Source organism: Kogia breviceps, chromosome 11, assembly GCF_026419965.1.
Source record: "Kogia breviceps isolate mKogBre1 chromosome 11, mKogBre1 haplotype 1, whole genome shotgun sequence".
Taxonomy (NCBI): Eukaryota; Metazoa; Chordata; class Mammalia; order Artiodactyla; family Physeteridae; genus Kogia; species Kogia breviceps.
In genome coordinates this window covers 73,427,052-73,571,230 of record NC_081320.1, presented here as the reverse complement: position 1 = coordinate 73,571,230, position 144,179 = coordinate 73,427,052, and the positions used below count along the sequence as shown (strand labels likewise).

Sequence of the window (144,179 nt, the reverse complement as noted above, 5' to 3'; positions counted from 1 at the left end):
AATACCACTGTTTAAGTGGCTTTTATCTCATGCCCCCTCTCTAACCCCGCGTCTCTATTTGTCTGCAGGACAATGTTATTTGAATGTCTTTACACATTATATTTAATTTAATAAATAAATTCAGATAGTTCTAACAGTCACCTTTCAGAGATTTTTTTCATTACTGTCAAGAGATCCACTTAGCTTTTCCTGGTACCCTAAATAAAAACGTAGAGACTTTTTGACATTGAATCCCTTATTAATTTTGCTAGTACTTTTTTACGTAAAGTCCTACACATTTACCCCCATTCAGACCTTCGTTACCCCTAATTAGACTTTAATAAAAACCTTGATCATTTTTATGTTTTCTGTCTCAGCTTTATGTATTACATATTACAGTCAGCCACTAGAGGAATCTTCTTCAAACATGATTTTCCAATTTCATCCACATACCTCTGGCTTCAGTTCATTCATTCGTTCAGACTTTTCCCCCAAATACTGTTTATTTACTTTATGCCAGCATAGTCACTTGTAAATAAAGAAATACAGTCCCTTGTAACAACACATATCTGTAATGAAAGTTAACTTATATATGAATGGTAAATAGAAGAATGATATCAGAATTAATGCAGAATTCATGTTGGTTTATGTGTTTTCCATATATTAATATTTTGTTCCACTAAATAATAGTACTGAACACTCGGAACACAAAGGACATCATCATAGCTGAATGTGACAAGCCGGTATAGTGCACAATGCCCAGTCACTGCGTGTTTGCTCTTCCCATATTTGGCTACATGCTCTGACTTGGAAGGGCTTATCTGGGAAGGTAAATATTGGAAGGGTCCTTGATCTTTGTGTATTTGCTTTTTTTTTTTTTAACATGCAATTTTAGAGATAATACAGAGAGGTTCCTTGTGCCATTTACCTAGTTTCCCCCAGTGGTAATACCTTGCAAAAACTATAGTACAATATCTCAGCTGGGATTTTGATGTTAACAGAGTGAAGATACATAGCATTTCCATCACCACAAGGATCCCTCATGTGGCCCTTTTATAGTCACACCCACTTCCTTCCTCACTCCCCCCTTAATCCTTGTAAATACTAATCTCTATTGATCTGTTCTCTATTTCTGTATTTTTATCATTATAAGAACCTTACACAGGGATTTCCCTGGTGGTGCAGTGGTTAAGAATCTGCCTGCCAATGCAGGGGACACAGGTTTGAGCCCTGGTCCAGGAAGATCCCAAATGCTGGGGAGCAACTGAGCCTGTGTGCCTAGAGTCCATGCTCCATAACAAGAGAAGCCACTGCAATGAGAAGCCCGTGCATTGCAACGAAGAGTAATGAAGACCCAACGCAGCCAAAAATAAATTAATTAATTAATTTAAAAAAAAACAGTGACTATTTTTTTTAAAAAAAGAACGTTACACAGATGGACACATACAGTATGCAACCTTTTGGGATTGACTTTTTTCATACAACATAATTTTCTGGATATTTATCCAAGTTGTATGTATGATACTAGTTCACTCCTTTAATTTCTGAATCCATGGTATGGGTGTACCACAGTTTGTTTAACCAGTCAGCTGTTGAAAGACACCTAGGTTGTTTCCAGTTTTTGACTATTTTGACTGAAGCTGCTGTAAACAGTTGTGTGAACATAAGTCTTCATTTCTCTGGGATAAATGTCCAGGACTGCAATTGCTGGCTTGTATGAGGGTCGCATGTTTGGTTAAAAAAAAGAAAAAACCAAAAAACTGCCAAATAGTTTCAGAGTGGTTTTACCATTTCATATTCCCATCAGCAATCCAGTTTTGCTGCATCCTTGCTGATATTTTGTGTTGTCACTATTTTTTATTTCAGTCATTCTGATAGGTGTCCACTGGTATCTCATTAAGGTTTTAATTTGAATTTCCCTAATGTCTAATGATATTGAACATCTTTTCATCTGCTTATTTGCCATAAGTATGTCTTCAGTGAAATTACTCTTCACGTCTTTTGCCCATTTTCTAATTGGGTTGGTTTTTATTTTTATCCAGATCTGTAGTTTGTAGTTTTTTCCATCTCTCAACAGTCTTTTGTAGAGAGAACATTTTTAATTTTGACGAATTTCAATAAGTCAGTGTTTTCTTTTCTGGATTGTGTTTTGGAGTCCTAGAACTCTTTTCCTAGCCCTAGATCCCAGAAATTTTCTATGTTTTTTGAAATAGAAGTTTTATGGTTTTACATTTGACATTTAGGTCTGTGATCCATTTTGAGTTAATTTTTGTATAAGGTATGAGGTTTATGTCAAGTTTCATTTTTTTAACCAATGGAAGACCAAGTGCTCTAGCACCATTTGTTGAAAAGGCTGTCTTTCCTCCACTGAATTGTTTTTACACTTTCATCAAAAATCAGCTGGGCATATTTGTGTGAGTCCATTACTGTGTTCCATTTACCTGTGTGTCTGTCCCTTTACCAATACCACACAGTCTTGGTTACTGTGGCTATGATTACATAGCTTGAAATTAGGTGGACTGATTCCTCCCCTTATTTTCTGTTTCAAGACTATTTTAGCTATTCTAGTTGCTTTATCTTTCTACATAAATTTTATAATAATCTTATATATATCTACAAAGAAAACTTGCTGGGATGGTGTTAGAAATTGTGTTAAACCTGTATATCAACTTGGGAACAACTGACATCTGTGCTGCATGGAAAATTCCAATCCATGAACAGGGTATGTCTTTTCATTTATTTAGATCTTGTTTGATTCATTTCATTTTGTAGTTTTCAGCATACAAGTGCTATACATGTTTTGCTATATTTATACCATAGTGTTTCACTTTTTGGAACAATCGTAAGTAGTATTATATTTTAAATTTCTGTCTTCTGAGGCTTTTCCTTTCCTGATCCTTTGGCTGAAAAGAGCAGGCTTTTGTTTGATGTTTTTTTTTTTTTTTTTGCCTACACTCATTGGCATTTCTGGGACTGCTGGCTTCTTCAGCTCCACATCTGGGATATATGAAGTAAAAAGAAAACCCAAACCCAGGGAACTCACTTCTGTGTCATTCCTTGGGTCCCAAGTTCCCTAGCTGGTCCCATAATCCCTGTTATGTTTTTTGTTCAGAATTTGGGTATACCTCAGGTTTTTCAGCTATATATTTGTTGCATTATAGCAGAATTACCTGCATATTAAACCTGAATGTTGCCCTTTAAGAACTTACAGTTTTTAGAGGATTCTAAATTTCTCCCATATCTTACCTAATATTACATGGCAAAGGCAAGTTTTTTGGTTGCTAAATATCTCCACTATCTGCCTGTAGTTGAAACTTAAAGCTTTACTATCTGCATTGCATTCCAGTGGACTCTGTTCTTTTTTCCAATAAAATATAATTACTACCATGTCCCAGGAGGATTCAAACACAAAACTGGGATTGAGAATTAATAAGATAGTGTGAATGAATTATTAGACCCTTTCCTGACACTTTGCTGCAAGCAGGGTATTTTTGATAGGAAGGAAGCTGGAAAGATAGACACAGAGTGCAAGGAGGTGGGAATGGTCCACCCCTCTGCCTATTACCACGTGACTTTGGGCAAATTATTTAATCTTCTCATTAACTTAATCTCCTCATCTATAATATGAGGATAAAAATAGAACCCATCTGTTTTAGTTTTCTAGAACTGCTGTAACAAATTACCACAAACTTGGCTTAAAACAACAGAAATGTATTCTCTCACAGTTCTGGAGACCAGAGGTCTGAAATCAAGGTGTCAGCAAGGCTGTGCTTCCTCCAGAGCCTCGAGAAGAGATTCCACTTTTGCCTCTCCCAGCTTCTGGTGGCTGGCAGCATTCTTTGACTTGTGACTGCTCACTCCGACCCCTGCCTTTGTTCTTCTGATCTAGCTCGTATAGCTGAGGTCACTTAGCCACTTCATTCATCTGGAGGCTCGACCATCCTTCCAAAATGGTGTTTTGTCTTCCAGGTCTCTCTCCACATGGCCTCTCTTCATTCAATGATGAAGCCTGAGGGGTTTTTTTTGTGTGTGACATAGTTGTTGGCTTCCAAGAAAAAAAGCAGAAGCTTCCAGGCCTCTGCTGGGAGTAGCCCAATATCACTTCCACCAGATTCTATTCATCAAACCAAGTGACAAAGCTATACTGGATTTCAAAGGATAGGGGAATAGTCTCTGCTTCATAACAGGAGGAAGAACAGTCTCCCACCCCCACCCCAGGGAAAGAAGGGAGGAAGGAATTGATCTGGAGATTCTCTATGACAGTTGGCCCTAAAGACTAATTTTGGCTTCATAGATTTATTTTGTGCAGGTCTTGCACGCTGAGTGCCCATTCCCATAACCTAGTTCAGATCCTGTAGTTCCATCAGGGAAATGGGATTGCTGTTTTCTCAATAGACCTTTTATCTTCTTTCTTTTGCTCATGTCATTTCTTTAACCTGAAATAGTATTTCTTTTTTTTTTTTTAAGTCGTTCATGTTCACTGAGTCTTTACATTAAAGACAAACCTTACCTTCTGCAGCTGGTTCTCATTAAATTCACACAGTTCTTATCTTTTTTCTCTCCAGGTTCTCTAGACATTTAGGTATTCAGTTTGCATTTTATTAATTTACATTTGCTGAAAGGTTTTTTACAAAAATTATGTATTGCCAAATATTGAAGATGCATATAGTCAGATCAGATTGTAAATTCATGGGGACCTGAGCTGTCCTACTTTTGCCTCTTCCCAGATCACCTCTACCAGTTATTTTGCACAAGCTAGATACGGTGGTTCACAAGAGAGCGTGCTTCTGAGTGAAACTGAATTTGAGGCATTTCAAGAAGTTACAGCATATCTAAATTGCAGAGAGGTTGAGAAGGCTAGGTAAATAGGATATAAATATTTAGTAGGTGTTCTATTGTTGAATGAGTAAACGAATGCCTACATGCATGAAGGCCACTGGGGGTTGGCAAATCCATTTTCAGTGGAAATTATTTTGGTGCATCAAATATTTATTAAGCACCTAATATGTTCCTGTCACTTTGCTAGACACACAGATGGAAATGTTAAAAAAAAAAAAAAAAGTAAAAATTCAGTCTCTGACCTCCAGGTAAATAGATACAGAAGAAAGATGCAAACATACTCATATTATTAATACAAACCAAGCAGAGGAGGCTGGGAGAGCACAGGGAGGGTGACTGAGCTTGGCATGATCACACGAGAAATGGTTCCTGGGTAAGATGACACCAATCAAAGCTTAGTGTGTAAGAGACAACCAGGCAAAGAATGGAGTAGAGTAAGGAAAGGCATTTCAGATGAGGGAACTGCATGAAAAAAAAGCACAGGATTATTTCAGCATGATGAGTGCAGTGAAAGACAAGTTGCTTAAAGCCTAGAGTGGGAGACAGCAATTTGGAGAAGATAAGAATGGAGAGGTGGGTAGGGACAGATCAAGGAGAGCCTGTTTTTCTGAGAGAGAGCTCAGCCAGGCTTGGGAGAGTCCATGAACTAGTACAGGCAGAGGAATAACATGGTCAACTCGAGATCCCTCTGGCACAGGTGGAGGACGGTCCTGGGTAAATTAAATGGGTGTGACCATCTTGGCAGGAGATGACTGAGGCCTTATACTAGACTTCAACAATAGAAACACAGAAGAGGAATGGGTTGAGAACTATTTAGCAGGAAAAATTATCAGGGCTTGGTGAGTGATAGAATGTAGAAGGTGAAAGAGAAAGATGAGTCTAGGTGAGCTGCCAGATTCCTGGCTTGGGTGACTGGGTAACTTCTGTGTCATTTTGTCATGGAGGCAGAGGAAGAGAATGGATGATATGGGGAAGAGGACAGGTTCCGTTCTGTCCTTGTTGAGTTTGAGGTACCCGTTGAGATATTCAAGTGGATATGGGAACTTCTTCCATTGGAGAAGGCTACTTGGGAGAGTCACGTCCTCAAGGGAGAGCCCAGTTTCAGTTGTCGGGAAATGAAGGGAGCACCTGTGAAGAGGCTGAAAACCTAAGGTGGTTGGACTATCGTGAGACAGAGTTTCAGAGGGCACAGTGATAGCTGCGGGATGGGAGGCAGAAAGGAGTGGTTGGTCAGAGACCAGAGGCTTAGAATCCTATCAGACGAGAGGAGCATGTGGAAGGGTCAGGGGAGTATGGATGGCATTTTGCTTGTTGACCAGAGATGATATAGCTTTCAGGCTCGGTGTGGTTAGCTGGCCTTGAGAATTCCCCATGGAATTTAGGATTTAACGCAGGGCAGGGTTTGCCTTTGGCTTTGGGCAGCTTGGGTGGGTAGTGGTTAGTATTAGTGGTGGTTCTGGCTTCATGTGTCAATGGTGTCCATGGAGTCTGTGATGGTGACCTCCAAGCAATGGCCCCATGAGATTTATGAGCCCTGTGGTGAGTGGAAGCTGGGCTGGCAAAAAATGACTCTTAGATAGTTGTGTATATAATTTTATCTAAAAGTATACATCAACTAGGAAGTTAGCCAGAAGATATTTAATTAGTCAGAATATTTCAAATTTTCTTCTACATTAGTAACGGAGACAAAGCAGGGGAAAAATAGAGAGGTCAAGAAAACAAATGCTAACAAGCACATAAGTGAAACTAATTTGACTCCCACTTTGTTGCCCAGAAATGATTTCTGAAGTCATTTGCAGGAGTAAAATGAGTTTCTAGGAGAGAAACTCATACACTTCCTCATACATTTCAACTTCTAATGACCTCTCAAACCTTCTGATTTTTGCTGGAGTGCTTCTTGATGTTGGATATTGCAGCTGGGCATTTGACTAATTAAAAAGTTCAACAACAGATAAATGCTCCAAAATAGAAAGCCATTTTAGCACAGTAGGAATGTGTTAGGAAGATCCAAGGCATCAGGCATTTAAGGGGTGAATCTTCTTACAAAGCTTCTCCCACGCTTACCTCTCACAATGACCTCCTATAGCCCTTCCGTCAAAGTCTCAGAGTTTCTTCCTGTCTTTCAGGGACTTCAACAATCTGACTTCAACCTCATCTGTCAAATGGGAATAATAACCATTGCTCTATTTATCCCACAGGTTTTTGGTCAAGACAAAGGAAACCATACATGTGAAAATGATTTGAAAGATGTAAAAGCTATATATGTTTAAAAAGTAGTTCTTTTATGGCTATGTTTTTGCTTAATCCTCCTTCCTTTAGTGCCAGGATTTCCTGTCCCTAAATCCCAGGCTTTCTAATACCAGGTGCTAGATTTCTCTAACCCCCAACTGCCTAATCAACCTCTACTGACGACCAGTTTTACCTCTGCTTGAATATTTACCTTGCATCTTAGACTTCAAAACAGTGATTCTTACTGACTGGCATAGACTTGCCTTTATGGACTGGCTTGTCCACTTCAGACCCATCTTCAATCTCCTCTCCCATGTTTCTGAGCCTAGAGTGACAAACCCACAGCCTCCTTCTGAAAAACAAAAAAACACAAAAATATAAACCAGTGATCTCTATTGGCCTCTCCTGAACTGAATTATTCTACTTTCACACAATTTGTGTATCTAAATCATTCTCTCCTGTCAAACAGCCTTGCTTGTGTGGGTCCTGGGGACCTGAGTCTAACAGAGAAACCATCTCAGCCAAAGCTACCAGGATACTGTCATCAAGTCCTATGCAAGAGTGGAAGTCTAGGAGGAAGCAGGGACTAGAGAAAGGTATCCAGGTCAATCTCCAAAATGAAGACAGACAAGGCAGCTATTGAAAGCTGGAGGGAGGGACTTCCCTGGTGGCGCAGTGGTTAAGAATCCACCTGCCAATGCAGGGGACAAGGGTTCGATCCCTGGTCCAGGAAGATCCTACATGCCGCAGAGTAACTAAGCCCAAGCGCCACAACTGCTGAGCCTGTGCTCTAGGGCCTGCAAGCCACAACTACTGAAGGCCACGTGCCTAGAGCCCGTGCTCTGCAACAAGAGAAGCCACTGCAATGAGAAGCCCACGCACCGCAATGTAGAGTAGCCCCACTTGCCCCGACTAGAGAAGGCCCGTGTGCAGCCACAAACACCCAATGCTGCCAAAAATAAATAAATTTATTTTAAAAAAGATATCTATAGAGCTATAGTATGAGAAAATTTTAAAAAAGAAAGCTGGAGTATGGGGACTAGATTCAGAAGGCCTGGTAGGCCACGGTGAAGAATAAAGGTTAGACTACCACCTGGAACAGGCATTGTTGGCCAGCTAGTTTCAACACATTCTTCTGCATGGTACTTGGGTACATGGCTGGCTGCATGGAAAGGGCCAGGGATGGGGCAGAAATCCTGGTTTGAGAGTCATTCTCCTCTACTCGAAAAAATCTTCATCATCTTCCACTGTCTATGGAGAAAGTTCAAACTCCGTTGTGTTCAGCCCTTACTAGCTTGGGCATGGAAATGGTCACATTTCCATTAATGAGTGATTATGATGATACTCTTAATGGCACGCAGTTCTGCTTGCTTCTGGGTCCTCTGCTTCCTGGATCCAAGCCCTTCATCTCTCAGTCTCAAGCCTGCTCTTCAAATCCTCATTTTCTGTCTCTGCCTCTTTTCAGAATGAAGGAGTGAATCATGAGCTGATCTCCCTGTGCTATGAGGCTGCTTCCCACTAGCTATCTATTTTACATTTGGTAGTATATATATGTCCATGCCACTCTCTCATTTTGTCCCACCTTACCCTTCCCATGCCTCATGTGCTCAAGTCCATTCTCTATGTCTGCATCTTTATTCTTCTCCTGCCCCTAGGTTCTTCAGAACCATTTTCCTTTTTTATTTTATTTTATTTTATTTTATTTTATTTTATTTTATTTTATTTTATTTTATTTTATTTTATTTTTTTGCGATACGTGGGCCTCTCACTGTTGTGGCCTCTCCCGTTCCGGAGCACAGGCTCCGGACGCGCAGGCTCAGCGGCCATGGCTCACGGGCCCAGCCGCTCCGCGGCATGTGGGATCTTCCTGGACCAGGGCACGAACCCGTGTCTCCTGCATCGGCAGGCGGATTCTCAACCACTGCACCACCAGGGAAGCCCCCATTTTCTTTTTTTGATTCCGTATATATGTGTTAGCATACAGTATTTGTTTTTCTCTTTCTGACTTCACTCTGTATGACAGTCTCTAGGTTCATCCACCTCGCTACAAATAACTCAATTTCTTTTCTTTTTATGGCTGAGTAATATTCCATTGTATATATGTGCCACATCTTCTTTATCCATTCACCTGTTGATGGACGCTTACATTGCTTCCATGTCCTCGCTATTGTAAATAGAGCTGCAATGAACATTTTGGTACATGACTCTTTTTTTTTTTAATATTGAAAATGTAGAGGTTGTTTATTCTTTATAATTATTTCTTTTTAAAAAAAATATCTTTATTGGAGTATAATTGCTTTACAATGGGGTGTTAGTTTCTGCTTTACAACAAAGTGAATCAGTTATACATATACATATGTTCCCATATCTCTTCTCTCTTGTGTCTCCCTCCTTCCCACCCTCCCTATCCCACCCCTCTAGGTGGTCACAAACCACCTAGCTGATCTCCCTGTGCCATACGGCTGCTTCCCACTAGCTATCCACCCTACGTTTGGTAGTGTATATATGTCCATGGCACTCTCTCACTTTGTCACAGCTTACCCTTCCCCCTTCCCATATCCTCAAATCCATGCTCTAGTAGGTCTGTGTTTTATTCCCATCCTACCCCTAGTCTCTTCATGACATTTTTTTTTCTTAGATTCCATATATATGTGTTAGCATACAGTATTTGTTTTTCTCCTTCTGACTTACTTCACTCTGTATGACAGACTCCAGGTCCATCCACCTCACTACAAATAACTCAGTTTCATTTCTTTTTATGGCTGAGTAGTATTCCATTGTATATATGTGCCACATCTTCGTAATCCATTCACCTGTCGATGGACACTTAAGTTGCTTCCATGTCCTGGCTATTGTAAATAGAGCTGCAATGAACATTTTGGTACATGACTCTTTTTGAATTATGGTTTTCTCAGGGTCTAAGCCCAGTAGTGGGATTGCTGGATCGTATGGTAGTTCTATTTGTAGTTTTTTGAGGAACCTCCATACTGTTCTCCATAGTGGCTGTATCAATTTACATTCCCACCAACAGTGCAAGAGGGTTCCCTTTTCTCCACACTGTCTCCAACATTTATTGCTTGTAGATTTTTTGATGATGGCCATTCTGACCAGTGTGAGGTGATACCTCACTGTAGTTTTGATTTGCATTTCTCTAATGATTAGTGATGTTGAACATCCTATCATGTGTTTGCTGGCAATCTGTATACCTTCTTTGGAGAAATGTCTATTTACGTCTTCTGCCCATTTTTGGATTGGGTTGTTTGTTTTTTTGATATTGAGCTGCATGAACTGCTTGTAAATTTTGGAGATTAACCTTTTGTCAGTTGTTTCGTTTGCAAATATTTTCTCCCATTCTGAGGGTTGTCTTTTTGTCTTGTTTATGGTTTCCTCTGCTGTGCAAAAGCTTTTAAGTTTCATTAGGTCCCATTTGTTTATTTTTGTTTTTATTTCCATTTCTCTAGGAGGTGGGTCAAAAAGGACCTTGCTGTGATTTATGTCATAAAGTGTTCTGCCTATGTTTTCCTCTAAGAGTTTTATAGTGTCTGGCCTTACATTTAGGTCTTTAACCCATTTTGAGTTTATTTTTGTGTATGGTGTTAGGGAGTGTTCTAATTTCAGTCTTTTACATGTAGCTGTCCAGTGTTCTGTGCAGCACTTATTGAAGAGGCTGTTTTTTCTCCATTGTATATTCTTGCCTCCTTTATCACGATAAGATGACCATATGTGCGTGAGCTTATCTCTGAGCTTTCTATCCTGTTTCATTGATCTATATTTCTGTTTGTGTGCCAGTACCATACTGTCTTGATTACTGTAGCTTTGTAGTATAGTCTGAAGTCTGGAAGCCTGATTCCTCCAGCTCTGTTTTTCTTTCTCAAGACTGCTTTGGCTATTTGGGGTATCTTGTGTTTCCATACAAATTGTGAAATTTTTTGTTCTAGTTCTGTGAAAAATGCCTTTGGTAGCTTGATAGGGATTGCATTGAATCTGTAGATTGCTCTGGGTAGTATAGTCATTTTCACAATATTCGTTCTTCCAATCCAAGAACATGGTATATCTCTCCATCTGTTTTACCATCTTTAATTTCTTTCATCAGTGTCTTATAGTTTTCTGCATATGGGTCTTTTGTCTCCTTAGGTAGGTTTATTCCTAGGTATTTTATTCTTTTTGTTGCAATGGTACATGGGAGTGTTTCCTTGATTTCTCTTTCAGATTTTTCATCATTAGTGTATAGGAATGCGAGAGATTTCTGTGCATTAATTTTGTATCCTGCAACTTTACCAAATTCATTGATTAGCTCTAGTAGTTTTCTGGTGGCAATTTTTTTCTTTTTCTTTCTTTTTTTCTAACATCTTTATTGGAGTATAATCGCTTTACAATGGTGTGTTAGTTTCTGCTTTATAACAAAGTGAATCAGTTATACATATACATATGTTCCCATATTTCTTCCCTCTTGCGTCTCCCTCCCTCCCACCCTCCCTATCCCACCCCTCTAGGTGGTCACAAAGCACTGAGCTGATCTTCCCATGCTATGTGGCTGCTTCCTACTATCTATTTATTTTATGTTTGGTACTGTATATATGTCCATGCCACTCTTTCACTTTGTCACAACTTACCCTTCCCCTCTGGTTGTGTTTTTAGATTCTCTATGTATAGTATCATGCCATCTGCAAACAGTGACAGTTTTACTTCTTCTTTTCCAATTTGGATCTTTTTATTTCTTTTTCTTCTCTGATTGCTGGGGCTAAAACTTCCAAAACTATGTTGAATAACAGTGGTGAGAGTGGGCAACCTTGTCTTGTTCCGGATCTTAGTGGAAATGGTTTCAGTTTTTCACCATTGAGAACAATGTTGGCTGTGGGTTTGTCATATATGCCCTTTATTATGTTGAGCTAAGTTCCCTCTATGTCTATATTCTGGAGGGTTTTTATCATAAATGGGTGTTGAATTTTGTCGAAAGGTTTTTCTGCATCTATTGAGATGATCATATGGTTTTTCTCCTTCAGTTTGTTAATACGGTTTATCACATTGATTGATTTGCATATATTGAGGAATCCTTGCATTCCTGGGATAAACCCCACCTGATCCTGTTGTATAATCCTTTTAATGTGCTTCATACCAATTTCTTTTAACCCCCTAGTAACCAGAGACTGTTGGACTGAACAGCACCTTAGAAATCATTGAGTCAAACTTCTTGATATTTTAAAATAGATAGAAAAGTTAAGTGATTTTCCTAAATTACAATCACTAAGGAATAGAGTTAGTATTTGTGTCCAGGTTTCCTGTTGTCCAGTTCAAAATTCTTCCCCATATACCACCCAGTGTCTTATAAAGTAGGTAACAGGTAATTTAAAGGAATTTATTTATAAATGAAAGATCCAATTTTATGAAGTGAATAATTATTCCTTTACTTATGTTTTGTAAGATTTAATTTTTACATATTAGGTTCCTAATAACAAGATACCCCTCTATCTGATGGAGATAAAATGTATCATTTTTGAATTAGCTTGGCTTCTCTCTCAACCTCCCACTTGTGTGAATCTCAGAGGCTCTGAAAACGGACTTTAGAGTTAACCCAGAGGAGAATTGTGGGGTCACAGGCTGGGAGGGGCAGGTGTGAGTGAGAAGGTTTACTTTTTTGCACATGTCTCCCCCACTGATGTAAGGGTCACATGAAGCAGGGCCTATGCTCTAGTAACCCCTGTGTTGCCAAAGGCTCACACAGTGCACAGCTCAGAGTAAGGACTTGAAAAGAACGTTTCCTTTTCCTCAGATAGAAATGATGGTACAAGGACTTCCCTGGTGGTCCAGTGGTTAAGAATCTGCCTTCCAATGCAGGGGACACAGGTTCGATCGCTGGTCAGGGAGCTAAGATGCCACATGCTGTGGGGCAACTAAGCCCGCACACTCTAGAGCCCGTGCCCCACAACTAGAGAGAGAGAAAAGCCCGCACACCACAACAAAAGATCCCGCATGCCGCAACTGAGACCCAATGCAGCCAAATAAATAAATATTAAAAAAAAAAAAAAATGATGGTAGAGAAAACAAGCATAAGAGTAGGTCAGGGATGTACTAAGTTGGTCAGGGGGAGGCAGGGGGTGAAAAAAGAGCATGTTTCATGTTTTACTTCTCTATTGCTGTATAACAAACTACCTCAAAACTCAGTATCTTAAAACAACAATAATTTATTATTTCTCTTTATCCCGTGGGTTGATTGGGCTCAGTTGGGTGGTCCTACTGCTACATATGATGTTGGTTGGGGTCACTGACACGTCTGCACTCAGTGGGAGCTCCATCCAAGGTGGCCTGACATCCTCCGGGACTTCTCTTGACGGGGTTTCAATCATTCAATACTCTAGTCTGAGTTTCTTAAACAGTGGCTGGAACCAAGAGGCCAAAGATAGAACGGCCAGCTCCTGAGGCCAAAGCCTGGAACTGGCAAGGTATCACTTCTATCACATTCTATTGATCAAAGCAAGTCACAAAACCAGCCCAGCTCAAAGGGAGGGAAAATAGATTCCACCTCTAGATGGAAGTGACAGCGGTGTGCAGGTGCAGGAATGGGAGGGGTTGTTGTAGTTAGGTTTGCAGACAAGCTACCACAGGGAGAAGAAAGGCTATACTCAGTGCCTTGACTGACTAAGGCACCAGAAGATACATGTAATGCAGACAGCTAGGCATGTGTCTATCTAGAAGGTAAATGTAGCTGTCAGAGACTATTAAGGAGGCAAATAAACTGAAATATGACTTATTCGGATTATCAGTAAGGCTGCTACATACTTTGTCAGCTTAAGTCTCTGAATCAAGAAACGCCTTCCTTGAACACTGTTGTCTGCACCCAATAGGCTTTTTCAAGACATTAGCTCTGAGGGCAAGAGTATAATAAAGATGTTTGGCTACTGCAGCTTTTCTTTAGAGAGTGCTCAGACTTTAAATGAAAGCCGTAAATGTTCCTCTTCTGCAGTAATGAGAAACGCGCAAACCATTTATGTGGCATAATTCAGAAGTTATAGGACAGTTTACAATGAAACATTTTTATGAGCGATCAAATGCAGCAGTCAAAAGATTTTTCCTTATTTCAGCTTGAAAAACGCTAAGACTTCCAGTCACACTGTGAACCAAAGACAAAAGGAAAGAAGCACACAGGGAAAGGATCGGAAGGCCTGGGTTCTTTTGTAAACTCGGCTGCTCTTCGTCTCATGACCAGGACTCGTTGCCTGGTTCTGCTCCCTGCCTCTGCTGCTTCATTCTTCAAGTGGGGATAATAAAATGGGGTCCACCTTGCCAGGCCCTGCCTATTTCAGAGGGCTCTTGGGAGGCAGCTATACAATAATAAATGTAAACACTCTGAACACTGAGAAGTGCTCTGAATGTTGTTGTTATTTGATCTCAGTGAATGAATAGGTGCTTATATAATAGAATATCTCTCAATATCTAGTATTGAATGTTACTGATTTCTTTGTAGGGCCTTTATTATTATTATCACCATTATTATTTTAAATTACAAATGTCATACATGAGTGTAAGCTAATTGTAAAAAGTTCAGTCATATATAAGACAAAAAAATAAAAACTTTTCACATCCCAATTCTCATCCCATCTCCCTCTCTCTCCAGAAATACCCACAGTTATACCTGGTGTGTATCCTTCCAGATCGTTTCCATACTTTTAAAGCACATTCAAACATAGATTACGTACCATTTTTACATAAATGGTGTCTATTAATATGGACTCCCATACAATTTGTAGACAGTTTCTTTAGAAGTCAGTGAAATATTTTCCATATTTCCAAATTAAAGTAATGGCTAAAGGCTTATAACTTTACTGCAGAGACTCTTTGCAAATCTCATTCATATACAATGTTTTCCTCATTTATTTGAGTATATTTTATTTCACTGTATTGTATGCATCTTTGTAAGAGTTCTTTAAGACCTTTGGGAGTAAGATTTGAAATACGTGAAAAACTTATCACATGTTGGTTGCTTCTGCTTCCCCTTCCCTTAATTGCTTTGCTTCTCCAAACAAACTCTTATGCTGATAGCAGCCAAAGACTTCCCCCTCCCCCTGCCTTCAATATTTTCCTGGGTCATTCCAAGTTCAGGGAGTGACTTTCACCTCAGATAACCTCTACACAAATCCAAATCTACCTTTGAATTCCTCTAACATTCTTTCATAGTTACCTCAGGGAAATCTTCACTCTTCGACCACCCCAATTCACTCACAGGGCTAAAAACCACAGCCCTGTGTTTGACTTGCTAGTGATAAATCTGCGTCAGTGAAGAAGTTTGTTTGCTTACTTCCTTGTGCTAAAATATTTCTTACATGTCTCCTCTATGCCAGACACTGTGGACCACCGGGCGATGTGAGCATGTCAGGAATCCTGACCAGTTTAGGGGATCATGGAAGGCTTCTCGGAGGAAGCGTTGATCTGAACTGATGTCAGAGAGATGAGGAGGAGGTGAAGGTAGTTAGGTGAACCGTGTGTGTGTGTGTGTGTGTGTGTGTGTGTGTGTGTGTGTGTGTGTGAGAGAGAGAGAGAGAGAGAGAGAGAGAGAGAGAGAGAGATGGGATGGGAGGGAAGATCAGATCAGATTTGCATTTTGAAACAATAACTCTGACTTCAGAATAAAACACATTGGTGGAATGCAAACATGTTATAGGGAGATCAATATCAAAAGATTCAAGTAAAAATAATATTTTATGAGGATGAACAACCTCTGATAATCTTGAAACGACAGACATTCCTTTTAAAATCTTAAAAATGTTCATTTATTACCCAGTCCTCTGATGATTTAGTCTATTTCAAGCAATGAAGTAGTATTTAAGATCAAAATCTTAAGAACCTATTTCTCAATTATGATGATTCATAATAAACCGTTTCTACTATTTTTGACACAAACCTATGGTGGTCCTGCTCTGGTCCTTGGCCTGGAAGGTGGAGAGGAGGCAGGTCCAAGTGAGGTGAGGCTGGGGGTAAGGGGGGCAGGAGGTCCCCGTCAGACACCAGGGGGTACTCAGCAGGGCTTATGTTGGTGTACTTACCTGGTACAGGATAACATCTTGGGCTTTAAGTCCCAACACCTGATTCATTACCTTCCTGCCTCTCCTGCTCTGCTTTTCCCAACTTCATTTGAAATCATTCATAATCCAGATTTTAAAATGGTCATGCTTATCAATAAATACTCAGGAACCTCTTGTTGAGAAAGCAGTAATAAAAAAAAATCTATACAGTATGAGCCAGAATCCCCAAAGCACACGATTTGGCAATGTCAGAGGCATATAAAAATTAGGAACATATTTCATTCTTGTCCTCAACAAGAGGCTCAACAGAGCAATATTAACTATCATGGAGACAGACTCACAAACAGATCGCTATTGCCATTTAAGGATTATCTCTGAGAAAGGGATTCTGTCTTCTAAAAATTTAATGATTCTGATTTAATATGCACATTAAAATATTTAACAATAAACCTCACTGAAGAGTACTGAGAATGGGTGCTGTCCAGGTGATATTGTTAAAATAAATCTTCATTCACTTTTGTTTCATGGAATACTGATTTCTATTTTATTTTATTTTTAAACCATGGTTTGATGTATTTATACTTTTCAGCTCCTACTTTTGTTTCCTTTGTTGTGATATTTCCAGATTTCACTTTTCAGGATGTTTGAATAATTTGTGATGGGTTATTTGGAGACACAGATTCCAAAAATGAAGGTAAGATTTTAGGTTGGTGAATGGTTCTGCTTGGAAAGGCATCCTATGTTGAGGTTGAGAACAATAAAGAAAAGTGAAAACCCTGAAGAAGGTAAAGCAAGAAAAGAAACAAGACACTATGGATAAGCAAAAAAACAGTTTTATTTACAGGGAGAAATAGATAATTTTTTGTGCTTTCTGTAGATGCAGGCAACTGGGAATTAAACCATTCCTAGTCTTCCCAACCATAAATGTGGTTAGTCCTAACTAGAGAAAAAAAAAATTAGGTTGAAGCTATTCCACACAAGAATTCATAGTCTGAGTTTCTTGTTGAAACATGGACCAGAAATGGGAGACAGTGAGGTAAAGAGCACTGGTTTTGGAGATTTAGACTGATAGATGATTACATATATATCTACACACACATATAGATGATTATATATATATATATACACATATATAATAATTTATCAATCTAATACATATATATCTATATAAAATTATCTCTATCCCTATCTCTATATCTGTGTTTATATCACATGGTAAGCACTCAATGGCTGATGCTTTTGTTATTATTGTCAGATTGGCTTAGAGTTATTGGGGTAGGCTGAATGATGATCCTCTAAAGATGTCCACATTCTAATCCTTGGAACCTGTGAATGTTACCTTATACGGCAAAAGCGGCTTTGCAGATGTGATCGAGTTAAGGATTTTGAGATGGGGAGATTATCCTGCGTTACCAAGGGGCTTGATGCAAACACATGGGTCTTTATAAGCCGTGTGCAGAAGGAGTCAAAGTCAGAGAGAAGGTGATGTGATGACAGAAGCAGAGGGACAGAGAAAAAGAGATTTGAAGATGCTAGCTTTTTTGTTTTTAATTTATTTTAGGCTGCACTGGGTCTTCGTTGCTGTGCGCGGGCTTTCTCTAGTTGCGGAGAGCGGTGGCTCTTCTTTGTTGCAGTGCGCGGGCTTCTCATTGCGGTGGCCTCTCTTGTTGCGGAGCTGGGGCTCTAGAGCGCAGGCTCAGTAGTTGTGGCGCACGGGCTTAGTTACTCCGCGGCATGTGGGGTCTTCCCGGACCAGGGCTCGAACCCGTGTCCCCTGCATTGGCAGGTGGATTCTTAACCACCGCGCCACCAGGGAAGCCCCAAAGATGCTAACTTTGAAGATGGAGGAAGGTGGCCATGAACCAAAAAACGTAGGCTGCCTTTGAAAGCTGAAAGGACAAGGAAACGGGGTCTCCGCTGGAGCCTCCAGAAGGAATGCAGCCCCATGGATTCACTTTAGACTTGTGACCTCCAGAACTGTAGACAACAAATTGACGTTGTTTTAAGCCTCTGAGTTTGAGGTAATTTGTCATAGCAGCAATAGGAAACTAATACAGCTGTGGTTGGAAGGGACGGGTTGGAGCTTCCGCCACAGCCACCTCTCTCTGGGCGGCCCATCTGTGGAGAGTCACACCCACAGTCCTAATGGAGCTTTTGAAGGGAGATCTGAAGGCACTCAGTGGCAGACTCCCCAGTGCTGTCCGTAGAGACTTTCAGGCAGGTGCCTTGTCCTCTACATCACCAGCAAGCAAATTGTACCTGGCCCTGCACCTCCTTTGGAGAAGACCTGGGATTTGGTGGGGGCTCGGGGATGGCAGGGAAGAGAGGGAAAAGCAGGAGCCCACCCACACACATGGCAAGTGGTGGATTGCCGGCTGTGGCTTTCCTGGAAGGCTCTTAAATGGCTTTCAGAACATTCTTTCTTGGGGCCCTACATTCTTTGGCAGGGCTGTCATGACCCAAGAGGAGTGGCCAGCAAGCCACATCCTCTGGGGTGTTTTGTGGGCTGCTCTGCAGCGTGGCATAGGCACCCTGGCTCTAGAGAGCTGCTTTCCTCTAGCCCTAGTATTCAGGAAGTGTTTGGCCCTTTTCTGTTTATCCTCAAGATGAAGAAGTCTCTCCATTGTCCCCCTGCAAAAAGGAGTTTGCTCCTACGGTTTAGGGAACTGTTATTTTGAGTCCTTACACCTGCTAAGATATCACCCCAAGTCCCAAAGGCCAAAAATAAAAGGCAACATCTCACTCTCTCAAGCAATGATTCAGTCACCATGATCAGGCAAGAGACCCTTCTCCTATTCTGTAATATCTTCTCACTCCTCTCTACCCTCATATACAGCCCTAATCAATGGCTGTATTAAAGCACTTGTTCCAACATATTGAATTGTTTGACTCTCCCCCCCGACCCCAAATCCATGCATTCTTCAGTGCTGGAATCATGTCTAATAGACCCTGATATTCCCAGAGGTTAGCATGGAGCTTGGCACATAATAAGTTATTGGTGATATTTGTTGGATGAACGAACTTTACCCTATGCAGTTATTTATGTAGTTGATACCCACCCGATGTAGTTGTTTTTTAAAAATTGAGGTATAATTTATGTATAACCCATCAAAAAGTATTAAATATTTGGTTCAATTTTTTTTTTTTTTTTTTTTTTGGCTGTGTTGGGTCTTCGTTGCTGTGCAAGGCTTTCTCTCTAATTGCAGTGAGGGGGCTGTTATTCGCTGTGGTGCACGGGCTTCTCACTGCGGTGGCTTTTCTTGTTGCGGAGCATGGGCTCTAGGCGTGTGGGCTTCAGTAGTTGCAGTGCAAAGGCTCTAGAGCGCATGGGCTGTGCAGGCTCAGTAGTTGTGGCACATGGGCTTAGTTTCTCCGCGGCATGTGGGATCTTCCCCAGCCAGGAATCGAATCCATGTCCCCTGCATTGGCAGGTGGATTCTTAACCACTGCACCACCAGGGAAGTCCCTTTGTTCAATGATTTTGACAATTGAATACATGATGACAATTGAATGCACCAAACAAGCAATAACTGCTATTCATGTATTTTTTTCACCATGGATGAATTTTGCCCATTTTTAGACTTCATATAAATAGAATCATACAGTGTATACTTTTTGGTTAGCTTCTTTCACTTAGCATAACTGGAAGTCTTAAGATTCATCCATGTTGTTGCATAATCAGTAATTTTTCCCCTTTATTTCTGATTATTATTCCAATTTATGAATATACCACAATATGTTTATTCATTTTCCTGTTGATCAACATTTGGCCTATTTCTAGTTTGGGGCTGTTATGAATAAAGCTCCTCTGAAGATTCTTGTACAAATCTCTTTGTAGATATATGTTTTCATTTCTTTTGAGAAATACTGAGTATGAGACTTCTGAGTCATAAGATAGATGTAGAAGTTAATTTTGTAAAAAACTGACAAACTGTTCTACAAATTGGTTGTACCATTCTCCTTTTCTAACAGCAATGTTTGAGAGTTCCAGTTTCTCCACATCCCCATCAACTTTTGGTATTGTCATACTTTAAATTTTAGACATTTTAATGAGTGTAAACATTGCAGTTGTAATTTGCATATCATGATGACTAATGATGTTGAAAAACATTTCATGTGCTTGTAGGTTATATAGGTACCTTCTTTTGTGAAATGGCTGCTCCAATCTCTTGCCCATTCTAAAAAATTAGATCCTTTGTCTTGTTATTGATTTGGAGGAGTTCTTTATATATACTGGAAAGAACCCTTTGTCAAATATATGTAACTGGCATTCCTATTTATTTTCTTAATTGTGTGTTTTGATATGCAAAACATTTTTATTTGGCAAAAGCTAATTATCATTTTTAATAGTTGATGCTTTTTGCATCCTTTCAAAGTATTTTTTACCTACCTCAACATTGCAAAGATATTATTTCATGTTTTCTATTAGAAACTTTATTGTTTTAGGTTATACTTTGTTTTATGATCCATCTCAAACTGATCTTATTGTATGGAGTGAGATAGAAGTCAAATTTATTTTTATTTTCATATAGTTATCCTGTTATTCCAGGTCCATTTGTTAAGTCTTCCTTTATTAATTGAATTATCTTGTCACTTGGTCAAAAATCAATTAACTCGTTATGTGTGGGTCTATTTCTGGATTCTGTTCTATTGCTATTTTCCTATTTTCATGTCAATACCACAGTGTCTTGATTCATCTAGCATTATTTTTAGTTTTGAAACCAGAAATTATGTCTTCTAATTTTATTCTTTTTAAAAATTATTTTGGCATTCTCATATCAGTTTTAGACTCAGCTTGTCAATTTCTCTAAAAAAACCTGCTGGAATTTTAATAAGGATTATATTAAATCCATAAATAAATCTGGGGAGAACTAATGTCTTAACAACATTTAGTCTTCAAATTCATAAACATATTGTGTCTCTCCATTTTGTTTGGTCTTCTTTAATATATCATAACAATGTTTTATAGTTTTTATTGTACAGGAATTGTATATCTTTTATTAGATTTTTTCTCAGTATTTGACATTTTTGATATTATTGCAAATTGTATTTTAAAATTTTTGTTTCCTAATTGTTTATTGCTAGTGTATAGAAATAGAATTAATTTTTGTACATTGACCCTGTTAAATTTACTCTTTAGTTCTATAGTTGTTTTCTCTATTCCATAAAGTTTTCTACATAAACAATCATGTCATCTGCAAAGAATGACAATTTTACTTTCTTTCTTTGTGCCTTTTACCTGTATATCTTTAATTTCTTTCTTTTTTTTTTTTTTCATCTTATTACATTGGCTAGAACCTCCAGTAAAATGGTGAAAGTGGATGTCTTTGACTTGTTTCTGATCTTAGGAAGAAATATCATTAAGTAGTATATTGGTTATAGATTTTCAGAGAATCCTTTGAGCAGTTTGAGGAAGTTCCTTCTATTCCTAATTTTCTCAGTTTTTTCATGAATGGGTGTTGACTTTTGTCAAAAACTTTTTATGCATCTACTGAGATGATCATATAGTTTTCTCCCTTTATTCTTTAATTTCACTGAATAACTTTCCAGTGTTAAACCAACCTTGCATTTCTTGAAAACCTCACTTAGTCATGATGTATTTTCTTTTAAAATGTATAACTGGATTATTTTTCTAATGTTTTGTTAAGAATTTTAAATCTATCTCATGAGAAATATTGTCTGTAGTTTGCTTTTATTATGTCTTTGTCAGTATTTGGTATTGGGATTATGCTTGCTTTATAAAATGAGTTGGGAAAAATGATCCTCTTCTATTTTTGAAAGAATTTGTGTTGAATTGGTAGTATTTCTTCCTTAAATCATGATGTCTAGTGGGAAGCAGCTGCATAGCACAGGGAGATTAGCTCGGTGCTTTGTGACCACCTAGAGGGGTGGGATAGGGAGGGTGGGAGATGCATGAGGGAGGGGATATGGGGATATATGTATATGTATAGCTGATTCACTTTGTTATACAGCAGAAACTAACACAACATTATAAAGCAATTATGCTCCAATAAAGATATTTTTAAAAATTCATGATAGATTTCATTAGTAAAATCACCTGGGTCTCAAGTTTTCTTTGTACAAAGATTTTTGAAAATAAATTCAGCTATTTGAGTAGACGTAAAAATATTTATTATGTATGTATCTATTTTGGTAAGTTATGTTTTTCAAATTATGTTTCTATTTCATCTAAATTGTTTAATTTATCAACACAAAGTTGTTTGTAATGTTTCCTTACTATCTTTTGCTTGATTGTAGGACTTGTAGACATGCTCCCTTTTTTCATTCCTAATGCTGATAAAAGTATTTTCTCTGTTTTACTTGATCAATCTTGCAATCTTTTATTAACCTTTTGAGGAAAACTTTTTGACTTTATTATTTGTCAGTTTTCTATTTCATCGATTGCCATTCTCACCTTCGTTATTTTTCTTTCTTCTACTTTGGGTTTAATTTGTTCTTTTCCTAGCTTCTTAATGTGGAGCTTTAGATCGTATTCCCTACCCTACTTTTTTACCTGAAAAATGTAAAACTATACATTTGCCTCTAAATACTTCTTCAGGTATATTGCACAAATGTTGGTAGGCGTTCCTAAACTATGTGTTCCTGTGTTCCTGAACTATGAAACTATGAACTATGACTATCTGGGCTAAAAAACAGTTTCTCTTGATAAATAAACAATTAACAAATACTGTGGAAAAAAATCATTCCGTTCAAAATACTCGCTTTTTGTGAAACACATGCCCTCAAAGTTGGATACTTTTCCCCCTCCCATGTACTTTACTTCCAGTGTTCTTCTTTGGCGTCTTTCCATCCCGAAGCCTGACCCATCTCTAAAATGGGACACTGGGAATACATCAGGAACCCACTGATGACCTATAGTGTGTTCTAAAAAATCATGCCTGGCTTTAACTAAATAATGTATAGTTCTCACTCCACAGTGGAGGCTGAGGCATTGTCTACTAACCCTTTCCATTGCTTTCATAAATCCCACTTCAAGGTCTTTCCATGTCATGATGTACACAGGTGTTTGGGTTTAGGGTGCCCTGGCATGACCCTTGCTGGCAACAGTCTTGCCCGAAGATGGAAAAACACATGAAAAGTAGAGCCCTTACAAGAAGCTGCTTTAACAAGGCTTTCCTCTGTCAGGGTGTGGTGCTCATAAGACTTTTGCACCCCTCCTGCCCAAACATTCCCTCATTTCCTGTTGCAAAGCAGTGCAACAGCCCCTATGGTAGATGCGTTAATAATAGTGCTGCCTCCAAAAAAGAAGATCACAACTCACTCCAGATCCACAGTAGCCATAGGGTCCTCTACAGAGGCGTGTGTTATCTCGAAGCCCTGGGCAGAGCTCCCCAAAGCTTGAAGAGCCCATTGCTGAGCAAGAGGAGGTCACAGGCCACATGCAGACACCAAGCTGCAGGGCCGGCAAAGCAGTGGCAGGAGAGCCGGAGGGGAGCCGTATCTTACCTTTGATCATGTCTTTCAAACCAGCAACAAAAGTCTTCCCTCAGTGACAAATACCAAAACCTGGAAAAACCAATTCTCTTCTGGACTGGCAATCCCTGGACTGTGATCTCCTCTGGACTGGCGATCCCTTGCAACAAGGTAATTGTAGGAAAGATGGCCTGAGTAAGGGCTGATCTCAATGTCACAGGCTGCAAGTCACAGAGAGAATTGTTTCCCCCAGGAATGACTGATATTTTCTTTCCTGGTCTGTTTGGTTTCCTCTTTTTCTCATTAGCTTTTACATTCAAGAAATATTCATTGGAATAATTAAAAAATTAAAGTTTTCCCAATGCTTTGCAGAAATCAGGTAATGTTATTTGGGCCGTACCAGCCAGTTGCATAATCCTAAGGCCCTGGGGTGTATGAAGAGATAGTGTCCATTGGGAAAGAACAATTCTTGCCCACACCTTGTGTTTCCACACTGGAAACACATTGTTTCTCTGTTAGGAAACAATCTGGTCCATCCTCCCACTTAGGGCACAGCAGAATCAGGCATATGTGACACTGCTGCGTCTATGTTCTCTTGTTTTAGAGCTGCCTTCCTGCAGGAAGTCTGCTGTTTGCTTTCTGGGCCATAGACTAAGCAGGGTAGGGCAGGCTGTAGCCCTGGTATGGAGGTGGCGGTTGTCCAGGGCTGGCTGTGACCCAGTAGTTACAACACAGCAGGAGGTCTGCTTAATTCAGGGGAAGTGGCTCATTTACCAAGCTCGTGTTCTGTGCCTAAATTGCATCCTCCAAGCAACATTATCGCTGGGGATGCTGCTGTGTTGTTATTTCTTATCTGATTCCTGTATCTATTTCTTAGTTGGTTCTGAACTCAGGAAAGGGATTAAATGATGATATTTATTGACTCATACCTTAAATGCCAAAATTCCTTTAGGCCTGAATCCAGCAAGATTATGGGAATAATGATCAGACTGGGCTTGAGACTTCTTTTTTAAAAAAATTTATTAATTTATTTTTGGCTGCGTTGGGTCTTTGTGGCTGTGCATGGGCTTTTCTCTAGTTGCGGTGAGTGGGGGCTACTCTTCATTGCGGTGTGCAGGCTTCTCATTGCAGTGGCTTCTCTTGTTGCGGAGCACGGACTCTAGACGCACGGGCTTCAGTTGTGTGACACGTGGGCTCAGTAGTTGTGACTCGTGGGGCTCTAGAGCACAGGCTTAGTTGCTCTGTGGCCTGTGGGATCTTCCCGGACGAGGGATCGAACCCGTGTCCTCTGCGTTGGCAGGGGGATTCTTAACCACTGCACCACCAGGGAAATCCCCTGAGCCTTCTTGACAAAACCTCCCATGGAAGGAATTCTTCCCCCTCTGCTCCCACTACTTCCCAGCAAACAGCATTTCCTGAAGATGGCAAACCTGGCCCACCCTGCAAGAAGGGCAGCTGGGACAACATGTCTGAGTCTGTGACCTTGGGATACTTGCTTAACTGGAATGTTTACAATTTAGTGTGGTCCTTAGTTGTTAAGCTCTTGATTTGTTTTGTTGTTGTTGTTTGCTTAGAAGAGAGAATGTCAGTACTGGCATTGGTTAGTGAGTATTCTACTGACAAATCATGCTATGTCTCATAATTCATCTCAGATATAGCAGGTAAGGGACTCTGAAATGCTGATGTTTTTAAGTAAAAATTTTCATTCAACAAATAGTTACTGCATGCTGCATCAGGAAGTTTTCTAGAGCTAGGACTATAGTTATGAGCAAAACCAGATATAAACTCTGACCTCATGGAACTTTTAATTTAGAGAAGGAGAGTGGCCTTAGCAGTCACCAGAAATGAATGTGAAAATGCCTGCCTTTCTTTTCTCAATGTTCCTGGCCAGATTGAGCTAATTTGTTATTCTATGGATCTCATATGAGGCCCTAAAGATGATTTATTCTGTTGCCATTTTAAAGATTAAGCACTGCAATCTTACGTATGTGTTCTCTAGAACTAGTATTGGGCTACATTTTTTAAACATTTCATTGCTATGCTTTATAATGTAGAGTCAAATCTATAACAGGAGGCTTAATTAGATTTCATTTAATGTAAGATACTGTCAATTGGAAAACCATTATTTTGTATACTACCATGAAATAAAAAATTTGTAAGTTGAACTGACATGTCAACAAATTTAAGACATAGCCTTATATCAGAGATATTGAAACATGAAAAAATATAGTTTAGCACTCTCTAAAGAGTGGTCTCTGGACCAAAATCATCAGTAGACTGGACCAAAATCAGCATCACCTGGAAACTTGTTGGGAATGCAAATTACCCAGCTTTACCAAAGACTTCTGGGGATAGGACCCATGCGATCTGGGTTTAACAAGGCCTCCAAGTGATTCTGATTCATGATAAAGTTTCAGAACCACTGAAACAGTGCACTTTAATATCTCTGGAATTTGATATTTCCAAGACATTTTCATAGATTTAATCATTTCAGCAAACATCTTGAAAATCTATTACTTGTAAGACATCATGCTGGATGCACAATACATAGAGTTGAACAGGACTTATTGCCAACCAGGAATTTATAGTCTAGAGGCAGATTTGTAATTTAAGAACTAAAAGATCAGACCCAATGTGATGAGTTCTGTGAGTGAGCTACCCTCAAAAAGCCGCGGAAGCCCTGGGGAGAAAGAGGTAACTTCTGACTTTAATATTGGTGAAGAGTTCATAATGGAGGTGGAATTTAACACTATGCCTTGAAGGATGTGCCGCATTTTATTTTTCAGAATGAAAATAAATGAGAAATAATATTCCACAGAAGCCTTTTTCTTCCCAAAGCTGTTCTTTTTATGCAAATTCCTGAAAAAGCTGGAAACTAATTAGAAAGGCATATGATGAAAAAATAAGTGTGATGGCGATCATGACAATCTTCCCCTTGGACTCCCTGGAGATACATTCACCATCAGCACATTGGTGCCAACAGAAATTCCAGTGGGTGCCAGGGAAAAAGGCAAGCCTGAGCACTTCTTTTTATCAGCTTGTAATACTCACGATGGAAATATTGTTGATGAGAAGCAGAGTGTCCCAGCGCAGTTTTTCTGGAAGGACAAAGTGAGAGAACCCAGAGCCCAAGAAGCCTTGGTATGGTATACTTCTTTTTAAATATAAAAAACCACTAGCATCTTTATTTGTCAACAATAGCCACTTAGAAAATGTAGTAGACAAAGAGCATCTTATCATGATAACAGCAAAACACTAACCCAATAGTAAATGTGCTAAAGGACTCAATATTTTGTATGTAATAATTCTCTCCAAATTAATATATATGGTAAAATAATCTGAATAAACTTGACATACTGATTGTAAAGTTCATATAAAAGAAAAATGTTTTTAAAATATCCAAGAAAATGTATGGAAAAATTAAAATGTGAACTTGCATGACCAAATATTAAATATACTATTATATGTAGTTATGTTAATTAAAATTGGGTGGTATTCTTCCTCCAGATACAGAAAAGAGCAAAGAGAGAGGAGTAAAAATGCCTTCTATATGTGTGAATTTAATACCTAAAGTCAATCAGGCATTTTAATCAGTGGAGAAAGGGGAGAATATATGAAATAAAGAGCACTGGGAAAATTATTCTAGCACTTCGGAAGAAAACTCAAATTGCTACATCATTCCATATACAAAAATAAATTCCAATGCGATTTAAGCACTAAACACCAAAAAATATAAGTATAGTGGAAGAAAATATGGGAGAATTCTTTTATAATCTTGTGATTAGGAATAGGTATGGTATATTTTGGGTCCGAGCTGTGGAACAGACGTATCAGCGGATTTCACTGTCCTGGAGGGTCTCAAGTTAACCTCATTGACACTGTAGTCACCAACTTTTGGACACATGAAATTTAGAAGCACAGAACATTTGAGCTTAAAAGAACAAGGATAACGAGAAAAAAGCTTAAAGGAATAAGCTTAAAGGAACAAGGATAAAAGGAAAAAAGATTTTTTTAAACCCCAGAAGCAATGCAGTGGCCCACTTGGACTACATTCCAATCTATAAATTAATTTAATTCTTTACATTGTCTTCAGAAGCAGAGCACTGTGCATCAAGTTTGTGCTGCTTACACCTTTATGTGGGAGGGGTACAGCCTTCCCATTTGTTGCAGACAGCAAAGAGACCAAAGCCATGCAGCTACTCACCCAAGAAGTGTTTCAGCCACTTCTCTTCAACAAGAAGAGGTGTTGTTAACGTGAGAACTGTGAAAGGTCTTTGGAGTTAGAGCCATTCCCAGGGGTTCTGAGAATGGTCACAGCCTGCTTCTAACTCCCGAATTTGGGAGACAAAAGGAAAGCAGAGAAAAGAAAAAAAAAAAAAAAACAGGAAAGCAGAGCTCTGACAAAAGGCAGTAAGGGGATCCTTGCCAAGTCATCTGGATGCTTCTCTTAGCCACAAACACTTCTTTTCCATTTTGATTGGACATTAGCCCCTGACTCTCCACCTCTCATCTCCCTTCCCCCAGTGCGATGGAATTACGTTCGTGGTATACTCTTTACCTGACAGGCATGGGGTACAGGCTCTTAGCACCTCTGAAGGCTTTTGGAGGAGCAGTCTCCATCATGTGTGTCTTGCTAAATCCTCCTGCACGTCCATGGATCGCGGCCAGCCTCTCCCACCCACAGTTCCATCACCTCAGGAACCCCAAGGAGTCCTTCTGTTAGATAATGATGCCATAAAAGACCCAAAGAGACATCAGTTGTAAACCAAGCACAGAAACTTTGTGTTTGAAATAAGACAAATTTTGAAAAGTCACGGATTCTGTGTTCTTCTGCTTCATTCTCAACTCACTAGGAAAAACTCTCCAAAGGCTTATTTAAGACACCACTTGATGTTTTTGAGCTGTATGCTCCATACCACATGAGATAATCTGAGGCTCTCATGCTACTTGCTCTGCTTGTTAAAATGCAGTAGATAAGAGAACATAAGATTTCAACATGGTCATACGATTTTTATGTTTGGGGAAAGTGGAAGCAAGCAGGGATCTGCAGTCTTGGTTTTGGATATTCAATGAAAAATGTACATTCAGAAAATATCCCAGCCAGCAGGACAGGAATAAAGACGCAGATGTAGAGAATGAGCTTGAGGACACGGGGAGGGGGAAGGGTAAGCTGGGATGAAGTGAGAGAGTGGCATGGACATATATGCACTACCAAATGTAAAATCGATAGCTAGTGGGAAGCAGCTGCATAGCACAGGGAGATCAGCTGCCTGACCTTTGTGCCTTGTGTCCACCTAGAGGGGTGGGATAGGGAGGGTGGGAGGGAGATGCAAGAGGGAGGAGATATGGGGATATATGTATACGTATAGCAGATTCACTTTGTTATACAGCAGAAACTAACACACCATTGTGGAGCAATTATGCTCCAATAAAGATGCTAAAAAAAGAGAAAATATCCCAGCCAAACTGAATATATTGCTTTTTCAGATGCAGTGATATTCACAATGAAGAAATTAAATGTCTTACAAGGAAGGCATTATTAACAAGTATTATTTTGATTCAGAACTGGACTGGGGCCTTACAAGTCTTCTCTAGGTATCTGTGGGATAGTAGAGGAGGCCTGTAATAATAGGTAAGAGCCTGGCATTTGAATTTAGAGAGACTTGGGTTTGAATCCCAGCTCTTCTATTTACTGGGACCTGGAAATTTTGCTCAGCTGATCTGTGAAATGGAGATAATAATATCCATCTTGTAGGGTTATTAGAATTGTTTCTGAGGAGCAAATACACTAATGTTTGTAAGCATAGCACGTGGTATGTGGTACATTCTCACTGAGTGGTATTTAAACAATTACCCATACATGCATCGTGGGCTCCACACTCTCTTAAAAACAGCAGACCTCTTCTCCTACTTAGCAGAGACCAGGGGACAGAACCATCCTCTATGGGAGGCTTACAGCAGGGAAAGCAGAGGGAAAGGTAGGGTAGAGAGTGGAAAACAGAGCAGACAGCACAGGGCATTCTCTGAGCGCCTGTCAAAGGAGGTCTTTCTCCATCATGTTGATGCAGGAAGTTGGGGCAAAGTGGCCATCAGGGGCATGTGCTTGACCATCACGGATAAGCTCCCAGTCATGAATTCCTGCCTGTAACAAAAGTGGTGTTACGTGGATGCTCTGTGAGGAAGCACTTAAGTAAATGATACTTTTGTAGGCAAGGCAAAAAGAAAGTTGAACCATTGGTCACTGTGACTAGGAGTTGAGGGAGTGATGCCATTTTCTTGCAAAGTAACGATGAGCACAAACTTTCCAAACCAGTCATCTGTTTTGCATGTGTAAAACTGGCATCTGAGCACGTCATATGGCACAAAATTGTGCGGCATTAACGTTTTCATATGGATCATGAAAGTATGTAAAAAACTAATTGCCACATGGGAAACCAATACTGGCTTTGGCTAGCTGATCATTAATTGTTCTTTACAAGGATGACAGCCGTGCTGAGGATGGTGCCTACTCTGTCCTTATTTGCAATTTTCTAAGAGGGGATCATCACCAGTCATTTCTCTGCCCTGCGAAGCAACATTCTGAGCATCTGTATCCTTTAAAATCACAAAACTTGGCATGGTCTTCAACCACCTTGTTCCTTTAGGCTCACAACTGGGTCACTGAGACCTGTGAGCCAACACATTCTTTTCAGGTGAGAGCCCAGAGTTAAGAACGCAAGCAAATACACAGAAATAAGCCAACCATGTGTCTCCTTTGGGCATCTGATTTGGCCTATAAGTGTGGACTCAAAAATAACTAGAGGTTTAATTGCACATCTAAATTTAGTGCATGAATTTGCATGTGTAAGTAATCAGGGAAGTATTTGCTTAGAAATGTGTTCCATTTCCTCTGTTTGCTCTAAATCAAATTGCCAAGCAGCAGATCAGATTCTGAAAGACTTTTTAAAAATGTGTTCTAGAGCCCCACCGCTTTAGCCTGCAATCCTGTGGGACCTCAGGACCCAACTGGGATAGACACAATGAGAGCTGTTTTCAAGGAGGCTGCCAATGGCAATCAAGGACATGGGCCAAAGTTGGTCAAGTGACTTTAGTTGGGAGTCCCTTTCCCTCACTCTCCACCCCAACAGGATCCAGATCCTATCCATACTGATTTTGCTCTCCTTTTGGTAACAATAGTAAGAACGTTCAGTGGGCACATGGGAGGGGTATTATGAAGGGCCAGAGATAGAGCCTGGTATAGTATTGACTATCACCATTCATTCATTCACTCAGATGTTTTTCAAGTGCCTATTATATACCATATTATCAATACAAAGATGAAAAAACCATAATTCCTGCTTTTAAGAAGGTAACAGTCTAGAGGGAGACTTCACACAGATAATGATAACATGCTGTAGTAGGTGCTATTAATATTGGTGCGGCAGGTTGAATGGTTGGTTCCAGTTCCTCACTTCCCTGTAGCAGTAGTATTAGCTACCCACCCTTTCCGTGGCTTCATAGGTAGAGTGGACTTCCCTGGCCCTTGGCTCTGGGCTTGGCCATGTGCCTTGTTTTTGGCTTGGAGTGGGCTTGCTTGGTTGGGCTTGAGTTCATGCATGACCATGAGGAAAATAGGTCCTGGTAAACCACTGCACATCAGAAGGAGACATGGAGCAAGGGCCGTTCCAGCCGTCCTGCAGATGAATGAGAATATGTGCTTTTTTTTTTTGTATTCCACTGAGGTTTTGTGACTGCTTATGTGTGCAGTAAAAGCTGACTGATATACCAGGTTTTGTACAGGCAAATCTATGAGGGGCTCCAAGACCAGGCTTGAGGGTTCTCAGGAGGCTCCTGAGACATGAGGATGACTAAGCTGAGACCTGGAGAATGAGTGGGCTGTGTGCATAGGGAAGGGGAGGGCTGGGGGTGGGAGTTAGCGGTGAGAGGTAGAAGGAAGGGCAGACAGAAGGGATGGAGGTCCCAAAGAGCTCAGCTTGTTCTCTGAGCTACAGGTAGTGAGTGTTTCTTGGCTGGAGCAGGTAGAAGCACGAGTGACCTTGCACAGGGCCATCATCCTGAAGAGAGGGGAGGCCCAAATCCAGCAGTCTTCTTCTTCTTTTTTTTTTTTTGCGGTATGCGGGCGTCTCACTGTTGTGGCCTCTCCCGTTGCGGAGCACAGGCTCCGGACACGCAGGCCTAGCGGCCATGGCTCACGGGCCCAGCCGCTCCGCGGCATGTGGGATCTTCCCGGACCAGGGCACGAACCCGTGTCTCCTGCATTGGCAGGCGGATTCTCAACCACTGCGCCACCAGGGAAGCCCCCAGCAGTCTTCTTGAGGGCACTTTCACTATACACTGACTGCTATACATCACTGAGGATTTCTTTGCCAGGAGTTTCTTATAGAGAGAAGTGACTTGAGGGAAAGCTTCAGGTTATTTTGACCTGTATTCATTTCCTATTATCCATTTTGAAAGTAAGGGTCAAATTGACCCGGAGTCTGGTTAAAGACTAAAGTCCATTGAGTGTGATACATATAATTCTGGTAGATGGTACACTATGTCATGTACAATATTCCAACTGTATTTTGGGGCAGCACCTTCTATTTATAAGATGGCTTTTCTTAAAGACTGATCATTTTTGTTTTCAGGATATATATTCCAGAATCATAGAATTGTAGAATTTGTAGAGACTTAAAATTTTCTTGTGCAACTTTCCTGAAGGGCACCAGAGAGGGAAGTGGATAGCTAGAGATCCACTAGCTCTCTTGGTAGGGCTGGAAAAGGCAAGGTTTTTTTACTTTAGTCTGTGGCTCACTATGCCTTACCCACCTACCTTTCTTATTTCCCTTCCTTCCTTCCTTCCCCTCCCTCCTGTTTTCTTTCTTTGTTTCTTTGCTTCTTTCTTTCTTTCTTCCTCCCTCTCTCTCTCTCTCTCTCTTCCACTATGCTAGGCCTTACCTGGAATATTTTCCTTTTTGTTTCTCTTCATGCTAGAAATTCCACTTTTTACTACTGGATCAGAGCCATGATCGACTAGCCCAGGCACCTGTCTTATGGGAGGCCCCACACATGGAGGGCCCAGCTTCACACACACACACACACACACACACACACAGATCCCAGTAGCAATTCTGTCTCTTCTCTCTATTTTACACTGCACCTAGGATTCTAAATATTGTTAAATATTTTTTTTCTTTTCCTTTGGTTAAAAAGGTCTTCAATATAATAACCCATGTTTATTTGAAATGAAGGGGATTTTTTAATTGTTCAAAAGTTCAAAATACTCAATCCATTTCTTTAAAAGAACAATAATATATTGGACTACTCAGGATTTAGCATTTTCTTTGAATAATGCCATGTTAGAGAAGCATTATAGACTTAACAGGATTAGTTGACCTCACATTTGTGTTTCTGTCCTCTATCTGAAACCTACATCATATTAAATGATAATAATGAGCCAGTTCCATCTATAACTCATACTGAAAGTTGACTTCGTCATGACTCACAAGCACACCATTAATACGTAGTTAAGTATGTATGCTTTTTCCTTCTTTCTTTTCCTCTTCTTTCTTTCTTTTTGGTTTAGAACAATTTTAACTTCATGTGGCACATACTTTTCTGAAATTTGACTGATGCCTTGGTGACATACTCCTTTAATGAGATCTACAGTCAAAGTTCAGAAGATTTTATTTTTCTAACAAGTACAAAATTGTCAAGATGATCTTAAAAGCCTATGACTCAGCTATGTATTCTTGAGTCAGTAATTAAATGGAGAAACCATTCAGTTATTTGCCAAGGAATTTTACCTCTTGAGAGTGTCCCGGTGTTAGAAGCTATCCAGACCATATAACTGGGAAGTTAAAATTAACAACCAGAAAAATAACTGCCTTTGCCTTCAGCATTTCTCTCTGATGAAATCTGGCTTTGAGGAAGCTTATAATCTGGGTTTTAGTCCCCTCTCTGCCACAATTCCACACGTGACCTTGGGCAAATCACATAAGCCTCTGTGGTCTCAAGACTCCTCATTTGTCAAATTAGAGGGTTGAATCAAGTTAGCTTGAAACGCCTGCCTATTTCTATGTCTAGCTCTTAAAGTTATTATTCCAAGAATGTTTGGTTGTTATTTATTCTCCAAATCCACTTAGATGAGAACCAATAAGAAGGAGGCTGAAACTGCAGCAAGTGGCACACAGGTTGAATTTAAATAACTTTACCATAGAAAGAAATATTAACTACAAAGCCAGATTATACAGTTAATCTGGCTGCTCTTAGAGGTCCTTAAGAAGGGCTTGCAGATAGGAAGCCTGATTTGGTTTACATGTAGTTCTCCCTGAGCCTAGCATCGATTGCAAAGGAGGGCAGATTCTTCTACAAACAAGGCCCGATTTTATAAGTGACTATTTTATTTAGTATCTTTATTGGGACTCTTAAATTATAGAAACAACCATCAACTTAAGTGAATTTTGGTATCACTTTTTGTTTTAAGGATGTAGATACCTCGTGGAGCCCAAAAACAGAAATGCAGGTGAACCTCAGGATAGGTCTGTAGCCAGGAGTAGAGAAGTTGTCGGGAGCCTCCAGAGGCCCCTCTCTCTATCTCTTGCTGCTACTTCTAGTTATTGCCTTCATTCTTTGCTCTCTGCAGAATATGCAGCCTCAGATAGAAGAGTACCCCCTTCCCAACCACCATGCAACACATATACACACACAGTTCCAGCAGGCTAAAGTTTACTTTGTCTTCATACAAGGAAACTGATTTGTTGCAAATGTCTCAATTCAGATACAATTCAGATTCCAAATTCCTAAAAGAAAGAATCCAGGAATTCCCTGGTGGTCCAACGGTTAGGACTCAGTGCTTTCATTGCTGGGGCCCAGGTTCAATCCCTGGTCGGGGAACTAAGATCCTGCGAGTTGCATGGCACAGCCTAAATAAATAAATAAATTAAATAAAAACCAAATAAACAAACAAAAACTAAAATAAAGAATCTGATTGCCTTGACTGGCTCAGCATGGCCAAGCATTCATTCATCCCTGGTGCAGTCAACTGCAGCCAAGGAGGCAGGGTCATGCATTACAGACAGGGCTGTGGAGCAGGGATTCTGCACTGCACAACTCTAGGGGGCACTTTACACATTGTGTTGTGTGTGTGTGTGTGATGCCCAATGGTGTTGTGCAATGAGAGGTCCTCAGCTATAATAAAAAGGCACTTACTATAAAGATCCAACCAACTGCAGTTGCTAGAAAATCAAACTCTTCTCCAGTACAACTCCCTCCCACATTCTAGACCTTAGTAATTTTCCTCTACTCGGGGCCAGAAATTCCACCAATCTGTCAGATCCATGACACATGTCTGATTCTTTACGGTTCTGTATCCTTTTGCCTGAGATGAGCATCCAGTAATAGATCTCCTGTGTTTCCTTTCTAAAAGCCACTAGAATGTGACAATGGCTCTCAAGAAATCTATGAGACCTGTTCCCTCCTCCTCACTTAGAGGCAAGGATTCCAAGTGGTTGATCTTCTGAAATGCTGTCTTCTGGAATCCAGCATTTTCTTGGTTTCACCTCCACAATCAAAATCAATGTGCACTGAGAAGAGACAGTTCTCACAGTAACACCAAAACACACAGATCCATTGGGCATGAACCAGTATTACACACTTTTAATTTATTTTCTTTGTTTCGCAACTTCTTCATGCAGATTTATGAAGACTAGACATGGAGATCAATTTAGCCCTAGTTCTGCCTTATTTAACTTGGCCATTCAGGGACTGAGCCTTTACTCAAGTGGCTAGAGTTATGATATCAAGTCTTTGAAAAGCTGAGCTGCTTTGTTTGGTGCTTGGCATCTGGTGCATGTAAAACAGCTTGGATCTGATATTTCCTTTCCTCTAAGTAAGAACACATCTCTTGAAAAGGTTTGATATAGTCTTGCCAAAGAAGGAAGTAGGAAACTCAAGCCAGCCTAGAGTTTTGTGAGCCACGGAAAACTGGCTAAATTCACCATGAAAATAATTTGGAAACATGAAGTGAGTACAGAATGGCCTCTCCCTAGCCTAGTTCTTCATTCCGGTCTTGGGAATACTATGCATTAATGCATATTTGCTGAAAAACAACATGATGTTTAAATGTTAACAATTTATGTGAACCTAGTTCAGAATTGTGATCATCTGACCAAGTATCATGAAGTTTCCCTTTGACCTATCTTTGAAAAATAATGCTTGTAGTGGAATTGGTGACACAAACAAATACTAAACTTTTCTTAAGTGATTAACAATATACTTTGCATGTGATGAATACATACATTTGAAATGAACCTGTGCTTTTATTAAATTAAGTCTAAAGTGTTAAAAAAGCAATTACTCTGAAAATATCTTATGACACAGAATTTCATTAATTCAAACAGTTATCCCACCCTTTGATCTGAATTAGTGAGGCTCAACTGTATGTAAAATGAAGGGAAAAATGTTAGTCTTATCCTTCAAAAACAGCTCACCCTGGTGCCTACAAGTTCCTAGGAGTTTCCACATATGCACAAACAGCAGATCTTTGCAAAATTCAGAACTCAGTTAATCAGCTGTGATTCTTGGTTTTGTTCAGTCACCCCACATTCTTCCCCCTCTTCAAAGGTTCTTTTCTTTTTCTAGTACAGTCAGTCCCCTACATACGAATGAGTTCTGTTCTGAGAACACGTTGGTAAGTCCAGCAAAGTTAGTTCGCATCTTTAAAAGTTCACAACTTGAAGGTTCGTATGTAGGGGATGTTTTACGTATTATAAGTGGATATTTTTGTTTATTTGATTATTTGCCTTTAAAGGTTGAATTTAGAAGTTCTCATACACAGGCCTTAATAAAATTGATGGGAAAAGATTTGGTTTTACACAGCATGAGGGCATTAATTAACTGGAGAATGCCCACTGTGTGCCAAGAAAGCTGAGGTCAGTGGGACACGGTGCAAGGAAGAGAGACAAAATAACAGTGCAGCGTAGAAGATGATGATGATAAAAGGATCATAATACTGCGCGGGAGCATGAAGAAGGGAAAAATTATCTAGGGAAGTTGAGGAAGATTCGATGAGGAAGTAACAAATGAGCAGTATCTTCAAGATTGCGTACAAGTCCTTTGTGGGGAAGATAAGTTAAAAGGTCATTCCAACAAGGGGTGTGGGAACCCTGATATGTTAGAGGTTATGCCCTTGATGAGGGCTTAGAGCTGAGGTTATTGGGAGAAATGGCAGGAGCTGAGGCTCCTGGAAAGGATGGGGCTGTCCTTGGAGGACCTTCTAATGCTGTGAAAAGGAATTAGGGGTTTATCTTGTGATCAGTGGTGTGTGGGGTTTTTTTGGTTTGTTTGTTTAAGGAACATGCTTCCTTTTCGATGAAATCTTTCATCCAAACTGCATAAGACAAAAGAGGGAGATGAGGAGCAGCTCCTGTGTTGTGGAGGGAGGGAGGTTTGGGGCTTAGTCTACTCAGCCCTTAGTGCTCCCTACAAAGAACAATTGGTCATTGAAAGCTCTATGCACAGAAGGGATCCAGTGCTGTTCGCAGGTCTGAGAGGTGCGTCTGCCGACACCATTGGGAATGAAGAGAGACAGAGAGCAGGGAAACCCACCCAGGACCTGTATTCACACAAGTGATGATAGGGCCTGAAGAAAGCAGGTGCCCGTGGGAATGAATGAGCACGGGATAGGGCTAAGGTAGGACTGTTGGCTGGTGAATGTAGGAGGAAGGGAAGTGTACATTTAGAGCAATCCTGAAGTTTCCTTCCAGCAGCTGTGAGACAGAAGTAATATTTGAGCTCCCAGATCCATTTGACAAGAATGTTTCCTTTAGATTTTAGGATGAGTGGTTTCATTCTAATAAAGAACTCTGCAGTTAAGTTTGGAATGTGCTGGATTCTCATGAAGAAAGGAAATGCCATGATTAGAGGATTTGTTTTTAAGATCTTTCCTGTTTTGGGATTTGGGAAGATCCAGAATAGGAGTGAACGGTTGTTTAAACTATCCCCTGGGCCCTCTTTTTTGTTCCTCACATCTAATCCGTGGCAAGTGGGAGACGCAACTCTAGTACTGCCAGCTAAATCTGAGCTACCTCTTTCTGCTGCAAGTGTTTCTTGAGGAGTGCGTAGAAAAACATAGGTTACCATTCTTTAAAAACAAAATCTGAGGGGCTTCCCTGGAGGCGCAGTGATTGAGAGTCCGCCTGCCGATGCAGGGGACACGGGTTCGTGCCCCGGTCCGGGAAGATCCCACATGACGCGGAGCGGCTGGGCCCGAGAGCCATGGCCTCTGAGCCTGCGCGTCCGGAGCCTGTGCTCCGCAATGCGAGAGGCCACAGCAGTGAGAGGCCCGCATACCGCAAAAGAAAAAAAAAAAAAAAAAAAAAAAAACCGAGAAACTTCAAAATAGGGCTTATTATGTGGAAGACTTGTTGGCAGTTTGAGTTTTACAGCCTCCAAAATAAAGTTCTTTGGTGGAAAACATTTTCTTAATTTTCATCCGTGAACTCTTGGAATTCACATTTACCAGGAAATAAGAACATTTTATTTCCAGAAACAAATGCTGTGACCACCCTTGTCTCCCACTTCTTGTACCCTCTGAGTTAGACCAAGGAGAAAAGTAGCATAAAGCAGCTTTGTTTCTTCCTTGAGGAAGCAATTTCGTATCTATAAAGAGGATATTCTAGCACCAAGGAATAAAGTATTTTCTGTTCGCCCTCTGTTAGTTGGCCAGAATGCACGCCAACACTGGGGTATCGTAGCGTGAACAAGAATGCTATTTTGGTCTGTTATAAAGAACTGTGGAATGCAGATTTTGGACTGTTTCATCACATCCGTCAGCAACCACAAGACAAATTTTATTTCAGAATGAAGACTATGGATGTAGAAATACAAAAAACTAAATAAAATGAAGATTATAGAGACTTTTTATAGTTTAATGAGTATGCTTACTACCAAAGCTTTGTCTTTTTTTTAAAAAAAACCAAATGTTTCTACACAGTGTTGGCTGTTTGTTAAGTTTGATGAGGGCCAGGTGCAGAGTAAGAATTGAAGAATTCCACTGCTTCTCTCTCCAAACCGTGGTGGGAGCGGGGAGGATAGAACAGTCCATAATGAATAATACCAAACAATCTTCCTTAAAATGAAATAAAGACTCTGTTACCTAGAGAATTCAATAATTTCAAGATAATTAGATTTCTTCCTTGAGACTTTCTCTGGGGAATATTGTCATTTTCAAAGAAACAATAATAAGTGCTTTTAACGGTGGCAGCACAGTCTCCAGAGAGGGCAGGACTTCACAAAGTGACCGAAGTGGCCAGCTGATGCCGCTCCTCTCGCCTAGCACACCCTGCGTGTGTATGTGTGCACTTAATCTTTGTGTCTTCCTCTGGACTTTAAGTAGGAAATTTTTGTCAAGAATCTCTAGGGTTCTCTTTGTTTACAGAATTAAGTGCTTTTCTATGATTTATAGTAGGCATTAAATGTTACCACCATTTCACAGAACTATTAATTTTAATGAGTTAACAATTTTACTTTCCTTAAATAAACAAATAGAAATAATCTAATGGTAAAGAGTATAGGACTAATTCCCCTGGTGCTGGCATATCCCTCTACTTGGTACCCTATTGCCTGAAACTTCATGCTTAGAGATTCATTCCTTTAGAGTAAACATGTCCTCTCTCATTTAAACTTTAGATTCCTTGTAAGAAGAATCACATTAAATCTCTTATGTGAACTAATTTAATCCTTAAAATAATTAGAAAGTCTGAAAATATCAAGAGTTCATGAGGATGTAGAACAACAGCAATGCCTATACAATGTGGTTATGAGTGTAGATTGCTTCTGTTTTCTAAAACAGTTCAGGAATTTCTACTTCTGACCAAGATGGAGCAATAATGACTGAAATTACCTGCCTGCCTGAAAAAAACTTGAAAAAATCTGATAAGGTAAATGAAATAATGTTTTTTAAGACACTGAATATCAGACAGTGAAGGATGGTGACCCCTAAGAAATGTGAAACAAACTAGGTGGGCCTTACAATTGTCCCAGCAATTGCCTTGAGGGAGTTTCCAGACCACAGTTCAGGGAGGGGGAGCCCAGGAGGAGCCCAATGGACTCCCTGAGTGAAGGAGACAGAGTTGAGGGTCTGAGGAGACTCAGGTTCATAGGGCAGAGTGCTGGAGAGCCATGGAATGACTAGGAAAGCTGTTTCTTATGAACTCCCATGGGATACGGAGAGGTGAAGGCATCAGCAGCTCTGATGGCAACAACTACAGAGACCCCTTTGTGTCCCACCACCTCAGTGCCCTAGGCTCAGCCACCCATACTTAGGCTCCGGCTTTGGCACTGACGCTGCAATGATGGCAGACAGAGCCATGGGGCCCTTGCTAAGCAGAAGCAACTGAGGTGGTGGCCTTAATTTGACATCAAGGGATAGAACTGATGTTTTGCTTCCTCAGCAATGACCAGAAATATTGCCACAGCCAAAGGGGTGGGCAGGGCTGACACTACATGGGGCCTGTAAGAACCAGTTCTCAGAGTTCAGGAGAGACATCTGGGGACACCCAGAATTATTTTCAAGGAATTTGAGAGGTGGCTAGAATTCTCCCAGAGCAGGTGGGGGCGGGGCCAGAGCAGCCCGCTCCATGGCTGTCCTTACATCCAAGCTGGAGCAGCCTAGGAAGCCTAAACACCCACCCTGGTTCTCAGACTAGAGTCCACAGATGTATTCCTGAGGATTTCTGTATTCTGCCCAGGAATTTATTTTAGGAGTTATCATTTTGACGGTAATCTTAAAAGAAAAAAATCAAGTCTCTACTTAATCATCTAAATGACCACTGTCTTAGTCAGTTCAGGCTACCATAACAAACTACCATAGACTGGGTGTCTTAAACAACAGGAATTTATTTCTTACAGTTCTGGAGACTGGGAAGTTCAAGATCAAGGTGCTGCTCAATTTAGTTCCCAGTGAGAGCTCTTCTATAGGCTTGAAGGCAGCAACTCCTCTCTGTGTTCTTACTTGGTGGAAGAGAGAGAGAGCTAGCAAGCTCTGGGCTTTCCTCTTCCTAAAAGGACACTAATCCTATCATAGAGGCCCCACCCTCATCACCTCAAGGCACCAGCTCCAAATAGCATCAGATTGGGGGTTAGAGTTTAAATGTATGAATTTTATGGAAGACACAAACATTTAGTCCATAACAACTTCACATAAATGATATGCTGTTATTGCTACATTCAGTGCTTACATTTGCAATTTTGTTTTCTGTTCATATTTGCATCACACAGAGGACAATGACATGGCACACTATTTGAAAGTTTTGCAATAGAAAAAAAAGGGTGGTTTGGGGGAAATGAGTTAGCACATGCCCGTGTTGATATAGGCTTGCTGAAGCAGCACTGCACTGAGAGTAGTGTATTCACATAGGTAGTGAGCAAATGTATTATCCAGAGAGCCTCTTTGTTTACACCAGCTTGCAGTCAGCGAGGATGAAATGCACAATGGAAAAATGTTCTGTTTGATTCACACCATAGTTGTATTAGATTCTCAAGAAATGCAGGCTTCAAAAATGCCACAAATATAGCCTCATCTTTGAGCATATAAGGCAGCTTTATGTGGTTATCAAGTGGTAGATCATCAAAATTGGCCTTTGAGGATTGCTCATTGGCAGAATTTATTATTATTATTATTAAGATGGAGGTCTGCTTATCCTGAAGGAGAAAACAAAGCTTTAGAACTTTGTAATTTTTTTTAACATCTTTATTGGAGTATAACTGTTTTACAATAGTGTGTTAGTTTCTCCTTTACAACAAAATGAACCAGTTATACATATACATATATTCCCATATCTCTTCCCTCTTGCATCACCCTCTCTCCCACCCTCCCTATCCCACCCCTCTAGGTGGTCACAAAGCACAGAGGTGATCTCCCTGTGCTATGCGGCAGCTTCCCACTAGCTATCTAATTTACATTTGGTAGTGTATATATGTCCCTGCCACTCTCTCACTTCGTCACATCTTACCCTTCCCCCTCCCCATATCCTCAAGTCCATGCTCTAGTAGGTCTGTGTTTTATTCCCGTCCTACCAGTAATCTCTTCATGACATTTTTTTTCTTAGATTCCATATATATGTGTTAGCATACGGTATTTGTTTCTTGAGTATACTTATCCTAATAAGTACTCTCTACGAAAGCCTGCCAAGATCACAATATAGAACTGGAACTAAGCCTGTTCCTTTCTGCTCTTAAACCATTTTGGCCATTTAGTTTCACCAAAACAACATCATCAGTTACACTACATTGCTATTGTTAATAAAAGTGTACTTTTGTAATTCTGTTTGGGTTAACTTTGAAATTTGTTTTGGTTTTATGTCTAAGAACTATAAAGATCAGGACTTTTACCTGGTTTTATATTTTTATACATTTAATTACTATAATAATAATAATAACACCAAGAATCCATAAGAATTTTTTTTCTTTATAAAGGTCTGTTTCTTAAGTTTGGGAGGTACTTGACTAGTAAAATGAACATCTTCTACTATGTATCAAGCTGGTTTTTCTGTTGTTGTTCAGAGTGGAAATTATTTTAGCATAACCCAGATTTATTTCCAGACCTCTTTAAACTATGACTAAATGTCCTTCAATATCCAAACTCCCAAAGTCAAAGCCTCTTTCTCTCTCAGATGGATTATCTTTTCTCTCACAGGGTGCCTTTCCTCTTGTTGGTTCTGGGACCCCAGGGGGCATGCTGACATGCCCATGCATCTCCCGAAGTTCTCCCTCCACAGCCACATGTGTTTCCAGAGCACTGGCCCTGTTTTCAAATGCCCAAAGCATAGTTAAAACCAGGCTCTGGAGATTAACTGAAAGCCCAGGGATAATCCAAGAATAACAGAGAGTGACATAGTTAATACCACAAGGGGTTGCACTGGGGGCTCCCAGGCCAGTCTCCAACCTCTGAACTCCCACTCCCCCACCCCCAGCTTCTTGCCTTGTCCGCAGAAGCTCAGAACCCACCACACATCTCCAGGTCTCTCCCCTGGTCTCCTGTTCCCTTCCACACATGGAATGACTGACACCAAAACCCTTCATTTTCTTCATGGGGAGCTCCCACCACTACCCAGAGAGTGACGTCTGCCCTCCAAATTCTGGGTTATCCAGTCTTTACAACACTGTGGATTATCCCAACCACTCAATTCCTGTCCATATTAAGGGACCAGAATTTTTTTCTAATTCTGTAAGGATACAGTCATCTTAAAAATACATTCCATTTCTATTACAAAACAGAACTTAATAGGATGGGCTGCAGCATCTATATCCGGGTTTATGATAGCTTCACTTTTTTTTCCAAGAAAAATAAGAGCACGTGTTTTTTATTTATGCAACCAAAGAGCTCTTTCTGGTTCTTTCCCTCCAAAAAAACAGAAAGTCTGCTCCAAAAGCAGTTGACATCATTTCTAAAATTCCTAAGGTAATGACAATAGTAGTTAATAATAGTAATAATGATAAAAGTCTCAACTCTGCTGGGTATTACATTAAATAAGGGAAAGTTTTTTTTTTAAGAATGCAAAAATAGAATCAGATATTCAAAATCAATTTGTGTTTTGTGAGAGGCAATATAATGTAGCAGTGGAACCTGTGAGCTTTGGAGTCAGACTACCTGGGATTTGGGGTCCTGGCTCTTCTACTTGCTAGCTGGGCTAATGACCTGAGCTCAGTGTGTGCCTCTCCTCAGCTGTAAAACAGGGAAGGCAGTATATCCCCCATAGACTTGTTATGAGGATTTAAAGGTACAAGTGCTTAAAATATCACATAGCACATAATAAGTGCTCAGTGGCGGTGATGGTGGTGATGATGGTGATGGTGGTGGTGGTGATGTTTGGCATTTGGGTCCTCTGCAGGAGGTACAAACCAGAAGGGGTCCCAATGTGTGCTCCTCATCCACTGAAAATGAACACGGAGAAGTGGACACTGTCTCCTCTTTCTCCTCTCTCTCTTGCATCCTGAATGTGGCCATGCCAGGTAGAACACAACAGGGGACTCAGAAGAAGCTGTTGTTGAACCATCAGCTTTTCCTGAGCCTTACCCTTCTCGGTGGTTACTGTCACAGGTTAACAGGAGCCAAGGTGGGTGTGGTTCTTTGTGCGGGATTATCAGTCTTAAGGTGAGAGAGAAGGAGTTTGAAGAAAGCCATTGAGCTGGGGGGCTCCAGAGCGGCAGCAAGTGAAATTACTGTGGGGTGAGGGCACAAGAGGGGAAGGAAGGGTCTTCAGGTCATAATGTGAGCAGCTAAAGAACTTTCCTCTACATTTCTAGAAATAAAGGACTACTGCTATGGCTGCGCATGTGCGGTGGGCTGACAGCCCAGGCTCTAAGGGCTTGGCGTTGACTGCTTCTCCAGAGGGCTGCAGAGCTGCTAAACTTCTTCTTTAAAAAAAAAAAAATATATATATATATATATATATATATATATATATATATATATATATATTTATATTTATTTATTTATTTTTGGCTGCATTGGGTCTTCGTTGCTGCACGGGCTTTCTCTAGTTCCGGAGAGCGGGGGCTACGCTTCGTTGTGGTGCGGGGGCTTCTCTTGTTGCAGAACACGGGCTCGAGGTGCGCGGGCTTCAGTAGTTGTGCCACGCGGGCTGTAGAGCGCAGGCTCAGTAGTTGTGGCGCATGGGCTTAGTTGCTCCGTGGCATGTGGGATCTTCCCGGACCAGGGCTCGAACCCGTGTCCCCTGCACTGGCAGGTGGATTCTTAACCACTGCTCCATCAGAGAATTCCCAAGCTGCTAAACTTCTTATCCATCTCTCTGGAAACTCTTGGTAGGAGTCAGGGATGAGATTTCCGCATCTTGATTTCAGTCCTTTCTGCTTCCTCTTCCCACACTTACTAGTACCTCTAAAAATCTTTTCTGCTGTCAGTTCTCAGAAGCAGGAAGTGAACCCCCAAATCAGAGCCCCTCCTTGGGTCCCCATTATGTTACAGCCCAGTGGACATAAAAGATATTCATGATGAGTTCATGAACATGGCTACTCATTCAGCCAACAATATTTCACTAGTTAGAAGTGATGAATATCATAAAGGTCCCCAAAAGAACAACCTTAAATAATCCTAAAATATGTCACTATATTAATGTATAATTATGAAAACAAAAATGGTCAAAATGCTTTGGGGTCTTAAAGTAAAAGGTGTTATCTGAGAAACACTTGCAAATGTACCCTTTATATTAAAGAAATACAAAGGAAATATAAATGGTAGTTTTATGACTATAGAGCAGTCTGACATATTTTGAGTCTAATGACTCAAATTTATTATTATTATTGATTTAAGTTTTGCATAGTAGCTAGCTTATTTTTTATACAAATTATTTAGTATAAACATATTAGGCAGATTGTATTTACCCTATTTACTGTTTTCTTTACCTGTAGGTGGAACTTCTTGTTTGCTGATGTTTCCCAAACCACTTTTAGGTCATTGTTGCCAAACAAGAGTTGACATGATTAACTTCTCAACTCCCATCTGTGTGAAGCATCAAGGAATAGAAAACCTTGTTTCACCTCCCACCTTGCTTCAAGGTTTCCCCTCAGGCTCGGTAGATTCCAATTCATCTCACTGATACTCTCACCCATAGACTTTATTATTCACTGGAAAGAAAGGTGAATGGGGGATTGGTCTCACCATTCCTTCTCCTTTTCCTCTCCCCTCCCCACCTTCTGAGTGATGGCAGCTCTAGTTAGATTAAGCTTCATGTAATTCTGAAGCTCCATTCATAAGAAAAAAAATTGAAATCCTGCAGAGCACCAACTAATAATTCAAGAAAAATTGGAAGCTCTATAGATATTTTTTCTTTTCTCCTTTCTCTTTCTGGAACTATGGGCTGATTGTTTTGCAATGCATAATGTAGTTGATGCCAGTTGATGAAGGGGCCAGTTCTTATTTTAGGAAGCTGCCTTCAAGCTCAATGACAAATCATGAGACTCAGTTTGAAATTCCTGTTTTCACATAAATATTTTAAAGAGTATGTTTTTTTAAAAAACTAACCCATGCAAGGTTATTAAATCTATTCAACTTAGGACTTCCTTTTTTTCCCCCTCTCATTTGAAACCAAAGGTGTGTTAATTTCCATAGAAAAGAACTAAAATAAAGATGACTAACTGCTTCATATGACTAGCTTTTTACAGGTGACAGGATGTCTTCCCATGCTTTTCCTTATTTGGTCCCAATTCTTTGAGGTCGCTTCCATCCTAATTGACACCCAAGGAAACTGACCTTCAAAGGTGAAGTACACTGTTTAAGACCACGTGGCTATTAGGTGATGGGTCTGGGATAGAGCTCATCCTTTGACCATGAAGAATTACTCTTAGTTTGTGAAGTCGTACTTGCAGTAATGATGGACTGGCTGCACAGACACAGAAAGTCAAATCTCTGAATTTGGAACAAACATTGGGAACCTACCCAGTGTTTGGGTAGGTTCTACCTTCTACCTTCTGAAGTGGGTAGAAAAGCTCGGACTTCCAAAAAGCAATTGTTCACAAACTCAGATCCACAATGTTCCCTACTCTGAAAATATTTCCTCTCAGGTTCCTATTGAGATGTATTGGGAAATAGGTGACATAGCCTCACTCCTTAATTTTTCTTATCTGTGTGTGGCAATCTCAGGGAGCAGAAGATGCTTCAGATCAAGTGCTGGGTTAGGCTGTTTGCCAGGAAAACAATAATGACAAATTACCTTGCAAACTAAATGTATGTTGAGCTGTCCTGGCAGTGATGAACACAGACCCTGAGGTCACACAGAATTAGTTTGCATCCTGCCCCTGCTGGTATTTGCAGTGTGATCTTGGGCAACTCATGTTGCTTTACAAATCCTGTTTCCTCACCTGTAAAATGGATATATAAATTCCTACTCTGTTGAATTTTTGTGACTACTAAATGAGATTTTAATGCTAAGTAACACTGATAAAAATTAATGGTTTATCAATGCAAATTCTTCTTCCTGCAATTCGAAGATCTGGTTCTTGAATTTCTCTATTTTCCTCAGATTCCACAATAAAACCAGGATGATTTGAGCTATAAAAGCTGAAAATGTATTGAATAAGTTGTTACTTCCTGGAATGCTGAGGCCCGTTCTGTTTTGACTACCTTACCTTTCCTTCCCCTGTTAGGCTGCCTCACGAGCAGTGTCCACTCACACCTAATACCATCTCCTCCCTTTCCCACGGTACACAGAGCTGGCAATGAGCAGGCCTTCAAAAATGGTTATTGAATAAACAAACAGGGTCAGGCAGAGTGCTAATTCATGTCTCAGACCCTCCCAAGAGGGCTCTGTAACATGGCATGGTTTTCCTTACCCAGTTAATCACACGAGGGGACAACTGTCATTTAAGCCTAATCAGGCTTAGAGGTTGCCGCATCCCATAGTATGCCCATAGTATGTGGCAGCACAAGAACAGTTTCTACCGAGGCTTGGAGAAGGAAGTAGAGTCAGGATTGTTGTCTTCTTTAAACTTTAGGCTTTGCCTCTCAGAGGCAGGAAACAAGGATGACCACGTTTAATACATCCAGAGCTTTTACTACCTACCCCAGTTTTTCAAGGTTGTCACCATGCTTGATACTGCCAAAGCTGCGTCAGATTTCATTCAATTACTGTTCGTTCATTCACCAAATAATTATTGGGCATCTTTTATGTACTAAGCACTATGCTAAGTGTTGCTTATGCAGTACCTAACATTTTAAAAAAAGGCACTTTAAGGTCTTTTAATCCAACTATTCAGTCTATTTGAATTGCTTCATTAATCCATTTTCAGGCTCCAAAAATTAATGGAGAACGATTACAAACCTCTGATAAAGACCCATCTCTTTTGGTGAAGGCAAGGCAGCTCTTTCTCTTCCTGGCTGCTCTAAAATGAGAAAGTGTTTCTTGTATTAAGCCCACATGTGTCTCTGGTCCTAGCTCCACCCCTTTGGGGCGAGTGAGAATAGGTTTAATCCCTCTCCATACGTTGTCCTTTCAAAACTGTGAGGTCAGCTATCACATCTCCCTGAGGTTTTGAGAAATGTTTCTTGAAGCCAACATTCCCAAATCCTTGTGCAGCTCCACGCATGACATGGTTCCCTCTCCATTCTTGAAACAGTCTCCAAATCCCCAAAAATGGAGGACAAAGAGAAAGCAATGGGCCCCTGGTCTGAAACCCAGGTACAAAGGCAATACCCTGAAAGTTTTGTCAACCACATGAAGAGGAATGGGCAGATGCAGAGTCTGACAATATCTAACATGTATCAGATGCAGACTTTGGAACAAATGAATTAGTCGGATATTAACTACAAGGAAATGGAATAAAAATAGGATCATTTAGACAGACCTGCAGGAAAACTTCCCAACCATAGCCTGGGCTGTGCCAAACCCCAAACATTTGGAAAATAGCTTTAGATGTTCAGCAAATCCCAACCTCGAGCATTTGGGGATGGTTTGTGCTGTTTTAATTGTCCCTGTCCTGTTTTCATTAGAGTAACTTGACAAGACACTCATTTGCTGAATTTCTTCCAGAGAAAGTAGTTTCTGATTCAACACAATAAGAGCCTGTCCCTTCCTTTTTTTTTTTTGGTCTCTCTTTCTTGGCCAAAGTTCTTCCCCTCACTGAGGAATGTTTTCATTATCAGGTATGATGGGCCTATTGAAGAGGAGGTTGATTTCTATTCAGTTTAAAGTTTCTCTTTAAGAGAAAAAAAACGACCATGCCTCCTCTTGAGTAAAGTAGCTGGCACTTGTGCTGCAAATGTATTAAACGTTTCCAGATTAGATTCCAGCAGAATACAGTCTATCTTTGTGCAGGGGTAATGGGCTACAGCTTCTAGACAGGCCTCTGCCAGGGAATTCTCTTCTTGGTTTGGGTACAAGGGGCCCTACAACTCACAGAGAATAAGGGCTTCAGCATCCCAGAGACACATTCTGGGGAGGGCTGGCTGGTATACCTGGGCCATTTAGACCGCTCTGGAGATTATGAGGAGTCTGTCCTATGGCTAAACCTGGTAATACTCACCTTCCAAGAATCATAGTCAGTATGTAAGATAAAAGAGCTAACATTCAATTCGGCTAAGCCAACCTCTCAGGACGTTTGGTGTGAGCATACTGGTGGCAGGACACCAAGCCTGATGGCAATGCTTCCATGTGACACAGTCCCTATGAAAAGAGAAGTTCTGGCACTGAGGGATGTAGTTGGGAGATGGCTTGGTGGTCAGTGACAGAAGATTTGTTTTTCCTTTTCACAAATGAAAGATTATAATCAGGAATAGGACAGCCTCAGATTTGCCAGCATTTATGCATTTTGCACACTCATGAAGAACTGAGGGCCAACTAAATTTTAAAATATTTTGTCCTACAGCCTACTAGGATTCACACCTAACTCAAGCAGAGAATAGCCTATCAAAAACTGCTAGTTGTCTACTCAATATCAATAATCAGAAAACCCTGATTTTATTAAGGGCTTAACTGATGCAATTGTAAAGCTACATTTCCTAGCATCCCTTGCACCAAGGACTAAACTTGTAATATGATTTTGGCCAAGGAGATATAAGCATAAGTCTGTGGGAGTTTCAGGGAAATTTTTCTTTTTTTCAGATAAGGGTCACTCTTTCTTTCTTCCATGTTGCTTCCTTTTTCATCTTCCTGTTTCAAACATAGATATGGGGCTGGAAGTATAGCAGTCATCTTGGGACCATGAAAATGAAAGGCATGCACTAAGATGGCAAAACAGGAAGGTGGAAGGAGCCTGGGACTTGATGATGTATGGATCTGTAGCACTACTGCATCCTTCTGTAACCCCACCACACACACACACACACGGCCATCTCAGGAAATGGAAGTACCACCCTCCCAAAATCTTTGGGAGCTATCCCTTGCTGCCCCTTCCACTCTTCCGTAGTCAATATAGTATCAAGTCTGTGAACTCTACCAGCACAATATATCTCAAATTCATCTACTTTTCATCTGTGCTGCCACCTCTGTAGTGAACTCATTACCACCTGGAATATTTACAAGAGCCTCTTACTGGGTCCCTCCACAAGTGCTTTGCTTCCTGCAATCCACCTCCAAGCAGCAGCAGAAGTGCTTCCTTAAAACCCATCCTCTGATTACACCACTCATTGTGCCTGCACTTAAAACCTGTCATGGCTTTCCATTGCACTGAGCATGAAATTAGAACTACTCACGATAGCCCCTGATGCCCCGCATGAGCTGGACACTGCCACCTCTCCAGCCTCATTTCACTGTTTTTCCCTCTTCCTGCAGTTGCTCAAAACCACTCATTTCTACCCAGAATGCTCTTGCCTTCAGTTCAACTTCATCTCTTCCTTCAGTTCTTAGTTTACGTGTCAGAAATATTTTCTTGTCCACCACATCTAGAGGAAATTCCCCAGCTGTGCTCTCTATCCTGGTTTAGACTTTCCACAATTTATAATGATTGGATTGGTTTTCTTACCTGTATTTATTTGTTTTGAGACTGTAAGCTCCACAAGGATAGGATCAGGTCTTTCTTGTTATCTTTTATATCCATTGTCTAGTCTATTGCCTGCAACCTAGTTAAAGCTCAGTATTTCATTTGAATAAATGAAAGAATGAGTGAATGAATTTAATCTGGATATGCTAAAGATACAATGCATATAATTTTTTATTTGGCAGAAATATAATATGCAAATTTCTATGACAATATTTTTTGAGTCACTATTTAATAATTATATATGTTTATATATATACTTATATATATAATATATAAAAGTTGGTTTAACTCTTATTTTTACTTTCTCATTTTTCAGTTGAAGCTTGATTATATAAGAAAACATGATTTGAGCCGCAAAAGCATGTTAAAATAAATTGAAATTTAACTTTATGTCATCAAAAAATTTTCATGACATATTTGGAATTTTTTTCCTATTATTCATATAAAAATTAGTTTCTCTTAATAATTTTGCATTTTGTTTTTAAATGGAAAGGCCAGAGAGACATTTTCAGGCTGGAATTTGTAAATCCTTCTTTGCAAATGACATGTGGTTGTTGGGAATATAGACTTACTCCTATTTATGAGCACAGTCTGTGAAATTAGACAACCTGGGTTCAAATCCAGCTGTTGTTTACTAGCTGTGTCATACTGAGCAAATTGTGTGCCTTGCTTGTGCTTAGTATTCTCAGTTGAACAATCAGGAGATAGTAGTTAACATCCCTCAGAGAGCTGTTGTGAGGTTTCAGTGAGAAAATGCATTGTAAACATTGTCAAAGAGCCTGGAACAGTAAACATTGCATTATTTTATGTACTTGTGTTTGTTTCCTAGGGCTATGATATCAAAGGACCACAGACTGGGTGGCTTAAGCAACAAAAATTTATTTTCTCCCAGTTTGGAGGCTAGAAGTTCGAGATCATGGTATGGGTGAGAGTTGGTTTCTTCTGAATCTTCTCTCCTTGGCTTAAAACGGTCATCTTCTACCTGAGTCTTCTTCACACAGTTTTCCCCCGCATCCATCTGTGTTTATTTCCTCTTCTTATAAAGACATCGGTAGTCATATTGGATTAGGGCCCATGCTAATAACCTCATTTTACCTTAATTACCTCTTTAAAGACCCTCTCTCGAAATACAATCATATTCGGAGGTATTTGGGATTAAAACTTCAACATTAGAATTTGGGGGGATACATTTCAGCCCATAACAATATTAATATTATTCCTTCAGATAAGCCAAATCAGGTATGGTGTCTGTAGCTTCTTTTTTCAACATTGGTTTTTGAAGTACTGCAGAGTTCTTTTTGTTTGTTTGTTTGTTTGTATGTTTGTTTTTTCTACTGCAGAGTTCTTAATGAGAGTTTTGCAGAGATTAATATGAAGAACAAATCCAGTAAACAGCATCATGAGGCAAAGTTGCAGAATGAGTAATTACATTTATGTTCTTCATTAACTTGTTTTTAACATGAGAGCTCCTTATGCTTCCTGTATTTATCCAACAATCTATTATGGTATACTTACATGAGACCAAGAATAAATACAACTGTAAACTGTGTTTGATGGTCAAATCAACCCTGAAAGTGGTTGGTGGGCTGAGCTGGGCACTGAGGGAAAGCTAAGTCATAAACATCCTTCCTTGATGCCCATCAGCCAACCACTAGGGCCTCTCAACATCTATGTGGACACTATGACCCATTTCAATAAAAGGTAAAGATACCTTATTAAAAGTTATCTTATTAGTTTTTTAAAAATAAAAATGCAAAACAGATCCCAGATCTACCATTAATGATGTAGACATCCTGAAACACCAACACCAGTCTTTGAGGTTTTACTATCCATCTGTTGAGAAATTCTAATCTAGACTAAAACTTCTAGCAACAGAGAATTCTTTGCAACACATACAGGACTGTGTATACTGGAATTCCTGGTCTTGAATCCTATCCTGCCATTTGTTAGCTGTTTAATCACATAATTTATCCTTTCAGAATCTCAGTTTCCTGAGATGTAAAATGGTGAAAACAATACGTGTTTCTTTCCTACCTCCAGAACTCTTATAAGGATAAAGGAATATAATGAAGCACTTAAAGACTAAAATCAACCAACAAATCAATACAGCAATCAATACAAACCAATTCCGATAGTAAACACTTAACACAGTCCTTACTGTGCTAGGTACCATTCTAAGAATTTTATATGTAGTGGTTCATTGAATCTTCACAACAATCCTGTGAGGTAGGTACTGTTTTTAGCATCCCAGTTTAGAGATGAGGAATCCAGGGAAGGGGAAATTTAGCTACCTCATCTAGGTTGTAGAGCTAATGAATAGCAGAGATAGGATTTTAACTCAGGCATTCTAGGACACATAGTCCCCCACACCTGTAAGTCATCTAAACTGGGACAATTAGAGAATGAAATGAAAACAGAGATGCTGATGATTATACTATCACAACAAACATAAACTAAGACTTGAAGTAGGCAAGTAAGATAAATAGTCAGCATTATTTAAGGGAAGTTGAGTATGAAGCTGGCTTGAAAGTTTCCTGTACATGTGAGGATATTGCTGGGGAATGTAGTGGCTCCATGATGACCACCATAGAAATGCCTCATGCACTGCTCCTCTGTACTCCCTTCTTCTCCAAATCCAGACTGGAGTCCAGCAGGCATGGAGTTGAATAATTCCATTTATTAAACTGAAATTGATGTCTCTAGAGCTCCTATCTACTGATTATGGGTTCTCTTTGTAGGAGTGATAGAGAGAGAAACTGTGCATTTATTCCTGGAGGTCTTAGGCACTCCTCCACACAGTGTACTCAAGGGAGAGGACACAGAGATTGGACACAAGTTCTCAGGGTTGTTCTTGCCCAGATAGATTTCCAGCATTTTTGTACTAAGGGTCATTTTGCACCCGCCTGTGCATCAGTGAAGCAGAGAAGGTCTGTCATGTGAGTCTGTGGGGAGAGAGAATGGGACTTGGGAAACTAGATAAAGAATGTGTTAATTACCTTCTCCTCTATGAAGCGCTTCTCACCCTTCCTCTCTCTGTGTCTCCCACTGGTTCCCATAGTTCATTTTATATGCTTTTTAGAAATTATAATACAGAAAACTGTGTTTTAATTGGGGAAACTTAACACAGTGATATAGTTTGTGGATTCCATAGCCATTAAGTACTCATCAATGAGATGACCTTGGGCAAGTAGCTTAATCTTGGCTATTCTATCTGTAAAATGGGGATGAAAATTTACCTACCTCCTAGAGTTGTTATGAAGATTAATTGAATTAATTCATAGGAAGTCCATAGAACATCCTCTTCTCCTCTTCCTATTTTTTTCTTCTTCCAGTGAGACAGAGATTGTGTTTTTTTCTGTGTTTATTTATGTGTTTACTTATCCCATGCCAACACAGAGTATGGTACAGAGCACACTCACTACAGCATTTGCTGGAAGAATGAAAGGAAGCACAGATGAACAAATTAACAAACAGGAGATCAATTCCAGACCTAAGATGATATTTAATTGAGTTTAAGTGACTCAAAGTCTAAAAATATTCAATATACAGCCCTCCAGCAAATATCCAGGTCATTTGCTCTCTATCTACAGAAGATGCGCTTTAAGTGAACTACAAGGTCAACTGAATGTCTTTAGGGACTCTGGGCTGGCATTATAAAAAGTGTTGAGAACTCACGGTCAGCAGTGAACAATCTCTGTGCAGCACCAGTGGGATCCTTTGAATGCCTCCACACCCGTCTTATGAAAGAAGCAGGTGGAACTGTTTTATTCATGTTAAAAACAAAATGACCAGAAATGGCATAAAGCAACACAAGTGCTCCTAAAATGAAATCAGTGACATATATACAGCCATCTGCAATCCATTTAAGAATCCAGAGCCCAGGAAGAATCTAGTTAAGGGAAGGAAAAGGAACAAAATGTTATAGCAGGCAGCCCAAGGAAATTGACCTTATAAATGCTAGTTCACAGAGTTCAGAAAACCCAGCAGGGACAGAACATAGCTATGAGGATTGTTCTCAGGAGGTGGCAAATTTACCACATCTCCTGGTAATGCTTATTTTTCTGATGTGCAACTCTGTGAATTCCTTGAGGGTGGGGACTGTGCTTTAGCCTTCTCTACCTGTGCTTTTAAATTATAAACACAGATCGCCTGAGGACCTCCACATGCCGTAGAATGACTGTTACATAGTAGGTGTTTAAGAAGTATCTGTTGAGAAAATGAATGAGTGATTCAAACAAATGCGTAAGTGAGTGATTAACTCATCAGACCAACTCATCAGAGCCCTCACCTTGCTCCTCCTGACCTTTGGAGAGTAAGAAGTTTGAGGAATTGTGAATGGGAAAATAGATAGAAGCCAAGATACCTTCTAGATTGATGGGTCCTGCTCTAGGCCATTTGTATATCTTCTTTGGAGAAATATCTATTCAAATCTTTGCCCATTTTTAAATTGAATTATTTGTTTTTACATTACTGAGTTGTAAAAGTTCTTTATATATTCTGATTACAAGTCCCTTGTTAGATTTATATCAGATACATTTACATTTTCTAATGTTTTCTCCCATTCTATGGGTTATCTTTTCTATTATCTTGATGGTGTCCTTCAGAGCACAAAGTTTTTATCTTAATGAAGTCTAATTTATTTATTTATTTTTTGTCACTTGTGATTTTGGTGCCATATCTAACAAACCATTCCCTAAACCAAGGTCACAATTTACTTCTGTGTTTTCTTCTAAGAATTTTATAGTTTAGGTCTTACATTTAGGTCTACAAAGGATTTTGAGTTAAGCTTTATATATGGTATGAGGAAGGAGTCCAGATTCATACTTTAACATGTGGAAATCCAGTTGCCCCAGCACCATTTGTTGAAAAGACTACTCTCTCCCTATTGAATTGTCTTGACACCTTTCTTGTGATGGTTAAATTTTATGTGCCAGCTTGGCTCAGCTATGGTGTCGAGTCACTGCAAACACTAGTGTAGATGTTACTGTGAAAGTACTTTATAAATGTGCTTAACATACACAGTCAGTTGACTTTAAGTTGATAAGATAATATCTTTGATAATGTGGGTGGGCCTCATCCGATCAGTTGAAAGCCTTAACAGCAAAAATGGAAGTTGGAGAAGAAGGAATTCTGCCTCAAGACTATAACACAGAAATCTTGCCTATGTTTTCAGCCTGCTGGCCTGCCCTACAAATTTCAAATGTGCCACCTCCCACACTGCATGAGCCAATTCCTTAAAATAAATCTCTTAACTTACATATACATATATCCTATTGATTCTGTTTTTCTGAGGAAACCTGATTGATACACCTGTCAAAATCCAATTGACCGTAGATGTAAGGATTTATTTCTGGACTGTTGATTCTATTTCATTGATCTATATAGCTACACTTATCCCAGTGTTGGTTACTGTAACTATATAGCAAATTTTGAAATCAGGAAATATGATTCCACCAACTTTATTCCTCTTTCTTCAAGATTGTTTTGTTTATTCTGGATACTCTGCAGTTCCATATGTGCTTTAGGATTAGTTTACCAATTTCTATAAAAAAGGCAGCTGAGGTTTTGATAGGGGTTGAAACTGTAGACCAATTTGGGAATTATTGCCATTTTCACAACACTGAGTCTTCCAATTCGTGAACATGGAATGTGTTTCCATTTATTTAGGTCTTTAATTTCTTCAACAATGTTTTGTAGTTCTCAGAGTACAAGTTTTGCACTGCTTTTATTAAATGTATTCCTAAATATTTTATTCTTTTTTGTGCTATCTTAAACGCAATTATTTTCTTAATTTCAATTATGGATTGTTCATTGCTAGTATAGAGAAATACAATTGATTTTTGTGCATGTGATTTTTTGTACAATTGATTTTGTATCCTGAAAATTTGCTGAATTCATTTATTACTTCTAATTGTGTGTGTGTGAGTGTGTGTGTGTGTGTGTGTGTGTGTGTGTGTGTGTATTCCTTAGGATTGTCCATATACAAGATCATGTCATCTGTGAATAGAGATAGTTTTACTTTCTTCCTGATTTGGATGACTGTTATTTCTTTTTCTTGCCTAATTGCCCTGGGTAGAACTTCCAGTACAAAGTTGAGTAGGAGTGGCAAGAGCAGATATCCTTGTCTTGTTCCCAATCTTAGGGGGAAAACTTTCAGTCTTCTACTGCTACTATGATGTTAGTTAGCTGTAGGGTTTTGGGGGTAGATTCTCTTTATCAGGCTGAGAAATTTCCATCCTATTTCTAATTTGTTAAGTGTTTCTATCATAAAAGGGTATTGGATTTTTTCAAATGATTTTTCTACATATACTGAGATAATCATGTGGGTTTTGTCCTTTATTCTATTGATAAAACACATAACATAGATTGACTTTTGTGTGTTGAATCACCCTTGCATTCCTGGGATAAATCCCACTTTGTCATGGTGTATAATCTTTTTTATATATTTACACACACACACACTCGCTCTCTCTCTCTCAATGTAAAAAGCATTGTATTTAAAGCATTCAGCAATAAAACAAAATAAAGCCACCAACTAAACTAAAAAGAAAACAAAGCAAAACCAAAAAATTCCTTACAGAGATAACTTTGTAAGTTGAAGATGTTTTTGTAACTTTAAGAAATTAGTATCTCTAGAATGTGGTCCAAAACAGTTCATTGGAGTTGACCAAAACCCCCCAATAATTAGTTCATTCATATGAATCAAACCTCATTACATAAGCAGATTTCAATGTGTTCATAGGACATCTCTGGATTCCTGCCACATTTCTCAAACATCCCATCCTTTCTTCCTTGTTACCTGCCCTCCCATTTACTGCTTCCAGAGCCCTGGGGAGTAGAGTCTGTAGGTGATGGTGCTGGGTTGTTGGGCAAGGCAGACATGCTTGATTATCCTCACAAATGCAGCATTTTAGGGGAAAGCCAGACCAGCAAGGAGAGACAGGAGTGACCCAGGCATTATGTGTGTTTGGTTAACTCAGCTGCTAATCATAGGCTTGCTGCCTATGGGGTCAGAGATCCCTTAAATCATGCAGTTCCTCAGCCTTAGGCCAAGCTACTGCAGAACAGGACTCGATGATCATTTTCACTTTGGATTAACAGTTGCTGATTGGTTTTCACAGTTGTCTTAAATGTGCATTTGTATTCTTGTAGTATTTTGTAAGGACTTTATTTAGAGTGGAAGAGCTAAATGTACAGAGAAATGGAGAGCTGTTACAAAATCTTGGTCAAGGGCAAGGGACTTCAACTTGCATGTAAAATTCCCGTAATATGTGCCTTTTAAATGTGTATCAGAGGAGATGGCTTCACAGGACTCCTGCCTCTGCTCATTATCACCTTGATGTAGTTATATGCTCACTGCCAAGAAGCAAGTCTTCCTTACCTCTGACCAGCCTTTTCCTCTTGTTCTATCATCAGAGGAGATGGAGAACAGCTGCTCTTTTTTATGGCCTCGCAGTTAATTTAATTTATATCTGCTGTAAACGTGATTTCTTAAAACTTAATAGTACATTTCAGTTTGGCATGTAGAAAGGGCCCTCTGCCTCGCCCCAGTCTTTCCCAATAGATGTGTTTTATTGCCTTAATTTATGTTTTTGTCTCTGTTGTTGCTTACTTTTTTTTTTTTTTTTTAATAGTGTGATTTTATTTTTATGACCACATTCTTCCTAGGAATTTTCTGGGCACGTGGCATTCCAAAATTTTACTAATTTAATGACCTGTCCCACAGACAGATAGACGATCTCCAAAAGATAATGAAATGAAAGTCTAAAGGGTGCTGCATGGTCTCAAAGTTAGCAAAGACTCAGGTGTTGTTATGGCAGCTCCTCAGAGATGGTGTGGTTGGGGCTCGTGGACAAATGTCTGTGGGCTACTGCTGATATTTTACATAAGTGAGAATTATCTCAGAGGGAAAACTTGGAATGAAATGAAGTCTCTCTTTCCCTTGTTGACTTAAAAAAAAACGCACAACATAAAAGCTGTGAGTTGAGTCCATTCAGGGTCTTACTGAGGACTGTAGCCTGGGAGACAGCCTCTCAGTAGCTCTGAGAAACTGTTCCAAAGAGGTAAGGGGGGAGGTCAGTATATATGTGATTTTGGCAAAGGGGGTACATGCAACCAAGCACACCTCAGTAGAAGGTTGCTTCCAGTCATCAGGAATAGACATCTTAGTTAATGGTTTTAGTGCTTTTTCAAATATGGGGAGATTCAAGAATCCAAGTTCATAAAAATTTTCTCCTGAGAATATCTAACTATCTGAAGGCCTGTTCTGCCAGTTCTCTCAGAGCACAGAGTGTCTCATTCCTGATCTCTCTGAACTCCTTTCAGGGCGTGTTAAAGGTCAATGGCAGCAATGGCTAATGACTCAATCCTTGTAGAGCCAGATGTCAATCAACCTTCTTTAGTCAGCACCCTTTAGAAGTCTTTATACCCTGGCCAAATGATGGAGAAATCTTTTGCAAGGATGGTCTGGTGCCTTCTGCCCACGGGTGTCTGACCTGTGGCCCAGAGGGAAGGCATGAAGGATTTAGAAACAGGCCTATGATTCCTCCAGAGGAAGTTGCATGAAGTGTAAGTCATGGGGCTAGAGTTTCTCCTGCCCTGTGGATGTATGGCCTCACATGGCGGATGAGAGAATGCAACAGCAGATTTCCTTGGGGTGAAAGAGCCACCGCTGCTTGCCTGCAATGTCTCACCCTTTCAACGGATGCAAATCAGGGTGCTGCCTTGCATAGCAAGGTTTTCCAGTACATCACCTAGTTTTCTATGGGCTTAGAGGCATTCCTTACTGATCCAAACAATCCCAAAGCTGATCAGGATTGTCTTCAGGAGTTTTACAAATATGAGAAAAGAGGTCAGATATCAAAGCAGGTGCTTTAGTTTACATTGTAAATTCAACTTCCTTTCTTCTTGGAAGTGCCATCCATTACTTATTCTCTAGCAGAATCCACTCTATTTTTAAAAGAAGAGCAGGTAAGAAGGATCTAAAGAGCTTCCTGAAGGATTTCTTTTGTCCATTATCAAATTCCTTGGAAAACATGAGTTCTTCCAAAACCCTGTTATTTCACAAAGGAACTCGCCCCAAATTGGCCCATTTCAGTGGCAGATTTGCACTATGTATCGTCAATAACTACCCTGGTGTGCTGAGCTCCACTGCCTGGATTCGAATCCTGACTCCACCACTCCTACCTGTGTGACTTTGGACAAATTACTTAACCTCTCTAGGCTTCACATTAACAATACCTACCTAAATGCACATGTATCTCTTAGAACGATGCCTGGCAAGTGGTGAGTACTCAGACTAACATGGGCCACAGTGGTAATGACGGGGATGCGTGCTAGGTGCTTTACTAGGCTCTTTGGATATAGTCTAACTCTGACAAATACCCTCCTTTTACAGATGGAACAGTAAGGCTCAAAGAGAATAAGTAATCCACCCAAAGGCATAAAGCTAGTGGGTGGCAGGGCAGGGATTCAAACCCAGGTCCTTCTAACCCAACTCTGGAGCTCTTTTCTTTATTGTGCTACCATGTTACTGGACCAGATCAGCATATGCATTAGGGCAGTTCTTTACAGTGTCTCCTGAAGAAAACTGCACAACCTAAAAGTTGAGAATTATGTTTTATTCAGTGGGCAAACTGAGGACTTAAGCCCAAGAGACAGCTCTCAGGTAGTTCTGAGAAACTGTTCCAAAGAAGTAAGGGAGGAGGGCTTCCCTGGTGGCGCAGTGGTTGAGAATCCGCCTGCCGATGCAGGAGACACGGGTTCGTGCCCTGGTCCGGGAAGATCCCACATGCCGTGGAGCAACTAGGCCCGTGAGCCATGGCCGCTAGGCCTGCGCGTCCGGAGCCTGTGCTCCACAATGGGAGAGGCCACAACAGTGAGAGGCCCGCATACCGCAAAAAAAAAAAAAAAAGAAGTAAGGGAGGAGTTGGGATATATAGGAGTTTTTGCTCAAAAAACAGGTGGTCTACCTAGAGCTGTGGGGTAGGGGTGGGGGGAGGGAGACACAAGAGGGAAGGGATATGGGGATGTATGTATATGTATAGCTGATTCACTTTGTTATACAACAGAAACTAACACACCATTGTAAAGCAATTATACTCCAATAAAGATGTTAAACAAACAAACAGGTGGTCTGAACATCAGAAGATTACTGTTGAAAAGAAAAAACAGACTTCTCAAGTTAATGAATTTAACACTTTTCTATGTATGGGAAGATGTAAGAGTCTGGGCTCATTGAAATCATTCCTTTGATATGCTAGGTAACTATCTAGGGCCAGTGTCTTGGTTTTTTTCATCCTGAAGCCCCTCAGGGTACACAGTCAAGGCAGCTGCAGTGGCTGATGGCTTGCTGGCCGAAGCATCCTTTGTTTACTGATATGGCATGGGACATTCTTTGTCCACAACAGTTTATAAACAATTTCACAAATATTACTTGTAATCACTTAGACTTCACACAAATCCATAGGTTTGGATTACCAGCATCACAATTAACAGATGAGAAAATGGATTCAGATAAAATGAAACTGGCCTGAGTTTACCCAGCTGACGGGTGTGGACAGGAACCCTGGACTTCTGGCTCAGCCCCTCATTTCTGCCCACATCACCCCACCTAAGGAACAGCTCCTTTCTGAAGTCTACTGTGGCTTTCCCCTCCCAGTCTGAGTTCCTTTCCTTGACCCTCAAGATTACCATCTGCTCCTTCAAGTCATGCTTTCATTTTTCTTCAAAACCCTGGCCAGGAATTCCCTCTTCCAGGAAGTGTCTACCGATTTAAATTTAGCTTGTCTGCTCACCAAGTGTTCTACATGGATCCTCTGCCCTTGCCTTCCTGCTCTTGACAAGTTTTTCTCACAACTGCCCTATGAAGAAGGCACTATTATTACCTAGCTCACAGAATTGAGATTCAATCCAGTCTGGTTTTAGACACCCTGTTCTTAAATACTCAAAAGTTGCTGCCTCCTTACCCCCAATGTGTGAACCATTAGAGGGCAGCTCAGTGGCTCTGTACAGTCATGCAGGGAAAAAGCCATTTCTGAGACAATCAGTGCCTGATTGAAGTAGTGGTGGCTCTTCACCAGAGCTCCTTGGAGTTCTTTTCAAAGTAAGTCAATAAATAGCTGCAATTATTCGTGAGAACAGGTATAATGCATAATTTGGCTCAGTTCTAAAGAAAATAGGTGGTCTGCAACGCTAGCTTGGAAGCTGGTGGACTGGGTTGCATTTGATCAGCTGGAAATTATAGACAAGAGACCAACCCTACATATACAAGGCACCCAATAAATATGTACTTGTTGAGTGTGCTTATCAAATCTTTATTGAGCACCATCTAAATGCTAAACTCAATACCAAGCACCATGGATACAGTGGTGAATGAGAGACAAAATCTCTGGCCTCCTGAAACTTACATCCTATTAGCTGAGCCAAACTAAAAATTAAATATATATATTTTTTAACATCTTTATTTGAGTATAACTGTTTTACAATAGTGTGTTAGTTTCTCCTTTACAACAAAGTGAATCAGTTATACTAAAAATTAAATATTTAATATTACATCTAGTAGTAATACCTGCTATTCTTCAGAAAAATAAAGCATGATGAGGAGATAGGTAGAGATATAGTGGGGATATCGTGATGACTGTAATTTATGCAGTGGCCAAAAATGCAAGTGGCCTCTTTGAGCCTAATTCTGGAGCCAGTTTTAGGAAAAAAGTTATTGTTCACATCCCTACACTTAAATTTCAGGTAATTATATTAACTTTGTTGGGCTATTGGAAGGATTACCTGGGCTAATATATGCACAAGCATAATATATGCAGCATTACTGGCATAAAGTAAACATTTGATAAGCAGAGGCAACAATTAGTGTGATTGTTGTGGTGGAGGTGGTGATGGTGGTGAACTCACTACTTTTTTGTTTATTTGGTTTTTTAAAAAAATATTTATTTATTTGTTTAGCTGTGCCTGGTCTTAGTTGCGGCATGTGGGCTCTTTCAGTTGCTGCACGTGGGATCTTTAGTTGTGGCATGTGGGATCTAGTTCCCTGACCAGGGATCGAACCCGGGCCCCCTGCAATGCAAGGGCAGAGACTGGACCACCAGGGAAGTCCCAACTAACTAGTTGTGAGGCCAGGCGACTTTGGGGCTTAACTTAGAGAAGTTAGGGAGATGAAGGACCAGGAAAGTGTTTGCCACAAAGAGGACAAAGAAACCACTGTCATAGGAGGAAAAGAGAATATTGAGGTTACACTGGGAGGCAAGAAACAAACAAACAAGCAAACAAAACAAAAAGAGACTCTAGAGATTTTGAGGTAGAGAAAAGCAGAGCAAATGGAATGGAGAAGAAAGGTGATGGATGCAATTAAAATGTAGATAAACGTCATGAGAATTCAGATCTAAATCTTAAACCTGGTGTGTGGATGAGACTTATGTCCTCTCCTGCACTCTGTAATGCAAATTTGCCAAATGCAATTGGAAAAGTACAAAGTGAGTTTGGTTAAAGATCATGGTGTGTAGATATTAATTCTCTCTCTTCCCTTCCTCAAAAATCTCAAAAAGAATAAAAAATGGAGACTAGTTTAGTTGCCAATAAAATAAGTATATGACTGCAATTTTAAACCACAAAGTATATAGCAAACCTGCTAAATGCTGTGAAATCTGGCCCCCAAATGGGGAAGAACACTGACAACTAATGACAACATATCCTCAGACCTTGGTCAAGGTGGACATTTCCCCAAGAGCAACTGAGGCTACCCTGAAATGCCCATCCAAGGATTCTTTAAGTGATATAAGATTCAGGGGCACAGAGAGCCACATCCAAAGAGAACTGTCCCCATAGAGACCCAGTTTGACACCACAGAACATGGCAAGTAGAAATCAAGGGGGAACCAGGCCAACACACAATTTTTATCTGTTGTCTACTCTCCTAGCTGTAGAGATGATTAATGGTGAGGTCAGATGGAGAGAGTGGAGGAAACAACACTTTCCAAATTATCAATTTCTTAAACACCAAAGACTGAGTGATGATACATAGTCACAGGTTAAGAAAAATTGTCGATTTGGTGAGAGGCTCTAGGAGACAGCACTCTCTGAGCTTACTAACTAACATCTTCCACTACTTCCCTTCCTCCACAGACCATCTTTCAGTTGGCGTATGAGATGAATAGTGATCAGAAGAAGCCACCCCCACAGATCCACTTTGAAATGAGAGGGGAAATAAAGAAGAAAGGAAGGTAAGACAAAGAAATATAAACAACAACTAGAGATAATTTCCAAATAAACAGAGGAAGAGTTCAGACGAAGAATTCTCTGTACTTGCAAAGAAATTATAGGCGACACAGGTAAATGAAAAATAGTACAGAGATGAAAGCTATACTATACACAACAAAATTTAGAGTAAACCTAACCTAAACTAGAACTTTCACTCATTCATTCAACATATAATTTCTGAATACCCCATACATGCCAGGAGTGCTGTAAATGCTGTGTTTAGCAGTGTTTAAGGTTGGCAGAGCCTCTGCCCTCGTGGAGCTTACAGTCTAGGATGGGGGTAGAGAGAATAAAATACACAGACTAAACTTAAGTAGTCTTATAAAAAAATAAAATAAGATTATATAATAGAGAACAAAAAGGTTAGGCCTTTTTTAGATTGGGTGATCAAGAAAGGTCCCTCTGATCGTGTGACATTTTATCTGAAACCTGGATAACATGAATGATCCAGAAATAACTGAATCACTACACTGTACATCTGAAACTAGTACAATATTGTTAATCAACTATACTTCAATTAAAAAATCAAAAAATGAATATCTGGGAAGACATTCTAGGCAGACATAATAATAGTAAAAAAAAAGATTATAAGGAAGGTAGACATGAGTGACAATGAAAGAATATCCAGCAAATAAGTAATTGATGTTTAAAAAAAAAGAAATGAATAAATGAAACAGAACATATGTTTAAAAAAAGTAATAGGAAAACAATCCCCAAATAAATGCTTAAATCTGCAGATTGAGTGAATAATATTATAATGAAAACTTGATCTTTGAATGATCAACACCAGTACCTAGGAATAATATGGATAACTAGCCCTTAATCTGGCCTGGTCTTGTGGCTTGCTTTGGCCAATAGCATCTTGCAACAGCTCTGACCCTAAGCTTCCAGAGGCCTCACAGACTTCCAGTCTCTTTCTTTCAACTCTGTTACTGGTATGTGGACAAACTGGAGCTACCCTGCTGGAGGCTGAGAGATCACACAGCAAGGTCATCGCCATTGCTCCTGCCAGGAGATAACCAACTGCCACACATATGAGTGAGGTGACTGTAGGCCAGTCAGGCTCCAGCTGACCCGTGTCCTGACCACAGATGCTTAGGTAATTCACTCAAGATCAGCAGAACCACCTCCACAGAACTGTAGACCTGTGGGCTATAATAAATGGTGTTTGTTTTCAGCCACAAAGCTTTGGAGTGGTTTATTAGGCACTAAGCTAACTGATAAATACCTAAATGTCTTTTATTTAGATGACAGACAATTTAGGACATGTCTTTGCTTTTAGAGAGATAATTTAGGACATGTCTTTTATAAAGAAATGTTTACCTGAAATTCAGCACATTTAATTATATGTTAGTTTCTTTTTCTTCTGTTAAATTCAAGTGGAATTACATTTAATGCTTTTTATTAAAAACTGCTTTAATATTTTTAATTAATACCTTTATTAAAAATAATTTCATTCCATCAAAATTCTATCAATTTATCTATCTATCCTTTTAACTGTTGATGTGCCTAAAGAGATATCAGGAACAATATTGACCAAATGTTAATAGTTGTTCTTTCATGTGATGTTCTTTCATGGTAAATTTTTGTATGATTTTTACATTGTGTTTTGTAGTTTTCTGTGTTACTTGAATTTATTGTAATGTATATATATCAACTTTATAAAAACTAGTTGAAACATTCTTTTGAAAAGAACATGTACAATAGCCAGGACATGGAAGCAACCTAAATGTCCATCAACAGAGGAATAGATAAAGAAGATGTGATACATATATGCAAAGGAATATTACTCAGCCATAAAAAGGAATAAAATTAGGTCATTTGTAGAGACATGGATGGACCTAGAGACTATCATACAGAGTGAAGTAAGTCAGAAAAAGGAAACAAATATTGTATATTAACGCATATATATGGAATCTGAAAAAATTGGTATAGACAATCTTATTTACAAAGCAGAAATAGAGACACAGATGTACAGAACAAACATATGGATACCAAGGGGGAAGGGGGAGGGTGGGATGAACTGGGAGATTGGGTTTGACATATATACACTATTGATACTATTTCTGAAATGGATAACTAATGAAAATCTACTGTATAGCACAGGGAACTCTACTCAACTCTCTGTGGTGACCTAAATGAGAAGGAAATCCAAAAAAGAGGGAATATATGTATACATACAGCTGATTCACTTTGATGTACAGTATAAACTAATACAATCTTATAAAGCAACTATACTCCAATAAAAAAAATTAAAAAAACTAAAAAATTCAAAAGAACATGACAGGTAGTAAGGAAGTGCTCAAAAAAGGATGGAGCCATGTTGAAAGGATAAAGGAGCAGTATGGGATCCTGGGTTGATTCCTGGACCAGAAAATGGACATTAGTGGGAAAACTGCTGAAATTTGAATAAGGTCTATAGAGTAGTTATTAGTGCTGTATCAATGTTACAACATTGTTTGATCATTGTGATTGTTACGTAAGATGCTATAATATGGGAAGTTGGGTAAAGGATAACAGGAACTTTGTGTACTATTTTTGCAATTGTCAAGTCTAAAATTATTTCAAAATATAGTTAGAAAAGAGCATGACATGGTATTAAATAATGTAAATAAAAAGTTGGATTTTGATCTATCTTACTTTTGAAATGCAACATTTGTGAAATAAATGGGGGAACATCAAAAAGTGACAAATAACTAATGCATATAGTTAATAAAAATTGCTCTTAGCTGTAAGTTGATTCTGATTTGTAGTTTTAGAGTTCCAGGATATTCTGGAAAAGAATTTGTTGATGTAAATGTTAATGTCTATAACATATTATCACTGTTGTTATTAATACACTGATAATGTTTGGTCTGCAAGGACCACATCAATTCTACATTCTGTTCAAGCAGAAGTTTATATACATTAATAGGAAAACAGGTGATTTTATTTGCTTCATTGTCCTCACTATAATCTGTATATCAATCCCAGACCTCCCCTCCTTTTTTCCCAGTTTTATTGACAAATAATTGACATACATCACTGTTTAAATTTAAGGCAAAACACTTCCATTTACCATTGCAACAAAAAGAATTAAATACCTAGGAATAAACCTACCTAAGGAGACAAAAGACCTGTATGCAGAAAATTATAAGACACCGATGAAAGAAATTAAAGATGATACAAACAGATGGAGAGATATACCATGTTCTTGGATTGGAAGAATGAATATTGTGAAAATGACTATACTACCCAAAGCAATCGACAGAGTCAGTGCAATCCCTATCAAGCTACCAAAGGCATTTTTCACAGAACTAGAACAAAAAACTTCACAATTTGTATGGAAACACAAGAGACCCCAAATAGCCAAAGCAGTCTTGAGAAAGTAAAACGGAGCTGGAGGAATCAGGCTCCCGGACTTCAGACAATACTACAAAGTTACAGCAATCAAGACAGTATGGTACAAAAAAGAGAAAAACAGATCAATGGAACAGGATAGAAAGCCCAGAGATAAACCCATGCACATATGGTCACCTTATCTTTGATAAAGGAGGCAAGAATATACAATGGAGAAAAGACAGCCTCTTCAATAAGTGATGCTGGGAAAACTGGACAGCTACATGTAAAAGACTGAAATTAGAACACTCCCTAACACCATACACAAAAATAAACTCAAAATGGATTAAAGACCTAAATGTAAGGCCAGACACTATCAAACTCTTAGAGGAAAACACAGGCAGAACACTCTATGACATAAATCACAGCAAGATCCTTTTTGACCCACCTTCTAGAGAAATGGAAATAAAAACAAACAAAAAAAACACTAATGGGACCTAATGAAACTTAAAAGCTTTTGCACAGCAAAGGAAACCATAAACAAGACGAAAAGACAACCCTCAGAATGAGAGAAAATATTTGCAAATGAAGCAACTGACAAAGGATTAATCTCCAAAATATTCAAGGAACTTATGCAGCTCAATATCAAAAAACCAAACAACCCAATCCAAAAATGGACAAAAGACCTAAATAGACATTTCTCCAAAGAAGATATACAGATTGCCAACAAACACATGAAAGGATGATCAACATCACTAATCATCAGAGAAATGCAAATCAAAACTACAATGAAGTATCACCTCACACCTGTCAGAATGGCCATCATCAAAAAATCTACAAACAATAAATGCTGGAGAGGGTGTGCAGAAAAGGGAACTCTCTTGCATTGTTGGTGGGAATGTAAACTGATACTGCCACTATGGAGAACAGTATGGAGGTTCCTTAAAAATCTAAAAACAGAACTTCCATATGACGCAGCAATCCCACTACTGGGCATAGACCCTGAGAAAACCATAATTTAAAAAGAGTCATGTACCACAATGTTCATTGCAGCTCTATTTACAATAGCCAGGACATGGAAGCAACTTAAGTGTCCATCGACAGGTGAATGGATTACGAAGATGTGGCACATATATACAATGGAATATTACTCAGCCATAAAAAAATGAAATTGAGTTATTTATAGTGAGGTAGATATACCTAGAGACTGTCATATAGAGTGAAGTAAGTCAGAAAGAGAAAAACAAATACAGTATGCTAACACATATATATGGAATCTTAAAAAATAATAATGGTTCTGAAGAACCTTGGGGCTGGATAGGAATAAAGATGCAGATGTAGAGAATAGAATTGAGGACACAGGGAGGGGGAAGGGTAAGCTGGGATGAAGTGAGAGAGTGGCATGGACATATATACACTACCAAATGTAAAATAGATAGCTAGTAGGAAGCAGCTGCATAGCACAGGGAGATCAGCTTGGTGCTTTGTGTCCACCTAGAGGGGTGGGATAGGGAGGGTGGGAGGGAGATGCAAGAGGGAGGAGATATGGGGATATATGTATACATATAGCTGATTCACTATGTTATACGGCAGAAAGTAACACAACATTGTAAAGCAATTATACTCCAATAAAGATGTTAAAATAAATAAATAAATAAATTTAAGGCATACAGCATGATGGTTTGACTTACTTATATTGTGAAGTGATTACTACAGTAGGTACAGCTAACATCCATTTTCTCATATTGATACAATAAAAAGAAAACAAAAAAAAAAAAGGAAAAACATCTTCTTGTGATGAGAACTCTCAGAATTTGCTCTGTTAACCACCTTCCTATGTATCATAGAACAATGTCAGCTATAGTCGTCATGTTGTATGTAATATCTCTAGGACTTATTTATCTTATAACTGGAAGTTAGTACCTTTTGACCGCCTTCTTTCAATCCTCCCACCCCCACCCACAAATCTGATCTCTTTTCTATAAGTTTGTTTGTTTTTTAGATTCCACATATAAGTGAGATCATAAAGTATTTGTCTTTCTCTGTCTGACTTATTTCATTTAGCATAATGCCTTCAAGGTCCATCCATGTTGTTGCAAATAGTAGGATTTCCTTGTTTTTCATGGGTGAATAATATTTCATTATGTGTATGTATGTATGTATAGGTGTATATATATACATACACCTGTACATATATATATATATATTCATGCATCCATCAATGGACACATTTTGAATTGGGTTGTTTGAGGATATTTTTGGTTATTGAGTTATACAAGTTTATATATTTATTACACTTTAAAAGTAATTATTAATATATTTCCAGCCTAACTTTAAAAATTACATTTACTTAATCAAAGGAATAATTAAGGAGTTAGAAAGTAGGTGACAGCCCCAAGATAGCAAAACATGACAAATACAAAATATGTACTGAAAAGTGGTATAAATCTGCCATTTGTGATGCACCAAGGGGAAGACCATTTGGTCCAGGTTGAAACAGCAGTTTCCTTAGAAGTGTAGCACTCTATATATTTTTTTAACCAGTTATACTATTCTTTACATCCATTTTGATGCTCTGACTAAACAATATCCATACCACATAAACATGCCAAGACACTTTAAATGTATACATAAACAACTCCAATACATTCCAATTGTTTCATAAAGCAGCTATTTTTTAAAAAGGGCAGAATAATTCCATACCAGGTTCATTATAGAGAAATTCACTGGTGGATTCTGAAGCAAATAGAAAGAAAACAACAAAAACCTTAGAAACTTGTAACTGACAAAATTAATTGCTTTTCTTCTTTTAGTTTGGAAGTACTGACTCTTACAAAGAGCCGCAAGTCACACCAAGAATATTATATCTGTTTACAAAAGTTGTGTGTTAGATCTCTAAACTACTACTGTCAAGTCAAATGTCAAGAGCATTCTTTAGTGAAAGGAAGGGAAGGGGCTGGCTCCAGGCAGTCCAGCAACACCAGCACGCTCTGCAAACAGAGCTGTGTGGCTTGAATGCCACAGCAACTACCTGGAGACGTTCGTTGAACACAGGAGGTGATAAAGTATCTAGCAAAGAAAATATGAAAAGCTGCTGTTCAAAAACTGTTTATCAAACAAATATATCTTATTGTAAGTTGCCAAAAACTGGGTTTCAATTTACCTTACCAGTGTGTGACTATTTACCATTTGAGTTTTATTTCAGCTCTCCTCATAGTGTTCATTCCTTATGTGGATTAATTCATGCCCTCTGTTCTTGGAAGTTCTCTCCAAAGTAGATTACAGAATTTAGAGACATTTTTAAAGTCCATTGATAATTTTCCAGTTCTATGTAGTCTACAGTTTAACCATCAGCCATTTGCTTGGATATAAAACAGGGAGAAAAAAGATAGTCTCACATTAAAACCAAAATGCTTTATTTTCTCAGTGCTCCTGTATCTTATTCTATTTAGATATCATATAGTACAGGCAAATGGATGTGGTTTGACAATTTATTTTTTATTTCTTTTAGCCCTAGAATTTAACCAAAACCATTTCTTCTGTGCAATGTCACCCTAAATTCAAGAGTGAGATCTGGCAGGCAAGTCTTGGTAACAGACCCTGCATCTGTCTCGTGTCCATCAATGTCATGGCTAGTTTGAAAGTTAACAAGGCATTTTGTGGCACCACAGGTGCAATCCATTTAAAATTAACCCCAATTAAAATACAAACTAGCACAAATTGAACAGTTTTTTTTGCATATTAATTTTGTATGTACCCTGTCAGCATTTTAAATCAGCTTTGCCTAAGGACTAAAGTGAACTACATTCAAGTGCTATATCTTTAGGAAAAATGTCCCCAAATGACTACATATGTCACTATGGATTTTTGTTATTATTATTTGTTATTATTTTTGTTTATCTTACAAACTCTCTAATGTATTAAAAATAATTGAGAGTGGATGAAAATCTCCCCCCCACCAATGCAATTATTCACATATTCATTAGGCAAATGTTCACACCTTGGGCCCAGAGTCTAGGATACAACTATGAATCAATCTTTTCTCTGCTTTTCTTCCCTAGTCTCCAAAAGTTTCTCCAACCACCTAAAAACCCACATAGAATTCCAAACGATTTCAATAGCTCAGTTGGGCAAGAAGTAATGCACAGGTCAAACTCCCGATGTGTTTTTGACATTTGCTGATAAAGATGTGTGGGTGTTTTTTTTTTTTTTTAATTAATTTTTTTTTTTTTTTTTAATGCATGGGTGTTTTCTTTTTACCTAAGGATGTTCCACCCAACCTGGCAAGGAAGGAAAACTGGACTGAGGGGCCCTTAGCCAGCAAGGTCACTGTCTACACTGCAGATATTGGTGGAGTAGAGGAGTCTTGGTGAGAAGGAGGGATTGAGACAGGGAAGAAGCAACCCAGAGGTCTGATTTGTCTTCTATTCTGAAACCAAGTGTCTTATTTTCAAGCGCAAGGTTTTTTTTAAAAAAATATCTCATTTGCAGCATGCAGCCGGCAGCTAGCTGCAAAGCTCAGGACCTGCCCCGAGGGATGAGGTGCACTGCGGCCTCTGAGACCCCACTGTACCACGCGTGTGCTCAGATGTCATCCCTCCCTTCCGGAGAGCCAGGCCAGCTGCCAGAACGGCAGAAGAACCGTTATTTGTATACAATGTTTGTGGTGGACATCAGAAATGGTGATAGGCAGGATGCCCATAAAATTTATCATCCAAACTAGACACTTTTGAAAGAGGGCACTATTAATCACCACACCAGGTCAACAGACATGAATGGAGCCCGCCCCAGGCAAACTGGGACACGGGGCTATGCTACCCAGAGGACGCCTGTTCAGGATGCCTGCATTTTCTCTTTACTAGGTTTGCAATTTAAACATTTATAGGGCTTCCCTGGTGGCACAGTGGTTGAGAGTCAGCCTGCCGATGCAGGGGACGCGGGTTCGTGCCCCGGTCCGGGAAGATCCCACATGCCGTGGAGCGGCTGGGCCCGTGAGCCATGGCCGCTGAGCCTGCGCGTCCGGAGCCTGTGCTCCGCAACGGGAGAGGCCACAGCAGTGAGAGGCCCGCGTACCACACACACACACAAAAAAACCATTTATAGATTCTCTGAAGCCCCACCTCCAGGGTTATACTGCCTGGAAATGACTTTGAGAATGTATTTTAGGGCAAAACAGATTCGTTGAAGACAATGTCCTCATAAGTGTGTAGCAATAACTACAGAAGGAATTATATTCCCACTGTCCCAGTGTGGTTAGAGGAGATTCTAGAATTAGAAAAGAAACCCGAAAATGAAAGACCTGATCTAAGGGCTTAATTTGGCCCTTCAGGAAACAAAACACACAGAGTGGCCGGTGGTTCTTTAAAGATGTTCCCCATCAATCTTCCACCTCATGTTCATTTGGCCTGCCTTTGCCTGACTCTATCTCATTTAACTTTTTGAAAAAAATTATTTTATCTACAGCCTAGAAACTCTGATACAGTTTGTCAACATCAAGGAGGTCTTTTACTTGGGAAGAGTGCATTATCCTCGCCAGAGCACGGCTTCCTATTCAGTGGATGTCATTTTATGTTTCTGTCTCTCTTCATGTGAAATACCTGGGATGTACCATCTTAAACAAAAATGCAACCATTCAAGGAGAGAGAGAAGGAAGGCCTGAGCTGCCACAGGAAATGAGACAGGGCTGGGGCTGAGGCTGGGGCATTGGGGGGCACTGTAAATAAGGCAAAGGCCTGGGCAGAGCAATAAGAAATATTTGGCATTCATGGCTTCCCACAAAGGGTAGGTCAAGGAGAGAGGGAATGGGCAGTTGGGCTGGACTGTACACCACAACTATTCTTTTTTGGGCTGAATCCAGTCCACTGTGCCACAGAAACGTCCCCAGTGGGAAGCCGCCACATTTATTCCACACTATGGCAAATGCTCAGGGAAATTAGACCCGATGCCTGTCTGTACACAGGACAGGGTCAACGTCTGTGGCAAAGACAGCTGCTGGTTTCGAGGCTGCATGTTAAATCCACTTCGGCTAACAACCGTCAAAGCCGTATTCAGAACACCATGTGTTTAAGGAATGGAGCACCAAAAGTCTGTTTCCACGGGTCCCAGTCAAAACAAAGTCCACTCCTTCATGGGGTGCCCACAGGAGGGCTGTTTCAGAACACTGCTGGCCCCTTTTTGGATCGTAATTTTGGAAGAGGAACCCTGCTTACTGTTCCCTGGGTAGTGAATTGAAGATGTGCCTCCCTTTTCTTTGAAACTCTGGGGGAAAAAAAATCCCACCTTAGGGCTTCCCTGGTGGCGCAGTGGTTGAGAATCCGCCTGCCAATGCAGGGGACGCGGGTTCGAGCCCCGGTCTGGGAAGATCCCCCATGCCGTGGAGCAACTAGGCCCGTGAGCCATAATTACTGAGCCTGCGCGTCTGGAGCCTGTGCTCCGCAATGGGAGAGGCTGCGATAGTGAGAGGCCTGCGCACCGCGATGAAGAGTGGCCCCCGCTTGCCACAACTGGAGGAAGCCCTCGCACAGAAACGAAGACCCAACACAGCCAAATATAAATAAATAAATTAATTAAAAAAAAAAAATCCCACCTTATCACCAATAACAAAATAACTACACATACACCAAGACAAAAACAGCCATTCAGTTTAGAAGAGGTTGGTCATCAAACAGGCTTTCTTCCTGCCTCCTTCTCTGGTCCTCTCAGGGTAATTCAGCTTCTGCTACAAGATCTATAAAATGCTGTATTGAGACTATTTCATTAGGTTTCCAGCAGTGGGAAATTCCAGCTACTGGATATACCCAAGGCCCGTGTAAGCTCTTTTTTTTTTTTTTTTTCTTAATTCAAGTCTCCGGCTATAGAACAAATAGCAGAGCTTACTGTTGCTGTATGTCTAATTTCCTCAAGTACTTCTGAGGCAAACGTCGCAGAACAAGAGATGAACAGAAGTACACGTGGAAAACGGGACACCATCACCCAGGAGTCAGCAGGTAGATGGACGGCTTGTAAACCTTCGCCTCTGGGTCATTCACGTAAGCAGGTCTCAGGTGATAAACCCAAGAAGGTGCCTCACAAAGCAGCGGGGTGGCCTTCCTGTCCCCTCCCCCACTCTGTCTACATGGCCCAGAGTGAAGTGGTGATTTGGTAATTGTGTTAAAAAGTTTGATATGCTGCAGAAGTTGCTTTGGAATTGTTTTTATTTTTGTTTCATTCAAATGAACAAGTAATCTTGATAGAGTGGCTATATGCATTTCCTGAGACAGACTTAATATCTAATATTTTGTTTGATCATCCCTGTAAGTGCACCAGGATCACGTCCCCTCAATTTTTGGTTCAGAAAACATGGGGGGTGGTGAATCTTGGCGCATCTGTGTATTTTTCAGGAAGAGTAAAGAAGTAAGAGAGAAGGGAGGGCAGGCGTGGAATGCCTCCTTGGTGACAGGAAACATGCCAGAAATTTGCCCAGTTAGTATAACAGTGGTAGTTTATAAATTAGGAAACTCACTCAGAGAAATGCAGTGACCTGCCCAAGGTACCTGGCTATGAAGCGATGAAACAAAACTTCAAATCCAGATCTGTCTGACTCCAATACCTATGGCTTTTCGACCATTGTATGAACTGCTGATTCCGTTTCTAGGGAACTTGATCATTCTTAAGGAGGTAAGATTTATAAGCATGAAAACTCTAAATAATAAAGATGGGAATAATGTGTTACATTATGACAAATGGTCAGTTCTATTAATCAGATAATTTACTCATCTGTTGCAAAATATGGTCCATATACACACCCAAGTTTAATTCCCAGCAGAATAAATTTTCTTTTTTAAATTATTTGTTGAGGAGGATCCCAAAAGCAATGCAGTCCAGAGTATCAACACCACGTCAAGACCCTCCAATCAAGACCCTGGCTCTGCTCAGAAGGCCAGCCATCTGTCAGTGTCATGCTGCATGCTTGATGATGGCACAGTGCTGCAGAGATGGAGGGAGTGCCAAGGATCGCCCACGGATAGGTAATGAGGGCCATAATGCTTTACAATTACTGTCTACAATCAACATCTTCCATTCCTTAAACATTCCCTGGTTACCTGTTGTGTACAAAGCGCAATGTTGAAGATGCTGGGACTAGAGAGAGACATAAGACCCAGTCTCCACTCTCCAGGGGTTTACAGAGGAAGGAGGTATGACCGTGTAAGAAAATGCCAGATGATAGATACAAACAGTTAACTCTGGTAACTCCAGAGGGGAGTGATATCACTGCATCTAATGGGAAAATCAGTGGAGGAGGCATCTGACATAGGCCTTGAAGTATGTGTAGGAGCCCAACAGACAGGCGTGGGGAGAAAAAAAACAGAAGCAAATGCTCACAGTGGGAGAAGAACAGGATCTGTCAAAATAGCAAGTCATCCAGCTTGTCTGGATTGTCAAATAGATGAGAGGGAGTATTAGGAATAAGACTTATTTTCTGGGCTTGCCCATCACCTTGAACTTCAGTTGATATACGATTCATCACTTTTGGCTTGTCCTCCTGAGCAGGACCAGACTCCCCCAGTCCGTAGGCCAGGAGCCCAGCTGCTCTCCTGTGTGTGTGCATATGTGAACCAGTGATGCAGGGGGTCAGGGTTGCTTCCTCACTCAGAAACTCGTCTGGTTCATGAGCACTAGCCTCGCTGGCCCGGAAAGCTGATCTGGCCTCCTTTTTGACCTCCTGTTTTCTCTGTCCTGAAGCTCTGACCCCCTGGACAGAAGGCTGGGTCAGCTCGGCTTGCAGCCAGCAGACACCGAAGAGGCCACCATTCACAGGGACCCTTCTCCTCTCAGGCCCCCAACACTCCCAGGGTGGGCAGCCAGCATCGCTTTCCCTCTGATTCCAGGCAATGTCTACCTATCAATTAAGCTGTAAGATGTTTGCCCTGGGGAATGTGGTTTGAGGGTCAGTTGGAGGTTTAAAACAAAACAAAACAAATTCTGCCTCACTGAATCTTAAATTGTTGACTTCTGGTAAAGTATCTTCTAAAAACATATCAGGCACAGTCACCCATGCACCCAATCAATGAACAGAAGTGAGCGACTAAAAGCCTGCTTTAGCTCTTTCCTCATTTCATTGCCTCATCAAAGTGTCTGGTTCTCAGCTTGACCCCAACTTATCAGCTGTGATGCCTGCTCCACATCAACACTGACCAGTGAGTTGTTAGAAATGCAGATCCTGGGGCTCATCCCAGACTTGGTGAATCATAATCCCCGGGCTGAGAGATAGGCTTGTGGGTTTTATTTTGTATATATCTTCCCCAAGTGATTATGATACACAGTCAGGATGGAAAATCACTGCCTCTGGCAAATGCCTTATAACTTTTTGCATTTACGTTCCCTGTCCATTGCATCCTAGAATTTCAAGAGTTAGAAGGGATCTTGAAGATCAGTTAGTCCTTCACTTTTTAATCTCATGGTAGCAAGAAGCCAGTCTAGGAGCTGGGGATGTAGTGGGCAGTGTTTCCCTAAGTACATGACCGGGAGCCAGTCTATGCTTCTCTTGGAACACAGACTAGCATCTCACTGCCTGAAGAACACAGCATGGGAAAGGCTGAGTACTTCCTCCTCTTTATGTTGTCAAAGAAAGGAGAAGTGACCTGCCGGATGGCACATGGCTCTGGACCTCCAGCCTTACTTCCCCCTCCCTGGGTTGCTTCTGGCTGATCCCTACCATCTCCAGCTTGGAGTTAAGATGGCATGCTGCAAACAGATGTGACACTTGTGGGAACGCCATGTTCTAGAAGTGTGTGAGGTGATGTGTGCTGTGGGCTGGGGTGACTTGGCCTTTATCTGAGCAATGCCTTGTGACCATGGCAAACACTGAAATCACAGAGCGTCTTAGAATCACGGAAGAAAGGAGAATTTTTTCCCTCAGAAGAAATTCCAGATCTTGGGACTTGGAAATCAAGAATCGTTTATTTCCACCCCAGGTTGAGCACAGCTTCCTTGTTGGATTCTGTGCTCTAGCACAGAAGTCAGCCTCCAAACCCAGGGGCTGTCCAGGCTGAGCTCCTGCCAATGGTCAGTCAGGAGTAGATGCTTGTAGCAGAGGGAACTGTGGGCAGTCAGAAGACCAGAGTGGAAGCAAAAGGCAGCTGGGAGGGTAGGCAGACAGATTGAACCGTTTTGGTCCCTCTCAGGCCCAGAGCTGTGGCTGTACCTGATGCTTCACATGCCATCAGTAAAATGGACCCTCATCTAACGATGCAAGAACTACAGAGTTACCTGCTTTGCAACCTCAGGAAATCTAGCCTGGTGCCTTGTTCATGCAAATTGTTCACTGACTGCGTACGAATAATGATGGAATAATGATGGACTAAATGTGACACAGCAGGGGCCCTTTCCATCTTCAGAGGAAAACTGTTCTTACACTCTCTTAGGGAAATCTCCTTCTCTACTAGGGGGCAAATCTCTCTGGCTACTTGAGGCTGCCTGCTGATTCCCATCCCCCCTCAGCCCATCAGGCAGAGGCAGAGCTGTTCCTGGATACACCCCCTCCCCCCAACATACACACACGTAATCCGTTTACTTTCAGATCCTTGCCCAGAACCCTCCAGGAGCCCAGACCAGGTCCTGGGTTCCCAGGTCCAAAATTTTTGTAGCAAGCCAAGCTTTTCTAACCTGAAACTTTTAATTAGCAAATAAATAAAACGATCCAGGCTCCAAATGGCCCAGGCACAGCCACCCTATTTAGGGCTGTGAATATCACAATAGGTGATTGTTTTAAAGTGTTTTAATGAGTCTCAAAACATCCTACATAATATCAGCCTCCACTTCAGGCCTCCTGACAGGCTCCAGTAAAAAACATGAGTTGACAGGAATGAAACAGCTTGCTCAGGAGTAATTGAGTGGAATTAGAATGAACAGACAGGAAAGAAAAATTGGTGCTTGGGTCACAAGGAACTTTTTGTTAGGAACGCTCTGCGGGATTTGGTGGGATGTAGTCCCGCGGACTAATCACCAGTATAGAAAGTTTACAGTCTCTCCGCCATGCCAACGTCTTTAATAACTTGAGAAGCATGAAAGGTGGCTGTTAAGTTTTATTGAATGTGGTGCAGAGTATATAGTAAGCAGCCTGTGAAATAATGAACCCTTTAAAGAGGGCTTCTGGGCCAAAAGAACAGTGAGTTTTCTTCTGTTGTTGGAAGGCAGGAAAGTGTATATGAAGTAGGATCTCTCCACTGCACACGGGATGGGCCGTTTTCTTCATCCGGGGCATCTACAGTGCCAAGAGGCACGAATGTTCAGATGGACTGAGCCTGGGTATTGTCACGACATGCCTCTGCCAGGAAGAGAGCAGAGTGGGAAGGAAGGGGTTAAATGGGCTGGGCACTGCCCCCCGCCCCCCCGCCCCCCAGTTCTCCTGTGCATATTGGCTCCTGGGCCTTCTCTCCTCACCCTTGACCGACAACGCTGAGTAGAGGTAGAGCCCCCTCGTGTCCCCAGATGTCACGACGTGGACAAACTGGAGCTCAAACCAGTGGGTTCTTGGAATTAAAGAGAAAAAAAGAACCAACTTTGAAAAGAGCAAGACTTTACACACTTCCCCAGGGGCGCCCTGGGGCAGGAGACAGTGGGTCAGGAACAATGAGGGCACACATTGCCTTGCCGGTCTAGAGCCATTCACCATGGCCTGTTCTTACAGCTCCACACTCTAAGGAATGGAGGAAGTGGGCAGGTGATGCGCCTGACATCTCTGAGCCACGGTGATGGGACTGGGGTCTTCCTTCACCTCCTAGGCAGACATCAATGATTTCAGCCCATGGAGAACCCTGTGATTTATCATTCTCTCCCCCTCCCCCTCCGCCTCCCCCCTCCTTCTCTCTCTCTCTCTCTCACTCTCTCTCTCTCTCTCTCTCCCTCTCTCTCCCTCCCCCTCCCCCTCCTCTTTCTCTCTTTCTCTCTTTCTCTCTCTCTCTCTCTCTCTCTCTCTCTCTCTCCCTCTCTCCCTCCCTCCCCCCAACTTTGAAGGCATCTATGAGTATGTGTGTGAAAAAGCTGAGATAGAGAAATCTGTCTAGTCCTCTTTGGAAATCGTCTGTTGTTTCCTCATCCTCTCATTTTTGTATTCGACATTCATCAAACAAAGTGCCAAGAACCAGACAACAAATGTGAGAAAGGCTGACGAGGCTCCTCCAGTCCCCCCTGCCCCCACCAACAGGCAGGTCAGCCCCGCCTGGAGGCCATGGGCAGGGACCGTGATGGTGGACGAGGCAGGTGCTCTCCCAACTGGGGAGCAGATGTGTCGCTGGCCTTTGCTGTCTGCGCCCTTCATCCTGCACTGAGTCTGCTGTGACTCACAACAGTGGCTTCGGCCATGGGGCTCCCTGGGCTGAGGCTCAACGGGACCAAATTCTACCGACCAAGAAAACCAAAACATAACAGAAAAACAGGCCTTCTCTGAGCCAGTCCGATGGAGCAAAGGAAATGATGTAAACAAAGAGATTAGTTAAAGGAAAAGGAGTTATTTCCTGCCTCAGCACTGGCAACAAGCATAGTCTTTCTATTACTTAATTCAGCATGTTGTTAGCAACATGCCTTCTGGCTTCACTCATATATATATATATATATATATATATTTTTTTTTTTTTAAGACACATCTCTGCTCTTCACACACTAAGGCAATTTAGCTGTTTCCAGGAGTTCATTCTGTAATGTGCATCAAGTTTGACCTCTTCCTGAGCTGTAAGTGTTCAATAGCCAAGGAAAACCCCTTCTAGAAGGTTTTGGGACCTGGTGAGCCCTGCAGGAAAGCTCACAGCCTCACTCATCTCCAGCAGTTTGGGAACTGCTGGAAGCCGCATCCGTCGGAGTCTGGAATGCTTAGGAAGGCGGTCTGCAGCCCACACTGTACTGGAGCTGCTCAAAAGATTCTTGCTCATCTAGGATGTAAAGAACCCAGAGAGCAGCCTTGTTTTAGGAAAGGAAGGAACTGCCTCTTCTAAAGCTGTCAGGAAGCAAAGTGGTCTCGGGGGGGTCAAATTTACTTTTTCACAGGACTTAACAAAGAAAGGGATATTTAAATGTACTTTTGAAGTTTTTAAGTTCTAATTGTTAGTGAGTCCCTGTCCTAGCGCTGTCTTAGGAGCACCTGGGGATGTGTCTGATACAGGTTGCTGTTCCCTTCGTCCCACCTCCACCCCAGGAAGTGTCTTGAGTGAGGCTCGGGAATCTGGATTTTCACTGGACTCCTTAAGTGATCTTTTTTTTTTTTTTTGCGGTACGCGGGCCTCTCACTGCTGTGGCCTCTCCCGTTGCGGAGCACAGGCTCCGGACGCGCAGGCTCAGTGGCCATGGCTCATGGGCTCAGCTGCTCCACGGCATGTGGGATCTTCCCGGACCGGGACACGAACCCGCGTCCCCTGCATCGGCAGGCGGACTCTCAACCACTGCGCCACCAGGGCAGCCCTCCTTAAGTGACCTTTATGCAACCAGACCAGTGCCACTGTAAATGAAGTGATGGTGAATGTTGTCACTCAGGGACTGCCTGTATGACAGGGACATCAGAAGGAGCTAAGACTGGAGTGTTCTGGAGAAGCTCTTTTTTTCTTAGGAAAAGGGATCTTGGGGTTTTGGTATGGCAGGGGAGAGGGAATGCCGAGTCCCAGAAACTCCCAAGTCAGAGCTAAATACCACCTCCTTAAGGATGCCAGCCTGCTGACTCTCCATCCTGGGCAGCTTGGTTGGGGAACTCCCAGCAGCCCCTAGAGATGCAGTCAGTGGGAGGAGGAGTGCAGGAAATGCCAGCATGTGACAAATACCATCTCCGGAGAACACTGGTAAGATTCCCTCGAGATGCCCTGTGGGTCAAGCTGAGCACCTGGGTTGGGGGTGGAGATGGGTATTTCTGAAGTCAGCCTGAGGCTCCACAGCATCATCTTCTGTTGCCCTGGCTCCAGACCCATCTCACCTGTCAATATGGCTTCTGCCAGGTGTGCCTGCACTTGCTGCCCAAGGCTCCTTGAGCTGCCCAGTGCACACACAAGCATGGGTCTTAACAAACCTGTTCTGAGCCATCCCTTTGGGTTAGACTCAACCCCTGAGAGAGGCTGAAGGCATTTCTGATCATTTTGGAGTTTCTGTAATATAATCTCCCCCTAGAAGCCCCTGACTATGAATCCTCCAGGGAAGGAAGAGGCCTGCTTCCGGATGTAGAGCCCACTTGTCCACAAGGAAGGAAATAGCTTCTGAGCTAGAGTCCAGGGTTTGCTCTTTTTAACAGCAAACACAGTTACACCATTCAGAACTTCTCTTCCGGCCTACATGGGCCGTGGATGTCTGAAATGGAGGGGTGCCTAAGTGGGTTCGATTCATGGCTGGGACCCGTCTCGGCCTCTGAGAAGACTGTGTTGCACCGCCAGGTATCTGAGCGGCTGGGACGGGTACGCCAGGCCAGTCCATCAACAACTATTCCGGAGCCCGTGCCATTGCCCGGCACTCACCTGGACTGCTTGTCTTGAGAATTAACTTTTAGAAAAGTCAGGGACACATGAGCTGTATTGCAGCCATATAACAGACTGTGACATCACCCAGACCCCCCTTTCCATCTCTGGCACTTATCAGACTTTGCAGAGTGAGTCTGGTTATAACAATTTTTGGAGGATTCGGACGACGTCTGGTTTAACACATCTCCACTCCCAGTTTCCGTGAAGTTCTGTATTTAAGGTGGACCGACCGGGTTCATTGGCAGGAGGCTGGGGCACTACTGGCCTTATCTTGTAACGTTGGTCTGGATATGTGGAAACCCCTTTTCTTTGAACCTAAATTACAATGGCGAGGATCATTTAGTTGAGAGGATCGTCCCATCAGAGGCAACCAGTTTGGGAGCTCAGAGAGTCATCACGTATGCCCATTATGTCCTCAACACGTCCCAGGCTCCGAGTAGAGAAGTGCTAGGGTTGCTTGCACTTAGCCAGGGCTTGGGAGGAAACGCTTCTTCCTCCCTCATCCGTGCAGGAGGGTGTCACCCTGGCCCTCTGGCAGCAGCTCTGGAGAAAGTGTCCAGAGCAGGAAGCCTGCTCTTGTTCCCTTGATGCTGGTCTCTCCTCCCAGAGTCTCCAGACTGGAGTGGGCAGTGGGTGGCTCAAGCCACTCCCATCACCCTTCCCGTCCGAGTCAAGAGGAAGCAGATTCTGCTCCCCAAGGGGAAGCAGAACTAGAATTTCATCACGTATTCCTTCATTCATTCATCTTCTAAATATTTATTGAGCCACTGCTCAGTGTCAGGCAGTCCCTTTGGAAGCCACCTGGTAGCTTGCCAGCCTGGATGCTGAATACACACTACGGGGAGGGCACTATCAAGATGAGGCCAGGCAGGCCGGGTCAGGCCCTGGGACATCAGGTGTCCGGGCAAAGGTGAAGGGAGGCATGCTCAGTGCGAGGGTTCGAGTGGCATCCAGGAAGATTGCAGGGCAGCTGTGAGGCCTGGGGGAGAGTTAACACCATGGAGCTCCCAGGGGTCTGTGGCCATAGCAGCCGGCTGAGCTGGTCTGCAGTGGCTCCTCCATCGGGCTGCTGCCAGCATGCCCAGCCCCACCCTAGTGCTCAGATTGACTGGATTTGGGGAGCAGGTAGAGACTCAGAACAGAGACTTCTCCTGGCAAGGGCAGCCTAGAAAGAGATCCAAATGCTTAGATCCCTGTGGTTTGTTCTCTGAGGTTAGCAAGGAGATCACAGGAGCCCTGACATCTGGGCCTTGCCCTAGAAGTTTCTCTGTGGGAGTCTCCTTCCCATAGTTAGGAGGGGGCGCCCAGGGACAAGAGCCAGTGCCCCGGAGCCCCCTCCTCTGAGAAGTGGTGTGGAAGCATCCCTGTGATTCCTCACTGCGCGTGCTGTGAAACTGTACCTCACTCAGCTCCGTTCCATCAGGGCCCCTGGCCTGTGTTTCCTCATCACAATGTGCTTGTCTATCCCCAGGTTACAGCAAGATGAGGTTGAATGAGGCATTTTGGATTTTTAAAGTTCTTAACTCCTCCCACTCCATAGACTCTGATAAAGATTTTGTTTTTTAATCACAGGGCTGTTTATAAGGCAGATTAAGCCTCATAAAGACTTAATAGACTGAACTTGCTAAATCATCCAGTACTCAATAAGTCTGCTACAAAACACGGAAGTAAAAAGACCTTGAGCTGATTATGACATTCAAGTAATAAATCATTTTGATCAGAAAAGGATGCAAGAAAAGTGACTGAAAGTCGGTCTCTCCAGCCACGTGGCTTTGATCTCTGGGAAAGTGACTATTCATGAAGACAGCAATCCGTAGGTCTTGATTAGCCTGTTCAAACCCGTGACTGTGATTTCCCCATGGATACAGCACAATAAAGTCAGCAGGTGTCAGGCTGGGCTTTAAACAGCTGTCTGTCTTCTCAGAGAAAACTCAGTTGCATAAGGGGAAGGTTGCTGTGCCAGCCTAAAGACAACTGTTTACAAACATTGTGCTTACTCTCTAGTCCAGGGAGGAATCTTGTTCAAGACGCAAAGAGGAAACAGATGACTCTAGTTTTGAATAAGATCCCTTTTTTTTTTTGGTCGTACGTAGGCCTCTCACCGCTGTGGCCTCTCCCGTTGTGGAGCACAGGCTCCGGACGCGCAGGCTCAGCGGCCATGGCTCACGGGCCCAGCCGCTCCGCGGCATGTGGGATCTTCCTGGATCAGGGCACGAACCTGCGTCCCCCGCATCGGCAGGCGGACTCTCAACCACTGCGCCACCAGGGAAGCCCTTTGAATAAGATCCCTTTAAGGAGCAGCAGCGGATGAGTACACATGAGGACCAGCATCCTTGACTGAGGATTTCCCCCTCTGCTTCCCAAAATGCCGCCAACCAGGCTCTAGGCAGCTGTCTCCTAAACCGGGGCTCTGGTTTCCATGGTGGTTGCGTCAGTCTGGTAGATATTCAAACCCCTCAACCCACTTCTTCGTTTAAACCTCTGGGAACTTGTCATATTTCTAGGCAGGCAGCTGAAATTTCCCCATGGTTCTATTTTTCATATTTTTGCCAGTAAATGTAAACACAGCACCAGTCAAGTGTTGAGTCCCCAGAATTTGCAGCAGGGCTCCCAGAGACTGGTTCGATGGGGAACAAGCATGGACAGAAGCCCCCAGTCTTCCTGGGACAGTCCTGCTTTGTGCCTGTTGTTCTAGAGTCCCACCTCATCTGCGTTTGCACTCTCCAACATTTCCTGGTTTGGATGATGCATTATGGAACCACTCTGAAGGAGATCACTTCCCCAGTCCCAGGCATTATTTGAAGGAATTGATGTGCACAGGCCCTTTTGTTTGGATGAAGGATGAGAATTGCTTAGGTGGGTGGGCTTCAGTGAGGCCAAGGAAAGGGGCCCACTCTCGGCTCTGCTGTCTCTACAGGAATCACAGGCTAAGTCAGAGGCTGAAGGCGCTCCACTCATGAGGGGTCTTGTGAGATTTGGGAGAGAAGGGCCGCCTCCACATTTTCTGGTGAACGCAGAGGCAGCATCTGACAGAGACCCAGGAGGTGCAGCAGCTGAGTGGCTGGGAAGCAGGCTCTGTCCTAGAGCTCTGGCTCCCTTCCTCCCAGGGCTTGTGCACACTTGTTCCTGAGCACAGTCAGGACCCCCAGTAGTCACCAGGGCGCCTGCATGATAAGGTAAGATGCCTGAGGTTGTGTTTAACTTCCTGGATAAGCTTTAAACTTGTGTTCAAGAATTGGTTTAGAGACCCAGGTCTACATCCTCCTTCTGGAGACCTCTGGGGCCAGAGAACAAGGGATGCTGGTCCTCACCTGCCATGTTGGGTCTGCATGGCCTCCCAGGGGAGTCACTTTCCCTATTTAACCACGCATTCCCTGCACAGATGGTATTTATGCTCAGGAGATGACTCACTCCTTATCAGCATACCTTTCTATAATAAATATCCCTATCAAGTTCAAACTCACTGGGCTTCAGAGTGAGTTGGGTGGTATTAAAAGAACTTCTTTTCTAGGAGCTGTGTAGATTTTTTGGAATTTACTCACAAGATCCACTTCTCTATGACTGTGACTATGTTAGACTTCTTTATTTAAGATCTGGGTTTCACTTAACCAATTCTTTCACTTAACTAGCTACATCATCTCAAGATTCTTATTGTCTCTGTGCCTCAATTTAATCACTTATAAATTAGAACAATATTACCGACCTCATAGAGTTTCTTGGAAGATGAAATGAAGTCATGGCCCAGAGAAAAGCTGAAACAAATATGTTTTGAATGAATAAATGACTAAAGCAATAATATAAATGTGAAAAATTATCAACCAATACATTGTATATGATGAGACTTGTATTTACTGACTGTTGTCTACGTATCAGAAACAGTTCTAAGTTCTTGAACACCTACCGTCTTAAAGTTAAGTGAAGGAATTGGGATACAAACCTATGTCTCGTGGGCACCCAAGATCATGCTCTTAACTTTCACCTGTGTTGCCTCTTCTATACTGGTGATAAACTGCTTTGTCACCAGGGACTCCCTGGGAAAGAATGACCAGGTTCTTTAACTCTGGCTCCCTTTACTTGAATGTAAATGAGATTCCTATGGTTTTATAACTTACTGAGTTTAATAAGAAAAAAATATTGCTATGACATGTGTTGATATGAACAAAGATTTTGGTGTCGGCACTAAGTAATCAATACCGAATATTGGAATCAAGTCCCCAGCATCTGTTAGTTGTTACTCTGAGCAGAGGATGCGTTAGGCTTATGCCTCAGAAATAACTTCATTGAAGTGGGGACAGAAACCAGTTGTTCTACCACCTGCCTTCTGGTTGGTGAAAACCCAAGTACATGATGATTTGACTCTATACCTGCACCTAATAGTGATACTCCCTCTCTGGTTGCTGGAAAGGGTTTCTGTTTTCTTGGGTACAACGTTTCCCCAGGTTCCGATAGCCTCCAGTGATTTTTGAATTCATTCTCTTTCACTACAAAAGTGTGTACAAGCATTTGCTCAAAGCGGGTACAAGCATTTGCTCAGAACTGTGTTAGATTCTGTGTGGTTGCTTCCAAAAATAGTAGTCCTGGCCTTTGCTGTAAGAATCATGATGGGAACTATCATTTATTATGAGGTTACTATGTTCTAAGGGCTATGTTAGTTGCTTCATATATATTGTTATAGTCAGGGTAAGCTAGTTTATGCTGTGGTAACAAACAACCCAAAACCTTAGTAGCAAGTAAAAATTTACTTCTCAATCTCATTAAATGTCTACTGCAGTTGGCTGGGGGGCTCTGCTCCACATTTCTTCATATGCTGTCCTGGAATAAAAGAGCTTCTACCTGTTCCATCTATGACATTGCTGGTTGCCGTGGCAAGAAGGGAGCACAACTGTGTTTTCCATTGGCTATTGAATGCTTCTGCATAGAGCAACACAGAATACTTCTGCTCTCATTTCATTGGCCAAACCAAGTCCCATGGTTAAGTCCAACTTCAAAGGACAGGGAAATGCTGTTTGACCATGTACCCAAAAGGAGGAAGGTGAGCATTGTTAGTGATGCACAGATGACCGCCACACTTATGAGATCTGTCTTAAACCTCAGGACAGCTCAGTGAGGCAGGTCTGTTATCTTTCCCATGTTATAGATGGGGACACTAAGAGAGGTTAAGTAACTTTCCCAAGGTCACACAGCTAATGAGTAGAGGGAGAGGGACAGTATTTGAACAGAGACCTGGAGCACAGGAGGGACCTTTTACAGGGCACTGTGCACATGGGGCAGGGTCCTCAAGGATTCATTCTTCTCGACCACTCTGAGTTTCCCCACCTTTAGTTCTCCTTCTGTATTATCTTAGTGCTAAGCCATGGCTAAAATGTACGATTCCCAGACATCTTTATACCATATGAACTTGTATGACCCACTCAGGCTTCACAGTACCTTGCACAGGTTGGTTATAGTGAAACAAGTCGGGGAATGGAGTTCAAGGTAAGTGGATCCCTGAGCTGGAAGGAACCTTAGAACGTCCTCTCCAGCTACTTCATTTTAGAGGTGAGAAGGGCCTTGCCCATTAATCAAAAACCCATGACCTGACTTGCAATTCTGAGTGCTTTGATTGGTGGGACCTAGATATTCCTATGCATGATGTATTTTTAAAAAGAAGGAAAAAGGCATGGAGTACAGCCCTGGAGGGCTGACTCTGATGTGCTTGAACTTGAACGGAGCTGTAACAGGGGATTAGGCCTGAGTGGAAAGGTTAGTATCCCCAGAGTCTGAGATTTCACAGAATCCCACCTCTGGAATTCTTGCATACGATGTCAGAAAGTCTCCCTGAACTTTCTTAACTTTGCCATCTTGAGCTCTTAAAGAAAACACTAATTGTATGTTCTGAAATCCAGAAAAGGAAAGTGGTGAGGGACACTGAGACCAGCCATTCTAGCCCTGGCTAAGCCTCTGCTGGCACAGGCTCCAGGGGTGAGCTTGCCTCTGTGGATTCCCAGCCGGGAAGCACCACCCTGGTTTATTTTCAGAGGTGGAAACTCAAGCAACAATTACCTCCTGTCACAGCAAATTAAAAGTCCAGGCTTACCCATCCCAGGAGCCGGCTGAGTGCAGCCAGTGGCCAGCAAAGGGCCATAATGACAGGCCGAGGTTGGTGCATTTCCTTTAAAGGCATGAGCCACTCACGAAACACACAAAGTAAACAGAGACATAAAAGTCCATGGAAAAGGCCCGCAAGTGAGAGCACGAGTCTGCGCCAAGATCAGAGTGTATTTTGATTCTGCAGGGGATCGAAGACTGTGGCAGGAAGAAATGCTCAGCAGAAGATGAGTTTGGGTCTGTGTTTAAGATAACATGGGAGCTATTGTGCGTGACACTGCAAAGGGTGGGGGTGAGTGGCCCTGATTGTCACACACACACACAGACACGTACACACACTCATTGCTATGGCATCAAGAGCATTGCTCCCTTCCACTCACTCCTATCAGAATCTCCATCCCTGCCTGGACTCCTGCCTACCTTCCTGGGGACAAGGCAGCCTGGCCCTGCTGGCCAGTGTTTCTGCTTGAAATACCTCTCCTCTCTTATGTTCTGTGCCTGCGTTATTGCAGAGAACTTAAGCAAAAGTCACCTCTTTCAGGAAGTCCACCAGGACTGGTGCTTCTTGGCTCCTGCACCTTCCCTTTGTGACTTGCTTTGTTATAGTGTAAGATCTGCAGGAGTTGAGATTTAAATTTTTCCTTATTTTATGCCACACATGTTTAACTTTCAAAAAGCGTTTTCACATCTATCATCTAATTTTGTCTTCAGTGTTACCTGGTGAGGTCAGTGGGTGGGGAAAATCATTCCAATTATGGATGGGAACTTATACAGCAAGGTGGCTAAGAATGTGGGCTTTGGCTGGGGTGGGTTTCTGATCTCTCCAAGCCCCAGTTCTCTCATCTGTAAACAGGGATAAAAGTAGCTCCTGCCCATAGGTTATTTTAAGGATTAAATAAGATAACACGGTAGCATGCTTACCTCACACAGAGGAAGTGCCTGGTAAAATTGTCATTATTTCAATGGTGATGCAGTTCAGACTCAGAGAACTTCATATATAAGGGGTGGTAGGAAAGACAGAGAGAGTTGGAGACAGCAGATTCTCTTTGGGCAAATTACTTTGCCTCTCTGAACCTCAGCTTCTTCATCTTAGATAGTAACAACGTCATTTATCACATATGTCACAGCAGGCTTGGGAGGATTAATTCAAAACTACTTTGGAAAGCATATTGTAAATTGAGACAAATATATTAATTTATTAATCTGCCTAAATTCATGCAGCCTTTCAGTACTGGAGCCAGATTTCCTTATTCCTGGTGACCTTTCCAGCAGGCTGTGCTTTCCTCTGGAGTCCCCTAGGAGTCCCCATAAATTCTGCTGACTGCCTGTGGGCTGGATAGGGGGGCTGCACACCACAGCTCTGAGCAAGGGGCGCCCCCAGCCTGCCGCCCCTCCCTTTCTCCTGCCTGCCCTCATAGGCAACGGGATTGTGTAGAAAAAGCAGAGCTCAGAAACCAAACAGCCATTTCTGCTGTCCCGACTCCTTTGCCTTATCTCTGCTGTTGGCCAAGAGGACAGGATGGGAGGGTGAGAGAGACCTAACAAAAATGGATCTTAGCCACTGGGAGGAAGCTTAGAATCTACACAGCAACCTGCACCCCTTATACTTCACAAGTGACTTGTGACCCACATTACTAATCTCACTTTGCTTAAGGACAAGTGGATATATGTGTGAATATTTTACTAGCATTTTCCCATTGGCCCATAGATTAACTTCTCTAAAGCCAGCATCTTTTTGGCCTGCAGGGAGAACCGTGGTCGGGTCTCCACTGCATGAAGTCACTTCAGTCTTTTCCCCCCACCGATGAGCAAGTCCAAGATCAGAACTACCAGGGGTCTGAGAAGTACCCAATGGCTTTTCCTGTTCAGAGAAGAACAGGTTGCTTTGGACATTTCACATTGGTTGTGAAGTTCTTCAGGGATTGTTTGAGCCCCTTCAGACCACAGTTCTTCTGAGATGTTGACCCCGACAGAGTCAGGTCTGGAGTAGTCAGTTCAGCCTACCCTGAAATATCTTGTTTCCATCCTTCCTGCTTCTGTATCCCCTTTTCTAAGCATTATTTGCTCCAGAACAATTTAGAGGTCTCTGAAAAACTGATTCGATGTGATGAGATAACCCTGTTCTCTCCACATGGCCAAAGGGGGTGATGGAGGTCAAGGACTGAGAGATTTGGTCCCAAGCTTGACTGTGAACTCCCAGCATGATGTTGAGAATATTCCAGAGACCTTCTATCAGAAATAAATGGGCTGGTCCTTTATTGGTCATAAAGATGAGGTAGGAATCAGTGAGACTCTGAACTTGAGCCCCCTGTATGTAAGCTCCTACTATGTCTATTTTTTTTCTTTTTTCTTTTTTTTAACATCTTTATTGGAGTATAATTGCTTTACAATGGTGTATTAGTTTCTCCTTTATAACAAAGTGAATCAGCTATACATATACATATATCCCCATATCTCCTCCCTCTTGCGTCTCCCTCCCACCCTCCCTATCCCACCCCTCTAGGTGGTCACAAAGCACCGAGCTGATCTCCCTGTGCTATGTGGCTGCTTCCCACTAGCTATCTATTTTACATTTGGTAGTGTATATATGTCCATGCCACTCTCTCACTTCGTCCCAGCTTACCCTTCACCCTCCCTGTGTCCTCAAGTCCATTCTCTACATCTGCGTCTTTATTCCTGTCCTGCCCCTAGGTTCTTCAGAACCTTTTTTTTTTTTATTATTCCATATATATGTGTTAGCATACGGTATTTGTTTTTCTCTTTCTGACTTCACTCTGTATGACAGACTCTAGGTCTATCCACCTCACTACAAATAACTCAATTTCTTTTCTTTTTATGGCTTTTTCTTTTTATACATTCCATTGTATATATGTGCCACATCTTCTTTATCCATTCATCTGTTGACGGACACTTAGGTTGCTTCCATGTCCTGGCTATTGTAAATAGAGCTGCAACGAACACTGTGGTACATGACTCTTTTTGAATGATGGTTTTCTCAGGGTCTATGCCCGGTAGTGGGATTGCTGGGTCATATGGTAGTTCAAGTTTTAGTTTTTTAAGGAACCTCCATACTGTTCTCCATAGTGGCTGTATCAGTTTACATTCCCACCAACAGTGCAAGACGGTTCCCTTTTCTGCACACCCTCTCCAGCACTTATTGTTTGTAGAGTTTTTGATGATGGCCATTCTGACTGGTGTGAGATGATATCTCATTGTAGTTTTGATTTGCATTTCTCTAACGATTAATGATGTTGAGCACCCTTTCATGTGTTTGTTGGCAATCTGTATATCTTCTTTGGAGAAATGTCTTTTTAGGTCTTCTGCCCATTTTTGGATTGGGTTGTTTGTTTTTTTTGATATTGAGCTGCATGAGCTGCTTTTATATTTTGGAGACTAATCCTTTGTCAGTTGCTTCGTTAGCAAAAATATTCTCCCATTTTGAGGGTTGTCTTTTCCTCTTGTTTATGGTTTCCTTTGCTGTGCAAAAGCTTTTAAGTTTCATTAGGTCCCATTTGTTTATTTTTGTTTTAATTTCTATTTCTCTAGGAGGTGGGTCAAAAAGGATCTGGCTGTGATTTATGTCATAGAGTATTCTACCTATGTTTTCCTCTAAGAGTTTGATAGTGTCTGGCCTTACATTTAGGTCTTGAATCCATTTTGAGTTTATTTTTGTGTATGGTGTTAGGGAGTGTTCTCATTTCATTCTTTTACATGGAGCTGTCCAGTTTTCCCAGCACCACTTATGAAAGAGGCTCTCTTTTCTCCACTGTATATTCTTGCCTCCTTTGTCAAAAATCCTATGTCTATTAATTCAAACAATTACACATATTAGAGGAATAGGTCCTCACAAACTTATCAGTTCATGGTTCTATCTTTAGGCAAAAAGACCTCCAGATGGTGTCGAATCAACCATAATTTAAAAGAGAAAGATGATGTCATAGGGTCCTTTTGATCAAGTCCTATCTGATTTCAGTATCTATGCAAACGTATTGACACTATCCTAGCATCTTACCTTAGTCACGTATCAGTTATCCATTTCTGCTCAACAATCTATCCTAAAATTTAGTGGACTAAAACAAAGATTATGTATTTGCTCATATGATCCTGTAATTTGGGCCAAGCTCAGCTGGACAGTTCCTCTGCTGGCCTCACCTGGGCTCATGTGTGCTGCAGTCACTTAGCACGTGAGGGGGTAGGGAGTGAGAAGTGCTGACTAAGGGGCTGACCGTTCCAGAAGGCCTCTGTCGTGTGTCTGGGGCCTCAGTGGTGATGGCTGGCACTCCTGCGATGACTGGGACTCTCCATGCTGTCCCTCATCCTCAAGGAGACCAGCCTGGACCCCCTTACATGGGAGTCACAGAGCATCAAGAAGGTGAGGATGGACCCTAAAGGCCCATTGTCACTTCTGCCACATTCTATTAATTGAAGCAAGTCACAGGGCCAGCCCAGATTCAAGGGCAAGGGAGAATAGACTCCACCTTTTATTGGAAGGATGACAACTTCACATTACAAAGAAGGATGCACCTAGGGATGGAAGAAATTTCTGGGTCTGTACTTATACTCTATCACAGTCGCTGAAGGTACATTCTTATAAATCATTCCTCTCTTCCTTTAGAAATGACCTGCTCCTGACAAGCGCAGATGGAGACTCCAAACCTGCCTTTCTCTGGCTGAGTGAACTGGTGTAAATCATTTAAGTGGAAATATAGAATGAACATATATGGAATGATAACTGTGTATAAACTCTATACACACATAACCCTATTTAATTCTCAAAACAACATTGTCCTAAGTCTTATTCCTATTTTATTGCTAAAGAAGCTGATGTTCAGAGAGAGTGAAAGACTTACTCAGTATCTCTCAGTTCTAAGGGATGGAGCTGGAAGTTTCTTCATCTATAAAATGGGAATCGGGACCTCCCTGGTGGTCCAGTGTGCAAGACTCTGAGCTCCCAATGCAGGGGTCCCAGGTTCAATCCCTGGTCGGGGAACTAGATCCCACATGCATGCCACAACTAAGAGTCTGCATGCTGCAACTAAGAAGTCCTCAAGCCACAAATAAGACCTGGAGCAGCCAAAAATAAATAAATAAATAAATATTAAAAACAAACTAACATAAAATGGGAATCATAAAACTTATGACCAGCATAGTTGGGAGGATGTAATGAGATTATTATTATGTATATAATAATATAATATATAATATAATATATAATTATATATTATATATATATTATATATAATATAATATGTTATTATATGTGGAAGTGCCTGTTAAACCCCGAAGCACTGCACAAATGTTAGTTGTAGTTTTCATCAAGCCGGGCAGACTTCTTTGGGGGAAGGGGGGGCTCTCTAGAAAGGCGCCAAAGCCATCTGAGCCAGACACCAACTGTTGTGTGTCTCTCAGCTGCTATTTACTTTGGCTTCAGGCCAAGTCCTTCACCTAGTGCCTTTGGCAGTGATGGGCAAGGAAAAGTGCGGGCCAGGTGGCAAGACAAGGCAAGCAACAGGTGAGGACACAGGCTTTCCCCACAGGCATGCTTCCATTGGAAGAAGGGAGAGACAGAGGCAAGACTCTGGTTGTCTTGGTATTGTCCTCAACTGCCTAAGCAGCAGGTCAGGGATAGAGGAATTGTGTGTTTATAATTGACTCAAGATCACAGACACATCCCTGAATTTGTTTTCCCAGCTCTGCTTTTCACTAACTCTTATCCCAATTCTTTCCACTGTACTTTATTGAAACCTCATTCCCTTATGATGAACACTTCTACATCTTTGACCTACAGCCCATTGTTTCCTCCACTTCCTTGTCTTATCTGGATTGTTCACAACCTAATTTTGGGGAAGGGGGGTTAAAACTTAAAACCTAATTCTTTGCATAGGAGGCAGTGACGACCTTCTCCAGTCTTCTTATTGCACATTTACCATGTACCCATAGGTAAAATCTCTTCCTCCTTTGAGCTTTAGGCTGTTCAGACGCACCATGTTCTCTCTGCTCTGCCTTGCTGCTTTCATTTGCTGACCTCCCATCATTTACTACCATCATTCTCTGAGAATTCTGGCATCGCACTCACACCCTACCTGCCATCACCAAAGACAGCTTTGACACTCACCCAACATCCTAGACTCAGAGATCCTTAACTTTTACAACTTCCATCCCTTTCCATTCCTTTCATCCATATCCCAATGACAGCTGAATACAATGAATTAAGGCCTCCTACAGGGAAGTAAAATTAGATCTACGCCGTGTAGCTGAAGACAGCAGAGCCAGAACCTGTGGGAAGATGTTAAAGGAGGCAGGTTTCAGCTATTAATCAGGAGGAATCTCCTGGCAGAGCCGTCCGCTGGTGAGACACGCTTCTTTGCAGGTTGATTACAGAAAGCGTTCACCAGAAAAAGCCTGGGGTCAGGAAATTTGGTTTTGAGTCTTGTCTCTGCTCCTTACCAACTGATGGAATTTGTGTAGGACTCAACCTCTTTAAATCTTAGTTTTCTCACACTTAAAATAAATAAATAAATAAAAAGAGTAATAGTTTCTTCCTCACTAGGACATAGTGAAAAACAAATGAGATCAAGAGTGAGAAAATATTTATAAATTGTAAGATACTCAACAAATACCATACCATCATAATCCCTGGGAAGACAGAACCTATGAGTATATAATTTATATAAACCCAAATTTTTGTTTGTGAAGCTAAAAATGAAGAAAGAAGACAATTAAATAATGGATTCTGGTTAAGATAATGGATTGAATACATACATCTATTTTCACTCCCTCTCCAAATCCTGGATTTTTTTTTAATACGCATAAACCACAAGGGTGGGGGAAATGGGAGAAGAAACAATGACAGCAGCATGTTGGAGGCATGACAGTAAACCTGAGAAAGCTGAATCCTCAGGGCCACTGTGGAAAAGTGAAAAGGGAACTCAATTTATCCTACAGAATTTCTGAAACATCAATTGGAATACCAAATGATGGGCCTTCACCCTTCAGGTGGAAGATTAGACGTGTCTTCTCTCGGAAATCTGACCAGGTCAAGAGGAAACACCTCAAGATACTGACACTGGGGGTTGCAGCCAGATCACCATATAAGGAAGCTAATATTTAATAAGAGCTACCATGCTTTGAAGCTTCCAATCAGCGTTTTAGTGCCTTAAATAGTAAAGGTAACCAAGGATCATCAAACATGAAGAAAACCTCATATGGAAGATGGAAAGCAAAACAATTTTTAAAAATAAGGCAATTTAGAGGAAGTGGAGACTTTGTAAGGGAGAAGAGAATGTGTGTTTGTGTGTGTGTGCGTGTGCATGTGTGCGCACGCACACGTGCGCATGTCCCAACAGTATGTCAGTAGTTTTAGGGATATAAGATTCTTCAATCATGAAATAAGATCGGGATGCTTTATTAAAAAGGAACATTCACTTGGGAAAAAAAGAGCTCTTAGAAATTAAAAATATGATAGCAAAAATGAAAAACTCAGTAGAGGGGTTGAAAGATAAAGTTGAAATTTTCTAGCAAGTAGAGCAAAAAGACAAAGAGATAGAAAAGAGATAAGTTTTTGAAAGATAAGAGAAACTATTCTAAGGAGCCCAATATGCAAACAATAGGAATCCCATAAAAAACAGGAGGCAAAATGAAGGGAGAAAGTCATTAAAGAAATAATTCGAGAAAATTTTCCTGAGTTGGAAGATATGAGTTTCCATTTTGAAAAGACCACCAAGTGCCCAGCCCAGTGAATAAAAATAGTCTCATATTAGTGCAAATCATTGTGAAATTTCAGAATGCTCAGGACAAAGACAAGATTCTACAAGCTTTCACAGAAAAAAACACACAAAGAAACAACTTAGAATGGTATCATTCTTTTTAGTTGTAGTGTTAGAACAGAGGAGCCATGCCTTCATAATCCTGAAAGAAAATAATTTGTAACCCAAAATTCTACATTCAAACCATCAGTAAAGTTTGCAAATAGAATAAGGACTCTTTTTGACATTCAGGGTTTTAAAAAATGTACTTCTTCACCCTTTCTCAGGAAGTTTCAGCAAGTTACACTCACCCTAATGGGAGATTGAGCTGGAGAAGAGGAAACCATGGGATACAGGAAGAGAACAACATGGGAACAACATGGGAGAAAGACCAATGGTATTTACAGGAAATACGACTCAGGACGACAGCTGTGACCCTGCTAGGAAGGGTAACTAGACCATATAGGAATGGGTCAGAAGGCTCCAGAAGATTTCTCCAAGATAAAATTGATCGCCCTTGTGATGTATTTGAACATACTGGCAGGAGATTTGGACAACTGGTGGAGAGTTTACTACTGGTTGCAGTAGTGAAAATGCATAGAAAATTAAGCAAATAAAAAGACAAAATAAAGGAGAATTATTAGCTCCAGGGAAAATAAAAAGCTGTTCAAGAAAGGAAACTAATACGTTTACTACATGGCTCAGCTGTGAATACCGTTTACATAGACATAAAAATGTAAACACTGAATATTGATCTAAGCAAAACTATAACATAATTGCAATGAGAGGGTGAGAGAACTGGATGGACATGTGATGATGAAGGAAGATGAAAAAGAATTAAATTCTCTGTCTTCCATGGTAGGAAGTCAACAGCTAATGCCTAAAAATGAAAGATGAAGAAGTAGCAATATGAGTGTATTATTTAGAGTTAAATATGGAGACATAGTCATTTGAGTTGAAAATCATTGCTGATGGGGAAAGGAAAGAGTAGGTGGGGGAACTGATCTTTTCCGTAACAAATCTGGTAGAATAGTTTGATTCGATAAAATGTGACATTTATAACTTTGATAAAAATACAAATGGAAAATGATTAAATAGAGTAGGTGATTCTCCATGCCATCCCACTTATACGGTTGTTGCTGCCCTGGGGTAAGAGTGAGACCAAAGACATGGGTCTGCCTCCCTCCATCCCACATTGCCTCTGTTCCCACGTGCCTCTCATTTTGGAGTTTTCAAAGGTAATGCTGACAACACTTGACTTCACCGTACATGATGACTTTGGAACTTAATGCCTGCTTAAGACATGTCTACTCTTTATGAGAGGGGCTTCCTGGCTTCAGTTAGAGATTGTTCTATATGTCTTCTCCAGTTCCTTCCAACTCCCAGACAGGGCATAAACATATACAAACCAACTAGAGTTATACAGGCGCATACCCAAGGGCCTATGGGGTTGATGAATGATTGAAGTGGCTGGAGCCAAGGAGAGGTCAGGGAAGGCTCCCTGGAGGAGGAAGTCAACTGTGTCGACATTTTACATTCTGTTCCTTGAAACAGTGCACCAGCCATCTTCTTGCTGCATTAAATTAAAAAATGCCTGAATTGATGCTTTTTAATGTTTTCCTTTTTTTCATGTAGTTGAGCACACAAAGTCACAGCCAAAGGCATCGATATTTTCAGTGTCCAGTATTGAGGCATTATGTAATAGGAGAAGTATGTGTCTGCTGTGTAGTTGATATGCCTCATAATGAGGAGCGCGGCTCCAATAGCGTCTGCAAGAATGCCAGATTGTGAGCAGCAAGTGAATAAATAATAGGACTCAGGTTGTTTGATTTTCTTGGCTACATCTTTTACCCCACTTCCACCAGTCTCACTGTCAGCTCCCAGTGGGGCTACCAGGAGCCACATGAGAGCAGTCTCCCTGGCAAGGCAGAAGCAAATAAGAGATGAGAGAACATAAGACTTGAAGCAGTAGTTGGTTTTTTGGCAAAATAAACAGCTGTGATAACCTCATTCCAAGCTTTAACAAAGTCTTGTGCCAAAAATGCAAAATTCCAAGTGGAAGAAAAGCACTAAACTTCTCAAGGGCCCCATCCAAGAGCCCTCACAAACCCATTCAAACATGATTGCTCTCATTATCACCTCCCAACATGTTCAGGTCCCTTTCGGACCCTCAGAGGGGCACTCAGGTTTCTTTCAGGCTGTGATCCAAGTTTGCAAAGTCTTGCAAAAGAGCTCATGTGTGGGTGATGTCTTAGAATGCCCCGTTCTCAAGTTTAGCCAGTCCCAGGAGATTTTTTTATGAACAATATGAGGATCCCAAACACGATTTGGAATAGGCTTATTTGTTGTGACAATAAATGATTTTCTTAGGGGTGGGGGGGGAACTTCAACAGGGCTACAGCTGTGGTGGGGAAACACTATACATTCAAATTAATAAAACGTCTCCACCGTGTTTAAGGAAGAAAATAAATCTGATGAGGTATTGTGTAGGTGTGTCAATTTAGGTCCTCTGGGAAGCAGACTCTGAGACGGGAGACAGGGGGATAAGAGATTTATTGGGGGGTAAAGTCTGTGAAAGATAAAGAGGAAGAAGACAGCTTTGGGCAGGGAACTTTGTTAGACTATGATACAGATCTGATACCTGAAAGGAAAGGGGAAGAGAAAGCAACGCTGGTCAAGAAAAGCCTCAGACCAATCCAATAGCAACTCCAGAACAAATACTGCCCATTAGGGGAGACCACATTGGACAGAAATGGCCATGCCCTAGTGTTCCTCCTTCCAAAGGCTCAGTCATTGCCCGGGGGCTGCCGCAGAGTCTGAAATCAGCTCCAGTGTTGTGGATAGAAAGCAAAGGCTCCGCAGATAGCTAACTGCACTCAGCACAGCTGAATGTCAAATTCTTTCTTGAAGGAAGCTGTTAGCAGCATGCCTGTCACAAGAGGGAAGACCGTAAAACAATAAAATGCCAGGACAGTCTGAATTCATGCATTTAGCCAGGATTGAATGGATGTGGAAAGGGTATGGCAAAACACTGTCTATCTAGAAGAGAATATACTGAGCTGATTGAAATTTGAATGGTATAGCTTTCTATCCAGTTGCAATAAACACACTTTTATTTTTAAATTCATCAGCAGCAGCTTTTTATTGATGTTCTACTATGTACCAGGCACCGTGCTTGGCCTCTACCCATATAGAGTTCACAGTAATAGAATCAAATAATTAAAACAATGCATGACAAAGACTAATGGAAATGCATGTGAATTGTTGCAGAAGCTCAGGGGAGGAAGGGCAAAAATATGCTATGACTTAGGTGTTTGTTTTACCCTCCCATGGGACCTTGCCAATCTATTTCATACCACACTAACTTGAGCATGTGTGTTGCTCAGGTGTGCTTCCAAAATGGGTTGGAATAGGTTAAGTAAGTGATTATTGGTAACCATCTCTAGAGCAGAAAGTTTTCTGCTGAAAAAGAGGTGAGTTACTCAATTTAGACCACACTGGGACCCAAAGCAGTCCATTTTTAGAAAATGGAGTACCTACTTTGTCCCAACCAAACTGGACCTCAACTCCAAGTCTGCTTCTTGCCTGGGTCTTGGCTACTACCCTGGACACTACCACCTCCAGATGCCTAACTCGTCAGTCTACAGCTTTGCTATCGCTATTATCCCATTGATTTCACACTATAGGGACTTAACGCTGCCTGAAGCCATCACACCCACCTGACATATGGGCTGGACCCCCCATTATGCTGACAGGCATAGACTGGGATCAAAACTAGTCTTTGTCAGTCCATATTAATGTACAATTATCCGCAGTGGCTCGGGAAGCACGGCATTTTCCGAAGACTTGTCATGTATGTCTTGAGATGTTTTTATAACAACAGGGAAAAATAGATCCACCCTATGTGAACTGATACAAAAGCAACTTCCAAGTGCAGAATGATGTGCATCTTAATGCTGAAAAAATATACAAAAATGTATCAAATTTTATTGCCAAAGCTGACCCTTTGTTTCCTTGTCCGGGGGTAACTGGAATTCTGTTATGTTTCCTTTATTCTTTTTCTTTTTAATCCTTTATATTTTACCTACAAATCACCCCATTAGTTAGAGAGGCTCTGTTATGAACCACATGTTTCATCAAAAGTAAACCGTACTTTCTTCTTCTGACTGTTGCCCCCCGACAGGTTGGGGAAAACAGTTTTGTTTTCATAGTGAAGTCACAGACATAAATCTTCCAGGATTGCGATCCTTATAGCAATCCAGCTCATCTCCTCATGAGGACTCCTTCAGGTTCACTTTCTGGCAAAGAGATTGAGAGAGAGATTCCTTCTAGAAAACTCAAAAGCTGGAGGAGAGCAGTGCTTTCAGCGGCCCTCAGCTCCGTGGTGACCAGTTCATTGAGATCCTAAATTGCAGGTCCAAACCTAAGTTTGCATCCAAACAACAGGACAAACCTCTTAGATTTTTTTTAAAAACTCCCTTATTATATTTCCTTCTCCTCCTTCTCCTCCTCCTCCCTGGATCCACTGCTTAATTTGTTTGTTTTTAACCTACAGTCCACGGTAATAGGGGAGACAGAGCACTTGGCTTGGAGTTAGAAAGAACCAGGTTCAAACCTCTCCTTCTCTGCTTCCTAGCTGCGTGACCCTCAGTGCCATCTCTCCGCCTGTTTCCACAGCTGTAGTTGAGGAGTAATCACTTCACGGGGTTACTGGGGGAACCAAATGACCTAACATATTTAAAAGTGTCTGGCACAGAGTCCCTTAATAAAATCCATCAGTCCCCACTCCCCTGACCAAATGCTTGTCTGAAACAGGACTCACAATTAACAGGTCCACTCGGGGGGCTCACTTCCCCAAGAGTGGGACAGCTGATTTGTCAACAGAAGTCAGCTGCAGTGACCAGCTAAGAAGGTCCAAGCTTAGGATGCAGACCACTCAGCTCAATTGCAATATCAGCCACCATCTGCCCCCCAGGAGAACTGAAGCTAAAGTTTTCTGCAGGAGTTAAAGAATTCACTTTCTCCCCCTTTCTCTTTTTCCTGTATTTAGAGGGCCTGACATTGTCCCAGAAGAATCAGATTAGGTGAACCAGTATAAATGAGGGAATAAGTTTGTCAAAATAGTTTCCTTTAGCCTGGCAGATTTTCCTACCAAGCCACCATACCTTCTTGACTACCTCTTCCCTACCCTTTCTCCCTCCACACCCATGCCTCCTTACCTCCTGCAAACATCATTGTTGCCACTTTAAAAATGGCCTAAAGGGTTGTTAAATGAAATGAATGGGTTGCATGACTCAAACTAAGACTGAGGGAACCCCCAAGAACTCTCTCTCCCATGATGAATCATGTGGGAAGTCCTCAGCTGGAATTTCAAGGGCTTCCCCATTGGTCTCCATCGGACTTTCCATCCTCACCTCTTGCTAGGTCCCAATATGAACCTGATTCCCAAGCAGATAGGTCTTCCCTGCTCTCCATCTGTGTCCTTACTCCTCTGTCCCAACCTCAGTTTGAATTTCTCCTTTTCCTCTTTCTACATCCAATTTTCATTCATTCTTCCAGGGCCATCACAAGCCCTCTGCCACCCTACTTTCCCATAGACAGGCAGCACATACAAACTTTGGATTCAGATAGTTTGGGGTTTGAATCCCCCTCTCTGCTACTTATTAGTTGTAGAACTTGAAGCAAATCACTCACACTTTCTTTGCCTCAGATTCCATACCTATAAAGTATATAAAGTAGGATAACACCACCTCACCACACTGTTAGAAGGATTAAATGAGATGAAATGTAGAGCACGGTGGCTAGGACGTAGTAACCAATCAATAAATAATGGCCGTTATTATTATCCTCCTATAATATCTGCCACATCTCAAAGTTATCGTCAACTAATGGCCGTGCTGTACAATTTGATCATATTATATTTAGTTCATGACCAACTGCAGAGATTAGATTTATAAAATTCCGATTGAGGAACATGTGACCTTATATGAAAAATACGATTAGGGAAGCTGAGGTCATGTGTGAATCTATAAAATTTATTATAAATTAGTTTACATTCATTAAAATAAGTCAGTAAAGGCAGAATGTTAACAAAGAAGCTATAGTCATATTTTATAAGTATCACATTAGTGAGAATTAATTTCCACCTACTATTTCTTGCTCCCTGGAAACATTTCTGGGACCCTTTGACTCTGTAGAGTCAAAATGATGCTTTTGTATTCAGTTTGCTTTGCAACAGCTAATGCCAATGCCATGAGGCAATCTGATCCTGGCCTGTTCCTCCAACCAGATATTTAATGTATTTTTGATTTGGTGACTTGGAACTATTGACTCTTGTTTCCCAGATTCTTCCTTCCAATCCCTCTCCCTCAGCCCGTCTTACACCATCTCAGCGTCCTTGAAGAAACTGATCCATGCCAACCTTCTTTTCCCTGCTTCCCCAGACGGAGAGTATCCTGAATCTGGATGAAGAGTTGAGTCCATTTTCACAGAGGGTTTCTATCTTATTCTCAAAGCTATACTCAGCTTAGCAGAGGAAATCTAAATCTAAATCTAACCTGGTCCAGCTCTCTCTTTCACTCACATTGCACAGAAGGTGAGATGCCATTGCTGAGGGCTTCTGAGGGAGTCTCTTGGGGACATGACCTTTTTTCTTAATGCTTACTTCCTTCTCTTCCCTTCCTTTGGGCCTCAGCTCTTTACCCTCTTCATGCTTCTACTTTCCCCCATTTTCTCAAGGGAGCCCTTTCCTGCTCCAGGAATAATTTGGCTCCCAGCTCTAAGATTTCTTCTGGTGACGTCAGCGTTGGCTGTGTCAGGCACTCTTGGATTGTCTGGGCTTTCCTTCCTGTCACTGCAGGCTCCTAGGAAGGGATGGAGGAGAATGGTTTTGATCCCCTCCACAGGGAAAATGTGAGGGTGCTTCCACTCTGTACTGAGATTCCTCCTCCCAAATTTCTGAAGTTAAACACATCTCACTGTGGAGTTTCATCTCTCTGCAGAGGCTTTCAACTGGGCTCTATCTGTAGTCTTTCTAGTAACATAACGTGATTTTTTTTCATGAGAACCTGGAGCCCTGACTGTATCTACTATTATAAAGTGGGTAACATGGCAGCAAGGGAGAGAGAAGGTGAGTCCCTAAAATAGACTCACATTTCCGAAAGGATGACCACTAATGTTGGTGCTGACTTACTGACCTTGCTGCCTGATGACCAAAACCAGCACTGTTTGTAAAAGAATGTTCCAGTAGCCTTGAGGCTCAGGGCAGCTGCTGGGACAGTTTTGCCAATTTTGTTCTTTCTTAAGTATCATTATGATGAATACCATTTATTAGAGTTCATTGGAATGTGTCTCTGTATCTTGCATCCTGAAAGAACCTAATTGACAGTGTACCCAGAGCTGGGGAGATAAAGATAAACTTGTGGTCTTTAGTTGGGGAGATGGACTTATAAGTAGAAATGTCAGTAGGTGGCGTTCTAGTTGCTGCTGTCCCAAATTACCACCAAACTTTGTGGCTTAAGCCAACACAAATTTATTCTCTTACAGTTCTGGAAGCCAGAAATCTCAAATCAGTTTCACTAGGCTAAAGTCAAGGTGTCAAAAGGGCTGGTTCCTTCTGGAGGCTCTGGGGAGAATCATTTCCCCGTATTTCCTCAACTTCTCTAGCTTCTGGAGGCTGCCTGCGTTCCTTAGCTCATGACTCCAACCTCGTTTTCATCGTTACATCTACTTCTGTCTGACTTCTGACTCTGTCTTCTCCTGTGTCCCTCTTATAAGGATCACTGTGGTGACATTAGGCCCATCAGAATAATCTCCCCATTTCAAGATTCTTAACTTGATCACATCTACAAAGTACCCTTTGACATATAAGGTACTGTTCACAGGTCCTGGGGGATTAGGACCCGGATATTTTGGGGGCCGTTAGTCAGCTGACCACATGGAGCAAGTACTGTGGTTGGCGTAAACACGGGGGGCTGTGGGCATCTACATTTGGGACACCTGGACCATGGGAGAGGAGGTCAAACATATAGTAAGGCTCTCAGCAGTTTTCTTTATAATAAAATCTCCCCTTTCCCCATCCTCTCGAACTTGCCCACCATCTCAGGACTGCAGGAGAAATGTGAGCGTGAAGACCTTGTCAAACGCCTTACCCAAGGTACTGCTGCCCCGCTCCGCATCCTCTCCCGGTGAAGGTCATCAAGATTGCCCATTTCCCAAAATAGGACGTGGAAATGGCCTCAGTATCCCATTTCCTCCAAACAAGGGAGTACAGTGGTATGTGCTAGGAGTCATAATGGGGAGTGAAATTGCTTTTCTCAGGGATGATGGGTTGGGATGGGCCAGAGGCTAAGGTGGTGTTTCTTTGTCAAACACCAAGGTGTTTGGGTCCTGACTGTGATTTGAGTTGGAGCTGAGTTGTATCAGAGGAAAACTGTACAGCATTTATCCCTTGGATTTAGGGGCGTGATTTTGAATAGAATAACTAGGTAGTTACTAAAAATTATTGCAGACACCAAAAAAATCGATGTGGGTGGTTCTGTTAGGAAGGGAGGCTTCATTTACTGGAGAATGGGGAGGTTAATTAAGAAGTAAGAAAAAAAAAAGAAGTAAGGGTGTTTATAAGTAGGATGCTTAGCGGGGGCGGGTGGGTGGGTGATATTGTCCTTGTCATTAAATATTTTCCTGATATAAAAATACTATCTTGGCACTTACTTATGGAGAAGGTTGATATTCATTATTAAGCATTCATTACAAAATAAGAGTGTGTGCATGTGCGTGTGTGTGTGTGTGTGTGTGTGTGTGTGTGTGAGAGTGTGTGTTCCCAACCAAAACTCAGAAGCAGAGACTATATTATCTATACACAGAGATTCAAAGCCTGGATGGATGGTTGGATGGATTGACGAACAGATGAATGGAAAGATGGATAAATAGATGGAAGCATGGATGATTTGTCACAATTGGAGCCTCCAGCTCTGAGATCTCTGATTCTGAATCCAGACAGAGGAAGGAGTGGATTCACTAGTTTGGGGGGAGTATCATTAAATACTTTTGCAAGAAGCATGTGCAGCTACTTCTGGTTTCTCTTGGCTGGTTGTATTTGTTTTCTCCCAAGCCCTACTGGGGCAGGGTCATCTGTGACTTATACTTGGGGTTATAGGAGGTGGCTTTCCCTTCCCTTTCACACAATAACTGAGTATCATGCTGCCCTTCTGTTTCCGTCCCTGCCTTTCTGCATCCATTTTCAGCTTATCTGAATTCTCATTGTGTATGCTCATGTGGGCTGATTCCATTACATTGCTCCACAAAAGAGTTCCTGGACTCCGTATTCTAGAGTAATTTAGCTGACTTCAATCTGAATCAAAAAGGAATGATGTTTGGCAATCTTTTGAGAGCAATTAGAGCAATTAGGGGAGCACACCATCACAGGCTAGCTGTGGGTGCAGGATACCAACACCTTAGCTACAGTGAGTGTCAGATGAGAGCCTGGGGACCCCTGGGCATGGAGGACATCTCTGGAGACTAACTCTCAGCGGTGGGAGGCCTTTGGCCTCACAGAGGGGTTAAGTACCTCATTATCATTTAAGGAACTTATGGCCTTATGATTGATGAACTTCATTATATTAGCTTTCTAACTATCTTTAATAAAACTCTTTAACTATGAAGATTTACTGGTCTTACTGGTTTTGTGCTTAAGATGCTGCACAATAATCTGCAGATGAGACCTCCTTTTTCTCTGAAGGAGGATGAACAAGAGATTGGGAACAAGGAAAGATTACAGTGGTTCTTTAAGAAGTTGCTAGACCAATACCAACTAGAACGAAGGAGGAGAGTCTTTCCCTGCTTCAAGTCCCCAGCTAGATTCCTAAGCTAGGTCTATGTGAATCATGCTAAGCAGGGTTCTTAGAGTCATACATGGTGAATTCATGACTTCTCGGCAGCTTATTTCAGCCTAGCTATACTTTCCCACCTTCACTGGATATTTGCCCCACACTGTTGAATTGATTGATTGGATCTTACGTAAGGGAAGCCACATTGCGGAGCGATGGCAAGTTCAAAAAAGTATGACATTAAGAAAATTAATATGGGGACTTCCCTGGTGGCACAGTGGTTAAGAATCTGCCTGCCAATGCAGGGGACACGGATTCAATCCTGGTCGAGGAAGATCCCACGTGCCGCAGAGCAAATAAGCCCGTGCGCCACAGCCACCGAAGCCTGTGCTCTAGAGCCCAAGCTCCGCAACAAGAGAACCCACCGCAATGAGAAGCCTGCGCACCACAACCAAGAGTAGCCCCCGCTCATCACAACTAGAGAAAGTCCGTGCGCGCAGCAACGAAGACCCAACACAGCTAAAAATAAATTAATTAACTAATTTTTTAAAGAAAGAAAATTACACTTTTTTGTAAACTTGAGGCCACCAGTGCTTATTCCAAACTTTAAATCTTTAAAGATCAAAAGTCCTGCTAGAGGATAAAGCATACCAAAGCCATAGAGAAACGTTAGTTTTGGCAAGATGAGCAAAGAGAAGTGGGAAGAAAGGAAGCAAACAAAATTCAGAAAGGAAATTCTACCTTAACTCTCCTCACAGAAGTTTCCTTAAAAAACAACAAACAATCAGCCAGCCGTCTTTTTATACCATTGAAAAAATAATTAAAAGAAAGATATTTAAAACGAGCGACCTCTGCAGGCTCTGCTGTTGTCAACATATGAAATTCTGGAGTTAAAAAGTTTTGTGGAATTTAATCTCTTAGGAAATTAATCAGAAGGTCCAAATGCTCATAGCCTCAGGGTTTGGCATGGCTGGTTCTCTCCTTCTCAGTAAGAAATACCCTCTGAGTAAAAGTGATATGCCATTAGGTGAAACCCCATCCCTGAAACACAATGATTCAACTTAGCGGACTTTAATAGGGTACCAAGTCCAGGATTCCAACAAGAGATAGGAAGTCACCCGGTCTTGTTTACCTAACAGGAACAACAGAAATACAGCTCAAATCCCTCACCAAAGTTGAGATTTCCATTGACTTTACAACATAAAACCATATCAGGTTACATAATGAGACCATTTGTAGAGCTGAATCAAGTATAAGAACATTCTGTCTTTCCTTAACACATATATGCCAATGGTAAACACACGGGATAGGGTAGAAAACTGCTCCTTTTTCATGTTTTATCCCACCTTAAATTTACCTGACCTCAAGGAGCTAGTACTCTAGGTAAGTTGAGTTTTGTACAATCCATAGCGGTAGTTCCTCTTGCTAGTAGAACTCATGGGAATAGGATGAATAATGGAAACTATGCTTCACAGTAAAAGTTCCAAAAAACTGCCCTGTACAGCAGTTTAAGCCCAACTGTGGCATTTGGTCTGCACTCAAAGTAAGAACAAAATTCAACCGCAGCCTGTACTTGCATACACCTGAATTTATGGCTTATTTCTCTTCTTGCTTCATTCTCCATGGGACAGATCTGAGTATGATTCATTTTCATTGAGAGCAACCCAACTCCAGGCCACAAAAATCAATAGGAGCCCTGTACTCATTTTGGCTGCAAAGCTACAGAGCAAGGTGAGAAATGGTCCCTAAGTTAAAAGGAAATAGAGTATACAGACACAGACTCACCTACATACAGGCAATTGAATTCACTTCCACACAGGCTGCCAGAGGAAGTTTACTGTAAACCAAGCTGGCACAGAGCACAGAAAGTGATCCGCTCTCAGGAACATAATGAAAATAACAACCCTCCTCTCCTTTCCAAAACATGTTGAAGAAAGGCCAGCAAAATTAATCTGAATTAGATCTGTGGGTATCATCAAGTGTAGCAATTCACATCCCTGGCTGAGATTTGAGTGACTTCGTAAGTCATTAAAAACTACAGACATAGATCTATCTTATAGCACTTTGGGGCCAGGGTAAAGAGGGAGCAGTGACAATTTAATCTGTAATAGGTGAAGGGAGCATTCTTGTCCTAAAGTCTCAGATCTGGGTCCTTTCTCCTTTCTCTGGAGAATACTTCAAGTGTTATATAGCAAGTTTAGGTGGTATGTGTGTATATGTGCACGTGGGTCAGGGTGCGTGGATGTTTAATATTAATATCCCAGGGGTATGGCTACAATTGAGGAATAGTTCACTCTCAGAAGCAAGTACAAATAAATCTGGACTTTATATATGATTTGTTTTATATAATTCTCAACATTAATAGAGTACTCTCTTTTCACCTGGGCAAAGAAAGACCTTACTCTGGGTACAGTACGAATATTTTTATGAAGAAAGTTTCCAGAAGCCCAGAGTAATGCTTCCTATCTGTCCTGGAGATTCAAGCAAACCACCTTTATCCACATGCAAATATCTCATTGGAGCAGTACTGACTTCTGGTTGCTCTTCTCCTCTGGGAAAACTCTAGAAACCCACAGAAAGGACTCATTTCAACCTTCTGTATGTCCCTGAAAGTTGCCAGGAGTATCTCTTCTGTCTGAAGTGTTAAGTCAGGAGAACACACCCATCAGACTGAGACTGAGACCTGTTGCCACACGGTAAGCACAGCATTAAACTCTTTACGGACGAGAAGACTGAGACACAAAGGACAACAGTGATTTGTCCAAGACTGTAGCCCAGGCATCTAATGCCAAACTCCTGTTCTTAAGCACGTACTTCTCTGCACTGGGGAGGGTTTCCATGGCCAGCCTAGTTCTTTGCAGCTCTTGAACTAGGTGACAGATGCCTCTGGGAAGGACCAATTCCATGTAGCAAAACCCCAAGCGAGAAGTGTGACATATCCTGCTTGGAACTGACAAGGCCCTTCCTTCCATGACCTACCTGCTTTCTTCCATACGCTCTTCCTGACACATATGGTCCCAACAATATGTTCCTGACACACATATTGCGGACACTGACTAGCAGAACCATTTCTCCTGCCTAGCTGACCACTTGCTACCCAAGGGTCATTTATAGGGAAGTTTATTTCTTCCTCTGCTACATGGTGATAAGAGCACAGACTTTTAAGTCACTTATGGATGTAAATCCTGGGCCACTGGCATAGTTACCTTGAGTTCAAGATGTAGTGGAACCAGAGCCAGGCCCAGCACTGAGACTTGGTTGGAGGAAGGTAGGGTTCTGGGTCTGTGGGGCTGCTGACAAGGCAATGTGTCCTCGTGCAGGGCTAGTTCACTCTGAGGTGTGACTGTGTGATAAACTGGAAGCCACGAGCCGATCACTGTGGCTCAGGTGACCGAGGGTGCAAAGTCCTCTAAGCTGAGTATGTGGAAGGTCATCTTCCCTTGAAAACTATTGTGAAAGCATTCTGTACACCAGCACCCATGGGGTCGCCAGAGGAGGGATCCCTGGGGCAGGGGTCCCAAAGAGGAGCCCTGCCTCCTGCGGCCCTCACCTTCCACTGGTGTCGCTCCTCCACTGCCCGTGCCCCTGAGATGACTGGCTCCGAAGCTCTTCCATGCCCACCTCCCCGGAGCAGCCTAAGTCCACGTGCTGGGTGTTGAGTAGGTGAATCAGAAGAGCTTTCATGAGAAGGGACTTGGCCAACCAGACTGGTAGCTGCCTTCACTGACTGTAACGTTGGAAGGGAGTCAGGCTGGTCCCGAAGAATTCCAACTGCTTGAGGCAAGCAGACACCCTCATGCCCAGGCTTCTGGGGAAGCAGAGCACTGGAAGTCCGCCCTGCTTCAGGGCTTTGCATGCAGCCTGCCATGGGCACTGTCTACTCAGCCATCAGCACCCCTCTGATCTGAGACAGGCCTGGACTGGACACTTAACAAACATTGGGAGCCCTGGACTCAACGGAGAGAGTGAGATCTCTTGCAGAGGGTCAGACTGGACTTCTATAAGGTGGGTTTTCTGACACTCCACTCTAGGAACTGATGGAAACAAGCTACCTCAGTTGTAAAACCCGCCTCACAGTGTGCTCTAAAACTAGAAATGATCCAAGTGTTTGTCAGTAAAAGACTGGAAAAACAAATTGTAGAGCCACCATACAAATGGAATACTACTCAGCAATGAAAAGGAATGAACTCTATTATTATCTATAATAACACAGATCAATCTCAAAATAATTATGGTGAATAAAGAAGTCAGACAAAAAAGAGGCCATATTGTATGATAGTTCCAATTATATAAACTTTTAGAAAATACAAACTAATCTATAGTGACAGAAAGCAGATAACTAGTTGGTTACCTGAGCCTGGGGCTGTGGGCAAGAGAGAGGCAGTGAGGGATTGACAAGGGGGCATCAAGAAACTTTTGGGGTGATGGATATGTTCATTATTGATTGTGGTGATAGTCTCATGTCTATAGACTTACTTTAAATCTTACCAGATTGTATGCATTGAATATGTATAGTCTATTGTACAATAATATATGTCAATAAAGCTGTTTAAAAATGAAAAAAAATATATATATATACATGGGACTTAGCACTGTGCGTGGCATACATTCTGTGCTTAGTAAATGGGGTTATTTTTATCATTTTCACACTAGGCTTCACTCTCACCTATTTCCATAACAGGAGCTAAGGACACAGAGATCCTGATTGTGTGATGTGTCCCACGTGAACTCTATCCAAAGGCTAAGGGAACCTCAGGTGTTCAATGGAACTAGAGCCAGTGTAGAAAGAGATTTAAAAACTGGTTTGGGAACCCCTTCCAATCAAGTGACACTTTCTGGAAAACATGTTATAATCTCCATTGGTGGAATAAAACTTCCTGAAATATATTTCTGATAACGCCTGTAATTCCAACAGCACGTTTTGGCCTGTTTTCCTGCCATGTCTAGACTGAAGAATTTTTCCAGCTCAGTCATTTCTGCCTGTTATTTAAAGGCCCCTACATTTAGAGATGGCCTAGCCACTGCACAGTGGGTGGAGTCCTCTAGCTGGGTTCCTGCAGCCCGGGGTTCCAGGGTTGCTTTGGTGTTGAGATCAAGCTTCCCCCACAGCCTAAGTTTACCTCCGTTGAGTTCAACATGCATTTCTTTCAAAGGACATCTATTCTCATTCTTAATCATTCAAAACATCAGGATCTCCCCTAGCTATCCTGCCCTTGCACAGGAGGGAGTCTCCAGGGAGACTCCCTTAATTTGACAAAATTCTCCACTGCACTCCTAAACCTTGGGCCATTTATGATTCATTTGTGACTAAATATTAATTTTTAAAAATGCAAACTTGCCTTGGAGGGATAAATAGTGAATAGTTTTCCCATTCACATTTTTCTAGAGAAGAAGGGAGGGGGCAGAATGCTAATACTGGATCAGCAGATGAAACGCCAACAAGGAGAAAGTTTTTTCAAAGAGAAATCTCATCCACTTTACCATCTGGGGGTCATTGCTTCCCCTGTTCCCCAAAGGCCTGGTATCAGGAGCCTTTGTATTTGTGTCAGCAAAATGCAGGGTGGGTGGGTTTCAACCTCCTCTGAGGATCAGGCAGTGAACACTTCAAAAAATCTATCATGAATTTCTGGATAAAAAGGGAATTTTGAGCTGCTATTTTAATCAGGTGAAAGCCAATTTGCTGCTTCACTATTTGAACTTTCAGATTTTCTCAGCCCCTGAATTCAGCCTTCTGGTTACTGGGGAAACACATTTTATTTTTTTCCCTGAATCTATATCTGCTCTCTAATCACCTCTAATCAAGAGCTGTAATGTTGATTTAGTTTCATACAGAAGAATCATAAAACTGATCGCAGAGGGTCTAGTGATAAAGACAGGAATCCAAAGATACCAGGAGGCCTGAGCACGTACTTAGCAGGTCAGACCAACCCCTGACCCAGGAGCCTGCTGGCTCCTTGGCCCCTATGACAGGGTTGCTTGTTCTGCTGGGCCAGGTGCCCCTGCCTTAGAGATGTCACCTACATCTGTGTATCACCCCTGGAATCAGTGCCCATTAGGATTCTGAGTCTTAAATGATGAGGGATTGACCTGTTTGTAGGAGGGGCTCCTCCATGCAGACCTCTGTCCAGGGCTTCAGGTGCATTCAGGAAGCCTTTGGCAGGGTTGGAATGCCTCGGAGGGGTGGAGATTTGCACCCACCTCAGAAATATCAGAGGTAAAGGCCAGAGGTCAGGAAGGGAAGTGTGTCCAGGAGAAGTGCCCCAAAGCCCGGGTCAATCAACTGACTGAGGACTTACCCTGGGAAAACGGTGAAGTCTGCAAGATGTAGCTCTTAGTCTACAAACATTCATTTAGCAACTATCACACTCCAAGAGCTGTAACAAGCCATGGGGAAACATCGGTAAACAGAAAACAAGAACTTACAGTTCAGTGGGAGATAGAGACTTAAGTAACTCAAATATAAGACTCAAATCAAGCAGCCTTCTCACCTGCAGGGTCCCCTTCTCCTTCCCAGAAATGTCCCTGCACCAGCCAGCCTCTGTTTCACACGGAGACCAGATACCCACCTGCATTTCTGTTCTTTGAAGATAGTATTCGTGCTCCCCCAAATCCCTTTTCTCTGGTACCCTCATCTGTTCAGTACTTTAAAATACCTATTTGCTGGTAATCTCTCTCTCTCTCCTCAATCTCTCCTCATAATCTCGCTCTCTCTCTCCTCATAATCTCTCTCCTCATAATCTCTCTCTCTCCTAATAATCTCTCTCTCTCTCTCCTCATAATCTCTCTCTCTCTCCTCATAATCTCTCTCTCATAATCTCTCTCTCCTCATAATCTCTCTCTCTCTCCTCATAAACTCTCTCCTCATAATCTATCTCTCTCTCCTCAAAATCTCTCTCTCCTCATAATCTCTCTCTCCTCATAATCTCTCTCTTGCTTCATAACCTCTCTCTTCATAATCTCTCTCTATCTCATAATCTCTCTCTCTCCTCATAATCTCTCTCTCTCACTCCTCATAATCTCTCTCATGATCTCTCTCTCTCTCCTCATAATCTCTCTATCTCTCTCCTCATAAACTCTCTCCTCATAATCTCTCTCTCTCCTCAAAATCTCTCTCTCTCTCTCCTCATAATCTCTCTCTCACTCCTCATAATCTCTCTCCTAATAATCTCTCTCTCCTCATAATCTCTCTCTCTCCTCATAATCTCTCTCTCTCCTCATAATCTCTCTCTCTCTCATCATAATCGCTCTCTCCTCTCATAATCTCTCTCACTCCTCATAATCTCTCTTTCTCTCTCCTCATAATCTCTCTTTCTCTCTCCTCATAATCTCTCTCTCTCCTCATAATCTCTCTCTCATAATCTCTCTCCTCATAATCTCTCTCCTCATAATTTCTCTCTCTCCTCAAAATCTCTCTCTATCTCATCATAATCTCTTGCTCTCCTCATAATCTCTCTCTCCTCATAATCTCTCTCTCCTCATAATCTCTCTCTCTCCTCATAATCTCTCTCTCCTCATAATCTCTCTCCCTCTCCTCATAATCTCTCTCTCTCTCCTCATAATCTCTCTCCTCATAATCTCTCTCCTCATAATCTCTCTTCTCATAATCTCTCTCTCTCTCCTCATAATCTCTCTCTCTCCTCATAATCTCTCTCTCCTCCTAATCTCTCTCTCTCCTCAATCTCTCCTCATAATATCTCTCTCTCCTCATAATCTCTCTCCTCATAATCTCTCTCTCTCCTCATAATCTCTCTCCTCATAATCTCTCCTCATAATCTCTCTCTCTTTCCTCATAATCTCTCTCCTCATAATCTGTCTCCTCATAATTTCTCTCTCTCCTCATAATCTCTCTCCTCATAAACTCTCTCCTCATAATCTCTCTCCTCATAATCTCTCTCTCCTCATAATCTCTCTCTCTTTCCTCATAATCTCTCTCTCTCTCCTCATAATCTCTCTCCTCATAATCTCTCTCTCTCCTCATAATCTCTCTCCTCATAATCTCTCTCTCCTCATAATCTCTCTCTCTCCTCATAATCTCACTCTCTCATAATCTCTCTCTCCTCATAATCTCTCTCTCCTCATAATCTCTCTCTCTCTCCTCATAATCTCTCTCCTCATAATCTCTCTCTCCTCATAATCTCTCTCTCCTCATAATCTCTCTCTCCTCATAATCTCTCTCTCTCCTCATAATCTCTCTCTCCTCATAATCTCTCTCTCTCCTCATAATCTCTCTCTCTCCTCATAATCTCTCTCCTCATAATCTCTCTCTCTCCTCATAATCTCTCTCCTCATAATCTCTCTCTCCTCATAATCTCTCTCTCTTTCCTCATAAACTCTCTCTCTCCTCATAATCTGTCTCCTCATAATCTCTCTCTCTCCTCATAATCTCTCTCCTCATAATCTCTCTCTCCTCATAATCTCTCTCTCTCCTCATAATCTCTCTCTCTCATAATCTCTCTCTCCTCATAATCTCTCTCTCTCTCCTCATAATCTCTCTCCTCATAATCTCTCTCTCTCTCCTCATAATCTCTCTCTCCTCATAATCTGTCTCCTCATAATCTCTCTCTCCTCATAATCTCTATCTCCTCATAATCTCTCTCTCCTCATAATCTCTCTCTCTCCTAATATCTCTCTCTCTCCTCATAATCTGTCTCCTCATAATTTTTCTCTCTCCTCATAATCTCTCTCTATCTCATCATAATCTCTCACTCTCCTCATAATCTCTCCCTCTCCTCATAATCTCTCTCTCTCCTCATAATCTCTCTCTCTCTCTCTCTCCTCATAGTATCTCTCTCCTCATAATCTCTCTCTCTTTCCTCATAATCTCTCTCTCTCCTCATAATCTGTCTCCTCATAATCTCTCTCTCTCTCTCCTCATAATCTCTCTCTCCTCATAATCTCTCTCTCCTCCTACTCTCTCCCTCTCTTTCCTCATAATCTCTCCTCATAATCTGTCTCCTCATAATCTCTCTCTCTCCTCATAATCTCTCTCCTCATAATCTCTCTCTCCTCATAATCTCTCTCTCCTCATAATCTCTCTCTCTCATAATCTCTCTCTCCTCATAATCTCTCTCTCCTCATAATCTCTCTCTCTCTCCTCATAATCTCTCTCCTCATAATCTCTCTCTCTCTCCTCATAATCTCTCTCTCCTCATAATCTGTCTCCTCATAAACTCTCTCTCCTCATAATCTCTATCTCCTCATAATCTCTCTCTCCTCATAATCTCTCTCTCTCCTAATATCTCTCTCTCCTCATAATCTGTCTCTCTCTCCTCATAATCTCTCTCCTCATAATTTTTCTCTCTCCTCATAATCTCTCTCTATCTCGTCATAATCTCTCACTCTCCTCATAATCTCTCCCTCTCCTCATAATCTCTCTCTCTCCTCATAATCTCTCTCTCTCTCTCTCCTCATAGTCTCTCTCTCCTCATAATCTCTCTCTCTTTCCTCATAATCTCTCTCTCTCCTCATAATCTGTCTCCTCATAATCTCTCTCTCTCTCTCCTCATAATCTCTCTCTCCTCATAATCTCTCTCTCCTACTCTCTCCCTCTCTTTCCTCATAATATCTCTCTCTCTCCTCATAATCTGTCTCCTCATAATCTCTCTCTCTCCTCATAATCTCTCTGCTCATAATCTCTCTCTCCTCATAATCTCTCTCTCTCATAATCTCTCTCTCCTCATAATCTCTCTCTCCTCATAATCTCTCTCTCTCCTCATAATCTCTCTCCTCATAATCTCTCTCTCTCTCCTCATAATCGCTCTCTCCTCATAATCTGTCTCCTCATAATCTCTCTCTCCTCATAATCTCTATCTCCTCATAATCTCTCTCTCCTCATAATCTCTCTCTCCTAATATGTCTCTCTCTCCTCATAATCTGTCTCTCTCTCCTCATAATCTCTCTCCTCATAATTTTTCTCTCTCCTCATAATCTCTCTCTATCTCGTCATAATCTCTCACTCTCCTCATAATCTCTCCCTCTCCTCATAGTCTCTCTCTCTCCTCATAATCTCTCTCTCTCTCTCCTCATAGTCTCTCTCTCCTCATAATCTCTCTCTCTTTCCTCATAATCTCTCTCTCTCTCCTCATAATATGTCTTCTCATAATCTCTCTCTCTCTCCTCATAATCTCTCTCCTCATAATCTCTCTCTCTCTCCTCATAATCTCTCTCTCTCCTCATAATCTCTCTCTCTCATAATCTCTCTCTCTCCTCATAATCTCTCTCTCCTCATACTCTCTCTCTCTCCTCATAATCTCTCTCCTCATAATCTCTCTCTCCTCATAATGTCTCTCTCCTCATAATCTCTCTCTCTCCTCAAAATCTCTCTCTCTCCTCATAATCTCTCTCCTCATAATCTCTCTTCTCATAATCCCTCTCTCCCCTCATAATCTCTCTCTCCTCATAATCTCTCTCTCCTCAAAATCTCTCTCTCTCCTCATAATCTCTCTCCTCATAATCTCTCTCCTCATAATCTCTCTCTCTCCTCATAATCTTTCTCTCCTCATAATCTCTCTCTCATAATCTCTCTCTCTCCTCATAATCTCTCTCCTCATAATCTCTCTCTCCTCATAATCTCTCTCTCCTCATAATCTCTCTCTCTCCTCATAATCTCTCTCCTCATAATCTCTCTCTCTCTCCTCATAATCTCTCTCCTCATAATCTCTCTCTCTCCTCATAATCTCTCTCTCCTCATAATCTGTCTCCTCATAATCTCTCTCCTCATAATCTCTCCTCATAATCTCTCTCTCTCCTCATAATCTCTCTCTCTCTTTCCTCATAATCTCTCTCTCTCTCCTCATAATCTGTCTCCTCATAATCTCTCTCTCTCTCCTCATAATCTCTCTCTCTCTCCTCATAATCTCTCTCTCTCCTCATAGTCTCTCTCTCTCTCCTCATAATCTCTCTCTCCTCATAATCTGTCTCCTAAGAATCTCTCTCTCCTCATAATCTCTCTCTCCTCATAATCTCTCTCCTCATAATCTCTCTCTCTCCTCATAATCTCTCTCCTCATAATCTCTCCTCATAATCTCTCTCTCTTTCCTCATAATCTCTCTCCTCATAATCTGTCTCCTCATAATTTCTCTCTCTCCTCATAATCTCTCTCCTCATAAACTCTCTCCTCATAATCTCTCTCCTCATAATCTCTCTCTCCTCATAATCTCTCTCTCTTTCCTCATAATCTCTCTCTCTCTCCTCATAATCTCTCTCCTCATAATCTCTCTCTCTCCTCATAATCTCTCTCCTCATAATCTCTCTCTCCTCATAATCTCTCTCTCTCCTCATAATCTCACTCTCTCATAATCTCTCTCTCCTCATAATCTCTCTCTCCTCATAATCTCTCTCTCTCTCCTCATAATCTCTCTCCTCATAATCTCTCTCTCCTCATAATCTCTCTCTCCTCATAATCTCTCTCTCCTCATAATCTCTCTCTCTCCTCATAATCTCTCTCTCCTCATAATCTCTCTCTCTCCTCATAATCTCTCTCTCTCCTCATAATCTCTCTCCTCATAATCTCTCTCTCTCCTCATAATCTCTCTCCTCATAATCTCTCTCCTCATAATCTCTCTCTCTTTCCTCATAAACTCTCTCTCTCCTCATAATCTGTCTCCTCATAATCTCTCTCTCTCCTCATAATCTCTCTCCTCATAATCTCTCTCTCCTCATAATCTCTCTCTCTCCTCATAATCTCTCTCTCTCATAATCTCTCTCTCCTCATAATCTCTCTCTCTCTCCTCATAATCTCTCTCCTCATAATCTCTCTCTCTCTCCTCATAATCTCTCTCTCCTCATAATCTGTCTCCTCATAATCTCTCTCTCCTCATAATCTCTATCTCCTCATAATCTCTCTCTCCTCATAATCTCTCTCTCTCCTAATATCTCTCTCTCCTCATAATCTGTCTCTCTCTCCTCATAATCTCTCTCCTCATAATTTTTCTCTCTCCTCATAATCTCTCTCTATCTCGTCATAATCTCTCACTCTCCTCATAATCTCTCCCTCTCCTCATAATCTCTCTCTCTCCTCATAATCTCTCTCTCTCTCTCTCCTCATAGTCTCTCTCTCCTCATAATCTCTCTCTCTTTCCTCATAATCTCTCTCTCTCCTCATAATCTGTCTCCTCATAATCTCTCTCTCTCTCTCCTCATAATCTCTCTCTCCTCATAATCTCTCTCTCCTACTCTCTCCCTCTCTTTCCTCATAATATCTCTCTCTCTCCTCATAATCTGTCTCCTCATAATCTCTCTCTCTCCTCATAATCTCTCTGCTCATAATCTCTCTCTCCTCATAATCTCTCTCTCTCATAATCTCTCTCTCCTCATAATCTCTCTCTCCTCATAATCTCTCTCTCTCCTCATAATCTCTCTCCTCATAATCTCTCTCTCTCTCCTCATAATCGCTCTCTCCTCATAATCTGTCTCCTCATAATCTCTCTCTCCTCATAATCTCTATCTCCTCATAATCTCTCTCTCCTCATAATCTCTCTCTCCTAATATGTCTCTCTCTCCTCATAATCTGTCTCTCTCTCCTCATAATCTCTCTCCTCATAATTTTTCTCTCTCCTCATAATCTCTCTCTATCTCGTCATAATCTCTCACTCTCCTCATAATCTCTCCCTCTCCTCATAGTCTCTCTCTCTCCTCATAATCTCTCTCTCTCTCTCCTCATAGTCTCTCTCTCCTCATAATCTCTCTCTCTTTCCTCATAATCTCTCTCTCTCTCCTCATAATATGTCTTCTCATAATCTCTCTCTCTCTCCTCATAATCTCTCTCCTCATAATCTCTCTCTCTCTCCTCATAATCTCTCTCTCTCCTCATAATCTCTCTCTCTCATAATCTCTCGCTCTCCTCATAATCTCTCTCTCCTCATACTCTCTCTCTCTCCTCATAATCTCTCTCCTCATAATCTCTCTCTCCTCATAATGTCTCTCTCCTCATAATCTCTCTCTCTCCTCAAAATCTCTCTCTCTCCTCATAATCTCTCTCCTCATAATCTCTCTTCTCATAATCCCTCTCTCCCCTCATAATCTCTCTCTCCTCATAATCTCTCTCTCCTCAAAATCTCTCTCTCTCCTCATAATCTCTCTCCTCATAATCTCTCTCCTCATAATCTCTCTCTCTCCTCATAATCTTTCTCTCCTCATAATCTCTCTCTCATAATCTCTCTCTCTCCTCATAATCTCTCTCCTCATAATCTCTCTCTCCTCATAATCTCTCTCTCCTCATAATCTCTCTCTCTCCTCATAATCTCTCTCCTCATAATCTCTCTCTCTCTCCTCATAATCTCTCTCCTCATAATCTCTCTCTCTCCTCATAATCTCTCTCTCCTCATAATCTGTCTCCTCATAATCTCTCTCTCCTCATAATCTCTATCTCCTCATAATCTCTCTCTCTCTGCTCATAATCTCTCTCTCTACTCATAATCTCTCTCTCATAATCTCTCTCTCTCCTCATAATCTCTCTCCTCATAATCTCTCTCTCCTCATAATCTCTCTCTCCTCATAATCTCTCTCTCTCCTAATATCTCTCTCTCCTCATAATATCTCTCTCTCTCCTCATAATCTGTCTCTCTCCTCATAATCTCTCTCCTCATAATTTTTCTCTCTCCTCATAATCTCTCTCTATCTCGTCATAATCTCTCACTCTCCTCATAATCTCTCTCTCTCCTCATAATCTCTCTCTCCTCATAATCTCTCTCTCCTCATAATCTCTCTCTCTCCTCATAATCTCTCTCTCTCTCCTCATAATCTCTCTCTCTACTCATAATCTCTCTCCTCATAATCTCTCTCTCTCCTCATAATCTCTCTCTTTCCTCATAATCTCTCTCTCCTCATAATCTCTCTCTCTCCTCATAATCTCTCTCCTCATAATCTCTCTCATCATAATCTCTCTCTCTTTCCTCATAATCTCTCTCTCTCCTCATAATATCTATCTCCTCATAATCTCTCTCCTCATAATCTCTCTCTCTCCTCATAATCTCTCTCTCTCTTTCCTCATAATCTCTCTCTCTCTCCTCATAATCTGTCTCCTCATAATCTCTCTCTCTCTCCTCATAATCTGTCTCCTCATAATCTCTCTCTCTCCTCATAATCTCTCTCCTCATAATCTCTCTCTCCTCATAATCTCTCTCTCTCCTCATAATCTCTCTCTCTCTCCTCATAATCTCTCTCTCTCCTCATAATCTCTCTCCTCATAATCTCTCTCTCTCCTCATAATCTCTCTCTCTCCTCATAATCTCTCTCTCCTCATAATCTCTCTCTCTCCTCATAATCTCTCTCCTCATAATCTCTCTCTCCTCATAATCTCTCTCTCTTTCCTCATAATCTCTCTCTCTCCTCATAATCTCTATCTCCTCATAATCTCTCTCCTCATAATCTCTCTCTCTCCTCATAATCTCTCTCTCTCCTCATAATCTCTCTCTCTCTTTCCTCATAATCTCTCTCTCTCTCCTCATAATCTGTCTCCTCATAATCTCTCTCTCTCTCCTCATAATCTCTCTCTCTCTCCTCATAATCTCTCTCTCTCCTCATAGTCTCTCTCTCTCTCCTCATAATCTCTCTCTCCTCATAATCTGTCTCCTAAGAATCTCTCTCTCCTCATAATCTCTATCTCCTCATAATCTCTCTCCTCATAATCTCTCTCTCTCCTCATAATCTCTCTCCTCATAATCTCTCCTCATAATCTCTCTCTCTTTCCTCATAATCTGTCTCCTCATAATCTCTCTCTCTCTCCTCATAATCTCTCTCTCTCTCCTCATAATCTCTCTCTCTCCTCATAGTCTCTCTCTCTCTCCTCATAATCTCTCTCTCCTCATAATCTGTCTCCTAAGAATCTCTCTCTCCTCATAATCTCTATCTCCTCATAATCTCTCTCCTCATAATCTCTCTCTCTCCTCATAATCTCTCTCCTCATAATCTCTCCTCATAATCTCTCTCTCTCCTCATAATCTCTCTCTCTCTTTCCTCATAATCTCTCTCTCTCTCCTCATAATCTGTCTCCTCATAATCTCTCTCTCTCTCCTCATAATCTCTCTCTCTCTCCTCATAATCTCTCTCTCTCCTCATAGTCTCTCTCTCTCTCCTCATAATCTCTCTCTCCTCATAATCTGTCTCCTAAGAATCTCTCTCTCCTCATAATCTCTCTCTCCTCATAATCTCTCTCCTCATAATCTCTCTCTCTCCTCATAATCTCTCTCCTCATAATCTCTCCTCATAATCTCTCTCTCTTTCCTCATAATCTCTCTCCTCATAATCTGTCTCCTCATAATTTCTCTCTCTCCTCATAATCTCTCTCCTCATAAACTCTCTCCTCATAATCTCTCTCCTCATAATCTCTCTCTCCTCATAATCTCTCTCTCTTTCCTCATAATCTCTCTCTCTCTCCTCATAATCTCTCTCCTCATAATCTCTCTCTCTCCTCATAATCTCTCTCCTCATAATCTCTCTCTCCTCATAATCTCTCTCTCTCCTCATAATCTCACTCTCTCATAATCTCTCTCTCCTCATAATCTCTCTCTCCTCATAATCTCTCTCTCTCTCCTCATAATCTCTCTCCTCATAATCTCTCTCTCCTCATAATCTCTCTCTCCTCATAATCTCTCTCTCCTCATAATCTCTCTCTCTCCTCATAATCTCTCTCTCCTCATAATCTCTCTCTCTCCTCATAATCTCTCTCTCTCCTCATAATCTCTCTCCTCATAATCTCTCTCTCTCCTCATAATCTCTCTCCTCATAATCTCTCTCCTCATAATCTCTCTCTCTTTCCTCATAAACTCTCTCTCTCCTCATAATCTGTCTCCTCATAATCTCTCTCTCTCCTCATAATCTCTCTCCTCATAATCTCTCTCTCCTCATAATCTCTCTCTCTCCTCATAATCTCTCTCTCTCATAATCTCTCTCTCCTCATAATCTCTCTCTCTCTCCTCATAATCTCTCTCCTCATAATCTCTCTCTCTCTCCTCATAATCTCTCTCTCCTCATAATCTGTCTCCTCATAATCTCTCTCTCCTCATAATCTCTATCTCCTCATAATCTCTCTCTCCTCATAATCTCTCTCTCTCCTAATATCTCTCTCTCCTCATAATCTGTCTCTCTCTCCTCATAATCTCTCTCCTCATAATTTTTCTCTCTCCTCATAATCTCTCTCTATCTCGTCATAATCTCTCACTCTCCTCATAATCTCTCCCTCTCCTCATAATCTCTCTCTCTCCTCATAATCTCTCTCTCTCTCTCTCCTCATAGTCTCTCTCTCCTCATAATCTCTCTCTCTTTCCTCATAATCTCTCTCTCTCCTCATAATCTGTCTCCTCATAATCTCTCTCTCTCTCTCCTCATAATCTCTCTCTCCTCATAATCTCTCTCTCCTACTCTCTCCCTCTCTTTCCTCATAATATCTCTCTCTCTCCTCATAATCTGTCTCCTCATAATCTCTCTCTCTCCTCATAATCTCTCTGCTCATAATCTCTCTCTCCTCATAATCTCTCTCTCTCATAATCTCTCTCTCCTCATAATCTCTCTCTCCTCATAATCTCTCTCTCTCCTCATAATCTCTCTCCTCATAATCTCTCTCTCTCTCCTCATAATCGCTCTCTCCTCATAATCTGTCTCCTCATAATCTCTCTCTCCTCATAATCTCTATCTCCTCATAATCTCTCTCTCCTCATAATCTCTCTCTCCTAATATGTCTCTCTCTCCTCATAATCTGTCTCTCTCTCCTCATAATCTCTCTCCTCATAATTTTTCTCTCTCCTCATAATCTCTCTCTATCTCGTCATAATCTCTCACTCTCCTCATAATCTCTCCCTCTCCTCATAGTCTCTCTCTCTCCTCATAATCTCTCTCTCTCTCTCCTCATAGTCTCTCTCTCCTCATAATCTCTCTCTCTTTCCTCATAATCTCTCTCTCTCTCCTCATAATATGTCTTCTCATAATCTCTCTCTCTCTCCTCATAATCTCTCTCCTCATAATCTCTCTCTCTCTCCTCATAATCTCTCTCTCTCCTCATAATCTCTCTCTCTCATAATCTCTCGCTCTCCTCATAATCTCTCTCTCCTCATACTCTCTCTCTCTCCTCATAATCTCTCTCCTCATAATCTCTCTCTCCTCATAATGTCTCTCTCCTCATAATCTCTCTCTCTCCTCAAAATCTCTCTCTCTCCTCATAATCTCTCTCCTCATAATCTCTCTTCTCATAATCCCTCTCTCCCCTCATAATCTCTCTCTCCTCATAATCTCTCTCTCCTCAAAATCTCTCTCTCTCCTCATAATCTCTCTCCTCATAATCTCTCTCCTCATAATCTCTCTCTCTCCTCATAATCTTTCTCTCCTCATAATCTCTCTCTCATAATCTCTCTCTCTCCTCATAATCTCTCTCCTCATAATCTCTCTCTCCTCATAATCTCTCTCTCCTCATAATCTCTCTCTCTCCTCATAATCTCTCTCCTCATAATCTCTCTCTCTCTCCTCATAATCTCTCTCCTCATAATCTCTCTCTCTCCTCATAATCTCTCTCTCCTCATAATCTGTCTCCTCATAATCTCTCTCTCCTCATAATCTCTATCTCCTCATAATCTCTCTCTCTCTCCTCATAATCTCTCTCTCTACTCATAATCTCTCTCTCATAATCTCTCTCTCTCCTCATAATCTCTCTCCTCATAATCTCTCTCTCCTCATAATCTCTCTCTCCTCATAATCTCTCTCTCTCCTAATATCTCTCTCTCCTCATAATATCTCTCTCTCTCCTCATAATCTGTCTCTCTCCTCATAATCTCTCTCCTCATAATTTTTCTCTCTCCTCATAATCTCTCTCTATCTCGTCATAATCTCTCACTCTCCTCATAATCTCTCTCTCTCCTCATAATCTCTCTCTCCTCATAATCTCTCTCTCCTCATAATCTCTCTCTCTCCTCATAATCTCTCTCTCTCTCCTCATAATCTCTCTCTCTACTCATAATCTCTCTCCTCATAATCTCTCTCTCTCCTCATAATCTCTCTCTTTCCTCATAATCTCTCTCTCCTCATAATCTCTCTCTCTCCTCATAATCTCTCTCCTCATAATCTCTCTCATCATAATCTCTCTCTCTTTCCTCATAATCTCTCTCTCTCCTCATAATATCTATCTCCTCATAATCTCTCTCCTCATAATCTCTCTCTCTCCTCATAATCTCTCTCTCTCTTTCCTCATAATCTCTCTCTCTCTCCTCATAATCTGTCTCCTCATAATCTCTCTCTCTCTCCTCATAATCTGTCTCCTCATAATCTCTCTCTCTCCTCATAATCTCTCTCCTCATAATCTCTCTCTCCTCATAATCTCTCTCTCTCCTCATAATCTCTCTCTCTCCTCATAATCTCTCTCTCTCCTCATAATCTCTCTCCTCATAATCTCTCTCTCTCCTCATAATCTCTCTCTCTCCTCATAATCTCTCTCTCCTCATAATCTCTCTCTCTCCTCATAATCTCTCTCCTCATAATCTCTCTCTCCTCATAATCTCTCTCTCTTTCCTCATAATCTCTCTCTCTCCTCATAATCTCTATCTCCTCATAATCTCTCTCCTCATAATCTCTCTCTCTCCTCATAATCTCTCTCTCTCCTCATAATCTCTCTCTCTCTTTCCTCATAATCTCTCTCTCTCTCCTCATAATCTGTCTCCTCATAATCTCTCTCTCTCTCCTCATAATCTCTCTCTCTCTCCTCATAATCTCTCTCTCTCCTCATAGTCTCTCTCTCTCTCCTCATAATCTCTCTCTCCTCATAATCTGTCTCCTAAGAATCTCTCTCTCCTCATAATCTCTATCTCCTCATAATCTCTCTCCTCATAATCTCTCTCTCTCCTCATAATCTCTCTCTCTTTCCTCATAATCTCTCTCTCTCTCCTCATAATCTGTCTCCTCATAATCTCTCTCTCCTCATAATCTCTCTCCTCATAATCTCTCTCTCCTCATAATCTCTCTCTCTCCTCATAATCTCTCTCTCTCATAATCTCTCTCTCCTCATAATCTCTCTCTCCTCATAATCTCTCTCTCTCTCCTCATAATCTCTCTCCTCATAATCTCTCTCTCTCTCCTCATAATCGCTCTCTCCTCATAATCTGTCTCCTCATAATCTCTCTCTCCTCATAATCTCTATCTCCTCATAATCTCTCTCTCCTCATAATCTCTCTCTCTCCTAATATCTCTCTCTCTCCTCATAATCTGTCTCTCTCTCCTCATAATCTCTCTCCTCATAATTTCTCTCTCTCCTCATAATCTCTCTCTATCTCGTCATAATCTCTCACTCTCCTCATAATCTCTCTCTCCCCATAATCTCTCTCTCTCCTCACAATCTCTCTCTCCTCATAATCTCTCTCTCTCCTCATAATCTCTCTCTCCTCATAATCTCTCTCTTGCTTCATAACCTCTCTCTTCATAATCTCTCTCTATCTCATAATCTCTCTCTCTCCTCATAATCTCTCTCTCTCACTCCTCATAATCTCTCTCATGATCTCTCTCTCTCTCCTCATAATCTCTCTATCTCTCTCCTCATAAACTCTCTCCTCATAATCTCTCTCTCTCCTCAAAATCTCTCTCTCTCTCTCCTCATAATCTCTCTCTCACTCCTCATAATCTCTCTCCTAATAATCTCTCTCTCCTCATAATCTCTCTCTCTCCTCATAATCTCTCTCTCTCCTCATAATCTCTCTCTCTCTCATCATAATCGCTCTCTCCTCTCATAATCTCTCTCACTCCTCATAATCTCTCTTTCTCTCTCCTCATAATCTCTCTTTCTCTCTCCTCATAATCTCTCTCTCTCCTCATAATCTCTCTCTCATAATCTCTCTCCTCATAATCTCTCTCCTCATAATTTCTCTCTCTCCTCAAAATCTCTCTCTATCTCATCATAATCTCTTGCTCTCCTCATAATCTCTCTCTCCTCATAATCTCTCTCTCCTCATAATCTCTCTCTCTCCTCATAATCTCTCTCTCCTCATAATCTCTCTCCCTCTCCTCATAATCTCTCTCTCTCTCCTCATAATCTCTCTCCTCATAATCTCTCTCCTCATAATCTCTCTTCTCATAATCTCTCTCTCTCTCCTCATAATCTCTCTCTCTCCTCATAATCTCTCTCTCCTCCTAATCTCTCTCTCTCCTCAATCTCTCCTCATAATATCTCTCTCTCCTCATAATCTCTCTCCTCATAATCTCTCTCTCTCCTCATAATCTCTCTCCTCATAATCTCTCCTCATAATCTCTCTCTCTTTCCTCATAATCTCTCTCCTCATAATCTGTCTCCTCATAATTTCTCTCTCTCCTCATAATCTCTCTCCTCATAAACTCTCTCCTCATAATCTCTCTCCTCATAATCTCTCTCTCCTCATAATCTCTCTCTCTTTCCTCATAATCTCTCTCTCTCTCCTCATAATCTCTCTCCTCATAATCTCTCTCTCTCCTCATAATCTCTCTCCTCATAATCTCTCTCTCCTCATAATCTCTCTCTCTCCTCATAATCTCACTCTCTCATAATCTCTCTCTCCTCATAATCTCTCTCTCCTCATAATCTCTCTCTCTCTCCTCATAATCTCTCTCCTCATAATCTCTCTCTCCTCATAATCTCTCTCTCCTCATAATCTCTCTCTCCTCATAATCTCTCTCTCTCCTCATAATCTCTCTCTCCTCATAATCTCTCTCTCTCCTCATAATCTCTCTCTCTCCTCATAATCTCTCTCCTCATAATCTCTCTCTCTCCTCATAATCTCTCTCCTCATAATCTCTCTCCTCATAATCTCTCTCTCTTTCCTCATAAACTCTCTCTCTCCTCATAATCTGTCTCCTCATAATCTCTCTCTCTCCTCATAATCTCTCTCCTCATAATCTCTCTCTCCTCATAATCTCTCTCTCTCCTCATAATCTCTCTCTCTCATAATCTCTCTCTCCTCATAATCTCTCTCTCTCTCCTCATAATCTCTCTCCTCATAATCTCTCTCTCTCTCCTCATAATCTCTCTCTCCTCATAATCTGTCTCCTCATAATCTCTCTCTCCTCATAATCTCTATCTCCTCATAATCTCTCTCTCCTCATAATCTCTCTCTCTCCTAATATCTCTCTCTCCTCATAATCTGTCTCTCTCTCCTCATAATCTCTCTCCTCATAATTTTTCTCTCTCCTCATAATCTCTCTCTATCTCGTCATAATCTCTCACTCTCCTCATAATCTCTCCCTCTCCTCATAATCTCTCTCTCTCCTCATAATCTCTCTCTCTCTCTCTCCTCATAGTCTCTCTCTCCTCATAATCTCTCTCTCTTTCCTCATAATCTCTCTCTCTCCTCATAATCTGTCTCCTCATAATCTCTCTCTCTCTCTCCTCATAATCTCTCTCTCCTCATAATCTCTCTCTCCTACTCTCTCCCTCTCTTTCCTCATAATATCTCTCTCTCTCCTCATAATCTGTCTCCTCATAATCTCTCTCTCTCCTCATAATCTCTCTGCTCATAATCTCTCTCTCCTCATAATCTCTCTCTCTCATAATCTCTCTCTCCTCATAATCTCTCTCTCCTCATAATCTCTCTCTCTCCTCATAATCTCTCTCCTCATAATCTCTCTCTCTCTCCTCATAATCGCTCTCTCCTCATAATCTGTCTCCTCATAATCTCTCTCTCCTCATAATCTCTATCTCCTCATAATCTCTCTCTCCTCATAATCTCTCTCTCCTAATATGTCTCTCTCTCCTCATAATCTGTCTCTCTCTCCTCATAATCTCTCTCCTCATAATTTTTCTCTCTCCTCATAATCTCTCTCTATCTCATCATAATCTCTCACTCTCCTCATAATCTCTCCCTCTCCTCATAGTCTCTCTCTCTCCTCATAATCTCTCTCTCTCTCTCCTCATAGTCTCTCTCTCCTCATAATCTCTCTCTCTTTCCTCATAATCTCTCTCTCTCTCCTCATAATATGTCTTCTCATAATCTCTCTCTCTCTCCTCATAATCTCTCTCCTCATAATCTCTCTCTCTCTCCTCATAATCTCTCTCTCTCCTCATAATCTCTCTCTCTCATAATCTCTCTCTCTCCTCATAATCTCTCTCTCCTCATACTCTCTCTCTCTCCTCATAATCTCTCTCCTCATAATCTCTCTCTCCTCATAATGTCTCTCTCCTCATAATCTCTCTCTCTCCTCAAAATCTCTCTCTCTCCTCATAATCTCTCTCCTCATAATCTCTCTTCTCATAATCCCTCTCTCCCCTCATAATCTCTCTCTCCTCATAATCTCTCTCTCCTCAAAATCTCTCTCTCTCCTCATAATCTCTCTCCTCATAATCTCTCTCCTCATAATCTCTCTCTCTCCTCATAATCTTTCTCTCCTCATAATCTCTCTCTCATAATCTCTCTCTCTCCTCATAATCTCTCTCCTCATAATCTCTCTCTCCTCATAATCTCTCTCTCCTCATAATCTCTCTCTCTCCTCATAATCTCTCTCCTCATAATCTCTCTCTCTCTCCTCATAATCTCTCTCCTCATAATCTCTCTCTCTCCTCATAATCTCTCTCTCCTCATAATCTGTCTCCTCATAATCTCTCTCTCCTCATAATCTCTATCTCCTCATAATCTCTCTCTCTCTCCTCATAATCTCTCTCTCTACTCATAATCTCTCTCTCATAATCTCTCTCTCTCCTCATAATCTCTCTCCTCATAATCTCTCTCTCCTCATAATCTCTCTCTCCTCATAATCTCTCTCTCTCCTAATATCTCTCTCTCCTCATAATATCTCTCTCTCTCCTCATAATCTGTCTCTCTCCTCATAATCTCTCTCCTCATAATTTTTCTCTCTCCTCATAATCTCTCTCTATCTCGTCATAATCTCTCACTCTCCTCATAATCTCTCTCTCTCCTCATAATCTCTCTCTCCTCATAATCTCTCTCTCCTCATAATCTCTCTCTCTCCTCATAATCTCTCTCTCTCTCCTCATAATCTCTCTCTCTACTCATAATCTCTCTCCTCATAATCTCTCTCTCTCCTCATAATCTCTCTCTTTCCTCATAATCTCTCTCTCCTCATAATCTCTCTCTCTCCTCATAATCTCTCTCCTCATAATCTCTCTCATCATAATCTCTCTCTCTTTCCTCATAATCTCTCTCTCTCCTCATAATATCTATCTCCTCATAATCTCTCTCCTCATAATCTCTCTCTCTCCTCATAATCTCTCTCTCTCTTTCCTCATAATCTCTCTCTCTCTCCTCATAATCTGTCTCCTCATAATCTCTCTCTCCTCATAATCTCTCTCTCTCTCCTCATAATCTCTCTCTCTCTCCTCATAATCTCTCTCTCTCCTCATAGTCTCTCTCTCTCTCCTCATAATCTCTCTCTCCTCATAATCTGTCTCCTCAGAATCTCTCTCTCCTCATAATCTCTATCTCCTCATAATCTCTCTCCTCATAATCTCTCTCTCTCCTCATAATCTCTCTCTCTTTCCTCATAATCTCTCTCTCTCTCCTCATAATCTCTCTCTCTCCTCATAATCTCTCTCCTCATAATCTCTCTCTCCTCATAATCTCTCTCTCCTCATAATCTCTCTCTCTCTCCTCATAATCTCTCTCTCTCCTCATAATCTCTCTCCTCATAATCTCTCTCTCTCCTCATAATCTCTCTCTCTCCTCATAATCTCTCTCTCCTCATAATCTCTCTCTCTCCTCATAATCTCTCTCCTCATAGTCTCTCTCTCCTCATAATCTCTCTCTCTTTCCTCATAATCTCTCTCTCTCTCCTCATAATATGTCTTCTCATAATCTCTCTCTCTCTCCTCATAATCTCTCTCCTCATAATCTCTCTCTCTCTCCTCATAATCTCTCTCTCTCCTCATAATCTCTCTCTCTCATAATCTCTCTCTCTCCTCATAATCTCTCTCTCCTCATACTCTCTCTCTCTCCTCATAATCTCTCTCCTCATAATCTCTCTCTCCTCATAATGTCTCTCTCCTCATAATCTCTCTCTCTCCTCAAAATCTCTCTCTCTCCTCATAATCTCTCTCCTCATAATCTCTCTTCTCATAATCCCTCTCTCCCCTCATAATCTCTCTCTCCTCATAATCTCTCTCTCCTCAAAATCTCTCTCTCTCCTCATAATCTCTCTCCTCATAATCTCTCTCCTCATAATCTCTCTCTCTCCTCATAATCTTTCTCTCCTCATAATCTCTCTCTCATAATCTCTCTCTCTCCTCATAATCTCTCTCCTCATAATCTCTCTCTCCTCATAATCTCTCTCTCCTCATAATCTCTCTCTCTCCTCATAATCTCTCTCCTCATAATCTCTCTCTCTCTCCTCATAATCTCTCTCCTCATAATCTCTCTCTCTCCTCATAATCTCTCTCTCCTCATAATCTGTCTCCTCATAATCTCTCTCTCCTCATAATCTCTATCTCCTCATAATCTCTCTCTCTCTCCTCATAATCTCTCTCTCTACTCATAATCTCTCTCTCATAATCTCTCTCTCTCCTCATAATCTCTCTCCTCATAATCTCTCTCTCCTCATAATCTCTCTCTCCTCATAATCTCTCTCTCTCCTAATATCTCTCTCTCCTCATAATATCTCTCTCTCTCCTCATAATCTGTCTCTCTCCTCATAATCTCTCTCCTCATAATTTTTCTCTCTCCTCATAATCTCTCTCTATCTCGTCATAATCTCTCACTCTCCTCATAATCTCTCTCTCTCCTCATAATCTCTCTCTCCTCATAATCTCTCTCTCCTCATAATCTCTCTCTCTCCTCATAATCTCTCTCTCTCTCCTCATAATCTCTCTCTCTACTCATAATCTCTCTCCTCATAATCTCTCTCTCTCCTCATAATCTCTCTCTTTCCTCATAATCTCTCTCTCCTCATAATCTCTCTCTCTCCTCATAATCTCTCTCCTCATAATCTCTCTCATCATAATCTCTCTCTCTTTCCTCATAATCTCTCTCTCTCCTCATAATATCTATCTCCTCATAATCTCTCTCCTCATAATCTCTCTCTCTCCTCATAATCTCTCTCTCTCTTTCCTCATAATCTCTCTCTCTCTCCTCATAATCTGTCTCCTCATAATCTCTCTCTCCTCATAATCTCTCTCTCTCTCCTCATAATCTCTCTCTCTCTCCTCATAATCTCTCTCTCTCCTCATAGTCTCTCTCTCTCTCCTCATAATCTCTCTCTCCTCATAATCTGTCTCCTCAGAATCTCTCTCTCCTCATAATCTCTATCTCCTCATAATCTCTCTCCTCATAATCTCTCTCTCTCCTCATAATCTCTCTCTCTTTCCTCATAATCTCTCTCTCTCTCCTCATAATCTCTCTCTCTCCTCATAATCTCTCTCCTCATAATCTCTCTCTCCTCATAATCTCTCTCTCCTCATAATCTCTCTCTCTCTCCTCATAATCTCTCTCTCTCCTCATAATCTCTCTCCTCATAATCTCTCTCTCTCCTCATAATCTCTCTCTCTCCTCATAATCTCTCTCTCCTCATAATCTCTCTCTCTCCTCATAATCTCTCTCCTCATAATCTCTCTCTCCTCATAATCTCTCTCTCTTTCCTCATAATCTCTCTCTCTCCTCATAATCTCTATCTCCTCATAATCTCTCTCCTCATAATCTCTCTCTCTCCTCATAATCTCTCTCTCTCCTCATAATCTCTCTCTCTCTCCTCATAATCTCTCTCTCTCCTCATAGTCTCTCTCTCTCTCCTCATAATCTCTCTCTCCTCATAATCTGTCTCCTCAGAATCTCTCTCTCCTCATAATCTCTATCTCCTCATAATCTCTCTCCTCATAATCTCTCTCTCTCCTCATAATCTCTCTCTCTTTCCTCATAATCTCTCTCTCTCTCCTCATAATCTGTCTCCTCATAATCTCTCTCTCCTCATAATCTCTCTCCTCATAATCTCTCTCTCCTCATAATCTCTCTCTCTCCTCATAATCTCTCTCTCTCATAATCTCTCTCTCCTCATAATCTCTCTCTCCTCATAATCTCTCTCTCTCTCCTCATAATCTCTCTCCTCATAATCTCTCTCTCTCTCCTCATAATCGCTCTCTCCTCATAATCTGTCTCCTCATAATCTCTCTCTCCTCATAATCTCTATCTCCTCATAATCTCTCTCTCCTCATAATCTCTCTCTCTCCTAATATCTCTCTCTCTCCTCATAATCTGTCTCTCTCTCCTCATAATCTCTCTCCTCATAATTTCTCTCTCTCCTCATAATCTCTCTCTATCTCGTCATAATCTCTCACTCTCCTCATAATCTCTCTCTCCCCATAATCTCTCTCTCTCCTCACAATCTCTCTCTCCTCATAATCTCTCTCTCTCCTCATAATCTCTCTCTCCTCATAATCTCTCTCCCTCTCCTCATAATCTCTCTCTCTCTCCTCATAAACTCTCTCTCTCTCTCTCCTCATAATCTCTCTCTCTCATAATATCTCTCTCTCCTCATAATCTCTCTCTCTTTCCTCATAATCTCTCTCTCTCCTCATAATATGTCTTCTCATAATCTCTCTCTCTCTCCTCATAATATGTCTTCTCATAATCTCTCTCTCTCTCCTCATAATCTCTCTTCTCATAATCTCTCTCCCTCCTCATAATCTCTCTCTCTCCTCATAATCTCTCTCTCCTCATACTCTCTCTCTCCTCGTAATCTCTCTCTCTCCTCAATCTCTCCTCATAATCTCTCTCTCTCTCCTCATAATCTCTCTCTCCTCATAATCTCTCTCTCATAATCTCTCTCTCCTCATAATCTCTCTCCTCATAATCTCTCTCTCTCTCCTCATAATCTCTCTCTCCTCATAATCTCACTCTCATAATCTCTCTCTCTCCTCATAATCTCTCTCCTCATAATCTCTCTCTCTCCTCATAATCTCTCTCTCCTCATAATCTCTCTCTCTCCTCATAATCTCTCTCTCATAATCTCTCTCTCCTCATAATCTCTCTCTTCATAATTTCTCTCTCTCCTCATAATCTCTCTCTATCTCATCATAATCTCTCTCTCCTCATAATCTCTCTCTCTCTCCTCATAATCTCTCTCTCTCCTCATAATCTCTCTCTCTCTCTCCTCATAATCTCTCTCTCATAATCTCTCTCTATCTCATCATAATCTCTCTCTCCTCATAATCTCTCTCTCTCCTCATAATCTCTCTCCCTCTCCTCATAATCTCTCTCTCTCTCCTCATAATCTCTCTCTCTCTCTCCTCATAAGCTCTCTCTCTCTCTCTCCTCATAATCTCTCTCTCTCCTCATAATCTGTCTCCTCATAATCTCTCTCTCTCACCTCATAATCTCTCTCTCCTCATAATCTGTCTCCTCATAATGTCTCTCTCTCTCCCCTCATAATCTCTCTCTCCTCATAATCTCTCTCTCCTCATACTCTCTCCTCATAATCTCTCTCTCTCCTCATAATCTCTCTCTCTCATAATCTCTCTCTCTCTCCTCATAATCTCTCTCTCCTCATAATCTCTCTCTCTCTCCTCGATCTCTATCTCCTCATAATCTCTCTCTCTCTCTCCTCACAATCTCCCTCTCACCCCTCATAATCTCTCTCTCTCCTCATAATCTCTCTCTCTCCTCATAATCTCTCTGAAAAAAAAAATACCTATTTGCTGGGGAAATTCAGTCTATTGACTGATCACTCACAGATTCTGTGTTACTTTTTTTCAAAGGCGTTTGCTTTTAAAAGAGGGCACCGGAAGAGAGCTTTATCCCAAAGAATCATATTTCTGATGGCAGAATTTCTGTCACTGGGACAGAATGGTTAAAAAAAAAAAAAGACATTTTTAATAGTGACATTATTTTAATATTCCCTTCTATGTCTAGTCACATTATTTTAATATTCACTTAATTTCACAACAATCATATGAAGCAGCTAATGATAAATAGATAAGAATATGAAATTCAGAAAGTCCCAGTGTTTTACACAAGGTCACACAGCAAGAAAATAACAAAAGTGAAACATGGAAGCAGGTTCTCTGACTCCAAAGCAGGCTTCTTTCCATTGTACAACAAGTGCTTCCCTTGGCAATTCCTTTGTGCATGTCTTTGGGCCATCAGCTGGCTTGAATTAGGGGTGGAGACGGACTCCAATGGGATAGCAATATTTATGGGACTTTCCGTAACTCAAACAGGTACCTTGGGAATTACTTTTAGTTTTCCTAGGTGATCTGCCAAAAGTATTACCTCTTCTATTTTCCTCTGAACCTAGGTAACTTAAGCTCCCTTCTAATATTTTGAGGTGTTGGGGTAGGAGGGGATAGTGGCTTATGGAATCATGCCAGTGTTCCCAGAGTCCTTGGGCATGGCTTACGGATTTGCCTGTCCTTCTCCTACCTCCCATGCACAGAGGGATCAGCATTGGTCGTTAAGAACATCTCTGAGTGGCCCAGCAGCATGGGGAAAAAACATGGTCCGTCTGGTGGCCTTGGCCCAGCCCTGGCCATAAAAAGGGATTTCATATCATTAGCAACTTCCCCTTCACAGTTCGTTAGTGTGAAATGTCTTGGCAGATGGAATGAGAGTGGGGACTCCCTCCTCACCAGTGATTTCACCTCTCCTAAGAGCAGCCATGGCGCAGCTGTATTTACTGCTTCAATTTGTGGCTCTGACAATAGCACGTTGAGGTGCCGGAAAATGTGTGTAGCAGTGGTCAGCTGGCAACTAGATGGCAAGATGAAATGAACTTTACATGGCAGGTCTAGTTGATAAACCAGTTGTATCTGGATACCTACCTTTGTCCGCATTACTAGAAGGCTTTGCTATTAAGGCTGAGCTGGAGATAGTGGGGTAAGCTGAGGCATCCCAGATGGTCCCAATGAAGTGCGTGTGGGTGTGTATGTGTATGTGCACACATATATTAAAATATATATGTACATGTGTGTATATACAAATATGTATAAAATATAAGTAAATATATTTATTTTTACTCAATATTTGTTGTCTATCTTCCAAAGAGGATGGAAAATACAATTATATCAACCCCCAAGCAAGTTGCATTTGAGGTCAGGACATGAAGTTCAAGTATATTTTCTAGGAGAATTGAGTATTGTTTCACAAGTGAGGGCCAGAGTTGAAAATAATAGCTCCCAAGGTCATTTGAAATGTTCACCCCTTTAAAGATAAAAACAGAGTGAGTGAACCTGTTGACTAACTGGGTCTCTCTATTGATACCTAAGGTGACATCCATGGCTCATACTGTATGTGTGAAAATTCAGGCACTGCCCTACATTAAACTTGAAGGTTTGTTTTCCTTCTGCTTTGGGCCTACTGATTCAATTACCATCAATAGACAGAGTTCACTCCAGCCCCACCTCTGCCTACTTACCAAGTAGAAGTTGAAGGACAGAGGTGAAGGTGGATTAGTGCAGAATTTTAACTCTGCTGTTTGTCTGGGGCAGTGTGGCAAGTATCCTCCAAGGTGGCCGCCAGTGACCTCTGAATCCTGGCATTCACACCCTGTGTAATTCCCTCTCCTTGGTTGTTAACTTGCATCTAGCAAATACAGAAAAATGATGGGATGTCAATTCTGAGACTAGATCATAAAAAGATTGTGGCTTCCAGCTTGAGTGCAAACTCTCTCCCTTTCTCTCATTCTCTCTCTCTCTCTGATCATTCTTCCTGTGGGGGCCATGTTGTGAGTTAGGGTGGAGGAAAAAGTACAGAGACCTGCCAATAACGATATAAGTAAGAATGGAAGTAGACCCCTTCCCCTTTGTCCTCCCTCTGGTTTTCAGATGAAACCAAGCCCTGGCCAACACCTCGCCTGCAATCTCAGAAAGACCTTGACCTGGAAGCACTCAGTGTAGCTCTGCCCAGATTCCTGATCAATGGAAACTCTAAAAAATGTTTGCTGTTTGAAGACACTGAGTTCTGTGTTTTTGTTTTTGTTTTTTGGGGGGAGGGGGTGATCATTTATTAAGCAGCAATAGAAAACCAACACAGGCAGCAATGGGTGACAAGGTGATTCCCCCATTAACCACTGAGTAGGTGGGCTAAGTCATCACAGGACTCAGTGAACAGTGCACTCAAGTTCTAAGTGAATCCTGGTTTTGAGGGGGAGTTTTTCTAAGCTTTAGTAGCGGAATCACCACCTGTGACTCACTGTGCATACAGGGAGCTTTCTACCACTGGCTAGAATGGTTTAAAGACAGTCCTGGTCCAGAGGCAAGGGCTCCACCTCAGACTTACTAAAATAGAATCTCTAGGGTGAGACCTGGATCTGTATTTTTGGAAAATCATCCCGGTAATTTTACTGTTTAGTTCATTTTGGAAATCACTGGAATAACCTTTCCAGGCCATGTTCTATATTGGATCTCCACGGTTCTCTGTATTAAGGGAGTTTCACATCTCATGCAGGTGATATCGAGCAGTGAGCTTAGCATACTTGAGTTTTCTCTATGTAGATGTCAGCCACTTGTAGGACTCGGAAAGTTGAGCACTGCCACAAAGGAATACTTGTATTCCTGAGTCTAATCAAAGTAGTAGTAGAGATTCTAGCATGAGTCCACAAATGGTTTGTTCTCTAACAAGTCAAACACCAATAACTTGTTGCTCAAGTTAACTGTTTACAGAGACACTGTGGTATGGGGAAGGAGACATTGGCTTTAGAGCCGGAACTGGGTTTAGGTGCTAACCCCTCTGCTTTGAGGCTGTGTGACCTTGGTCAAGTTAACGAATCTCCCTGAGAATACTTCTTTTACACTTTATTTTTAAGAACTCTGTTGTGGTTTTTTTCTGACTATAAAAGTAATACAGTTTCCTTCTAAAAATAGGGAACATACAGAAAAGTATTTTTGAAATCCAAAATTATACATAACCCAGAAACCTCTGACAACTAGAGTCCTGTTTCCTCTGGTCTAGTTTAAATGGATTTACTTACATGTTTTTATATAACTATGATTATGATTATGCTATTATGTAAGACTTTCATCCTGCTTTTTCACTTAACATTATATTCTGAACATTTTCTCACAGCATTAAAAGTCTTCAGAGATATCACTTCCAGAGGCCTTATAGTACTCCACTGTGTAGGTGTGTCATGACTGTTTTCTGTGGTTCAATGATTTCCAGGTTTTTACCTTTATGAAAAATATTGTGAGAAACATCTTTGTTTGCAATATTTGTCCACATTTCCTATTACTTCCTTAGAAGGAACTCTCAGAAATGAAATTACTGCATCCAAAGGTCTGAATACTTTTTTTTTTTTTTTTTTTGGCCACGCTGCGCAGCTTGTGGGAACTTAGTTCCCGATCAGGGACTGGACCCAGGTCCTCAGCAGTGAGGGCTCCGAATCCTAACCATTAGGCCACCAGGGAACTCCCTGAATACTTTTAAAAGTTCTGAACCATGTTGCAAAGTGCTCTTCAGAAAGGTTTAACCAGTATGTACTTCCACCAGAGAAAGAGAATTTCCATCTCAATGCAACCTTACCAGCATAAAGGTTATCTTAAAATATTGCTAATTTGATGATCTACATGGCTTTGTTAGTTTGATAGTCAAAATATGCTTTCTTGTTTTAATGTGTACTTTTTATATTGCTAGTACGATCAAGCACTTTTCCTACATTTAGTACTTCTTTGGTGAAATGAAAATGATGTTCCCTACCCATATCATAGGATTATTGGGAAAAATTATGGAATGGTGATTGTGAGTACTTTTTATAAATGCAATGATATGGTATGTTTATATAAATCTGATGGTCTCAATGTAGTTGATAGATATATGTAGACAAGTCAATCTATCATAAGGCTGTGGGATTGAGGGTAAATCCCCCCAGTCCTCCTTCATCCCATATATTTACATGTCATGTAATCAGAGTCCAGTAGTTGAGCTATAATAAAGGAATACTCACAGGTAGCAAACAGATCCATGCCCCCTGCACGGCTACTTCCACAGTATTGCTCTCGGTAATGGTAAGTGTTGGGGAAGGATGACTTGGTCATATGTTTGTTAACAGACGCTCTTCATAGCCACTTCCTCCTCCTTTGCCAGCCACATCCCTGAGTCACTGCTCAAATGTGGGTCACAGCAGCTGTAGGCTCTCCTACAGTAAGTGCCAAGACACTACCCCTTTCGACATGTCCTAAGAACTGCCTCAGTCTACCTAGATGTAGAAACTGTTTGATTTCAATACATGTAATGAAGGTGAGCACCAAAGCTATAACTCCCAGAATTTCTATATTAAATGAATGACTTATATAGTGTTGCTTATTCAACTTGTTTCTCTCACTTATTCAAAAAGGAAAATTAATAAAAAATAAAAAAAATTTAAAAAAGAAATGAAAAAAACAAAAAGGAAAATTAAGAAATAAAAAACATTATGTCAAAGGCCTGAAAATATTGAGAGATTTTCTTCAACCAATTTAACATAAAGCAACTAAGATGTTAAATAATATGTGGGTTTCAAGGGAGAAATTGGTAGATTTAAAATGCAATCAATGTAATCAGTCAGACTATAACTTCCCCTTCAGAGGCCTGGAATTCAGCCTTCCTTTTTCCCAAGAACTCTGTTCTTTGTGCCTGGTGATTACAAGTTCCAAAGTGGAAGTTGTGAGGGTAGAATCTGTTCTTTCTTATTTATAATTAAAAAAAAATTAAAAAGGGTGTTTGGGGACCACTTGTACAGTGCCTATAAATCCACAGCAAGGAATTTTGCCTTAGTAGCTCTAAACAGACTATTCCTTTTTCTCTAAATTTATGGAAGAACTTTAAAGGCATTTTGTGTACATTGTTATGCAGTCTGTGCTTTAATTCAGTGGGACTTTTGGCCAAGTATGGATTACAGAGTTAGATATTTTGGGTTCAATTTTCTTTGGTACATCTTTCCCAGATATGACTTCATTTTATTTATACAATCTCATGGTGTCTTATAAACTTGCTCTTTCTCATCATCTTCTGAAATCTCATAAATAAATAAATCTCATAAATAAATAGCAATAAATAGTGGTTACAGGGGGCACAAAATCAGTCTCCTAAACTTTTTCAATGAGAGAGCTGCCATTTTGTCCAGAAGGTAGTTCAGTTACCACAGCCGTTATTCTAATGACCAGAATCTGCCGTCCCCTTGAAGTGGGGGTCTCTACAATGCCCGCAAGCATTTGCCAGGGAAGCCTACATCAGTTGTCTCACATACTACCTGGGGTTTGTAGAATTGGAGAAGATTGAATCAGGGTGGCACTGGGCTTACCACAGAGCAGTGTTCTTCCAGCTCGTGGACGGTTTGGAACAGTCATGGCCACTGAAAACCAAGGGCGCGACCAGATGAACCACAATGGAGAAAAAGTCCTCAAGGAATTCACCAGTTTGGAAACAGCCATTTCTTTCTTTTTTTAAAAAAAATATTTATGTATTTATTTATTTTGGCTGCACCGGGTCTTAGTTGCAGCACGTGGGATCTTTAGTTGTGGCATGCGGGCTCTTAGTTGCAGCATGCCGACCTGTGGACTTAGTTGCGGTATGCATGCGGGATCTAGTTCCGCGACCAGGGATCAAACCCGGGTCCCTTGCATTGGGAGCGTGGAGTCTTACCCACTGGACCACCAGGGAAGTCCCGAAACAGCCATTTCTGAACTTCATGTCCCGTATACGGCAGCACCAAACTCTTCGGGGTGGGATGAACTCAAGGAAAGGCGTGTGTGACTACTTAGCTTCCTTCCTGCTGCAAGTTCTCTGTCCATTTCCAAGCTTTCTCCTATTTTATTATTAGAAATATTATTACTATATTAAAGATACAGTAATATAGTAATAATAACTAATGTTCATGGGAATTACTAAATGCCCATGGGTATTTAGTAATTGGGTGAAGGCTTTCCATGTTTTATCTCATTTAACCCTCACAATGCCTCATCGAGCTAGCAGCTATCATTATTCCACCTTGGAGGCTTGGAGACTGGGTCTGAGAGGTTAGATAACCTGTGCAGGTACTTGCCTAGGAACAGACTCCACTGGAATTCATACAGGCTGTCAGATCCCAGAGTCCATGCTCCTTGTTATCACGATGACTGCAAGTAGTACAAACAGTGTGCTGGACTCAGACATTAAACGGTCATAAGACTAGACTCAGTGTCGCTCACTTCCTATCAGAGAGTGAAAGCAAAGGCATCCAATCTGGAGGAGGTGTGTTGCAGACACCAAGGTCAGCACTTTGTCTCTAATCTTTCAGCACACCATCCAACAGGTAAATTCCCCCTTTCTGATGCTGAAGGCAAAACAAAAAGAAAGAAAAATGCAATGATTTCTTTCCCTACTTGTCACAAAGGAAATGTTCTGTGAAAAGTAGAGAAACAGATTGTCCAGGGCAAAAATCAACAAATTTGATGTCTGGGATTAAAGATCAGATGCCGCTACCCAACCTTTAGAAGCCTCTAGAGGGACTTCAAAGAAATGGCCCAAAGCCCCATGTCTCCCTTCATGAAGAAAGTTGACTTGGTCTTTTGTGCCACCTTTACCCACCAGACTGTTCCCTGGAAAACACTTTGGGAAATGAAAGTAACTTTTGAGGTTGCCAGGAACAGAGAAATCTTTTTTTTTTCCAATTAAAAAAATTTTTTTTAATTGAAGTATAGTTGATTTACAGTGTTGTGCTAGTTTCAGGTGTACAACACAGTGATTCCGATATATATATATTCTTTTTTAGATTCTTTTCCCTTATAGGTTATTACAAAATATTGAGTATAGTTCCCTGTGCTATACAACATCCTTGTTGGTTATCTATTTTATATAGAGTAGTGTGTATATGTTAATCCCAAACTCCTAATTTATCCCTCCCCCACCCTTTTCCCCTTTGGTAAACATAAGATTGTTTTCTATGTCCGTGAGTCTATTTCTGTTTTGTAAATAAGTTCATTTGCATCTCTTGTTTTTTGGTGCTACATATAAGCGATATCATATGATATTTGTCTTTCTTTGGTTTACTTCACTTAGTATGGTAATCTCCAGGTCCATCCATGTTGCTGCAAATGGCATTATTTCATCCTTTTTGATGGCTGAGTAATATCCCATTGTACATATGTACCACATCTTCTTTATCCACTCATCTGTCAATGGACATTTAGGTTGCTTCCATGTCCTGGCTATTGTAAATAGGGCTGCAGTGAACATTGGGGTGCATATATCTTTTCAAATTAGAGTTTTCTCTGGATATATGCCCAGGAGTGGGATTGCAGGATCATATGGCAACTCTAGTTTTAGTTTTTTAAGGAACCTCCATCCCGTTCTCTGTAGTGGCTGCACCAATTTACATTCCCACCAACAGTGTAGGAGGGTTCCTTTTTCTCCACACCTTCTCCAGCATTTATTATTTGTAGACTTTTTGATGATGGCCATTCTGACCAGAGTAAGATGATACCTCATTGTACTTTTGATTTGCATTTATCTAATAATTAGTGATGTTGAGCATTTTTTCATGTGCTTGTTGGCCATCTGTATATCAGGAACAGAGAAATCTAACATCTTATAGCTTCTGTCAGTTTAGTTGTTTCACTGTGATGACTGATCAGACAAGGTTCCTGCAGACACCAACTCCTCTTCCTCTGACTTTCACACTTATAATTCAGTTTGCTTCTCTTTCTGGAGATTTCTATCTCACACATAGGTACCATAAGTTTTCTCTTAGCTCTTCACCTCTCATTTACAGTCTCTCTCCCTTCCTCATCCCTTCTTACTCCATTTGTGAATCTAAAAATGATGCCAGTAATTCACGACTCCAAATCATGAGTGGTGCTAGAGACATGCCTTTGTCAAGGAAAGACGTAGCTACGGAAGTAAAATTTAAATAACATAAAACTGAAACTATCAACTTCTGGAACAGAAGTTGTGGAACCATTCTGTGGAATGGAACTGTGGAACCATTCCAGCAGTTCTGGAACCATCCATTGAACCCCTTCAGAATCTCCCTTTACAAATAGGGAGATTTGTAAAGGAGATTTCCCTTTACAAATAACCTAGGATCACATTATAGAATCTCCAGTTAGGAAAAGATCATAGAGGTAATCTGACCTGTGTGCCTACATTCTATGTCATTTACATATTCATTGAAAGACAAAGCCAATCTATTATTGGTCCCCAGCTTTGGGTCAGGTGATAGAAATTTGGGACAAATAAGACCTAGACACTGTCCTTAAGAAGCTTAGTATTGCAGGGGGACTAGAAAGTACCCTGGGGTGGGAGGTGCAAAATGCTGTGGCCCAGACTAGACCTCATGGGGGAGGAGGTCAGGAGAATTTTTGCAGAACAGGAGATTCTTGGGTTGGTTCTAGAAGGGAGAGGAAGATTCTCTTCCTTGCGAGTATCAGAAATTCCATTTAGGTAAAACAGGGGGTGTATATTGGACGGATAGACATTACCTTGGGAAGGGCAGGGATGCAACGGAGTGCCGTGGCTACAGATGATCTTAGGGCCCTCCCCGCATGCTCACCTGGGTGTTTTCTGCACATTAGTTCCATTCTCCCCTACTGCAGATTGGCAGGGAATGTGGTGGCTGCCGAAGATTCCACCACCAGAAAGAGACTGATCCTATTTCCTCAGATCTGTTTGGAATATCCTGGAGACTGAGGCAGGGTGCACCACAGGACTGGTCATCTAAGGCCAGGACAGTGCCACGTTACACAGACATGGCCATCGGAGAACAAACTATGCAGTGGCCATTCTCAAAACAGGGGACACCCTGGGGCTCAAACATTCCACTTGGGGTCTTCCAAAGACTGTTACTCCAGAGCAGGATTCTCACCCAAAATGATCTACCAGCAGCAGGGTAGAAGCTGCCCTAAAAAAACTCTTGAAAACCTAGCTTCCAGTTCAGTGTTGTTCTATGTATACACTCTTTGCATACTACTTCTTACTACACACATGCTCAGTAAGCATTAACTATCAAGCAACTACAAGGGCAGATCCTGACAGCAGAAAGACCCAGTCATTTGATAGTGATAATGATGATGGTGATAATTACCAGTTGAATATACTGCATGCTTCTAAATACATTGTTTTGTTTGATTCTCATCACAATTCTGTGGGGTAAGTAAAAGTAATACAGTGGTGAACACCGTATTGAGCACATGCTGCGTGCCAAGCACTGTTCTAAGAACATTACATTTATGAATTTGATTAATCCTTACAGCAGCTCCATAAGGCACATACTATTGTAATCCTGATTTTATTGATGAAGAAACTGAGGCAAAGGGAAACCAAATAATGTATCTAAGGTCCTATAACTCATAAGGATAGAACTGGGACCCTGCTGGTTCCGGAGTTCATGCTCGTAGCTTCTATTCTGGTAGACCATTATTATTATTTTCATTTTTATAATGGAGAGTTTGAGCAAAGCAAAGCCATAGTGAGTAGTCATACTGGTAATAATAAAAATAACAATAGCCAAAGTATATGTCCCACCTACAACACATTGGGCGCTATAATAAGCCTGAATACTCTGATTTCGCCAATTATCCTGAAAGGAAATTATTGTTGTCGTTGTTGTTTTTCGAAAACATGCTCAGAAATATAGCTGTATTTCATTCCATTCTCAGTTTGTGTTCTGGAGGCCTTAGAAAGTCAGGAAGTTGCTGGAAGAGCTGAGAATTGGTCCACTCCTTAAAAGAACCAAATTCGGGCTTCCCTGGTGGCGCAGTGGTTGAGAGTCCGCCTGCCAATGCAGGGGACACAGGTTTGTGCCCCGGTCTGGGAAGATCCCACATGCCGCGGAGCGGCTGGGCCCGTGAGCCATGGCCCCTGAGCCTGCGTGTCCGGAGCCTGTGCTCCGCAATGGGAGAGGCCACAGCAGTGAGAGGCCCGTGTACCGCAAAACAAACAAACAAACAAGAACCAAATTCATGTTTGTGATGGTGATGCTCCCTAGGGCTGGCAGTGATAGGTATACAAGTCCTAACATTTGCTTTGGCCCCTCATGTCTTTCCCACCCAGGTCTACTTCCTAGAACAAACACCCAAACACTCTTAGAGTGAGGGACCTCCAACAGAGCTAGCTCTGCCACCAGATCCTGTGTGCACTCGGGTCAGCTGTTGTGCCTGGCTAAGCCTCATTTTCCTCATCTATAAAATGGGAACATTGGTCAAAATGATTGATAGAACCCCCTGAGCTCTAAAACCTTCTGAGTCTTCACTGACATGGGGGTTTTACATCTATGAGTCCTCCTTAGTGGACACTCTAAGAAGAATTGTGCCTTCCTGGGTGTTATGGTCTGAATGGTTTTGTCTCCCCCAAATTCATTTGTTGAAATCCTGTCCCCCAAGGTGATGGTCTTAGGAGGAGGGGCTTTTGGGAAGTAACTAGGTCATGAGGGGAGAACCTACATGATTGGAATTAGCGCTCTTATAAAAGAGACCCAGAGAGTGAGCTCACCCCTTCTGCCACGCAAGCTTATGGTGGAAAGACAGCTGACTCTGAAGTGGGCTCTCCCCAGACATTAAATCTGCCAAAGCCTTGATCTTGGACTTCCCAGACTCCAGAACAGTGAAAAATAAATTCCCGTTGTTTATAAGCCACACAGTTTGAGGTATTTTGTTATAGCAGCTCGAACTGACTAAGACACTGGGATTCATAGCAAAATCAAACTGTGATCTTGAGGGTAGGAAGGGGATTTGAGGGCAGGAAGTTCAATCTCCTAGGCATTCCCTCCACAGCCCACTAACAAACCCTCCATACAGACCCACAGTGGTTCCCATCTCCAGGCAAAAGGGAACAGTCCCCCGCCCCTGGGGTGAAGGCCTTACAACTACCCAGGTAGGCAACTCAAAACTCAGGGAGGGCAGGAGGTTTGAGGAAAAGTATGCATGGTGTGTAATACGTGTGCTCTTAAAGTCTCAGCACATAAACCTCCAAAAGTTGCACTTTTCTAAAACCAGTTAGATTTAGAAGCATTTAAATAATGGCTCTTGCAGGGAACCCTCCTCCTGCTTCATATTCTTTAGCTGTTTAGGAATTATTGCTGAGGCCCTGAGGTCAGCTGAAGTAGTTTCTTCCAGGATTTCCCTGTTTCTCAGATTGTGACTCTTTTGACCAGCACTTACTGGGTTGAAATCTCAGCTCCTTTGCATTTGTCTGTTATCATGATAGAAAAAAAATCGCTTGTCTGAGAACACCAGGTACAGGCACTGTTCTAAGCCACTCACCTGTGTGAAGGCATTTTATCCCCACGGCAACCCTGTGAAGAGGGTTTTCCTTTGAAGGGTCTGATTTACGGAGGTCAAATAACTTGTCCAAGGTCACTTAGCTGGTAAGTAATGTATTTGCTTCCTAGGGCTGCTGTAACAAATTACCACAAACTGAGTGGCTTAATATAAGAGAAATTTATTCTCTCACAGTTCTGGGGTCCAGAAGTCCAAAGTCAAGGTGCCAGCAGGACCACACTCCCTCCAAAGTCTCTAAAGGAGAATCATTCCTTGCCTCTTCCAGCTTCTAGTGGCTCCAAGTGGTCCTTGGCCTGTGACAGCATCATTCCAATCTCTGCCTCCATCTTCACATGGCCTTTTCCTCTTCTATGTCTTTGTCTCCTCCTCTGTCTCTTATAAGCCACTTAT

At 41.4% G+C, this 144,179-nt stretch overlaps 1 long non-coding RNA gene across 1 annotated transcript; it reads right to left on the bottom strand.

Annotated features, from left to right (window-relative positions):
• Window positions 1-77,620: 77,620 nt before the first annotated feature.
• On the bottom strand, window positions 77,621-143,851 carry LOC136792166 (uncharacterized). The gene is made up of 3 exons (XR_010835581.1): window positions 143,772-143,851; window positions 77,981-78,069; window positions 77,621-77,864 (listed from the first exon to the last, which is right to left on the bottom strand). It is a non-coding gene; the product is annotated as an uncharacterized lncRNA (long non-coding RNA).
• Between the last annotated feature and the right edge of the window lie 328 nt (window positions 143,852-144,179).